Consider the following 144,179-nt stretch of genomic DNA (forward strand, 5'->3'; position numbering starts at 1 on the left):
GAGTCTGGGAGTCAGAAGAACCTGGGTTCTAATCTTGGCTCTGCCACTTATCTGCTGCGTGATCTTGGGCATTGGCTCACTGCACACTGAATCCCAAGGAGAGCTCTATGCGCTTAAAAATGGAACAGGAAAAGGAAATGTCCTAAGGAGAGTAGGGAAGATATTGGGGGTTGAATTCAGGAATCCTGGGAGGCCCCCCACTCCACTGCCCCTGGGCAGGGCTCTAAAGAGTGCGGAGAAGAGGACCTGGAAATGGAAGGGGGGTAAACGGAGGGGTGATGTGGGGAGGGTGTTGCAGAACAGTGTGGGCCTGGGGGTGGGGTGGGCGGGGTGTGCACCGCACCCCCCACATTGGAAAGGAATATCCCCCCGGGACAGCATGTCCAAGTGAAAAGCCGTCCTCTCCCATTCCCCCGACCCCCTTCCGAAGATACATGACAAAGTGTTCAGGGCTGCCTGGAAAACTGGGCTGGACTGAGGGGATAGGAGCTGGGGGGGCTGGAGGAGGGGAGAGTGGGGTTGGAATTTGAACCCTGAAAAAGGGAGAGGGGGGGTCTCGCCCCTCCCCAGATCTTCCTTTGAAGATCCTGTAAGAGCTAGGGGCAGGGTTACTGAGGACACTGGGTAGATACAGGATAATCAGGATGGACACAGAACCTGTCCCACTTAGAACTCATAGTCTTAATCCCTATTTCACAGGTGAAGTAACTGAGGCACAGAAGAGTGAAGTGACTTGCCCAAATTCACACAGCAGACATGTGGCTGGGCTAGGATTAGAACCCAGCACCTCTGACCCCCAGGCTCATGCTCTTTCCACTAGGCAATGCTGTTTCTCAGTTATAATAATAACAGCACTTGGTAAGTGTTAACTATGTACCAAGCACTGTACTAAATGTTGGGGTAGATACAAGATAATTAGATCCCATATAGGGTTTACAGTCTAAGGTGGAGGGAGGACAGATATTTAATCTCCATTTTACAGATGGTAAAACTGAGGCCCAGAGATGCTAAGTGACTTGCTCAAGGTCATACTGTGGGGAAGGGGCAGAGGTCTTCGACTTCTAAGCCCATGCTCTTTCCACCAGGCCATGCTACTTCCCTTAATAATCAATTAATCATATTGATTAGGCATTTACTGTGGGTACACACTAAGTGTTAGGATTGATTGATTACTAAGTGATTACCAAGCACTGTATTAAGATCTAGTCACCTCCTCCAGGAGGCCTTCCCAGACTGAGCCCCTTCTTCCTTTCCCCCGCCTCCCCCTCTCCATCTCCCCTGCATTACCTCCTTCCCCTCCCCACAGCACGTGTATATATGTATATATGTTTGTACGTATTTATTACTCTATTTATTTATTTATTTTATTTGTACATATTTATTCTATTTATTTTATTTTGTTAATATGTTTTGTTTTGTTCTCTGTCTCCCCCTTCTAGACTGTGAGCCCACTGTTAGGTATGGACCGTCTCTATATGTTGCCAACTTGTACTTCCCAAGTGCTTAGTACAGTGCTCTGCACACAGTAAGTGCTCAATAAATACGATTGAATGAATGAATGAATGAATTAATGACTATCTGAAAAATCAGCAATTGATTGATTACTTTTCAGGCACTTTAAAGCCCAGGTTATTTCCCCTCAAACAAACCCTGCCCCTCGGCCCCCTCCCCTTTCCAAGAGGAGATGAAAACATATTCAGCTTTCCGAAGGCCCTGAGCCACCAAGCCCCATAACAAAACAGCAAAGAAATACAACCCGGAGGCAGTGTGGCCTACTGCAGAAGGCACAGGACTAGGAATCTGGAGACCTGGGTTCTAATTCATTCATTCAATCATATTTATTGAGCGCTTACTGTGTGGAGAGCACTGTACTAAGCAGTTGGGAAGTACAAGTTGGCAACATATAGAGATGGTTCCTACCCAACAGCAGTCTGGAAGGTTCTAATCACAGCTCTTCCAATCAATCTCTCGGTGATATTTACTGAAAAGCTTACTATTTGCAGAGGACTGTACTAAATGCTAGCCGGAGTACAATAAAGTTGGTGGACATGATCTCTGCCCTCTGGGAGCTTGCAGTCTACTGTGCAAGAGCATTCATTCATTCAATCGTCTTTATTGAGCACTTCCTGTGTACAGAGTACTTTGCTAAACTCCTGGGAGAGTACAGTAGAGTTAGTAGACAAAATCCCCGCCCTTGAGGAGTTTATGAACGACCAAGGGGAGAGAGACATTAAAATAGACAAGACAGGAGAAGCAACAGAGTATAAAGATATATACATAAATGTTGTCGGGCTGGGAGTGATTATCAAATAATAATGATGGTATTTGTTAATCACTTACTATATAAGAAGCAGAGAAGCAGCTTGGCTCAGTGGAAAAAGCACAGGCTTTGGAGTCAGAGGTCATGGGTTGAAATCCCGGATCCACCACTTGTCAGCTTTGTGACTTTGGGCAAGTCATTTTCCTTCTCTGTGCTTCAGTTAACTCATCTTTAAAATGGGGATGATTTTTTATTACTCTATTTTACTTGTACAAATTTACTATTCTACTAATTTTGTTAATGATGTGCATCTAGCTGTACTTCTATTTATTCTGATGACATGACACCAGTCCACATGTTTTGTTTTGTTGTCTGTCTCCCCCTTCTAGACTGTGAACCCATTGCTGGGTAGGGACCGTCTCTATATGTTGCCGACTTGTACTTCCCAAACGCTTAGTCCAGTGCTCGGCACACAGTAAGCGCTCAATAAATACGATTGAATGAATGAATGAATTTCTCACTGCCTCAGTTCCCTCATCTGTAAAATGGGGATTAAGACTGTGAGCCCCATATGGAACAGGGACTATGTCCAATATGACTTGCTTGTATTCAACCCCAGAGCTTAGTATAGTGCCTAGCACATAGTAATGTTATTGTTTGCCTCTCAGGAAAGCACCTGGAGAGTTTCCAGTACTCTATCAGTCTCGGCTACAGGAAGGAGCATTAAGCAAACCATTCCATTCCTAACTAGGGCAGTGGCTATCTGCTACAAGTCAAAATTTACCCATGCTGGGGAACAATGGCAGGGGAGAGAGAGTCAAGGGCAGAGACTCAAGTTTACTGTGCAGAAGGAGGCAATGGTAATAATAATAATAATAATAATAATAATAATAATGGCATTTATTAAGTGCTTACTATGTGCAAAGCACTGTTCTAAGTGCTGGGGAGGTTACAAGGTGATCAGGTTGTCCCACGGGGGGCTCACAGTCTTAATCCCCATTTTACAGATGAGGTAACTGAGGCACAGAGAAGTTAAGTGACTTGCCCAAAATCACATAGCTGACAAGTGGCAGAGCTGGGATTTGAACCCATGACCTCTGACTTCCAAAGCCCGTGCTATTTCCACTGAGCCACACTGCTTCTGTATTTTTACCAAGAAAACTCTATGGATACACTACCAGAACGATTGCAGATGGAGAGCGGGGCGTTCCGGGAGAAATGTGCCCGTGATGTCGCTATGGGTCAGAAACGACTCGATGGCATAAGACAAGACAAGAAATATTACTGTTATTGTTATTATTATTATGGGAGAGGCTGCTAGATGAGTGCTTTAGAGCCATTGGTCAGGAGTTTCTGCTTGATGAGGAGAGGAGTACAGTTATCTGTACCCACTAAGCATTCAGTAAATACCATCGACTCAGTGATTGATCGATTGGACAACCATTTGAGGTTTTTGAGGACTGGAGTGATGTAAGCAGAATGATATTTTAGAAAAATTATCTGGGCAGCAGAGAGAAACATGGATTGAAGAAGGGAAAGACTTGGAGGCATTGAGACTAGCAAAGAACCTGATGTTGTTAAAAGTGGATATTGTAAGTACCTGGAATACCACGATGGTTCTTCAGATGGAGAGGAAAAGGTGGATTTTGGAATTGTTGTGGAGGAAAAAACTGACAAGATGTGCCCGAATATAGGGGTTAAAAGAGTGGAAGACATCAAGGATTATGCCAAGGTTGCCATTTTGAGACATGGAGACAGTGATGTCAGCTCTCATGGGAAAGTTATGCAGGAGAGAAGGTTTTGGAGTGTAAGATGGAGTTCAGTTTGGGACATATGGAGCTTTGTGGTGCCAGCAGGACATCCATGTAGAGAGGCCTTTGAAGAAGGAGGAAATGTGAGATAATAATAATAATAATAATGATGGTATTTGTTAAGCACTTACTATGTTCTAAGCACTGGGGGGATACAAGGTGATCAAGTGAACTGCTTCTCTATCATATGGACAAAGAGAAGTCAGGATGAATAAGGTCGGTTTGGGATTCATCAGCAGAGAGATGGTAGTTTAAGCCCTATTAGGACATGATATCCCCAAGGGAGCGAGGATATATTGAGAAATGAAGGGGACTCAGCAAAGAGCCTTGGCATACCCACAGTTTTTTGGGGGGTATTTTTGGTATTTGTTAAACACTTACTCTGTGCCAAACACTGTTCAAAGCGCAGGGGTAGATACAAGGTAATCAGGTTGTCCCACATGATGTGGGGCTCACAGTCTTAATCCTCATTTTACAGATGAGGTAACTGAGGCACAGAGAAGTTAAATGACTTGCCCAAAGTCACACAGCTGACTAGTGGTGGAGCTGGAATAAGAAGTCACGACCTCTGACTTCCAAGCCCGGACTCTTTCCATGAAGCCACACTGCTTCTCTGTGGAATTAGAGGATGGAAGGCAAAATCTGTGAAAGATCGAGAAGGATCAGCCAGAGACATAAGAGGAAAACCAGGAGAGAGAACAGTATCGGAAAGAACAACGATAGGCAGTGTTTCCAAGACAACAGAATGTGGTCCACAGTGTCGAAGGCAGCTGAGAGGTTGAGAAGGATTAGGATGGGGTAGAGTCTGCTAGATTTGGGAAAAGGGGATCCTTGGTGACTTGGAAGGGAATGGTATGAGAAGCGTTTAAGGGCTGGAAACCAAATTGTTGTGCTCAAGAGTTAGAGAAGAGGAAGTAGAAGCAATAGGTGAATATAACTCATTTAAGTAGTTTGGAAGGAATGGAAGGAGGCAGATGGAAGTTGGATGGTGCAGTAGAGTCCAGAGAAGCTTTTTTATAGGACAAGAGAAGTCTCGGAGTCTCCAAATAAGCACAAATCAAGGCAGTGTAATGGAGGTTGTTCTGGGGAGGAGTCCAAAGCAAATCCAGGTATGCTTTAAATGTAAACTTGTAACACAAATGAACAGTTCAAGATTGCATGAACCCTAGAGGAAACATAGTTCAGTAATTTGTAATTGGCGAAGGGACCATCCGAGAGTGAGTGGGTGAATATGGTAGTCAAAAAGGGAAAAAGAGTGGACTCAAGTGCCTTTATAAGGTTAAAAGGGATGGGGTCAAAGGCACAGATGAGGGGGTAGATTTTGAAAACAGATGGGAGAGGTCTTCTGGAGAAACTGCGGAGAAAGATGAGACAGTAGATATGGGGTTGGGAAGGAACTGTGGAGGTCATAGGAAGATTTTGAGGAGCTCATATCTGATGGTTTCATTTTGCTAACAAAGTAGTTTGAGGTCATCAGGAGGAAGAAAAAAACAATGGCATTTATTGAGCTTTTACTATGTACAGAACACTGTATGAAGTGCTTGGAAGAGTACGATACAATAATAGACAGACACATTCCCTGCCCACAACAAACTTACAGTTTAGAAGGGAAGACAGACATTAATATAAGTAATGTCTAATAATTTAAAATTATAAATTTTATAAAGGGAATTTTAGAAAGGAAAGGAGGTGGGGGTCACTGGATGTTTCAGTAGGGAATTAAAAGTCTGGAATACTTGGAGCAGGAATTAAGCATAGGGAAGTTAAGAATGTAGCTGCATGGAAGAGAGAGTAGTTACAGCAAGAAAAGATGAATTTCCAATGGCCAAAGTCAGTCAATTGTGTGGATTTCCAGTGAAATACAATAGAGTAGAAAGACTAGTTGCCATAGGTTCTCAATAAACTATAAACAATTAACTATCTGGCTCTTGTTCCCTTTTCAGAAGCCAGAATTTGAAAAAGGAATTCTTTGCATTCCACAAGTCAAACTCTTATCCATCCAATCCATCAATTTCTGTTCTCAGGGTTAATCAGAATGTCTTACTGGACCCAAGTCAGTCATTTCCAGGGAAGCTTTGGATTGTAAGAGCTTCTTTGCCAGTAATCCCTTCAGAAATCAGACTAATTTTACAAGACCTTTAACTGCCAACCATATTTGCCAATAGAAAGTGTCCACCCCTATTTCCCTGGAGTGTTATATTTAGTTGATATAGACAGCTGGGAATAAGGTGAAGAAGCTCACTAGTGTTGAGAAAGGCCGAACAGGAAAAAAATAAAAGCACACACACACAAAACCAGGATCAGCAGTGAAGTGGATGTGATTCTTTCATTAGCAGTGGAAATGAATGAAGTGGGGATGAACCAATTACTGAACTGTGTTTCCTGTAAGGTTCATGCAATCTTGAACTGCTCATTTGTGTTAGAAGTTTCCATTACAAACATACCTGGATTTGCTTTGCACTCCTCAACCCAGAACAACCTCCATTACACTATGTTGGTTGATGCTTATTTTGAGACTTCCGAATATTTCCCCCAATTTCCTAGACCCCTCACTACCTTAGACCCCTGGGTCCACTGCCCCCTGCTATCTAAATGTTTACTTCTGACCCCAACAACCCTGTGCCCACCCAACATGTCCACCCTCAGCCTAACCTACCTGTCACTACCTTACACTTCCCAATCATTCCTTCAGAAATTGTCATTGCTGTCTGCAGGGCCCCCCACCAAAGATTTATTTGGATTTTGAACCCTGTGTGGGACACAGATTGCATCTAACCTGATTATCTTGCATCTACTCCAGTGCTTAGTAGAGCAGCTGGTACACAGAAGGTGCTGAACAAATAGCAGAACTATTATTACTGCGGCTCTTGTATCACCTGGATTCAGTCTCCAATCCATTTCACCTGCCAAGCTTGACCTCTAAATTGCACTGAGTAGCTAAAGTTTTCATAAGTTAAAGCTACTCACCCCACTGAAGAATAACCCCACCATTTCTTTAGAGTTCTGTCTGGCTTCCCAGTTTTCCTCAGTGGTCACTAGAGATCCCAATGCAGTGTCAATTGGTCACATGACAAGGAGCCATGGGCCTGATCAAGACTTTGTTTCCAGCCTGAACCCTTGGTGTGACCTTGTGAAGTAGATTGATCCACTTAGTCTCTTCTGGGTGGGCTGCTTCAGGGGGCCCAGTTGAATCTGGGCTTCCCAAGGACTTTGATGAACTGGAGAATCCTGGTTTCAGTCCTCTTGGAACTGGCCCCACCCCTCAGGATGTTCTGGGCTGAAAGCAATCTGGCCTGAAGCGGAGCCTTTTGGGGTGATTGAATGTCATGGAGGACTGCCTTGTTCCCATCTTAAACCCCTTTAAGCAGTTGGGAAATCCCTGTTTATGAAATCCCCTTGGCAATCTCTCTCTCTCTTTCTCACACACACACACACGCACTTCCTCTCTCTCTTACTTTCACAGCTGTTGAATGTGTAGTAGGTGGATTTGGTGACCTCCATTTCAGCAGCTGAGTTCCAACAACTGTAATTAGAAACCTTTCTTGAACAAGGATCGGAAATCCAAATCGACATCTCCAGTCCTGTTCTTTCTCCCTCTCTGCACGCTCATATTTCCTCCTGCTTTCCTCCCCCTGACTTTCCCATCACTGTAGATGGCACCACCATCCCTGCTGCCTCATGAGAACCTTGGCATTATCCTTGACTCCTCTCTCTCATTCAAACCACATAGTCAATCCATTACTAAATCTGGTCGGTCCCACTTTCACAACATCGCTAAAATCCACCCTTTCCTCCAATCCAAACTGCTGCTATGTTAAATTATCAAATTGCCATGCAATAATAATTGTGCCTGAATGTTTATGGCATTGTAATATACTATAAAGAATAAATTAAATACACCCCCTACCCTGTGAGATCTTGCAAGCTAAAACTAGGCTGATAGACATACCTGAGGTCAAATGCCACAAAGAACCAAACAATAGACAGATTAGTGATGCACATATCGTCCAAGAGCACCTATGTATCTATAAATTCTTTATCTCTCCCATCTTTCCCAGCAGTACCTCTAGTTGAGATTCCCTGCCTTCTTTCAAAATTCACCCTCTCCACCTGCACATCTGACGCCATCACTTCACACCTTGCTTCTCCCCTCACTGACCACTATTTACAACTGTTCACTCGCCAATGATTTCTTACCCATTGCTTTCACACTCGCTCATGTCTCCTCTATCCCCCCAAAAAAGACCCTGCCCTGACCCCATGGCTCCATCCAGTTATTGTCCCATCTCTCTCCTACCATTTCTCTCCAAACTCCTTTAGCGAGTTGTCTACACCCACTACCTCAAGTTCTTCTCCTCCAATTCCCTCCTTGACCCTCTCTGACCTGGCTTCTGTCCCCTTCAGTCCACAGAAACTGCCCTCTCAAAGTCACGAATGATCTCCTTCTTGTCAAATCCAAATCCAATGGCCTTTACTCCATCCTAATCATTCTTGACCACTGAGCTGCCTTCCACACTATCGACCACCCCCTTTTCCTGGAAACACAAATCCAACCTTGGTTTTACTGACACTGTCCTCTCCTGGTTCTCTGCTTCTCCTGTTCCTAGAAGCCGCCTTGCTGGCTCTGCAGGAGAATGGTCTGGAAGCCACCCCCGTGAAACAGGAGCACTTCGTGAAATCCCTAGTGAACGTGTGAACGTCGATACGCCAGAAAGACTTGGATTTTTATGAAGGCTTATTTAGAAAACAAGAATTATTCTCTGGTTTAGAGAAGCTATAAAGACCACCCATCCATTATTTGGTCCTGTGGACTGCAACCTCACATCTGGATGGTTGACTTTTGTGTCTGGGCGATGACCCCAGTGTTCTGGGGCGCCGTCCACGCATTCTTGTATCTGGGAAACGTCAATGTTTGCCTGCTTCTTTACAAAGGACCTTTAATTATCGTTTGACCGAAGGCTGTCCATCACCTCACCCCCTCCTGCCTCACCTCCCTTCTCTTCTTCTACAGCCCAACCCCCACCCTCCGCTCCTCTGCCGCTAATCTCCTCACTGTGCCTCGTTCTCGCCTGTTCCGCCGTCGACCCCCGGCCCACATCATCCCCCTGGCCTGGAATGCCCTCCCTCTGCCCATCCACCAAGCTAGCTCTCTTCCTCCCTTCGGGGCACTACTGAGAGCTTACCTCCTCCAGAAGGCCTTCCCAGACTGAGCCCCTTCCTTCCTCTCCCCCTCGTCCCCCTCTCCATCCCCCTGTCTTGCCTCCTTCCCTTCCCCACAGCGCCTGTATATATGTATATATGTTTGTACATATTTATTACTCTATTTAATTTACTTGTACATATCTGTTCTATTTATTATATTTTGTTAATATGTTTGGTTTTGTTCTCTGTGTACCCCTTCTAGACTGTGAACCCACTGTTGGGTAGGGATTGTCTCTATATGTTGCAAACTTGTACTTCCCAAGCGCTTAGTACAGTGCTCTGCACACAGTAAGCGCTCAATAAATACGATTGATTGATTGATTGATTCTCCCTCTGGACGTTCATTCTCAGTCTCCTTCGCAGGCTCCTCCTCCTCTCCTTCCTCCTCCTTCTCTTCCTCCTCCTCCTCCTATCTGCTAACTGTGGGAGTCAGTCAAGGTTCAGTTCTGGGTTTACTTCTATTCTCCACCTACTCCCACTCCCTTGGAGAGCTCATTTGCTCCCAGGGCTTCAACTACCATCTCTAACCAGATGATTCCCAAGTCTACATAATAATAATAATAATAATAATAATACTGATGGCATTTATTAAGTGCTTACTATGTGCAAAGCACTGTTCTAAGCGCTGGTTAGGTTACAAGGTGATCAGGTTGTCCCTCGGGGGGCTCACAGTCTTAATCCGCATTTTACAGATGAGAAAACTCATTCACAGAGAGGTTAAGTGACTTAACCCAAAGTCACACAGATGACAATTGGCGGAGCCGGGATTTGAACCCACGCCCTCTGACTCCAAAGCCCGTGCTCTTTCCACTGAGCCATGCTGCTTCACATCTCCAGCCCTGGTCTCTCTCCCTCTCTGCAGTCTCGCGTTTCCTCTTGTCTTCCTCTCCATGACTTTCCTATAACTGTAGGTGACACTACCATCATCCTTTCTCACAAGCCCATAACCTTGGCATTATCCTTGACTTCTCTCTCTCATTTAACCTACAAAGTCAATCCATCACTAAATCCTTTCAGTCCTACCTTCACAACATCTCTAAAATCTGCCTGTTCCTCCCATCCAAACGGCTACCATGCTAAAACAATCACTCATCCTATCCTGTCTGGACTATCTCATCACCTTCCTTGTTGACCTCCCAGCCTCCTGTCTCTCCCCATTCCAGTCCATACTCCACTCTGCTTTCCAGATCATTTTTCTAAAAATGCATTCAGGATATGTCACCCCACTCCTCAAAAAACTCCAACGGTTGTCCATCCAACTCCGCATCAAACAAAAACTCCTCACAATTGTCTTTAAAGCACTCCATTACCTTGACCCCTTCTACCTCACCTCAGTACTCTGCAACTACAACCCCCACCCTCACACTTTGCTCCTCTAATGCTACCCTTCTCACTGCACCTCATCTCATCTTTCGCACTGCTTGCCCAAGTCCTGCTTCTGGCCTGGAACATCCTCCCTCCTCAAATCTGACAAACAATTACTCTCCCCAGCTTTTCCCTTCTGCATCACCCTGACTTCTCCCTTTTTTCATCCCCCCTCCAGCCCTGCAGCACTTATGTACACATCTGTAATTTATTTATATTAATGTCTGTATCCCCCCGCTCTAGACTGTAAACTCATTGTGGGCAGTGAACATGTCTGTTTATTGTTATATTGTAATCTCCCAAGTGCTTAGTTCAGTGCTCTAAACACAGTGAGTAATTAATACAGTTGAGTGAATGAATGGATATCTTGCCATCACCTTAAAGTTAAACTTTCCAAACAGTACTCCGTATCTTCCCACCCAAACCCTGTCTTCCCTCTGATTTTCCCCATCAGTTTCATTGCCAGCACCACCATCCTTCCTGTCTCACAAGCCTGCAATTTTGATGTTATCCTCTACTCAACTCTCATTCAATGCACATATTCAATCTATCACTTAATCCTGTTGTTTTAACCTTCACAACATTACTAAAATCTACCCTTTCCTCTCCATCCAAACTGCTACCACCTTAATTCAAGGACTTATCCTATCTGATATTGATTGCAGTATTAGTCTCCTTACTGACCTTTCAGCCTCCCACCTCTCTCCACTTCAGTTCACACTTAAAACAGTCAGGTCATGTTTCCCCACTCCTCAAAAACCTCCAGTGGTTGCTCATCCACCGCTGCATCATTCATTCATTTATTCATTCAATTATTTATTTAGTGCTTACTGTATGCAAAATACTGTACTAAGAACTTGGGAGAGTATAACAACAAACAGACACATTCCTGTCCACAATGAGCTCACAGTCTAGACGGGGAGACAGAAATTTATATAAACAATTAGATTAAATACACAAATTACAGATATATATACATGTATATATATGTGCTGTATCGGAGGACGGATGAATGAAGGAGCAAGTAAGAGTGGCGCAGAAGGGAGTGGGAGAAAAGGAGAGGAGGGCTTAGGGAAGTCAAGCAGAAACTCCTTACCATCAGCTTCAAATCACTCAATCCTCCTGCCTCACCTCTCTCTACTCTTCTACTACAACCCAACCCTCACACTTCACTCCTCTAATGCCAGTCTACTTGATCTCACCTATCTCACCATTGACCTCTTGCCCACATCCTGTCCATATTGGACAGACAATTACTCTCCCCACCTTCAAAGCTTTATCAGAGGCACATCTCCTCCAAGAGTTCTTTTCCCGACTAAGCCCTCATTTCCTCTTTTCCCACTCCCTTCTGCATCACCCTGATTTGTCCCTTTATTCACCATCCCCTCCCTCCCACCTCATCCCCACAGCATGCATGCACTTATCTGCATTTATTTACTTATATTAATACTTGTCTTCTCCTCTAAACTGTAAGATCACTGTGGGCAGGGAATGTTTCTACCAACTCTGTTATAGTGCACTCGACCAAGTGCTTAGTAAGATGTTCTGTACACAGTTAGTGCTCAAATACAAATGTCTGATAAATTATCTTAATGTCTGTCTCCCTCTCTAGGCTGTAAACTCCTTGAGAACATGTCTAGCTAGTCTGCTGTATTCTTACATGCGCTTAGTACAGTATTCTGCAAATGACTCAAATTCCACTGATTGACTTATCATTGTATACTGAGGACTTTATTATATTAGGTGTTTATTAATAGAGTTTTACAGCAGAAGCTGCGTGGCCTAATGGATAGAGCACAGGGTTGGAACTCATTAGGACTTGGGTCCTAATTCATTCAAACATGCATTCAATCATATTTATTGAGAGTTTACTGTGTGCTGAGCCCAGCTCCTCCACTTGTTTTCTGTGTGACCTTCTCTATGCCTCAGTTACACCTCTGCATCATGGGGATTAAGACTGTGAGCCCCATGTGGGACACAGACTGTTTCCAACCTGATCCTCTTCTATCTACTCCTCTTCTACCTACCCTAGTACTCACTACAGTAACTGGCACACTGTAAGTGCTTAACAAATACCATATAAAATAGAGCAGAACACATGTTCCCTGCCCACTAGGAGCAGGGAGTTTAGCAGTATTTCAATGGCAGGTGTACAAATCTAGATACATTTCCAATTCCTTCTGAATGGTTTGCATTATAAGCATCTTTGGAAAAGAAATCCAAGAAAATCAGTTGTATTTTTTGAGCACTGACTCTGTGCAAAGCACTGTATAAGTGCCTGGTGAAATACATTAGAGTTTGTAGACATGATCCCTTTCCTCAGGGAGTTTATCATCTAATGAGGGAGATGGATATAAATTACAGGTAGAGGAAAGCGAGGTGAGTGAAGATATATACATGCTGTGGCATGGGTTGGGAGATAGCTAAGTGCTGACAACACTGATGTGGAAGTGCTGACAACAGTAAGAACAGAAATAGAATGGGGAGATTGTTATTATTATTATTATTATATTGTTCTTATTATGGGTCAAGCACTGTTCTTAGCACTGAGACAGATGCAAGTTAATCGGGTTGGTCACTGTCACTGTCCCACGTGGGGTTTACAGTCTAATTTGGTGAGAGAACAGGTACTGAATCCCTTTTTTTACAGTTGAGGAAACTGAGGCACAGATAAGTTAAACGACTTGCCCAAAGTCAAACAGCAGGCAAGTGGCAGAGCTGGGATTAGAACTCAGGTTCTTCTGACTCCCATCTAGTAGACCATGCTGATAAGAGATTATTCAGGGAAGTACAATTACTTTGGTGGCAGGTGGAATATGGGGATGATGGAGAGAGAGATGGGGTGAGAGATGGGCTGAGAGAGAAAGAGGAGTCAAGGATAATTCCAAAATTGTGGGCTTATATGGGGGTGTTGTCATCCTCAAAGAGTAGAATGGTGGTGTTATCAAGTGTGTTGGGAATGTCAGGAAGAGGAGAGGATTTTTGAGTGGAAAGATGAGGGGCTCAATTTTGGATTCATTCAATCGTATTTATTGAGTGCTTACTGTGTGCAGAGCACTTGAAGTGTTGACAGAACATCCATGCCATGGGGGCAGGTGGAAATGGCAAATTGAAGAGAAGTCAGGGCTAGTGAAGTAGAAAAGGAGAATGGCTCTCTGATGGAATGGTTCCTTCATGTAAGATATTTTGACATTTCACTCTCCAACACTTGTGATGAGGTGATCTTTAGTGCATTTCTGGGTACATTTCTGAGTACAGTTGAGGTTGGAAATAACTAGAAATAAATGACTGCAGGTCCTGGGGAACTGACCTTTTAGTTAGAATTAAAGGAGATATGAGGAAAATGATCAGAATAGTAATATTGTTTATTAAAGCATCTAGTTTGTACAGAGCACTGTACTAAGCATTGGGAAATAATACACATAAAATTCTAGACTGTGAGCCCACTGTTGGGTAGGGACCGTCTCTATGTGTTGCCAACTTGTACTTCCCAAGCGCTTAGTACAGTGCTCTGCACACAGTAAGTGCTCAATAAATATGATTGAATGAATGAATACACAGGTTAGACTAAGCAGCGTGGCTTAGTGGAAAGAGCAGGGGCTTGGGAGTCAGAGGTCATGGGTTCTAATCCCAGCTCCGCCACTTGACAGCTGTGTGATTTTGGGCAAGTCACTTAACTTCTCTGTGCCACAGTTACCTCATCTGTAAAATGGGGATTAAGACTGTGAGCCCCACGTGGGACAACCTGATTACCTTGTATCTACCCCAGCGCTTAGAACAGTGCTTGGCACATAGTAAGTGCTTAACAAATACCATCATTATTATTATTATCATTAGACATGGTTTCTGTGGCTCACAAACTAAGAATAAGGGAGAAAAGAGAGAACAGTAGGAAGACACGTGAGGAAGTTTGAAATAGGAAAAATGCAAAAATAACGGAGAAGACGAGGACCTTGATAAGTATTCCAAGAGGGAGAGATCACTGAAGTCAGAGGAGCAGAGTTTCAGGCTCCTTGCAGCTCAGAGTCCAGTAGCACACTCACTCCCACTGTCACGTCAACAGCAGCCACCATTGAGAGACCAAGAGAGGTCATGGGTTCTAATCCCAGCTCTGCCGCATGCCTGCTGTGTGACCTTGGGCAAGTCACTTAACTTCTCTGAGCCTCAGTTACCTCATCTGTTAAATGGGGTTTAAGACTGTGAGCCCCACGTGGGACAACCTGATCACCTTGTATCCCCTCAGCGCTTAGAACAGTGCTTTGCACATAGTAAGCACTTAACAAATGCCATTATTATTAGTATTATTATTATTCTGGATGGAATGGGAAAGTTCGGGAGGGAGTTTGAAAGAGAAGGGGAAAGTCAATTGCCTTCTTTGGAAAGAAAGTAGATGCAATTCCCAAGCTATCTCTCCTCAGAAGTTCCCCTAGAATAGTAGGTAAAGGAGAATTCTTTTTAAACATTTGCCATAAGACATAAACTAATGTACTTAGAAGACTATACCAATCATGCCTGTTATTTATAGAAGTAAATACCATTGGTAAGTTTTAGCAAAGCACTTACAGTAGAGTGGTTTGGATGAAATCCAGATTGTTCAATTGTTAATATATTATTTATATTAACCAAATCAAATGTTTGGCCAGGCCCCTGTTTTTTCCCCTCCCAATATGTTTTACTGAGGCTTCAACTCATCTTGATGATTATTTGCCAAGCATGAATTTCCTGTTTTGCTGTGAATTGGTGATATATTGTACTACATAATTCATGAGATAAGCATGATTCACTTGACAGTATTGCGATGAGGGTCAGATGACGTGAAGGGCTGGCCAGTCTATCAATTCTTGAAGCATTCCCCCTTCCCTCTACTTCCCAAGTAAGAGATTTCTAATGAATAGGGGATACTGTAGTAGAGTTAAATAACTGACATTTTATTCACTATCTAGTTTTTCATTTTGCTTTACCTTTTAAAATGTGTCACTAATTCTCTGGGCAGCTATATGCAATAATAAAATATTTAACACTGATAATTTCTTACGGTTCTATTTTATTCTTTCTCTTCACTATTTTTTCTTCTTCAGCATCCTTTAACTGTTCCCCAGAAATTTGTACTGTATTGTACTAAATACTATTCATTAAGGATACTTTTTTATACTAATACATTTATATTATAAATTTAACATATTTATTTACACTGTTTATATTTAGTAATAAAATATAATTTTTTATATATAACATCATTTTAGATTTTACATATATATATATATATATATATATATATATATATATACAATGAGTAGTATTTAGTACAATACAGCACAATGGTACAAATATATATTATATATATACAGTTACATTTTTGTAGATCATAAGTCTCTGGCTTCAATTTTAACATGATTCTATTTAAAACCTATATGCAACATGCACTACTTAAAGTGTTTTGAGAAAAAGGAGAGCTTTGATTCTATTGGGTTTGATTCCTATCAAAAATGTATATACTTTAATTCGAGGTTTTGGAGAAGTTTTCCAAAATGCACAACAAATAGATGTGATATAATCAGCCTCGTTAAACAATGTCAAAGTGGGCAAGAGCAGGTTTGGTGTTATTGGATTAGATTAGATTGGTGTTATTAGAGAAGCAGCGTGGCTCAGTGGAAAGAGCACGGGCTTTGGAGTCAGAGGTCAGAGGTTCAGATCCCGGATCTGCCAGTTGTCAGTTGTGTGACTTTGGGCAAGTCACTTAACTTCTCTGTGCCTCAGTTCCCTCATCTGTAGAATGGGGATTAAGACTGTGAGCCCCACGTGGGACAACCGGATCACCTTGTATCCCCCCAGTGCTTAGAACAGTGCACATAGTAAGTGCTTCACAAATACCATTATTATTATTATCATTATTGGATAGGAATGACTCTGGAAGCGTGGCCAGTTTAAGGTTCTACTTCTAGAACTTTTAGGAGTGGAGACCAGGGCTTCCTCATGCCAAAACTTGTTTAATATTACTACTACTACTACTACTACTACTACTACTAGTATTTGTTAAGCCCTTACTATGTGCCAAGCACTGTTCTAAGGTCTGGAGTAGACACAAGTTAATCAGGTCAGACACAGTCCCTGCCTCACATGGGGCTCACAATCTTAATCCCCATTTTACAGATAAGGTAACTAAGGCAGAGGGAAGTTAATTGACTTGCCCAAGGTCAAAGAGCAGAGAAATGGTGGAGCTGGGATTACTGGAACTGGCAAATTCCTCTTTTGCCCTTTCATCCAGGGGCTATTTTGAGACAGCTAGGTTGTACCTCCTCCTATCTGTAGGGAACTCCCAAGGGTGTGTTTGGATTGAGGTGTTTTTAAAACAATCAATGGTACTTACTGAATGCTTACTGAGTGCAGAGCACTGTTCTAAGCACTTCAATCAATCATATTAATTGAACGCTTACTGTGTACAGAGCACTGTACTAAGCGCTTGGGAAGTACAAGTTGGCAACATATAGAGACAGTCCCTACCCAACAGTGGGCTCACAGTCTAAAAGAATGTGAGAGAATACAATGTAATAGAGTTGGTAAACATATTCCCCACTCACAGTGAGCTTACACTCTAGAGGGGGAGACAGGAATTAATGTAAATAAATTACAGATATGTATGTGGGTGTTGTGGGGCTGAAGGGGGTGGTGAATCAGCAATGCAGAAGAAGAAGAAATAAGGTCTTGGTCAGGGAAAACATTTTGGAGGAGATGAGCTTTCAGTAAGGCTTTGATGGTGAAGGGAGTAATTGTATGTTGGATATGAAGAGGGAGGGGCATTCTAGGCCAGAGGCAGGATAGGGGCAAGAAGTCAGAGGTGAGATAGATGAGACAGGGGTATAGTGAGTAATAATAATAATAATGGTATTTGTTAAGCACTTACTATGTGCAAAGCACTGTTCTAAGCGCTGGAGAGGTTAGAAGGTGATCAGGTTGTCCCACGGGGGGCTCACAGTTTTAATTCTCATTTTACAGATGAGGTAACTGAGGCACAGAGAAGTTAAGTGACTTGCCCACGGTCACACAGCTGACAGTTGGCAGAGCTGGGATTTGAATCCGTGACCTCTGACTCCAAAGCCCAGGCTCTTTCCACAGAGCCACGGAGTAGGCTGGTATTACAGGAGTGAAGTGTGAGAGCTGGGTTGCAGTAGGAGAGCAGCAAGGTGAGGTAGGAGGGGGCAGGGTGATTAAGTTCTTTAAAGTCAATTTAAGAAATTTCTGTTTGAGGAATTGGATGGCTTACAACTGGAGGTTCTTGAGGAGTGGGGGAAACAGACTGAATGCTTTTGTAGAAAAATGATCTTTGAAGCAGAGTGACGCATGGACTGGCCTGGGGAGAGACAGGGAGGTCAACAAGAAGACTGATACAATAATCAAGGCATCATAGGATAATTGCTTCAATTCTTTGTTTACAGAGAGATGTATCTTGCTGAAGAGATAGGCTGTGAAAGGGAAGCAAAGGGTCATGGAGAGATAAAATAAAGGAGGAGAAGAATGGAAAGGGAGATAAGTGGCAGGATGACAATGTGAGAAATAAGAAATGGGAAAATGGAAGGAAGATAGTGGGATAATAGGGAGTTCTTTTATTTCCCATCTTCCTCCCTCCTATCTTTGCCCCACCATTCTTCTCCAAGAAGAAGACAGCTGGGTGGCTACATCCTCTTTTGGCTGGCACCGATCAGCTGCTGAGCTCAAGACCACCCGTATTCACCATTTACCCACCCTCTTCCCTGAGTATTGGAAGCAAAGCTGCAGCCCCAGCTGGGTAATAGGACCATTTTTGTGGGGTTGGATTGGATACGGAGACCAAAAGTAGTGCTTGTGAAGATTTTAATACCTGCAGTAAAGCTAGCACCCAGAACCTGGAAGAGCACCGCCATTAATTAGCTGATTCACATCCAATGTTCAGAAGGATTTAAAGAAGAGAAGCCATGGGGTTTAATGGAAAAAGCACAGGCTTGGAAGTCAGAGGTCTCCTCTTCTCATTCTGACTGTGCCCCTTGTCTGGGGGGTAAGCTTAGGCCAGTCACTTCACTTCTCTGTGCTTCAATTTCCCCAGCTATAAAATGAGGAGTCAGTACTTAAACTGTGAACCCTGTGTAGCTTAGGGACTATGTCTGACCTCATTGATTATCTTGTATCTACCCCACTGTTTGGCATGTAGCAAGCAATTAACAAATACCACCATTACTATTACTAAAAGGAAGCAAAACAGCTTTTTTTGGTGTTTAAATGCCAGGTCCTATAATAGGCGCTAGTATAGATACAAGCTAATCAGGTTGGACATAGTCCATGTTTCAGTCTTAACTCCCATTTTATAGGTGGGGGAACTGAGGCACAGAGAACTTAAGTGACTGCATCAAGGTCACACAGCAGAGAAGTGGTAGAAATGACTACCTCAGGTCCTTCTGATTCCAAGGCCTATGTTCCATCAACTAGACTATGCTGATTCCTCTGTTCATGATCTAGACAGACTTTTGTTCTTGTCTTGCAATTCTTTCCAGGCTGGCCTTACTCACTGCTCTAGTTCACTGGTTCACTTTAATCATCGCTTAGCCTTGGCTTTTGAGATTGAGAGACAAAGAGATGGAGAAGAGTCGTACTTTCCAAGTGCTTAGTACAGTGCTCTGCACACTGTAAGTGCTCAATAAATATGATTGAATTGAAGAAAGACTATGTAGGCACTTGGACAAGGGAGATGCAAAAGGAGAGAAGATATAAATAGGAAAGGTGAAAGAGACCAAGTGATATTGGATTCTAAGCTCTTTGAGAAGTCTTAGATTAGGGTTCCAAACTAGAGGATTGTAATTGCTATCCCTATGGCATTTAATGAGAGTCAGCCCCTCAGGGGTATAATAGTAATAATGACATTTATTAAGCACTTACTATGTGTAAAGCACTCTTCTAAGTGCTGGGGAGGTTACAAGATGATCAGGTTGTCCTGTGGGGGGCTTACAGTCTTAATCCCCATTTGACAGATGAGGTAACTGAGGCACTGAGAAGTTAAGTGACTTGCCCAAAATCACACAGCTGACAATTGGCGGAGCCGGGGTTTGAACCCGTGACCTCTGACTCCAAAGCCCATGTTCTTTCCACTGAGCCACGATGCTTCTCTAGAAGAGAGAGTGGGGTGAAATTCATGACATCACCAGATATTTCCCAAATACTCACAACTTTGAGAAGTTTGTTAGGGGGGGAAAAATGAGAAAACTGAGCCAGATCCAAATTTCTACATTCTCCCAAATACACAAGCTGACATAGGCACACAAATGTTTATAAACATGCAAGCAAATTACTTTGATATATATAATTTTGAGCATATGTACTCACTAATGGCTCATGGGCAGGATACTCATCAAGGCTATCCACATGGCTCATCAACGACATATGCCGAGAATAATAGAGTCAGCCAGTCTGTCCTCTCTTGAATATAAAAGGCTCTGCCTGACTTGATTGGTTCTCATTCTCAAATAACTTTGGGAAATGTAGTTCCCAAGTGGGCTTACTACTTCCTCTTCATTTTATGATCTCAGCTCCACTTCCAGCTCCAGAAGGGGCTAATAGGGATTTGGTGTGAAGTGTGGAGAGTTCTGCTGATTGGTAAGGGATGAAATGTCTCCCTGGGATTATAAATGGAGCCAGCATTTAGATTCCATTGAAATGCTGCCGAAAGTAAATGAAAGAGTATTTGGGTATGCTTATTCAAGTATATAATTGTTAAACATTTCAAAATATCATGAGAATTTATTTTTTCAAGTGACTTTCTCAAGGCATGAAGCTTTGTTAAATTTCAATATTATTGAAATAACAGCGAAGAGATCTTTCATTTGCAATTATAGAGCTGCTGTGAAAAAACCAGAAGGAAATTGACCCTCTGAAAGCTTGATGATTCTGCTTTTGACTTTCTGGATTTAGTTTAATGAACTTTGGGACTTAATCTCGTTGTTTTCTCTAACAATTCAAATAAAGAACTAGAGGAGCAAACAGTATCAGTAGCAAATTAAGGAAGCGATTTACAAACTATCTCAGTTAAATAAATATCAACCAGCTTATATCAACACCATGATCTTCTAACGTATCCATAAGGAAAGAATAAGATTTATTGAGGGCTTTTTGTGCTACATAGTGCATAAATTGAGGGCTACAGCTATGCTTCACTTTCATGATAATTAGGATTGGTCAAAACTGTTGAAATCTTTTCATTGCCTTCATTTTTTCTTGCCTTTTTTTTTTTAAAAAAAGATCAAACTAGTTTCAGAAGTTGAAGCCAGGAAATTAATGTCAGTAACAGAAATAAAGTGAATCCAATTAGAAGTCCCTGGGCAGTGGCTCATTAGTGTTGTTAGTTAGTAAATGAAATTTCAGCTGCAGTGAATTAGACTATTTGTCTTCAGTTATTTCTTTCTAAAAGGAATTACCAAATGTCTACAACTGTTTTCTGTTAGCAGGTTTTTTTCCATATACAAAAAAATGTTTAAGACTTTTTTCATGTGTCTTTTTGGGACAGAGTTTATAAAAAAATCTGTGTGTTGCTTGAGTAAGAAAAACAAAAGTGATTTCTCCCTGACACAGAGACTCCCATCTGTTTGAAAATTTCTCTGCTTTGCAATTTTTTTGTAAATCTTTCTTTAAATTGAGGCTATTTTACCTTTTTCATTCATTTCCACAGATCCGATTAAGTAAAAATATCAATTAAGTAAAATAAACTTTGTTTTGCCTTTGTCATTCAGGATTCATATTGATCTTATGCCACAAGGAAAGCTTCTCTTACCATAGTGTGGTTCAGCAAGTATATAAAACCCTCTCTGGTCTTTTTATCTCCAGTCTCTAATATTCCATGGATCATCTGCATGAATCATCTTCTTGAAGTATTGTCTGTCATGTTTCTCAACTCCTCATAAACCTCCATTACCTTCTCATTGCCCTTCACATCCAGAAAAATCTTCTCATGAACCCAGCTTCAAGGCTATCCCCAACTCTTAACCTACATATCAACTTTCTTCACCTGCTATTCTCCAGCTGCCTTATTTCATTGTTACTAAGATAACCTTCTAACAGTACCTTGCCCTTAACTCTCCCATCTCTAACCACTCATTCACACTGCTTCCCCAAATCTGATAGACTACAGCTCTCCCGATATTCAGAGTATTTCTCCTCCAACAAGATTTCCCTGATTGGCTCTAACACTCCAAGGCTATAGACCCAGTGACTATTTCTAGCACTTATGTCACACCCATCCTTAGAACTTGTGGATAGATGGTGTGATTATTCAATTGTTTACTTTGATGATTCAATTTCAAAATACTTGTATGTCTGTCTGCTCTGTTAGAGTGTGGGCAGGGAACAAGTTTCATGATTCTGTTAAACTTTCCTGCAAACTCAGTACCGGGCATTACTCCCAATGCAGGCTCAATAAATACTGTTTCTATTTTGACTATTACTTGTCTTCTTGGAGCAGTGACTTCAATCTCAGTCGACAAAAATTTGATTCTGTTTTCATTTTGCCAAATCCCATTTTGTTTTAGAGTGCACAGATGAACCTTTATGGCCACAATTTCCTACACACCTGAAAGAAAAACAAATCAAAAAAGCCCCACCTCACCAATCCCCCCTCTCCCTGGCTCTTTCATGTACACTTCTTCTATCCTAGTCCTAATAGTAACACTCTTAGGCATAGCATGGCAAGATGGCATCTTCAGGGAGTGTTTCTCAACAGTTTAGTCTACTCTTTCCACTAATTCTACCTTATTGGAGGACAGAAAGTGAGATAGAGGGTAAGACAAAGAGAGGTAGGGGATGTTTAGAAGAATCAGCTGATGGCAACCCTCCTTAACATCCATCCTCATACCTAAGAGGTTTCACCCAGCAGATCAACATTTTCCTCCTGAAAAATTCATAATGGGTTTATTATCCTTGAGCTCCTTGAGTGAGTTGTCTTCACTGTCTGCTTCACCTTCCTCTCCTCCAATTCTCTGCTTGGACCCCAATCTGGCTTCCATCCCCATCACTCCATAGAAACCACCCTCTCAAAGGTCACCAATGTTCTCCTTCTTACCAAATCCAATGGCTTCCACTCCATCCTAATCCTCCTGGACCTCTCAGCTGTCTTCAGTACTGTTGACCACCCCTTTCTCCTGGAAATGTTATACAACATTGGTTTACCTGACCCTGTATTCTCCTGCTTCCCCCAACGCTCTGGAAGCTCATTCTCTTTCACATGCTTCTCCTCTGCCTCCCACCCCCTAACTGTGTAAGTCCCTCAAGGTTCAATTCTGGGTCCCTGTCTGTTCTCCATCTACAACTGCTCATTCTCTCCCATGGCTTCAATTACCATCTCTATGTGGATGATTCCCAGCTCTACATGTCCAGTCTTGATCTCTTTCCTTCTCTGCAATATCACATTTCCTCTGCTCTGCACACAGTAAGCACTCAATAGATATGAATGAACTTCAGGAAATCTGTATTTGGATGTCCCTCTGATACATTGAAACTTAACATGTCCAAAACAGAACTCTTTATCTTCCCACTCAAACCTTGTCCTCCTCCTGACTTTCCCAACTCTGCAGACACCACCTCCATCCTACCTATCTCACATGTTCATAACCTTGGTATTATCCTTGACTCATTTCTCTCATTCAACCCGCACATTCAATCTGACACCAAATCCTGTTGGTTTTACCTTCACAACATTTTATGCCTGTTCACCCAAGTGAGCTGCATAGCTTAGTGGAAAGAGCATGGGCTTGGGAGTCAGAGTTCATGGGTTGTAATCCCGGCTCTGCCACTTGTCAGCTGTGTGACTTTGGGCAAGTCACTTAACTTCTCTGTGCCTCAGTTACCTCTGTGCCTGTGAGCCCCACGTGGGACAACTTGATTACCTTGTACCTACCCAGCGCTTAGAACAGTGCTTGGCACATAGTAAGTGCTTAAAAAATGCCATTATTATTATTATTATTGCTGTTGTTATGTTATTATTACTACCTCCAAGAGGATGAGATACACATCTACATCTCCAGCCCTGATCTCTCTCCCTCTCTGCAATCTTGTATTTCCTCCTGCCCTTCAAGACATCTATACTTCAATGTCCTGCCATCACCACAAACTTAACTTGTCTAAAGCAGAACTTCTTATCGTCCCACCCAAACCCTGTCCTCCTTCTGGATTTCCCATCACTGTAAATGGCAGTTTACATACTGCCTCTGGCTTGGAATGCCCTTCCTCTTCATGTCCTCCCCACCTTCAAAGCCTTATACCTGCCTCTTTGGGGAAAGAACCATGCCAGTAGTACAAGAAGAATTAAATTTCCTTAATTATCAGGGTTGATTACATCCCACTGGGCCGATATGGTTGTTCTGTGGGCTTCTCTACCAGGCCACTGAGAGATAGATGGTCGGGCTTGGAACAGGGAGTAAGGGAAAGAGCAGGCTTGTGTGACCCAAGAGTTGTTGCGAAATGAAGTCTTTGCAATAGTCTCTGATAATTAGACAACTTTACAATGTCTCACATTAAAGGTAGTAATGGTAGTTCCCTTTTATATTTTAATACAAATCAATAGTTCCCTTTGACTCCTTGGACAAATGAGTTACTTCAAGATACCAGAACTGAATTACTGATGCATCATACACAATTCCTACTAAAGAGTTTAGACTGCCTCCAAATTTTACACAGTCCCTAGGTTTTAAGTCATTGGCATGCTATGGTTAAATTCCTTTCAGGCGTTGGGAAAAAGTGGAAATTCACCTGTTAGCATATTTACGTGAACAGGGTTCAACTTTCAAAGATTCTTGCCATTTCACTTTGCTTTCCAAGCATTCTTTGCATCCTCTGTCTCTTTAGTGTCTGTGATATGAATCTTGATGCATCCCAAACAGTTTGCTTGGCCCCATCACCCAAATCTATTTTTAGTGTATTTTATTTTTTGCAAACTTCTTTTCAGAAATTCAAAGACTGGTGATTTTAAACTCCTTTGACATACTGAAATGGTTGAAAAGGCTTTTTCTTCTCTCTCTCCCTAAGGCCAATTTAAAAATCTGTCATCATTCAACTTTAGAGATCTGGGAGCGAAAGAAGTGCCAGATCCTTGTCTGGCTATTTTTGAGCCTGTGGTAGTTCTCTTCTTCCAACCCTCCGACAGATTTTTCACACTTCTAATGCCCAGCTGATCATTTAATTTTGAACACAGGAAGCAAATCCATGAGGGATGGATTGCAGGAAAATGGGAATGTAGGAGAGGATGGAGGGCAGAGTCTGCAATGAGAAGAGGCACACCCTTAGACAGAGACAGAGTGCTCCTAAGTTTCCTACTCTTTCCTGCCCCTCAAATATCCTTTGCTTCTCTCCTCACTTTTTATTTTGTTTTACTAAGAGTCTGCCTTCTCTATTCTCACTCCTATTTGATGGGATCCCGTGTTGGAAAGAATTCAAATGACCCTTTCCTTTTCTCCCACCCATTCCGGGCTACTTTTTAAAAATTGTATTGGTTAAGTGCTTACTATGTGCCAGGCACTGCTATAAGTGCTGAAGTAGATACAAGCAAATCAGGTTGGACACAGTCCATGTCCCACATGCGGCTCACAGTCTTAATCCCCATTTTACAGATGAAGTAACTGAGGCCCAGATAAGACAAGTGATTCGCCTAAGTTCACACAGAAGACAAGTGGCAGAACTGGGATTAGAACAGGCCCTGCTGATTCCTAGGCCCATGTTCTATCCACCAGGCCACGTTACTTCTCACTGTTGCTTTCCCACCTCCTACCAAAACACCTCAACACCAGGCAGGAATAGTTGTCGGAAGAAGAAAGTGGACCCAATTCCAACTCTCCAGAGCCTACAACATTCCCATGTGGTGAGATTTGGCCAGGAAGGGGGCCTAGTGGGTATGTACAAAATCTCTCAGTGGAATTTTGGGTCCTCTCTAGGATACTGGATGGCTCCACACCCAAATGGGCACTCCTATTTAGAAAGCCAGCTAGAATGCAGTGTGGCTCAGTGGAAAGGGCAAGGGCTTTGGAGTCAGAGGTCATGGATTCGAATCCCGGCTCCGCCACTTGTCAGCTGTGTGACTTTGGGCAAGTCACTTCACTTCTCTGGGCCTCAGTTACCTCATCTGTAAAATGGGGATGAAGACTGTGAGCCCCCCGTGGGACAACCTGATCATCTTGTAACCTCCCCAGTGCTTAGAACAGTGCTTTGTACATAGTAAGCGCTTAATAAATGCCATCATTAATTTCCAGTAGGACCAGCTGCCTTGGAGCTACTGGAATAAATAGCTTGCTGGATGAAAGGACATATTTGATTCGATTTCCTCTCACTTCAACTTCCAGCTGAACAGCAGAGGCACGGTGGGGCAGGAGGGTGGAAGGTGAGAGAATGAATTAGGGGCGGGAACTTCCTGTGGACCACCTCCTCCTCTTCCTGACACTCTTCCTTCTCAGCCACACAGCAGTGATGGAAGGATAGTGAAGGCAGCAAGGACTTGGTACTCCCACCATCTCAGCCCAACTGTCTTATTTAACAATAGCTTTCATCCAGGTGATTCCCAAACAGTTCTGTTGGATCCTGTGCTGAGGACTCATTATCTAAAGGTAATTATTTGCATTAGTTTGCATTTAAGCTATTAAATGACTTCCTTTTTTCCATATTAGGTTTTTAATAGATGGTACGTTATACTTTTTATGGAATTTGTTAAGTGCTTACTATGTGTGAAACACTGTCCTAAGCGCTGGGGTAGATACAAGATAAATGGAACACATTGCAATTCAGTTTAAGGAACTAGAAGAAGTCTTTTCCACCTAGAAAAAAATTAGCTTACAAGCTGTATACTATCAAACAAATTATAAATGTGCAGAGTCAATAAAAGTGATCTATTTTCCAAGCCATATTTTGCAAGCAAGAACTTTCAGTCAGCCGTGAGGGGAGACAGAGACATAATCTTAGAGAAAGAGACAGAGCGCTTCTTCCCCTCTTGAGTCACCTCAAATATCCTTTGCTTCTCCCCTCATTTTTTATTTCGCCTTGCTGAGAGACTGTCTTCCCTAGTCTCAGGCTTTTCTTTTGAAGGTAATAGTTGTGCAATGCAGTAAATTTAATAAATAATGGGTAAAATTTATTTGTTCATATCCATTCTACTGTTGTTTTCAACCTTTCAATTTCTTAGTGAAAATCTTCATTTCACAAACTAAGTCCTTTCAGCTGGTGTTCTTTTTCAGATCTTCTTAATTAAGTTAATTTGTGCCCTTTTAAGGTAAGGTTTACTAGTTTTTACAATTTTTTTGTGATTTTTTTTAAAACCACGGGGGAAATAAAATACAATTGACCTGTTTTATCTGCCCTGTTATTTCCAAGAGGGCATATTTTAATGCTACTTTGGGTAAAGTACTGCAAATGTGAGAAAAGGAAATATCATTGTCTCCTTGCATGGTTCAAGAGTATACTCATTCTGAATGAAAGGTGATTCATTGTTCACATTAGTTTAAGACGTGGGCCATATGTTAAGATTTAGAGTCTGAATTTTTCAGAAATTATGTACATATCTGCCTCTCTTCTGTGACTCCTTCATGTGGCACAAAATGTCATATTTCACTTGTCAATTCATTGCTTAAACTGTATACCGCCTGCCCTATCAAAACCATCCCAGAATACCTGTCAGATCAAACCAGGCCCTCTAGGAATCTTCTGTAGCTCCTGCCAATTCTATTGGAGCTTGTGTTTATTTATAGAAGAATAGAGATTTACCCTATGCTTTCAATAACATTGGCTGGATTTTTGCAATGTTATAAAATTTTTGCAATCTCCAAACCTGTGATGTTTTCTTCTTTTTAGATATGGTGTTGAATAAAAGAAGCAGGACAACTTTTTAGACCATGTTAATGCTTTGTAATTAAATACCATTTACGGTTTTTCAGAAATTATTACCGGTCCCCTTTTGTATTGTCTTCAACATTCTTTATTAGTGGAAGTGCTAAAAAGAAGCATTGTTATTAAAGAAAATCACAAATTAAATTCAGGCACTATGTATACAACATGTTCTAAAGTATTACTAACTGGATTAGTTCAACAATTGGGCCACCCAGGATGTTTCATAAAGTTTAGACACTAGAATAACATCTTAAGGCAATCGTAATTAGATTTTTTTTTCCTAAATGTGTTGCCATAGATTTTCCTAAATGTTTTACAAACAGTTATTAAAAGCACATTGAGAATCTGAATTCCCTTTGGGCAAAACATTTTTGTACTTAACTTTCATTTAATTCAAAATTACATATGGTTAGAATTGCAGGAAAACATCAGAAAAGCATAACCAGCTATCACAACATCAGCCATTTTAATCAGTTCAGAGCAATCTGATTTAAAGGTCCCTAGAATGCAGATAACTCAAGGTGTTTTATAATAAAAATAAATGAAAACAAATCAACAGAATTTCCCCTGGGGCCTGAATGAAAGGGAACTGGTCTTAATTTTAACCCCAACAATCCCAAACAGACTTCACTTAGATCCCTGAAGAAGAAATTTCAAATTGAAATGATAGTTGAGGCCAGGGAGGAGGAAAGAGGAGAAGCATTTTGTGGGGCGGGGGGGAGGCGGGGTGGAAAGGGAGGTGAAGGGGTCTTTATTCATGGTAATTCAGTGCCAAATGAGGGAAAAGTAAAATATGGATTTAAGGATTAAGGAATGTCTGAAGTTATAGGGGTATGAAGAACTAGATGGAAAATATAATTCAAATAATATATATGAAAATTGTGTGTAAGCTTGTCCTCTAGACTGTAAGCTAGTTGTGGGCAGGGAATGTGTCTATTTATTGTTATACTCTCCCAGAGAAGCCATGCTGCTTCTCTGCTATGAATAGCAATGATAATTGTGCATTTTTTTTCAGTGCTCTCTATGGGTCAAGCACTTTATTAAACACTGAGATACAAAATAATCAGATTATATACAGTAAACAAAGTTTTATATAACAGTTTGTGAGGCTTGTAACTCCCTGGAAAGTACATATCAGGAAACAAGCCTAACTTTTATGAATAATAATAATAATAATAATTGTAGTGTTTGTCAAGCCCTTACTATGTGCCATGCACTATTCTAAACACTGGGATAGATACAAGTGCTTAGTACAGTGCTTTGCACACAGTAAGTGCTCAATAAATATGATTGAATGAAATCTATGCAATTTTAAAGGATATTTCCGAGGCAGCAGGGCAATTGGATAAATTACTGCTTTTGAACGGATTTTTCTGCTGTTCCCAGTTCCTGAAAATATTCAATTTTGGAACTTTTCTTACGGGCTGCATGAGCAAAGAGGGGTTCCTTCACTGTTTGTGGAGCTGTAGAATGTGACCACTGAGATGAGTAAGCACTAAATATCAGCTGCTGGAATAATAATGATGGTATTTGTTAAGCGCTTACTATGTGCGAAGCACTGTTCTAAGTGCTGATGGCAGGGAATCTCCTTGGGGACAAAGAGGACATTGGGAACACTGCATATCATACAGGAAAGGCTGGGAATAAAGTCCAAGGAGAGAGTGTGTATGGAGTGTTGTTACTACTACTATCACCGCACTAATAATAATAATAATGATAGCATTTATTAAGTGCTTACTACATGCAAAGCACTGTTCTAAGCGCTGGGGAGGTTACAAGGTGATGAGGTTGTCCCACAGGGGGGCTTCCAGTCTTAGTCCCCATTTTACAGATGAGGGAACTGAGTCCCAGAGAAGTTAAGTGACTTGCCCAAAGTCACACAGCCTGACAAGTGGCAGAGCTGGGATTTGAACCCATGACCTCTGACTCCAAACCCCGGGCTCTTTCCACTGAGCCACGCTGCTTCTCTGCTATGAATAGCAATGATAATTGTGGATTTTTTTCAGTGCTCTCTATGGGTCAAGCACTTTAGTAAGCACTGAGATACAAAATAATCAGATTATATACAGTAAACAAAGTTTTATATAACAGTTTGTGAGGCTTGTAACTCCCTGGAAAGTACATATCAGGAAACAAGCCTAACTTTTATGAATAATAATAATAATTGTAGTGTTTAAGCCCTTACTATGTGCCATGCACTATTCTAAACACTGGGATAGATACAAGGTAATCAGGTTGTCCCATGTGGGGCTCACAGTCTTAATCCCCATTTTACGGATGAGGTAACTGAGGCACAGAGAAGTTCAGTGACTTGCCCAAAATCACACAGCAGACAAGTGGTGGAGCCAAGATTAGAACCCACATCCTAAGACTCCCAAGCCTGTGCTTTTTCCATTAGGCCATGCTTCTTCTCATTTCCTTTGACAGATTATATTACCTTTGACAGATCTTCTGGATTCAGGCACTGGGGATTTTTGCACTTCTATTCATAGTTTATTTTAATGGCTATCTCCCCCTCTCCTGTCAGCTTCTTGTGGGTAGGGAACTTGTCTACCGATTCTGTTGTACTGCACTCTCCCAGGTGCTTAACACAGTGGTTTGCACACAGTAAGTGGTTATAATAAATACCATCAATCGATTGATAGAAGAGTCCTGAAGAGAGTTTTATGTATAGCTGGGCAGGATCAGAGTCAAATCTCCCAATCAGTAAATTGGTCAATTGTATTTAGCGCTTACTGTGTGCAGAGCACTGTGCTAAGTGTTTGGGAGAGTGCACTATAAGAGTTGGTAGACATGTTCCTAAATTCATGGACTAACCCAGAATGATTTGGTTCATAAAACTAAAACAGAAATGAGCTGAAAATAAATCTGAGGAGGAACAGGAGGGCAGCAAAAATACTTCGAAAAGCTTATTTTCTCCAGGCAATTCACTGTACTTCTCAAGTTTGCCTTTTTTTTTCCTGTTCTCTTGGAGATTGGGAAGGAGATCACCAGATCACCAGGACTTGGACACTTGTGCTGTTGATGCAGGTTCTCTGGTCTTCCTCCTGTCAGCTGCTTTGCTGCTATTACTGAAAGCCTTCCAGTGCATTTATTGAACTAAGACCTCATTTCCTCTTCTCCAACTCCCTTCCATGTCACCTTGATTTGCTCCCTTTATTCACCCCTCCCTCAGCCCCACCGCATTTATCATAATAATTGTGGTATTTGTTAAGCACTTACTATGTGCCAGGCACTGTACTAAGCGCTGGGTTGGATACAAGCAAATCGGGTTAGACGCAGTCCCTGTCCCATGTGGGGCTCACACTCTTAATCCCCATTTTACAAATGAGGTAACTGAGGCCCAGAGAAGTGAAGTGATTTGCCCCAAATCACACAGCAGATGAGGTGGAGCCGAGATTAGAACCCATGACCTTATGACTCTCAGGCCTGTGCTGTTTCCACTAGACTACGCTTCTCACTTATGTGCATATCCATAATTTATTCACTTACATTCATGTCTGTCTCCCCCTCTAGACTGGAAGCTCCTTGGGGGCAGGGAACTGCCAACTCTATTACACTGTCACACTGTACTCTCCTAAGCACTTAGTACAGTACTCTGCACACAGCAAGTGCTCAATAAATGTTCATTGCAGAATGTTGGTTCATTGCAGAAGTTTCTATCCCCCTGTGAGAATGGTTAATGGGCAGCTGCTGTCCTCTCCCCCTTCTCCCCCTCCCCCATCCCCCCCCCTTACCTCCTTCCCCTCCCCACAGCACCTGTATATATGTATATATGTTTGTACGTATTTATTACTCTATTTTATTTGTACATATTTATTCTATTTATTTTATTTTGTTAATATGTTTTGTTTTGTTTTCTGTCTCCCGCTTCTAGACTGTGAGCCCACTGTTGGGTAGGGACCGTCTCTGTATGTTGCCAACTTGTACCTCCCAAGCACTTAGTACAGTGCTTTGCACATAGTAAGCGCTCAATAAAGACGATTGAATGAATGTCTGGGGAGGCATATATATTATTTTCAATGGCCAGATTGAGCCAAGGGTTAGCAGAGAGTTGCTGCTAGGTTCCACGAAGCTCCTGAAACCCTATTTTCTATATAAGCATTTTGTTTTCTTGTGACAGCTCAACTGAACTCCTCAACTTCCCTCCCAAATCGGCTCCTTCTCCTACCTCTCCCATCACTGTTGACATTACCATCTTCCCTATCTCTCAAGCCTGTGACCTTCGCATACCCTTGACTCCTTTTCTCTTTCTGACCCCATATCCAGTCATCAGCCCCTGTTGGGTTTTCCTCCACAGTACCCTTCTTTTCCACCTAAGTGCCACCACACCGGACAAAGCACTTTTCATAAGTCAGTTGTCGCTTCAGATTCCTCAAAGACCTCTCTGCCTCCAGTCTCTCCCTTCTCCAAGCCATACTCCACTCTGCTGCTTGGAGAGTTTTTCGAAAACATCATTTTACATGTCTCCCCCTTCCTCAAAAACCACCTGTGGTTGCCCATCCATCTCCGACTCAAACAGAATCTCCTTACCATCAGCTGCAAGGCACTCAGTCTGTACTCTGCCCCTACTTCTTCTTGTTCCTTTCTCGCTACACTCCAGCCCCTTTATTCCTCTCAAGACAACCTATTCATTCATTCATTCATTCAATCGTATTTATTGAGCACTTACTGTGTGCAGAGCACTGTACTAAGCACTTGGGAAGTAGTTGGCAACATATAGAGACGGTCCCTACCCAACAGCGGGCTCACAGTCTAGAAGGGGGAGACAGACAACAAAACAAAACATATTCACAAAATACAATAAATAGAATAGTAAATACGTACAAGTAAATTAAATAGAATAATAAATATGTACAAACATATATACAGGTGCTGTGGGGAGGGGAAGGAGGTAAGGCGGGGAGGAGGGGGAGAAGAAGGAGGGGGATCAGTCTGGGAAGACCTACTCACTTGTACCTCACTCTTGTTTATCACAACCTTGACGTCTTGCTCATTCTCTCCCTCCTGTCTGGAATCGATCAATCAATCGTATTTATTGAGCACTTACTGTGTGCACAGCACTGTACTAAGCGCTTGGGAAGTACAAGTTGGCAACATATAGAGCCAGTCCCTACCCAATAGTGGGCTCACAGTCTAGAAGAACTAGACTTAGTCTGGAACTCCCTCCCACTTCAGATTTGATAGACCACTGCCCTCCCATCTTCAGAGCTCTTCTGAATTCATATTTCCTCCTGGAGGTCTTTTCTGATTCATCTCTCAACCCTCCATCCTATTTCCCTGCCATCACCATTTAGGCACTTATGGGGCACCTAAGCACTTGGGTATTCACACTCCTCTCTCCCCGCAACCTCCCAATAGCAAAGCAGCATGAGGCAGTGAGTCAGAGTCCCTGTGTTATAATCCCTCCTCTGTCACATGCCTGCTGTGTGATCTTGGGCAAGTTACTTCAGGTCACGGTGAGCAGGGAATGCGTCTACTGACTCTGTTATATCATACTCTTCCAATAATAATAATTATAGCATTAAGCACTTACTCTGTGTCAAGCGCTGTTCTAATTGCTGTGGTAGATAAAATCAGGTTGTCCCATGTGGGGCTCACAGTCTTAATCCCCATTTTACAGGTAAAGTAACTGAGGCACAGAAGTTAAAGTGGCTTGCCCAAGCTCACACAGCAAACAAGTGGCAGAGCTGAGATTAGAACCCATGTCCTCTGTCTCCCAAGCCCGGGCTCTTGCTGCCATGCCATGCTGCTTCTCCCAAGTGCTTAGTAAAGTGCTCTGCACACAGTAAGTGCTCAATAAATACAAACAGATTGATTAATGTCTCTGTACCTTAGTTTCCACTTCTTAAACTGGGTACAGGGTCTGTTCTCCCTCCTGTTTAGACTGTGAGCCCTATGTGGGGGCTTCAAGACTGTGAGCCCAGTGTTGCGTAGGGACCATCTCTATATGTTGCCAACTTATACTTCTCAAGCACTTAGTACAGTGCTCTGCACACAGTAAGTGCTCAATAAATACGATTGAATGAATGAATGTGGGACAGGGACACTGTCTAATCTAACTTTCTGCATCTTCCCTCAGCAAGTAGTATAGTGTTTGACACTTAGTAATTACTTGATGAATACCGTTATTATTATTATCTTTAAATTTTGTTTCTTCCCCCTACTTTTATTTTAGCACCTGTCTCCTCCATTAAAATTGTAAGCTTCTTGAGGCGGCAATCATGTCTACTAACTCCTATTTGTATTCTCCCAAGCATGCAGAACAGTGTGCGTTCTGCACAGAGGAAGCTCTCAACAACTGATTGATTGATTTGCTGACACTCTATGGCTCTGTCTTTGTAGAGGAGAGTTAAATATTTGAATTAAAAAAATTCTATGTTTTTATTGATAGGGGCAAATTTCTTTCTGGAAACTTTCCCAGTGCCTTATAAGGGGCTCTGTATATCTAATGTATGATGAGGTATTTATTACACTGCCTTTTTCATTCTTGGAAGACCTTGCTATGAGTTACCTTTTGAGTCATTCTGAGTAACAGCACCCGCCCTCTGCCCCGCCCCCAACCCTGCCACATTAGAGATTTAAAGTAGTGGGAAGCAGTGTGGCTCAGTGGAAAGAGCTCGGGCTTGCAAGTCAGATGTCATGGGTTCGAATCCTGGCTCCTCCACTTGTCAGCTGTGTGACCTTGGGCAAGCCACTTAACTTCTCTGTGCCTCAGTTACCTCATCTGTAAAATGAGGATTAAGACTGTGAGCCCCATGTGGGACAACTTGATCACCTCATATCCCCCCAAGCGCTTAGAACAGTGTAAGTTCACATAGTACATAGTAAGCGCTTAACAAATACAGAGAAGCAGCTTAGCTCAGTGGAAAGAGCACGGGCTTTGGAGTCAGAGGTCATGGGTTCAAATCCCGGCTCCACCACTTGTCAGCTGTGTGACTTTGGGCATGTCACTTAACTTCTCTGGGCCTCAGTTCCCTCAACTGTAAAATGGGGATAAAGACTGTGATCCCCCCGTGGGACAACCAGATCACTTTGTAACCTCCCCAGCGCTTAGAACAGTGCTTTGCACATAATAAGTGCTTAATAAATGCTATCATTATTATTGTTATTAAAGTAGCTTAGTTTTAAATTCTCTCATATGCATAGATACCTTGTCATGGCAGGAGAGTTTGCGTATTAGGATGAAGCTTAGAGCTATCCATCTAGGGCTACCCATAATGGAAAGGTGTAAGGTGAGGCATCAGTCAAAGTCAATTCACCTGTGCTTGGCAGCAGCAGCATGGGAAAGGGTTAAAGGTGGATGATCAAGTGATGATAATAATAAAAAAATGACATTTATTAAGTGCTTACTATGTGCAAAACACTGTTATAAGCGCCGGAGAGGTTACAGGTTGTCCCACAGGGGACTCACAATCTTAATTCCCATTTTACAGATGAGGGAACTGAGGCCCAGAGAAGTGAAGTGACTTGCCCAAAGTCACACAGCTGACAGTTGGCAGAGCCGGGATTCGAACCCATGACCTCTGACTCCAAAGCCCGGGCTCTTTCCACTGAGGCACGCTGCTTCTCTAATGATCAAAGACAACAGCATAGACTCAAGTTTCTACTGCACGGAGGGCAATGGTAGACTACTTCTGTAACTCTACCAAGAAAAATCTACAGATACATGTACTAGAATGACTCTATGACAGAATATGGATTGGAAATGGCTCAATGGCATTTTAAATCTGTTCAATGTATTTGCGAATTTAACTACCATTGAGAAAGTCACCTGTGAGTCAGTGGTAGAGCCAAGATTACAATTTTGGACTTGACTAGCATTAAGGTTCACTACATCAAATCTCTTCATGAAGCTTAATATAATCTAGCAAATTACCAGATAGTTTGACCATTAAGACTCAGCCTAAATGAGGAGTAATCATGCATAGTTTAGTTGGACTCCCTAACTACTACAGTTCTTGCTCTTTCATGGAGTTTCAGTAGCTTTCCAGAGGTTTTTAGGTTACCATGCAACCTGAAGATCTGTGTCAGCTGCACAGTGAAGATGACAGGCCCCTCACTGCATTTACAGAAATTGGTGAATTGTGTGAGAAGATGAGTAAGGCAAGGCTAAAATAAATAGAGGATTTTCTCCTGGGGTAAGTGTTTCACTACCCTTTCAGATTGACAGTTCATTGGAGATAATTGGAAATGAAATCCAGCTGTCAAATGAGGAATAACTTCTTAAATTTTGGGGCTCAATATTGACTACATCCTTGTCTCCCTAAAAAACCCCAGTGTCCTACATAACATGGGCATCTCACCTGCAAGGTATCTTTATAATTCAGACAAGGGCAATTGTTTTTTTTCCTCACGTTGATATTTTGGGAAAAATTATCAGACACTATGTTTGCTTGAAGTTCTTGGATAATTCAGGTGCATATATTTCGGCTTCAGTTATCTGGACAATTTTGCATGACTAGAGCCAGGCATAAAATAGCCCAAAGGGCATCAGGGGTTCATTTCTCACCTCATGAAGGCTCGCAAGGCTAATCCCTCTGTGTGCTCTCCAGGACAGATGGACGGGTTGCTGCTGCAGAATTAACACACCCTCCACAGGCTCCTAGGACCCTTCATTGTAGGTTTGAGTCCCAAGAGAAAAATCAATTGTGTTGCCGACTGTGATTGGCTATTCTGTGTCCTTACTGGATTATTATTCTTTTATGGATTCTCTAGACCTTTGTATGTGTTTTTTTTTTTTTTTCTGGGATTTTGTTCAATAATTTCCTCTGAGAACGTGGCTGCAAGAAGTGAGGCTTATGAGCAACCAAGGCCAAAATGCCTGGGCTTAGTTGCTTTTTCCCCCTTTGCCCTTCCCCCAACCAAGCTAGCATTTTTTTTGCAAATCATTTTATGTAAGGTATAGATCTACGATGAATCTACGATGATCTACGATGAATTATCTTCCGCAGTGTGGCCGGGAGTCAAGAGACCTGAGTTTGAATTCTGACTCTGCACAGTAGGCAAGTGGCCAGGTCACTTATCAATCAATCAATCAATCATATTTATTGAGCACTTACTGTGTGCAGAGCACTGCACTAAGCGCTTGGGAAGTACAAGTTGGCAACATATACAGTCCCTACCCAACAGTGGGCTCATAGTCTAAAAGGGGGAGACAGAGAACAAAACCAAACATACTAACAAAATAAAATAAATAGAATAGATATGTACAAGTAAAATAAATAAATAGAGTAATAAATATCTTCTCTATTCCTCAGTTTTCTTATCTGTAAAATGGGGATGAAATACACATTTTCCGTTTCACTTAGACTGTGAGTCCCGGCAGGGAATGTGTCTTTTAATTGTTGTATTGTACTCTCCCAGGTGCTTAGTATAGTGCTTTACACACAGTAAGCGCTCTGTAAATATGGTTGAATGAATGAATGCTGGGGTAATCATAATAATATAATAATGATGGTATTTGTTAAGCGCTTACTATGTGCCAAGCACTGCTGCAAGCACTGGGGTAGATACAAAGTAATCAGGTTGTCCCACATGGGGCTCACAGTCTTAATCCCCATTTTACAGATGAGGTAACTGAGGCCTAGAGAAGTTAAGTGACTTGCCCAAAGTCACACAGCTGACAAGTGGTGGAGCCGGGATTAGAACCCATGACCTCTGACTCCCAAGCCCAGGCTCTTTCCACTAGGGACTATGTCCCATCTGATTAGTTTAGCAAGATGCTTGGCACTTAGTAAGCACTAATAAATACTGCAATTATTATTGTTATTATACTTTATGTTGAATGTGACTTTTTAGGATCTCATAGATATGGTAATTGAAGCTGAAGTTAAATCATCATTTTTCTGTGTCACCTCACTTTAAGCCTGGTAGAACAGGTTGATTGAAACTGGACTAACCACTTGAGGATGCCAAGAGTGACTGGAAAAGGCTGCTAGTAATAATAATAATAATGATAGCATTTATTAAGCGCTTACTATTTGCAAAGCACTGTTCTAAGTGCTGGGGAAGTTACAAGGTGATCAGGTGTCCCACGGGGGGCTCACAATCTTAATCCCCATTTTACAGATGCTGTAAGTGAGGCCCAGAGAAGTGAAGTGACTTGCCCAAAGTCAAACAGCTGACAATTGGCGGAGCCAGGATTTGAACCCATGACCTCTGACTCCAAAGCCCGTGCTCTTTCCACTGAGCCATGCTGCTTCTCTAAGGGCTTAGTACAGTGCTCTGCACACAGTAAGCGCTCAATAAATATGGTTGAATGAATGAATGCTTCTAATCCATTAAAAAACTCTCTTCGGCTACAAGCATTATAAAATCCACTGAGGTAGTTATTGAGCATACAACTAACAACAGTAAAAGTAGTATTTGTTGAGCGTTTATTATATACCAAGCACTGTGCTAGACGCTGGAGTAGATGGCCATGCATTCAATTCAGATTCAGTCCCTGTCCCACATGGGGCTCACAGTTTGAGGGGGGGAGAACAGGTATTTAATCCACATTTTATTGATGAAGGGAGGGGGGGAGAACAGGTATTTAATCCTCATTTTATTGATGAAGGGCTGAGGCACAGAGAAGTTAAGTGACTTACCGAAGGTCACAGAGCAGTTCCTCTGATTCCCAGGCCTATGCTCTTTCCACTGGGTAATGCTGCTTCTCAGTAGCTATACACAACTGAAAACTGTGCCCTTGATTGTGCAGATGATTATGAATTGCTCCCTGGAAGTGGCACAGTACCCTTGGTTGACGAGAAACCTAAATAAAATGGAGATTATATGTTAGCCTACTCTTGTCAACTATAGAATTTACTGCTGTCACCAAATCTTGCCATCAGAGCAGTACACTATCCAGTGACACATGGGGAGGCAGAATAGGTTAACAGAATACATAAGGCCAGCATGTCGTTTGGGAGATGGAAAGACAGGTTGGTGACAATGGGGCTTAATATCAAGTGGAAAGTCTGAAAACATGGTAGCGTTCTCCAAATACAAGTCTGTAAAACCGGTCCACTTCAGCCAGCTTGCTATAATTTCAGATTGGTCTCAGATCTATTAACTTCAGGCGAATCATGTTAGAACTTTTCAAAGGACTTGGAGAATGTGAGTAAGAGACAAAGAAGACCCTCAGCTTCCTTGCCGGCTGGCTTGCCCCACGTAGATTTCTCTCAAACAGTGTTAGCTGAAAAGACTGGTGTGATTAGGTAGGCTTGCTTGTGTTTCCTACCTAATTCTAAGGCTTGCAGATTACATATAATAATAATAATGATGGCATTTATTAAGCGCTTACAATGTGCAAAGCACTGTTCTAGGCACTGGGGAGGTTACAAGGTGATCAGGTTGTTCTACGGGGGGCTCACAGTCTTAATCCCCATTTTACAGATGAGGTACTGAGGCCCAGAGAAGTGAATTGCCAAAGTCACACAGTTGACAAGTGGCGGAGCCGGGGTGTGAACCTCTGACCTCTGATTCCAAAGCCCGGGCTCTTTCCACTGAGCCACGCTGCTTCTCTAAGTTGTGTAGCCCCAACCTAGTTTGGTCTCTCTTCCTCCCTTTTGGGCCCTGAGAATGGAATGGACTGGAGTTGCAGGATGTGGGATGAAAAATTTGTTAAAGGTGAAGATAGGGCTGACTCTCCTCTCTGCTCAGAGCTGCAGAAATAACAATAGTAATAATAATAACTGTGATATTGTTGAGCTCCTGATGATGTGCCAGGCACTGTACTAAATGCTGGCGTAGATTCGTTCATTCAATCGTATTTATTGAGCGTTTACTGTGTGCAGAGCTCTGTATTAAGCACTTGGGAAGTACAAGTCGGCGAGGTAACTGGGTTGGGCTCAGTCTCTGGGCCCCTTATTAATCCCCATTTTATAAATGCAGTAACTGAGGTACAGAGAAGTGAAGTGACTTGCCCAAGGTAACACCCCAGACAGAGGTGGAACCAGGATTAGAAAACTCCATTAGTCCAAACTGCTTCTCTACTCTTCTCTCTGCTCAGAGCTGCAGAAATTGAGTAGCAGATGGGAAAAGGTGAAACCAGGGCTAGGTTCATATAGCTTATAAACTTGTCAAGGATTTTCAACTGTATTGTATCCATACTCTTTTTTTATGATATTTAATTGCTCCCTCTGTGTCAAGCACTGGGGTAGATTCAAGGCAGGTCAGGCATAATCCCTGTTCCACAGAGGGCTCACAGTCTAAGTTAGGAGGGAGAGTATTGAATTCCCATTTTATATTAAGGAAATTGAGGCATGGAGAAGTTAAGTGACTTGCCCAGCCTCACAGTGCGCAAATGGCAGAGCCAGGATTAGAACCCAGGTCCTCTGACTCCCATGCCTGTGTTCTTTTTTTCCAAGCACTTAGTCCAGTGATCTGCACCCAGTAAGTGTTTTGGAAAATAGCACTGATTGATAAGTGTCTCCCCTGTCCTCTAGGTCTTGTGGTTCCCAATGCTGGTGGCAGAGATTTAGCCCTTTCATTTATTCAATCGTATTTATTGAGCACTTACTGTGTGCAGAGCACTGTACTAAGCGCTTGGGAAGTACAAATCAAAGCCCTTGAAGTATAACTCCTCCGGAGCATTCAATATCACTGAACTAGTTGGAGCTCCTTAGAGAAAGGTGCTGTAGAGATATTTTTTTTATTTAATCAAGATGTAGACTAAGCCTTTTCGGGTTGTGTTTTCAATACCTTTGACATTCATTGAGTTTCCTTAATTGCTCTTTGGCTGTAAATGAATAATAATGGTGACCTCTGACCTCACACATTGTCTTTTCAATTAACTTCTCAATTTAAAATCCCAGGAATTGTATTTTCGTAATGCTTTTCTTTAGCCTTTCATTCTCAGTGGATTTGCTGAATGCAGCTGATATATTCCAGTAGTAATTTTGGGAATTTTGGGGAAGCGTCAACCAAAAGAAAACTAAAAGTTCAGCTCAGTCCTATTGAGGTTGATGAGAAGCAGCGTGGCTCAGTGGAAAGAGCCCGGCCTTTGGAGTCAGACAGAAGTCATGGGTTCAAATCCTGCCTCTGCCAATTGTTAACTCTGTGACTTTGGGCATATCATTTAACTTCTCTGGGCCTCAGTTACTTCATCTGTAAAATAGGGATTAAGACTGTGAACCCCCCGTGGAACAACCTGATCACCTTGTAACCTCCCCAGCACTTAGAACAGTGCTTTGCACATAGTAAGTGCTTAATAAATGCCATTATTATTATTGTCGAATGGTGCTGCCGTCAGGATGGGTAAACTGGTAACACTCACCCTCTGCCATAACTCTGCTGCTTCCCCTATCCATGGATTAATTTATTTTAATGTCTGTCTCCTTTAGGGCAGGGATTGTGTCTCGAGAATCAGTATGGCCTAGAGGAAGGACCACAGGCTTGGGAGTCAGAGGTCATGGGTTCTAATCCTGGCTCCACCACTTGTCAGCTGTGTGACTTTGGGCAAGTCACTTAACTTCTCTGTGCCTCAGTTCCCTCATCTGTAAAATTGGGATAGAGACTGTGAGCCCCACGTGGGACAACCTGATTACCTTGCATCTCCCCCAGCACTTAGTGCTTGGCACATAGTAAGCACTTAACAAATACCATTATTATTATTATTATTATTGTTATTATCAGAGGTCCTGGGTTCTAACCCTGGCTCCACTACTTGCCTGCTGTGACTTTGGGTAAGTCATTCAACTTCTTGGAGCCTTAGTTTCCTCATCTGTAAAATGGAGATTCAATGTCTGTTCTTCTTCAGTGATCTTGAACCCCGTGTGGAACAGGGACCATGTCTATCCTGATTAACTTGTATCTACCCCAGTGCTTAGGACAGTTATTGACACCTTGTAAGTACTTAACAAACGTATCAATAATATTATTACCTCCTTTGCTGAATTTTGCTCTATGCTTGATTCAATGCTCTGCCTGTAGTAAGTGCTCAATAAATACCATTGATTACTTGATTGCCTATCCTCTCTTTCCTAGCTTCCCTAGCCCTATTGAAAATCAGTTCCCAGAGAATGGAAAGGGCTGTTGTGGAAGGAACGCAGGCTGTGGAACCAAATGTTTGCTAGTTTATCCTTTCCTGTCTTAACTCAGCCCTCTCCTCTGCCAGACAAAACTATTTCTCCTCCCTCATCGACACCCATGCCCATCACCCCCGCCAGCTCTTCCGTACATTCAACTCCCTTCTCAGACCCCCGGTTCCTCCCCCTCCTCCTTCCCTCACCCCCAATGATCTGGCCTCCTACTTCATTAACAAAATTAAATCCATCAGATCCGACCTCCCCAAAGTCACTCCCCCCCTTCTCCAACCCCCCGGCTCTCAACACTCTCCGCTACTCTCCCATCCTTCCCAGCAGTATCCTCAGAGGAGCTCTCCTCCCTGCTCTCAAGTGCTACTCCGGCCACCTGTGCTTCTGACCCCATTGCCTCTCATCTCATGAAATCTCTCGCTCCATCCCTTCTGCCCTCCTTAACTTCCATCTTCAACCGCTCACTCTCCACTGGTTCCTTCCCCTCTGCCTTCAAACATGCCCATGTCTCTCCCATCCTAAAAAAGCCCTCTCTTGACCCACCTCACCTTCTAGTTATCACCCCATATCCCTCCTACCATTCCTTTCCAAACTCCTTGAACTAGTTGTCTACACGCGCTGCCTCAAATTCCTCAACACCAACTCTCTCCTCGACCCCCTCCAATCTGGCATCCGTCCCCTACATTCCATGGAAACTGCCCTCTCAAAGGTCACCAATGACCTCCTGCTTGCCAAATCCAACGGCTCATACTCAATCCTAATCCTCCTCGACCTCTCAGCTGCCTTCGACACTGTGGACCACCCCCTTCTCCTCAACACGCTATCCAACCTTGGCTTCAAAGACTCCGTCCTCTCGTGGATCTCCTCTTATCGCTCCGGTTGTTCATTCTCAGTCTCTTTTGCAGGCTCCTCCTCCCCCTCCCATCACCTTACTGTGGGGGGTCCCCAAGGTTCAGTGCTTGGTCCCCTTCTGTTCTCGATCTACACGCACTCCATTGGTGACCTCATTCGCTCCCACGGCTTCAACTATCATCTCTACGCTGATGACACCCAGATCTACATCTCTGCCCCTGCTCTCTCCCCCTCTCTCCAGGCTCGCATCTCCTCCTGCCTTCAGGACATCTCCATCTGGATGTCTGCCCACCACCTAAAACTCAACATGTCCAAGATGGAACTCCTTGTCTTCCCTCCCAAACCCTGACCTCTCCCTGACTTTCCCATCTCTGTTGACGGCACTACCATCCTTCCCGTCTCACAAGCCCGCAACCTTGGTGTCATCCTCGACTCCGCTCTGTCATTCACCCCTCACATCCAAGCCGTCACCAAAACCTGCCAGTCTCAGCTCCGCAACATTGCCAAGATCCGCCCTTTCCTCTCCATCCAAACCGCTACCCTGCTCATTCAAGCTCTGATCCTATCCCGTCTGGACTACTGCATCAGCCTTCTCTCTGATCTCCCATCCTCGTATCTCTCCCCACTTCAATCCATACTTCATGCTGCTGCCTGGATTGTCTTTGTCCAGAAACGCTCGGGGCATGTTACTCCCCTCCTCAAAAATCTCCAATGGCTACCAATCAATCTGCGCATCAGGCAGAAACTCCTCACCCTGGGCTTCAAGGCTGTCCATCCCCTCGCCCCCTCCTACCTCACCTCCCTTCTCTCCTTCTCCAGCCCAGCCCGCACCCTCCACTCCTCCACCGCTAATCTCCTCACCATGCCTCGTTCTCGCCTGTCCCGCCATCGACCCCGGGCCCACGTCCTCCCCCGGGCCTGGAATGCCCTCCCTCTGCCCATCCGCCAAGCTAGCTCTCTTCCTCCCTTCAAGGCCCTGCTGAGAGCTCACCTCCTCCAGGAGGCCTTCCCAGACTGAGCCCCTTCTTTCCTCTCCCCTTCGTCCCCCTCTCCATCCCCCCATCTTACCTCCTTCCCTTCCCCACAGCACCTATATATATGTATATATGTTTGTACATATTTATTACTCTATTTATTCATTTATTTTACTTGTACATATCTATTCTATTTATTTTATTTTGTTAGTATGTTTGGTTTTGTTCTCTGTCTCCCCCTTTTAGACTGTGAGCCCACTGTTGGGTAGGGACTGTCTCTATATGTTGCCAATTTGTACTTCCCAAGCGCTTAGTACAGTGTTGTGCACACAGTAATCACTCAATAAATACGATTGATTGATTAGAGCAGAGGGTAGGGCCCGTTGTCTTCCCTGCACCGGGCTGCAGAGATGGGGTGGCGGTGGGAAAGCCTTGTGAGGTGAATTGACAGGATCCCGATGGGACTGTTGGATCAGTAATAAAAACACTAAAGGACTGGATGGTCTTTACCTCTAGTAGGGACACTGTAGGATTAGTTCATTTCTTAATTAGGGATTTGCTGGCTCTGCTGGGGTCAGTGATGGGGTAAAGGATCCAAACTCACACGTGGGCCTGAATGAATTCATAGCAAAAGACATCATTCAGTCATTCAATCATCCTGATTGAGTGCTTACTGTGTGCAGAGCACTGTACTAAGTGCTTCTCAGATGAACCCAAGGGCCTTCAATTTTTGGAATTGGCCAGATTTTGAGGAATTTTCTCATTCCAGAGTTATTTAATATTGTCTAATTGATTTGCAAAATGGACATAAAATTATTCATTCATTCAATCGTATTTATTGAGCGCTTACTGTGTGCAGAGCACTGTACTAAGCACTTGGGAAGTACAAGTCGGCAACATATAGAGACGGTCCCTACCCAATAATGGGCTCACAGGCTAGAATGGGGAGACAGACAATTAGGTAAAGGTATCCCCCAAATAACTATAACAAATAGTCAAAACTCTAATTCACCAATAAATTCTCACAGTAATGCTTAATGTCTACCAACTTTGTGGTCTTGGTTTAGTAGAGAAGCAGCATGGCTTAGAGAAGCAGTGTGGCTCAGTAGAGAAGCAGCGGGGCTTAGTGGAAAGAGCACGGGTTTGGGAGTCAGAGGTCATGGGTTCTAATCCCGGCTCCACCACTGATCAGCTGTGTGACTTTGGGCAAGTCGCTTGACTTCTCTGCGTTTTAGTTACATTATCTGTAAAATGAGGATTGACTGTGAGCCCCACGTGTGATAACCCAATTACCTTGTAACTCCCTCAAAGTTTAGAAGAGTGCTCTGTACATAGTAAGTGCTTAACAAATACCAACATTATCCTTATTATTATTATTACTTTCCAAGAGCTTAGTTCAGTGCTCTATCTATAGAAAGTACTCAATGAATACTATTGATTGATTGCTGAATCTTACTGATAGATTCCAGTGTTATCTAATAGTAGGAGGGTCAGCTGACAGAGCTTCACTAAATTGAAGGAGCTTCCTTAATTATTGGGGGTCCCAGAGCCCTTAGCTCTAGGCTCGCTTAAGAAGCAGTGTGGCTTAGTGGATAGAGCACGGGTCTGAAAGTCAAAAGGACGTGGGTTCTAATCCTGTCTCTTTCACATGTCTGCTGTGTGACCTTAGGCAAGTCACTTGACTTCTCTGTATCTGTTACCTCATCTTTAAAAAATGGGGATTAAGACTGTGAGCCCAAAATCGACAGGGACTGTGTCCAATCTGATTAATTTGTACCTACCCCAGCGCTTAGAACAGTGCTTGAAAGATAGTAATAATAATAATAATAATAATGATGGCATTTATTAAGCGCTTACTATGTGCAAAGCACTGTTCTAAGCGCTGGGGAAGTTACAAGGTGATCAGGTTGTCCCACGGGGGGCTCACAGTCTTAATCCCCATTTTACAGATGAGGGAACAGAGGCCCAGAGAAGTTAAGTGACTTGCCCAAAGTCACACAGCTGACAATTGGTGGAGCCGGGATTTGAACCCATGACCTCTGACTCCAAAGCCCGTGCTCTTTTCCACTGAGCCACGAGAACTTAATAAGTACTATTATTATTATTATGGGAAGTCTCACCACCCTCAGCTCTGGGCTTTCTGGTAGTGGGGAGCTCACCACCCGCAACTCTAAGTTGCAGAGCTTGTCTCCCCTACTAGATTGCAAGCACCTCGTGGGCAGGGAACTTGTCCACCAATTGCATTGTATTTTCCCAAGTGTTTAGTACAGTGCTCTGCACACACTAAGTGCTCAGTAAATAACAGTGATTGATTGATAACAAGGAGTTAAGCACTGAGCCACCCAGAGCCTTGATCTGGTGATGCAATCAGATAATTTTTGCTGTATTAACAACCAATAATAATAATGGCATCTATTAAGTGCTGACTATGTGCAAAGCACTGTTCTAAGCGCTGGGGAAGTTACAAGGTGATCAGGTTGTCCCACAGGGGGCTCACAGTCTTAATCCCCATTTTACAGATGAGGGAACTGAGGCCCAGAGAAGTTAAGTGACTTACCCAAAGTCACACGGCTGACAATTGGCGGAGCTGGGATTTGAACCCACGCCCTCTGACTCCAAAGCCCGGGCTCTTTCCACTGAGCCATGCTACTTATCTGCTGTGTGACCTTGGGCAATTCACTTCACTTCTCTGGGCCTCAGCTACCTTATCTGTCAAATGGGGATTGAGATGGTGAACCCCGGGTGGGACAGGGACTGCGTCCAACCCAATTTGCTTGTATTCACCCTAGTGCTTAATACAGTGCCTGGCATATTCATTCATTCAGTCCTATTTATTAAGTGCTTACTGTGTGCAGAGCACTGTACTGAGAACTTGGGAGAGCACAATACAACAATAAAGACATCAATGCAAATAAAACAGATATTAATACAAATAAAATTACAGATATATATATATATATATATATATATATATATATACGTGCTATGGAACTGGGAGGCGGTGAGTGCAAAGTGAGCAAGTCAGGGCAACGCAGAGGGGAGTGGGAGATGAGGAAAAGTGGGGCTTAGTCTGGGAAGGCCTCTTGGAGTAGATGTGCCTTCAGTAAGGCTTTGATGGGAAGAGCGTAATTGGTGGATTTGAGGAGGAAGGGTGTTCCAGGGCATATAGTAAGTGCTTAACAAATAACATTATTATTACTATTATGTGGAGGTGGATGGGTAGCCACTGTAGGTTCCTGAGGAGTGGGGAAACTTGGACTAAATGCTTTTGTAGAAAAATGATCTGGACAGCAGAGCCAAGTATGGAATGGAATGGAGAGAGACAGGAAACAGGGAGGTCAGCAAGGAGGCTGATACAGTAATTAAGGTGGGAGAGGATAAATGCTTAGACTACGGTGGTAGCAGTTTGAAAGGAGAGGAAAGGGAGATTTTAGTGATTGTGAAGGCTGAACCAGCAGGATTTAGTGACAGATTGAATATGTGGGTTGAATATAAGGGAAGCAGCGTGGCTCGGAGGAAAGAGCCCAGGCTTGGGAGTCAGAGGTCATGGGTTCTAATCCCAGCTCCGCCGCTTGTCAGCTGTGTGACTTTGGGCAAGTCACTTAACTTCCCTATGTCTCAGTGACCTCATCTGTAAAATGGGGATTAAGACTGTGAACCCCCCGTGGGACAACCTGATCACCTTGTATCCTCCCCAGTGCTTAGAACTGTGCTTTGCACGTAGTAAGCGCTTAACAAATGCCATCATTATTATTATTAATGAGAAAAAGGAGTGAAGGATAATGCCAAGATCATGGGCTTGTGAGACAGGAAGAATGGTGGTGCTGTCTACAGTGATGGGAAAATCACAGGGAGGACAGGTTTTGAGTTGGGATATAAGGAGTTCAGTTTTGGACGTGTTAAATTTGAGTTGTCAGCGGGTCATCCAAGTAGAGGTGTCTTGAAGGCAGAAGGAAATGAGAGACTGCAGAGAGGGAGAGAAATCAGGGCTGGAGATGTACATTTGGGAATCATCCACATAGAGGTGGTAGTTGAAGCCTTGGGAGCGAATGAGTTCTCCAAAGGAGTGGGTGTAGATGGAGAATGGAAGTGGACCCTGAACTGAACCTCGAGGGACTCCCACAGTTAGGAAGTGGAAAGCAGAGGAGGAGCCCATGAAGGAGACCGAGAAGGAGTGACCAGAGAAGAGAACCAGGAGAGGACAGTGTCAGTGAAACCAAGGTTAGATAATATTTCCAGGAGAAGGAGGTGGTTAACAGTTTTGAAGGCAGCCAAATGGTCAAGGAGGATTAGGATGGAGTTAGAGGCTTTTTGATTTGTCAAGAAGGAGATCATTTTGACCTGCAAGAGATTGGTTGTTATGAATTGAAGGGGACAGAAGCCAGATTGGAGGGGGTCAAGGAGAGAATTGGAGAAGAGAAACTTGAGACAGCGGGTGTGGATAACTCGCTCAAGGAGTTTGGAGAGGAATGAAGAGGACTGTTAGGACCATGCTCTTTCAACTAGGCCATGCTGCTTCTTAGCAGCAGGATAAGTATAAAAAAATCCTCAAATGGGTGTCTATCAAAATGTTTGAGGATCACTAGAAAAAATGGATGATGGGAAGGGAAAAAAAATCTGGCAGTAATAACCCACAGAATGCATTTGAACTGATAACTTCCCTGTAGTTATCAAGTATATTTAGTTTGTTTTTAAACAGCTGAATAACTAATCCTGTAGATTTTTGTAAAAAATATTGTGTGCTGTCTCGCTTGAAAGTCTGCCTGATTATGTACCCATAACCATGTTTGAAAGCTTTGTCTTTACATAATCTTTTAAACACTTGCCAAAATAGAATTCCAGAAAGAGGATCTTAGAAATGTTACTGACTTTTATTTAGATTTGATGGAAAACAATAAGGTTAAAAAAATTGGCTGTGGGCACTTGAAATCAGGAATCAATATTCATTTAGATTTCTGGGAAACAACAGTGCTAGAGCCTAGACCAGTCCTGAAATTGGCAATGATTGTTTCCCATGAATTCATCCCTTCCTGTGGGAGTCACTGTCTAATGTGGTTTAATTATTGCTTTGATTTACAGTGGAACCGTAGCTTTCAGTTTTAAAATGCCATTTAATGTTTCATAATAATAATAATAATAATAATAATGGCATTTATTAAGTGCTTAACTATGTGCAAAGCACTATTCTAAGCACTGGGGAGGTTACAAGGTGATCAGGTTGTCCCACGGGGGGTTCATAGTCTTAATCCCTATTTTACAGATGAGGCAACTGAGGCACAGAGAAGTTAAGTGACTTGCCCAAAGTCACACAGCTGACAATTGGTGGAGCTGGGATTTGAACCTCTGATCTCTGACTCCAAAGCTCGTGCTCTTTTCACTGAGCCACGCTGAAAAAATGTTATGATACTGCTCGCCCTTTCTCTTTAGGCAGTGAATGCCATGTAAAACAGGGACTGTTTCTTGATTGGCTTTGATTGTAATAATAATAATAATAATAATGATGATGACATTTATTAAGCGCTTACTATGTTCTAAGCTCTGGGGAGGTTACAAGATGATCAGGTTGTCCCACGGGGGGCTCACAGTTTTCATCCCCATTTTACAGATGAGGTAACTGAGGCCCATAGAAGTTAAGTGACTTGCCCAAAGTCACACAGCTGACAATTGGTGGAGCAGGGTTTGAACCCATGACCTCTGACTCCAAAGTCCGTGCTCTTTCCACTGAGCCATGCTGCTTCCTCAATGCTTAGCAGAGTTCTTGGCAAATAGTAAGTGCTTAAAAATCACAGTTATGATTATTATGATTATTAGTACTGTGAGAGATGTCATTCTCTGACACCATATAGCTGATGTTGAGGGCTCATTTAAAAAGCCAGACCAAACACTTAAAATCCTTCCTGTTGCTGCGGTCACCAAACTTCTTAGCTTGTCCAGGCATAACTTTTAGTGTTATCTTGTAAAACTCATTTTTAGCCACAGTTAAATGCTCTGGGATTTATTTCTTTGAACGTTTATGTTTTGAAACATTTTTCGTCAGTGATAGCCTGTCATCTCATTCTAAAATAAATTAAAGGACAATTCGCACAAATGAAAAGAAAAGGTTTTTCAAGTGGCATTTTGCCCTGAGATAGGAAATAATAATTTTGCTGATATTTATATATGGGTTTTTCTCAGTCAGCTCATTTGATGATGATGGCATTAATTAAGCACTTACTATGTGCAAAGCACTGTTCTAAGCGCTAAACTCATTTATGCCGGAGGCCAAGCAATGAGCTTCTGACATTTCTTTAAAGGAAAGAAAGGCTGACCCGTGGTCCTGTATTACCTGAATTCTCTGCTTCTACTTGGGGAATCTTGTTGTCTGATAGAAAGGAAGTGAGCAAGCACATCATTGATCACTTTTGCCTTGACTAGGAGGTGGCATCAAATCAATGGAAACTAGATACACCGATAATTTTGCGAACAGGACTTTAACAAAAAAACAAATTTTATGAAACGGGTGGTTTAGTGAAACTCTTCCAAAATTTGAAGCCTTTGAAGATTTAGAATTATATTAGCATCACAGAGAGATGACATTTTCTGGAACCAAGCTGAGGAGTGCTTAACTATGCCAAGCAAGTTGTTGAAACACAGACTAGGCATGCCATCTATAGTCTCTATTTGAGATGAATGTCACTTTTCCACTCTTAAAGGATGATATCAGTACTTCACTATACCACCCCAGTACTAGAGATTTTCAAACACCAGGCAGCTCCCCCTCCCCCAGCTCGCAGACTAATGTGTCATATCTGTGAGTGATTTCGTGGAGTTTCCTTTTATAAATCCAATATCTACATCCTTTCAAAATTTTTCCTCTGTTAATATCACTGTAAATTTCAATGTCGTATTCCTGCCCTTAATCTGACAGTGTCAGAAGGATCTATCTTCATTTTCTCACTCTTTTCATAATCTAATCCTCAGCTCTAACATGCAATTAGTGCCCTCTTCGCCCCCTGCATACCAAACAGACTGATTGCTACAGCTCTCGCTGTGCAATCCGTTTAGCAATGCAGCTCGTAATGAATATGTACATTTAGAGGACCCCGGCAAGGAGGGTCACAGGCAATCAACCTTGAATTCAATTATGCGAGTCAAGGTTAATGACTCTGCACAGTGGTCAGAGGCATTCAGAATACAGCAGATTAAATCAGCCTGTCAGAACTGACAATATAGAAAGGACCGAATTACTTGTGTGAGAAACAAGGAATCATGAGAAGATAAAATGGTGTCAGTCTTCAACGAAGATTACATGGAGTTCTCGGTGGCAAATCAGATTGTAAATCTCCCCTAGACCTATAATATGATTAGTCTACATAAAGACATGTCTAGATTGTTATGTGATGTTTGCTAATAAGGCTTCCTGATCTCCACCGTCATGGGGTAACTTCAGTTTTCCCTCCTCAATTACCCTTTACCTGAGTGCCTGGCATCAAATGTGGGCTTATTTTTCTTCTTGTTTGTAATGAAGGATTAAAAAAAATCATATTTTAAATTATAGGATGGAATATTTACATGACAAAAGCATCTAATTAGTGTTCCAAGGAAAAAATGTTATTTTTCAGTGTACCTTCTCTAATATTATGGACAAACGGCATCTAATTCAGTGAGGGGAAAATATTCAGTCTCATTCCCAGAACTGCAAGTAGGTCTGCCCTTTAGCTTGTGTTCATGAATATTTTACAGCGTAAACAAAATGCAATTCACAAGAATCATCATTTAACTATTTTTATCTATTTCACGGAGCATTTTGAGCACCATAAAATTTAGGTCTGGCGCTTAGGCAATATTTTGGAGACCCTTCCAAAAATAACTGTTTACTATTCCATGTCAACCTAATAGTTGTGTTTTTTTAAAAGAGAGTGAAGCTGTGGTTAGCTGGAAACACTGTATTAATTAAAGTATCTGTTAAATGCTTACTGTGTGCTAGGTGTGTGCTACGTACTAGGGTAGATACAAAATTATTAGATTCAAAATGGTCCCTGTTTCACATGGGGCTCACCGTCTACATGGGAAACAGTCACAACCGTTTGCCTATTGAATTTATATCCTGGTGTGCTGGAGAGTTGAATCTTGGCAGAATTTCTAGGGAGATGGACATGGACAATTATTTCTTTCTGGTGTGAATCTTGTCATCTGGTTCCTGGAGGAGCTTTGATTTAAATCCTGCCTATGTATGTGTTTGTGATCAACTAGTCACTCTTGGAACTCAGCATGGCATTTGTCATTGGCACCAGTTTAAACTTTAGTCTCCCTTGGCTGCTAAACAAAAAATGAGCTCCTTAGTCCTAAAAGGGCTTGATATCACTCGGAGAGCATTAGGTAAATCACTGGTTCCTTCCAAACAAGCGGGAAGTTTTCTATGATTGATTATACAAGAAAATGTTCTTGTAAAGGAGTCAACTGACAAAAAGAGGCTAAGTATCACGTGGTGTTTAAAATGGATACTGGAATGCATCCTGTCCAATTTCACCAGGAGGCAACGGATTAGAGCAAACAATTCAGGCGTATTGCTGCTTTGTTAGGTGCGTGGCCTGCAGATTAGGGAAATAACAAATGTGCCATGACTGTCTTCTTGGCTAAGAGACATCAGCAATGCTGTATCACACTGCTGCTATTTTGTTAGTCATTCCCTACCCGGAGGAGACTCTGGAGCCTCAGTTGGAATTATTGCCCCCACAGAATAGTGTGGTCCATTTCTAGGTTCACTCTGGTGTTTCTGGTGGTGTCTTCGACTGTACAGGGACCCTCCTTCCACTCGCAATGTGGAATCTTGAGCAGTTGTCTCTCATTCCCCCTTTAGCACAACCCAGACAGGTAGGGAATGACATTCCTGCCAGGAAGCACTATTGTCCTGGGGCTGGGGTGACTTTGTCCTGCAAGCATCCCAAAGACTGCTATGTTCTAGCATGGGTTTCCTCTTCTGCTGGTGCTTCTTTCCTAGTCTTCCACATCAAATAGAAAGTCTTAACCATTGAATTTAAGGCACTTAATCCTCCTTCCACTTATGCACTTTTGTCTCCCAATACATCCCAGCTTCCATGCTCCATTCTTCTTAAGCCAATCTACTCATCGTGTCTCCATCTCATTTTTCACTCCCCACTTCTTGCTCCTGCCTCCCTACTGCCTGGAAATCTCTCCCCCTTCACATCTGGCAGATCACTATTCTGCCCATCTTCAAAGCCCTTCTGAAATTGCATCCCCTCCAGGAAGTCTTCCCTGATTCATTTCTCATCCCCGCACCCTATATTTCCCCAACCACCACTCCAGCACATTTTTTAATGCTCTTTGTTACAGTACTAAGGCACTGGACTGAGTCTTGGGGTAGATACAAGTTAATCAGGTAGAATACAGTACATAGAGCTCACGGTCTTAATCCCCATTTTACAGATGAGTAACTGATGCACAGAAAGGTTTAGGGATTTGCCCAAGATCACCCAGCAGACAAGCGGCGGAGCTTGGATTAGAACCCAGGTCCTTTGGACTCACAGGCCGGTGTTCTATCCACTAGATCACACTGCTTCTCATTTCCATGCCTTCTAAGCACTTGGACACTCCTCTATTCCCCCACAGCACATATATGCACACATTATATTCTATTACTTCCTCTTATCAATCAGCGGTATTGACTCAACGCTTGCTTTGTGCAGAGCAGTGTACTAAGTGGTTGGGAGAGTACAGTGCAGTATAGTTGATAGATTTGTTTCCTGCCCACAACAAGCTCCTAAATGTCACTTATTTCAGTGTCTGTCTCCAGATTTTAAGATCACTAAGGGCAAGGTTCATGTCTACTAGTGCTATTGAATTTTTCCAATACTATATTTTTCTAAGTACTTAGTACAGTGCTCTTCCACACAATAGATGCTCCGAAAACAGTATTGTTCTTCAGGGGAATCACATCACCTGGCCGAAGTCCCAGACCCGGACTGGGGGATGGCCTCCCCACACTTGGGAGAGAATGATTGACCACAAATTTGGAACAACACAAGCAGCGTGGCTCAGTGGAAAGAGCGTGGGCTTGGGAGTCAGAGGTCATGGGTTCAAATCCTGCCTCCCCCACATGTCTGCTGTGTGACCTTGGGCAAGTCACTTCACTTCCCTGTGCCTCAGTTCCCTCATCTGTAAAATGGGGATTAAGACTGTGAGCCCCACATGGGACAACCTCATCTCCTTGTATTCCCCCCAGCGCTTAGAACAGTGCTTTGACATAGTAAGCGCTTAACAAATACCAACATTATTATTATTATTATTATTGAGTTCTACCAAACGTCAGCCAACTGGGCCTGGGGAGATTTGACTCTTCCTCTAAAAGTGGATCTGGATCTGCTCTGTCAAAATGTAGTACCATATCCTAGGTATCTGAACACATGCTCAGTTGATCTTTATAGGCAGAACAACAAAGGAATATTAGGCATGCCACACTAGATCAGAACAATTGTTCATATTTGGTCTCTGATAGTGACAACAATGGTGACTGGACTGTACAGCCTGATGGTTGAACTCCTTGATATCCTTTTTACCTAAACTTTTGTCACCAAAAATTGTTTATAGAGCTCTTATTGATTCATTTATCTACCCTCTTCTTAAACCTGATTATCCATACGAAATAGGTGTAGCATTTGGGAATATTTCATCATGTACAAAGAGTCAACATTTTCTGAGTGTGAGTCCTTTTTCTTTTTCTACATTAAACCTGCTCTTCTTAGGCTATTTTCTTAGAGCTACATCTTACTTCTCCAGAGTCTTGCTTCCCCTCCACATCTTTCTCCAGAAAAAGTAACTAGTTCTTACATTTAGTTTTCTCCCTCTTAAGGACCTTCCCATTGCTAAAGAGAAGATACCCAGATCTGCAATTGTTTTCCACCCCAGCCAATTTACCTACCTGTTCATGGGACTGGACAGTTTATGCTGATTGGCCGATTTAGAGAAAAACTCCATGCTGAATCAATCTTGCACCCATTGATCAGTCTTGAAGGTGCCCTGGCAGCTCTGTCACTGCTGGAAGAAAGGAAGCAATGGAATTTTCAGGATCCATTACTATATGAATTATGGATTATATCTGTAAAAGTTCTGCACTATAGATTGACATGATGCATCCTGTCAAAGGACCACTTATAAATTTGGAAGGCTCATTTATGATGTAACATGTCATAAGTCCACTTATTAAAATCTCAGTGGCCTAAATTGATGAGACTGTCCTTTCATAGGGTATATGCATTTTAGACTGCTGCTAAGTGAGGAAAAGGAAAAAAAAAACTGTTGTTAAAACCCAGAATCCCTTGGTGAAGATGTTTGAGGTGTAGAAGATCAGTTTGACTAAACAATGAAATTGGTGTCAGGTGCTCTGAATTTTATTTTAGCTCAATATCTTAGTCTAACCTCTTTGGGTCTTTTTTCATTTGTAAAATGCAGATGAGTATCATCTACTTCAAGGAATTGTATTCAAGAAATAAATGAAGGCAGTTTGGGTAAAGTGCCTCATAAATGAATAATGATATTAATATAATCTAAAAATTTTTTGCACCCAGGTATGATAAAAGCCTGAGAAATGTTGTTTGTATGTTTGACAGAGTAAAAGTAGGTTATTGAAGTAGAGAAGTATTACAATGCATAGAATTGGGTACTTATCCCTCCAACCTCTCAGGAAATTTATATACATATTCTCATAGTCAATTGGTTCCCCTAACCATAATTTATTTTGATGTAAATAATAATGATTGTAGTATTTAAGTGCTAATTAATTGTCAAACACTGTACTAAGCCCTGGGGTAAATACAAGATAATCAGGTCCCTTGTGGGGCTCACAGTCTACACAGGAGGAAGAACAGGTATTGAATCCCCATTTTGCAGATGAGGGAACTGAGGCACAGAGACGTTAAGTGACTTTCCCAAGGTTACATGGCAGATTAGTGGTGGAGGAGGGATTAGAACCTAGGTCCTCTGACTCCCAAGCCCATGCTCTTTCCATTAGGCACTAATGTCTGTCTCCCTCACTAGGCCATAAGCTCCTTGGAGCCAGGGATCACGTCTACCCACTGATTTTGAACTCTCCCATGTGCTTAGAACATACCATACCATTGATTGATATTTAGTAGCCCTTCAAAGATTATACTATCCTAATTTTATGTATGTGGCTTTCACACCCTGTCATATCGGAGAATTCACTAGGCACCGTTGCTCGACTGCGTGAGGAAACTCTTATTGCTCAACTGGTCGTCATCAGATATGCCATTTTTAGCATTCACTACTTCTCCACTTACACTCTATCTACACTCATCCCACTCTTCCCCATCCTGTCCCTATCCTTTACTGCTCTTACATCCCTTTCACCCTTGTCTCCTGGTGCCTTGCCCTTTCTCCCCTATCCCCCAACTTGTCTGATTCAAAATATATAAACATGTCCCCAAATCAGTTAATGAATCAATGGCATTTACTGAACACTTTCTGTGTGCAGAGCACTGTAATAAATGCGTGGGGAAAATGAAGTGTAATAGGGTTGGTAGACTTTTCCCCCTGCCCCAGCATCTTGGGTCCCAGCCTAATCCTTTTCCCCACACCCCCATACTTCAGTTCTTATTCATTTGTCATCAAATAAAAATAATGGAGTGAAAACATAAATGAATATTGTGAAGGAAATATGCATTCTTTTTATGGTATTTAAGTGCTTACTATGTGCCAGGCCCTCTTCTAAGTGCTAGGCTAGATAAAAGATACTCAGATTGGACACAATCCCCGCCCCACATGGGGCCCCCATCTTAATTCCATTTTAAGATAAGGTTAACTGAGGCTCAGAGGAGTGAAGTGACTTCTCCAAGGTCACACAGCAGACAAGTGGTGGAGCCGGAATTAAAACCCAGGGCCTTCTGAATCCTAGGCCCTTGCTATATCCACTATCCTCTATCCACAGCTTCTCTCAAATTGTCAACATAGCAAATTTAATTTTGAAGTGACATTGAGTGAGAAAGGAAAAGTATCCATTATTGTTACCTGGGTGGACTGAGAATATGAGGTTTGGAATAGGTCACGTACTAGTGATTGGTATGTCCGAAGAAGTTGTGGCAGAAGCCTCCTGTTTTAGTTCTTTTGTTCTCAGCTGGTAAACTGCAGGTGGAGTAGGATATTACTTACTGGTGCAGACAAATTAAAAACATAAATAACATTTGACCGTCTAACTCTTTTGAATAAAAACAAATTATGAGTTTTAGATATGTAACAGTATCACCCTACATGAAGACTCTTTTATATAGGATATATTTTGTACAGCAATATTTGTGGTATTTAAGTGTTTACTATGTGCCAGGCACTGTATTAAGTACTGGCTGGTAATGCAAGCAAATTGGGTTGGACACAGTGCCTGTACAGCATCGGGCTCACAGTCTTAATCCCCATTTTTCAGATGAGATGACTGAGGCACGGAGTAGTGAAGTGACTTGTCCAAGGTCACACACCAGTCAAATGATGAAACCGGGATTAGAATCCATGAACATCTGACTCCCAAGCCCGTGCTCTGTCCATTGAGCCATAGTGCTTCTATTTTAAATATGGAATACTTTAAGAAAGAAAAAACAATTTCATCAGTTAAGTTTCACTTATAGACAACCAAATTTTATGAGGAAAATCGTTTGGGGACAGTCAAAGCAGTGCTCAGTTCATTGGCTGATTTTTTTTTCTTTTTTTTCCTGACAAAAGTGTATTTCTTACTTTCTATTTTGAGTCCTTCTTCCCACTTCTGACTTACGATGCCCTCTTTGGGACCTGCTGAGGTGAGAGAGTCTTATCCCTGGTCCCTTTTGGATTCTTCTCTCAAACTTGTCTTGGACTACCTCAAAGTGGTTACCAGCCAGGTGGTCTCCGTAGATCATCTGGGAACTGTTCATTCGTTCATTCAGTGGTATTTATTGAGCACTTACTGTGTGCAGAGCACTGTACTAAATGCTTGGGAAGTACAAGTCGGCAACATATAGAGACGGTCCCTACCCAACAACAGGCTCACAGTCTAGAAGGTGGAAACAGACAACAAAACAAAGCATGTGGACAGGTGTCAAGTCGTAGGAACAAATAGAATTAAAGTTAGGTGCACATCATTAACAAAATAAATAGAATAGTAAATATATGCAAGTAAAATAGAGCAATAAATCTGTACAAACATATAGGTGCTGTGGGGAGGGGAAGGAGGTAGGGTGGGGGGGATGGGGAGGAAGAGAGGAAAAATGGGGCTCAGTCTGGGAAGGCCTTTTGGAGTAGGAGAACTCTCAGTAGGTTGTGAAATAGTGAAGCAGCTGGCAGGCTCCCTCTGGCCCACCAAAGTCCATCTTCCAAGGGCACACACCAAGGGTACACGCAGTTTGCACGCAGAGTCAACGTCTAGTAGCACTGTGCTTGAGCACACTTGTAGCCTGTTCTGGGGGCTTCCTTCGGCAAGTTGGCCATCACCTCTCACTGGTTGCTATTCCAAGCCACACTCCTTCTCATTTTAGTAAGAGAAGCTGGGCTGAGAGAGATGCCTTAAATTTGGCTCTGGGCAAAAGTTTAGAAAAGGTGCTTTATTTCTTTCCCTCCTCCAAATTTTACTGGGCATCATGGCTAAAATGTCACTTCGTGATACAGAAGAGAAAAACAATGCCATGTTTCTTGACACTGAACTGGGCTGGATTGAGAAGGCTTCAGGGCAAACTCTAGGTGGTGTGTTGGAAGAGTTTGAGAACCTGAAGTTTCTTCACTTCCAGTTGTCACTCTCCTTCCTGGTCCCCCTTCTAGACTGCGAGCCCATTGTTGGGTAGGGATTGTCTTTAATTGTTACTGAATTGTACTTTCCATGCACTTAGTACAGTGCTCCGCACACAGTAAGTGCTCAGTAAATACAATTGAGTGAATGAATGAATGGTCCTAAGAAGAAGCAGCATCACTATAGTTGGCTTGGAGCCAGTAAGAGAAAAATGTGATAAATGATGATAATAATCGTGGTATTTGTTATAAACCCACCATGTCTTCTTATAGTGTTTATAAAATGCTTAGTATGTGCCAAGCACTGTTCTCTTAAGTGCTGGGGTCAATAACAAGTTTACCAGGTTGGACACAGTCCCTGTCCCACATGGGGCTCACATTCTAAGTAGGAGGGAGGACCCTTGAATCCCCATTTTATGGTTAAGGAAACTGAGGCACAGATAAATTAAGTGACCTGCCCAAGGTTACACAGCAGGCAACTGGCAGAGATGGAATTAGAACCCAGTCCTAAGAGCTGGGGTGGATACAGGCTAATCAGGTCTGACTCAGGCCCTGTCCCATGGGAGTTGTGGCTGAAGAAACGGAGCTCATGTGAGCCACTTGCCCTGATGTGACCCACATTGATGCGGATGAACAACTGCCCACTGGGGACCCTTATCAGTCCATCAATGGTATTCATTGAGCTTTTGAGTGCAGAGCACTGTACTGAGTGATTGTGAAAGCCCAATTCTGAAAGTTGGTGGACATGACCTAAAATTAACATCAGTTTTGTCTTAGGTTCGTGCTAACATGGCCGTAGCAGTCCAGTGCCTCTGAGAACCTTCCCAAGTGGAGTAGCAACAGGAAATGTGTTTGGGTGAAATGTTATTTGGAGATGGGGCTGGTTTCAGTCTCTTAAACTGGGATCCCTGTGGGACAGAGACTCTTCCTGACCCGACTGTCTTGTGTCCTCCATAGCGCTGAGCACATAGTGTTTAATAAATGCCCCAACTATTTCGATTTCCTAAATCTGCCATCTCCTTCGTTAGATTACCAGCTTGTTGTGTCTCCTCTTTTGTAGGCTCTTGATCAGTCGATGGTATCAGTCAATGGTATTTGTTGAGTGCTTACTGTGTACAGAGCAATCAGTCAATCAGTGGTATTTATTGAGTGCTTACTATGTGCAGAGTACAGTACTGTGTGCTTGGGAAAGTACAACTCAGTAGAAATGGTAGACACATTCCCTGTCCACAATCAGCTTGCAGTCTCAAACACCTAAAATGATGTCCTTTACCCAGATGATGCTTAGGTACATCGTTGAGATTGTTAATAATGCGGAGATGAGCTGGAGCTTGGTATTGGATCTTAAAGAACAAATCTTGAGATCAGTCAAGTTAGAAAAAAGTCACTTGACTTTGAGCACAGCTCCATCACTGCTGATATACGGCAGGGTCTGAAAGTAGGAGCCACTTTGTACGTCTGATTTTTCTTGCCATGTCTTTAGGGTTATCTGATTCAGAGCACTTACTTAAATTTAGAGTAATTAGGTTATTGAACATGAGAGTCCAATAGAATGTTGTTAGAATGAATTAACTACCTAAATGGGGTAGTGATCCATCAATGAAGATGTTTAATGGGCTTGACGAGTTTATTAGAATTGCAGTAATTCCCAAGTTTTAGCTTTTTTCTTAACTCCAGGCTCCAAGAATATATATTATTGCAGGGAAATTTCCCAAAAGGTGAATAAACAGTATCATTTTAATTGCCTGAAATCATGAGTTTTTGCCATCAGATAATGACTGCAGCAAGGCATTGGTAATGTTCAAACAAGGTAATTTGTTTCCTGTTTTGAAGGTCTGCCTGAACTTACATTATTTGTGCATTTCAAAATGAAATAATTGCAGGAATGCATAAGAAAGAGATGATGGCATGCACTGGCAGAAAAAACACATTTATTATTTTTTCTTTGCTGCATATAGAAATGCAATTTGTAGTGGAAGGAAATAAATGCACATTCAAGGAAGATTCCGATTTTGATTAACAGTGAAACAAATGCGGGTTCTGTCATCTTGTGAAAACACGCGGTTCAGAATGGAGAATAGAGACTCTGTTGTACAAATACGATCCAAGTTGTTTTAAGATCTTATTTGGAGACTATAATCTTAAACCTGAGCGATAAGCTAGGCGAAACATCATGCTGGAAAAAGAAAAAAAAAATGTCCGAGCATCCTGGGTCCTATCTGATCTCAAACTGCCTGGGGAGCTCTCATTAGCGTTAATGAGAGCCCTAGATATAGATCAAGTGGAGTGGGTGGTCCTTTGGGATCTCTGCTCTCTGTAATTCATGCATGTGATTTTTAGCAACATCAGTGCAAGTTAGAGATGGTTGTGTAAAGGGGAGCAGGGGACAAAGAGTGCAAGATGGGGGACCTGTGACTCCTGGGGTCCAGGACATTGAAACCAGAAATACTGTGGGATTTCCAGAGAGGCTGTGGTCATGGATTCCAGAGCACAGAAGTGGCTTAACGGATAGAGCCCGGGCCTGGGATTCAGAGGACCTCAGGTCTAATCTCGGTTCCACCACTTGACTACTTTGTGCCCTTCGCTTCTCTGTGCCTCAGTGTCCTCATCTGTAAAACAGAGATTCAATACCTGTCCTCCCTTCTTCTTAAACTGTGTACCCCATGTGGGATAGGGGCTGTGTCTAACGTGATTCTCTTGTATCTCCCTCAGGGATCTGTACAGTGCTTGGCACAAAGTAAGCACTTGACAAATACTTTAATAATTACTATTTTTCTTGGTCTTTGGAGAGTCCATTTACACCTCGACTGGAAGGAGGGAGTTGAGGTTGTGTTGTGGGAAAGGATGGTTTTTTCCCACATGGTTTTAAGCTTGTAAATTAGTTATCTATCTGTATCAAGAAAACAGTACCTTAAACAGATGTTGAGTTTGGGCCTCTAAAGCTATGAAACTTCTTTACTACGGTCAGAGCTTCCGGGAGAAAAGTGTCTGGGGTTTGCTAACCTCTCCTGTAGCAGCATTGGGGCTTGGGGCTGAGGGCAGAGTTGAGATTTTCCTACTGTCCACCCCTCCTTTGGGAAACTCCCCAAACTGTGTTTTACCCCAGAAGCCATTGAACAAATGCCTGGTGGTTCTTTGGGTAACCTGAAGCTGCGGGGCTCCAAGGTTCAAGGAACAAAAGATATGCATGGATGAGGATGACTCTGTCCTGGAACATGTAAATAGTGCCCATCCTTCCCTCTGTAAGACAGCAATTGGCAGCCTATAAGGATTCTCTCTGTGTCTGTCAAATTCTTGTATTATACTCTCCCAAGTGCTTAGTACAGTGCTCTGCATACAGTAAGCTCTCAATAAATATGATTGACTGGCTGATTTTTTTATCTTTACAAGAAAGGTGAAGACCAAGTGCAGGAGGTCACCTGTCAATACCCATATCATTAAACCTCCCACTCCTATTTTGAAAGATTTCCTCTTCCTGAAAAAGTCGTTTTTTTTTGTTGGTTTGGATGGTGTATCATGATGTATTCATTCATTCAATCATATTCATTGAGCGCTTACTGTGTGCAGAGCACTGTACTAAGCGCTTGGGAAGTACAAGTTGGCATCACTTGATAAATTTGGGAAATTTACAGCACTGAAGCTAGGTCTATACAGGAAGTGTGGCAAGCACTGTGCTCGACCCTGGGGAAAATCCAATGAAAAGTAAGAGAGAAGATTTCTGCCTTCATGGAAATCACAACCAGTAAATAGGGGAGACCACATACCTAGAAAAGTACAGTTCTCCTATCAATCCATCCATCAATCAGTGGTATTTATTGAGTGTTTATTTTGTACTAAGCCCTGGGAAGAGTACAGTACAGTAGAATAGGTAGGAATGATCTTTGCCCTGAAGGAACTTAGAATCTGGTGGATTGTCAAAAAATGACAAAGTCCATAATAAATGATTAATAATTATGGCCTTTATTAAGCACTTGCTGTGTGCTAAATGCTGGGACACAGTCCCTTTCCCCCAGGGAGCTTGCAATCTAAATTTATCGCCATTTTAAAAGTGAGGAAGTGGAGAGCCAGAGAGATTAAATGACATGTTAAAGATCGCCTGGCAAGCATGTGGCAGAACTAGGATTATAACCAGTGTCTCAACATCCAAGCCCCGTGCTCTCTCCAGTGAGAGAGAGCTACATTGCTAAATAAGTATTCAAATATTTTTAGGGAACAACTTCTCTAGAGCCAACTTGTATAAAGATCAAGATATTTAGTTCCATCTTTCCTCAATTGCAGCACACCCCCACTCTCTAGCTTCTTGTGGGCAGGAAAATGTGTCTATCCCAGTGTGGGCAGGGATTGTCTCTCTTTATTGCTGAATTGTACGTTCCAAGTGCTTAGTACAGTTCTCTGCCCATAGTAAGCACTCAATAAATGTGATTGAATGAATGAACAAACTCTGTGGGGGCAGTGTTCTGTACAAGGTAAGAACTCAAATACCATTGATTGATTGGTTGATTTAATTTCCTGGATAGTTGTCTTAGCTCTCCATTGCTTGTGTACCTTTAGCCCTAAGGAGAGTCTTCCTGAACTCATCTCAGGTGGATATTTATGGCTGGTCAAGGCAAGTCAGTTGATTAAAAAAAAAAATAATTGAGGAAAAGGGATCATTTGAAGGATCGTATTTGGTTACATTGATTAAATTCTTACATAATTTAATTCTCAAATAATTACATTAAATACTTTCTTTATTCCCAGTTTCACTTTGCCTGTTCAGACACAACCTATATGTTTTTTTAAAAAACCTGTAGAGATACCTAAAGGACATAAAGAACTCCATTTAGAATTGACGCTGCAAATCAAACTTCTGCAACAATAATTTAGACATTTCAGAACAAAAACCCCAAACCATTTTGTGATATTTGCATCATTTAATCAAAATAGTTCTGTGCATCAGGAGTTGCTAAAACAATGTGGCATTGTTGCGTTAAAACTATTCCAAATTTCACTCAAAATTTAATGGCACATTTTGAAGCTCTTGTAGCTCTTGAAGCTCTGTTGTGACTGACTCAAACAGTCCAGTGCTACAAACTGTCCTTCACAAACTTGTACGTTATTTGATTACATTCATTTCATTCATTGTCGCATTGGGCACATCAGGGTGAAAGCTGTTTAAGAGGAGATTACAGTGAAACCTTTTTTATGTGGTATTATAAAAATCTACATAAAATTGTAAAAATCTATAATTTCATTCTAGTATAGTTACTTTAACCAAAATCAAATTTAACCCCCCACCACCCCAAGTAAAAAAAGAACAAAAATATTTTTGGTTCATTTGGAAAGTGGCAGGACAGGCACCAGAGTGACAAGGCATCCATTGCATCTGCTGCTGTCGCATCTCACCCCCCTCCCCTGCCCCATTCCGCCACACCTCCTCTCTGGATCTGGCTCATTTTGAGGGTGAATTTCTGTTTTTTCTTTTCCTCATGCCCAGGGAGCGCAAGGCCCGGAGCGAGGCTCTCCTTCCGTCTTCCTGGAGTGTAGCTCACCTTGGCTGCTTCAGTGTGCAGCAAGTGCAACATTCAACCAAGGGCTTTGGGGCTGTTTTAATAATAATAATAATAATGATGGCATTTATTAAGCGCTTACTATGTGCAAAGCACTGTTCAAAGTGCTAGGGAGGTTACAAAGTGATCAGGTTGTCCCACAGGGGGCTCACAGTCTTAATCCCCATTTTACAGATGAGGAAACTGAGGCCCCAGAGAAGTTAAGTGACTTGCCCAAAGTCACCCAGCTGACAATTGGCGGAGCCGGGATTTGAACCCATGACCTCTGACTCCAAAGCCCGTCCCTGCTCCTGCAGTTCCCTTCCCAGCGCACAGCTGATTGCTGCCACCACCTTGTCATTCGTTCATCCATTCATTCAATCGTATTTATTGAGCGCTTACTGTGTGCAGAAGTTGTTTGATACAACAATAGATTGACACATTCCCTGCACACAACGAGTTTACAGTCTATAGGTGTTTAGCTCTTATTTTTGTATTTTTTATGCTATTTGGTAAGCACTTAACATTTATTAAGCACTATGTGACAGACACTGTAAGCTGTGAGCCCCACGTGGGACAGGGACCGTGTCCAAACCTATCTGCTTGTATCTACCCCAGTGCTTAGAACAGTGTCTAGCACATAGATAAGCACTTAACAAATACCATAATTATTATTATTTATTATCTGGGGTAGATCTATGTTAATCAGGTTGGAGATAGTCCCTGTCCCACATAGGGCTTGAAATCTTGACCCCCCCCCCTTTACAGATAAGGGGACTGAGGCTCCAGATAAGTGAAGTGACTCACCCTAGGTCAAACAGCAAGCAATTGGCAGAGCCAGGATTAGAACCCAATCCCAGGTATCTGTTTCCCAGGCTCTATCTGCTAGGTCACACAACTTCTCTTTATTAAGAGAAGCACTTGTCAAGCTCTTCCTATGTGCCAAGCACTGTTCTAAGCTCTGGGGTAGATACAAGTTAACCAGACTGGACAAAGTCCCTGTCCCACATGGGGCTCACAGTCTTAATCCTCATTTTACAGATGAGGCAACTGAGGCACAGATAAGTGAAGTGACTTGGCCAAGGTCACACAGCAGACAAGTGGCAGAGCCAGGATTATACCTGGCTTGCATCCAAACCACTACCACATTAGTACAATCACTCATCCTATCCCGACTGGATTACAGCATCAGCATCCTTTCTGACCTCTCAACCTCCTGTCTCTCCCTGCTTCACTCTGCTACCCGGATTGTCTTTCTACAGAAACACTCTGGGCATGTCACCCCCCCTCCTCAAAAACTCTCCAGTCATTGCCTATCAACCCCTGTATTGTGAAAAAACTCCTCACTATTGGCTTCAAAGCTCTCCATCACCTTGCCCCCTCCTACCTCACCTCCCTTCTCTTTCTACATCCCAGACCACACACTCCACTTCTCTGGTACTAACCTTCTCACTATGCCTTGTTCTCTCCTCTCCAGCATCCTACCTCTGGCCTGGAATGCCTTCCCTTCTCAAATCTGCCAAACAATCACACTACCCCCGTTTAAAGCCCCACTGAAGGTCACCTCCTCCAAGAGGCCTTCCCACACAAAGCTCTCCTTTTCCTCAGCGCCCCCCTCCCCATCTCCCCAACTCTCTCCCTTTGCTCTATCCCACCTCCCTGCCCCACAGCACTTGTGCATATATGTACCTATCTGTAATTCTACTTATTCATATTAATGCCTGTTTACTTGTTTTGATGTGTATATATCTATAATTCTATTTATTTATATTGATGCTATTGTTGCCTGTTTACTTGTTTTGATGTCTGCCTCCCCTGTTCTAGACCATAAGCCTATTGTGGGCAGGGATTGTTTCTCTTTATTGCTCAACTGTACTTTCCAAGTGCTTAGAATGGTGCTCTGCACACAGTAAGGGCTCAATAAATACGATTGAACGAATGAATGAATACCTTCATATGCAGAGTCCAGTGCTCCCTGGCATGTGCGTTGGTGATGCTTGCATAGCTGCTGGTAAGGAGAGGGGAAGGATAAGAGTGGCTCTGTCAGTTGTCCTGCTATCTGGTATCACTTAGGGATCCCAGGGTTCCTGTATATATGTATATATGTTTGTATATATTTATTACTCTATTTATTCATTTATTTTACTTGTACATATCTATTCTATTTTATTTTGTTAATATGTTTGGTTTTATTCTCTGTCTCCCCCTTCTAGACTGTGAGCCCACTGTTGGGTAGGGACTGTCTCTATATGTTGCCAACCTGTACTTCCCAAGCGCTTAGTACAGTGCTCTGCACACAGTAAGCGCTCAATAAATATGACTGATTGATTGATTGATTGATTGATTCCCCCATCTGGAGTGGTCTTCTGCCACCAGAGGCCAAGGAATGGAGTGAACATATTGACTCACACCTAAGCCCCTTTATGGATCAGTCAACCGATTGATCCTAGTTATTGAGAGCTTATAATGTGCAGAGCACTGCTCTAACTGCTTGAGCGAGTATACTGTGACAGAGTTGTTAGACGTGCTCCTGCCCACAAGGATCTTACAGTCTAGAGGTCAAGTGATAGTAAAATTAATTTCATATATGTACAGAAGTTCTGTGGGACTTAGGGTGGAGTGGATGGTAAACTCTCTGTGGCCAGGGAATGTGTCTACCAAACTTTGTTATATTATACTTCTCCAAGTGCTTAGTAGAGAAGCAGCATGGCTCAAGAGAAGCAGCGTGGCTCAGTGGAAAGAGCCCAGGCTTAGGAGTCAGAGGTCATGGGTTCTAATCCTGGCTCCGCCACATGCCTGCTGTGTGACCTTGGGAAAGTCACTTAACTTCTTTGAGCCTGTTACCTCATCTGTAAAATGGGGATTAAGACTGTGAGCTCCACATAGGACAGCCTAATCACCCTGTATCCCCCCAGCACTTAGAACAGTGCTTTGCACATAGTAAGCACTTAATAAATACCATTATTATTATTATTACAGCTTAGTGTAGTGCTCTACACACAGTACGTGCTCAATAAATATGATTGATAGATTGATAGTGGTTGCGCTAGCTACACTGGTGGTTACTCTCCTCTCCCCTACACAAACCAGTACAGAACTGGCCCCTTTGGGACCGTATTTTGGTCCAGGAAAGATATATGTGTGGCTAGGTCTAAGTGGCAATCATGGCATAGTATCAATCGATCAATCCTATTTATTGAGTACCTACTATGTGCAGAGCACTGTACTAAGCACTTGACAGAGTACAATATAATGTACGAGGGCAGGGACAGGAGAGCTTGGTGACACAAGGCAGCTCAGTCGTTTCCCCGGCTATCATTTTTTCTTCTTCCTCCCTACTTCCTTCTTTCCTTCTCTCTGCCTTTCTCTTTCTATCTCTCTTCTCCCTAACTGTTCTTTCTTTACCCTTTTTCTTCTTGTATTCTCTATTCTCTCTTCCTCTTTTTCTTGGCCAGTCCCCTTTGGAAACTATGTCCCTATTTTGCTTCGGATCCCAGCGTATCTGGCCACTTTATTTGTGATGCGGCAGTATGGACTAACACTCTGTGGCTTTTGGGTGTTTCCACTGTTCTGTATCATCACGTGACCGTATCATGACAGCATCCAATGCTGGGAATGCCTGGAATTTAAGGGGGATGTTGGACCTCTTAGTTACGGTCTGGAACAGTGCCACGGCCCTTGCGGTAACATTTGTGGAGACAAAACCTATAAAATATTGAGCTCTTTCGTTCACTTCTGATAGTTCAGAGTCGGGACTTTTGAGCTCATATTTTCTTCACTCCATCATTATGTGAAAAGATGTGGAAATCCAGTCAACATTTTAAAGTAATGGTGGGGTGATAAATTAGGATCCTCACTTATCAATATGCCTCATTGTGAAATATTTCTCCTCAATGCTTTGCTTTCTTTGGAACATATCAAAGGTTGCTTGAAAAAAAGCCCAGGGAGTGGAACTTAAATACCGCTTTCAAAAGGGATTAACAGGTGAATGTTATAGATTGTTGTGATTTAATTTATGGGATTAGTTTGACTTTCAATTAACGGGCTTCATAGTGAATCACTTTTTATTTTGAACTCTGTAACTAGCACTCCCTACACTCGATCTTTCATTTAGAGAAGGATTATCAATAATTAGACACTGTGGCCTTATTGATCAGCTAATCAATTCCCACATTAATCATCAACAGTCTAAAAACAATCCACTCTTTGCATTAAAAGAGATCGGTTCAATCAAACGAGCATCCTTTACTACTGACTGAGTAGAATTACAGCCTTCCAAGTATAAAGGCAGTTGTGAAATGACATACCCCCCCACCCAAATACATGTCAACCAAGTAATTGAAGATAACACACTGGATGTTTGGATCATTACCATTCTTTTCATAGCTTGAAGCTTTAAAGCATGTTGTTTTGACATTTATTCGGGAGAAGAGATTCTACAATAAGACTGTCAAAATGATTGCACTTGCTGTCTGTGAGCTGCCCAACTACCATCTTGTGTACATACTTTGTTTTTATCCTAGATCATCATTGTAATTTGAGGTTGACGATGTCTGTCTCTGTGATTTCCACAAATCTTGTGATGAATAAAATGAAAGCCATCATCATCCCGAGGAGCAGCATGGCCTAGTGGATAGAACAGTGGCCTGGGAATCTTAAGGGCCTGGGTTCTAATCCCAGCTCTGCCACTTGTCTGCTGTGTGATCTTGGGCAAGTCACTTCTCTGTGCCTCAGTTCTCTCATCTGTCAAATGAGGGTGAAGACTGGGAGCCCCATGTCGGGTAGGGATTGTGTCCAACCCGATAAGCTTGTATCTACCCCAGCACTTAGAACAGTGCTTGACACAGCGTGAGTGCTCGGCAGTGGTATTTGTTGATACCATTTGTTTATCGTCATCATCGAGAAGCAGCATGGCTCAGTGGAAAGAACCAGGGCTTCGGAGTCAGAGGTCATGGGTTCTAATCTCAGCTCTGCCACCCATCAGCTGTATGACTTTGAAAAAGTCACTTGACTTCTCTGTGCCTCAGTTACCTCATCTGTAAAATGGGGATGAAGACTGTGAGCCCCCCGTGGGACAACCTGGTCACCTTGTAACCTCCCCACTGCTTAGAACAGTGCTTTGCACATAGTAAGTGCTTAATAAATGTCATTATTATTATTATTATTATTAAAATGGGGATGAAGACTGTGAGCCCCCCGTGGGACAACCTGATCACCCTGTGACCTCCCCAGCACTTAGAACAGTGCTTTGCACATAGTAAGTGCTTAATAATTCTATCCTAATCCTCCTCGACCTCTCAGCTGCCTTCGACACTGTGGACCACCCTCTCCTCCTCAACACGCTATCTGACCTTGGCTTCACAGACTCCGTTCTCTCCTGGTTCTCCTCTTATCTCTCCGGTCGTTCTTTCTCAGTCTCTTTTGCAGGCTCCTCCTCCCCCTCCCATCCTCTTACTGTGGGGGTTCCCCAAGGTTCAGTACTTGGTTCCCTTCTGTTCTCAATCTACACGCACTCCCTTGGTAACCTCATTCGCTCCCACGGCTTCAACTATCATCTCTACGCTGATGACACCCAGATCTCCATCTCTGCCCCTGCTCTCTCCCCCTCCCTCCAGGCTCGCATCTCCTCCTGCCTTCAGGACATCTCCATCTGGATGTCTGCCCGCCACCTAAAACTCAACATGTCCAAGACCGAACTCCTTGTCTTCCCTCCCAAACCCTGCCCTCTCCCTGACTTTCCCATCTCTGTTGACGGCACTACCATCCTTCCCGTCTCACAAGCCCGCAACCTTGGTGTCATCCTCGACTCCGCTCTCTCATTCACCCCTCACATCCGAGCCGTCACCAAAACCTGCCGGTCTCAGCTCCGCAACATTGCCAAGATCCGCCCTTTCCTCTCCATCCATACCGCTACCCTGCTCATCCAAGCTCTCATCCTATCCTGTCTGGACTACTGCATCAGCCTTCTCTCTGATCTCCCATCCACTTCAATCCATACTTCATGCTGCTGCCCGGATTATCTTTGTCCAGAAACGCTCTGGGCATATTACTCCTCTCCTCAAAAACCTCCAGTGGCTACCAATCAATCTGCGCATCAGGCAGAAACTCCTCACCCTGGGCTTCAAGGTTGTCCATCACCTCGCCCCCTCCTACCTCACCTCCCTTCTCTCCTTCTCCAGCCCAGCCCGCACCCTCCGCTCCTCCGCCGCTAATCTCCTCACTGTCCCTCGTTCTCGCCTGTCCCGCCATCGACCCCCGGCCCACGTCATCCCCCGGGCCTGGAATGCCCTCCCTCTGCCCATCTGCCAAACTAGCTCTCTTCCTTCCTTCAAGGCCCTACTGAGAGCTCACCTCCTCCAGAAGGCCTTCCCAGACTGAGCCCCTTCCTTCCTCTCCCCCTCGCCCCCCTCTCCATCCCCCCATCTTACCTCCTTCCCTTCCCCACAGCACCTGTATATATGTATATATGTTTGTACATATTTATTACTCTATTTATTCATTTATTTTACTTGCACATATCTATTCTATTTATTTTATTTTGTTAGTATGTTTGGTTTTGTTCTCTGTCTCCCCCCTTTTAGACTGTGAGCCCACTGTTGGGTAGGGACTGTCTCTATATGTTGCCAATTGGTACTTCCCAAGCGCTTAGTACAGTGCTCTGCACATAGTAAGCGCTCAATAAATACGATTGATGATGATGATGATGATAATAAATGCCATCATTATTATTATTATCACCCCAGCATTTATTGAGCATTTAGGTACTAGGGTTATGTACAATGGAATTCAGGCAATAGAAGTCACACTGAGAAGTAGCATGGTCTAATGGAAGCTTGTTGTGGGTAGAGAAAGTGTCTATCACTCTTTTATATTGCACCTTTCGAAGTGCTTAATACTGCACTTTTTGAAGCGCATAATAATAGTAATGGCATTTATTAAGCACTTACTATGTGCAAAGCCCTGTTCTAAGCGCTGGGGGGATACAAGGTGATCAGGTTGTCCCACGTGGGGCTCATAGTCTTAATCCCCATTTTACAGATGAGGTAACTGAGGCACAGAGAAGTTAAGTGACTTGCCCAAAGTCACACAGTTAATACAGTGCTCTGCAGTCAGTAGGCACCTAATAAGTGCAATTGATAGATGGATTGAAAGAGCACAAGATTGAGAGTGAGGTGAACTATGTTCTTATAATAATAATTGTAATAATTAGGGTATTTGTTAAGCACTTACTGTGTGCCAAGCACTGTTCTAGCACTGGGGTAGTTACAAGGTAATCAGGTTGTCCCATGTGGGGCTCAGCCTTCATCCCCATTTTAGAGATGAGGTAACTGAGGCACGGAGAAGTGAAGTGACTTGCCCAAAGTCACACACCTGACAAATGGTGGAGGCAGGATTAGAACCCATGATCTCTGACTCCCATGCCCGTGATCTTCCCACTAAGCCACGGTGCTTCTCCAACTTCTTATCCCAACTCTACTACTTGCCTGTTCTATGACCTGGGCAAGTCACCTGACTTCTCTGTGCCTCAGTTTCCTCATCTGTGAAATGGAGATTCAATGCTTGCTCTTCCTTCCTTCCTCTTGGACTGGAATCCCAATTTGGTAAAAGGACCGTGTCTGATCTGATTATACTGTATCTACCCCTGTAACGATCAATCGTATTTATTGAATGCTAACTGTGTGCACAGCACTGTTCTAAGCTCTTGGGAGAGTATGGTATAACAAAGATTAGTATATAGTAAGTACTTAATACATACCACTATTAGTATAATTATGGACTGTAAGATCCTCATAGAGACTCTAAGCATATCCTATATACTATAATAATAATAATGATGGCATTTGATAAGCGCTTACTATGGGCCGAGCACTGTTCTAAGCACTGGGGTAGATACAAGGTAATCAGGTTGTCTCACGTGGGGCTCACAGTCTTAATCCCCATTTTACCAATGAGGTAACTGAGGCACAGAGAAGTCAAGTGACTTTCTCAAAGTCACACAGCTGATGGGTGGCAGAGCTGGGATTAGAAACCATGACCTCTAACTCCCAAGCCCAGGCTCTTTCCACTAAGCCACGTTGCTTCTCCATAAACTCCTTTTGGATGGGAATCCTGTCTACTAATTCCATTGTAGTGTACTTTGCCAAGTGCTTAATACAATGCTCTGCACCCAGTAAACATTCAATAAGCACCATTTATTTATTATTATTATCATTATTATTATGTCAAAAACTAGGTCCCTTCCCTCGAGGAGGAAACACCTAATTGAGAGGTCCAGCAGACACAAATGACAACATAAAAAAGAGTAAGGGAAAAGACACAAATAATAATTAAGAAACACATGTTTAAAGTAATACATGTTATGAATACTGAAATAATCATTGATGAGTGCCATTATTGGAGACTTGGGGTGGGGGGTTTATACATAGAGGAAAGTAATAAATATAGGAACTCATTTCCTATATGAGAAGCAGAGAAGCAGCATGGCTCAGTGGAAAGAGCCCGGGCTTTGGAGTCAGAGGTCATGGGTTCAAATCCCGGCTCTGCCAACTGTCAGCTGTGTGACTTTGGGCAAGTCACTTAACTTCTCTGGGCCTCAGTCACCTCATCTGTAAATTGGGGTTAAAACTGTGAGCCCCACATGGGACAACCTGATCACCTTGTAACCTCCCCAGCGCTTAGAACAGTGCTTTGCACATAGTAAGTGCTTAACAAATACTATTATTTTATTATTATTATTTTAATACTGAGTACAAATCAGGGCTCCAGAAATAGCCCTGCTTAAAAAAATTAGCAAAGATTTAACTTTGTCCAGGATATTTTATTTAAAAAAAAGGAATTGTCAATATATGAAAAGTCAAGGTAAATAGTAATAGTTGAGCAATGTTAACTTGCTAAAAATGTAAGCTTGTTGTAAGCAGGGAATATGTCTACCAACTCTGTTAAATTGTACTCTCCCAAGCACTTAGTACAGTGCTTTACACACAGTAAAAGCTCAATAAATATGATTGACATTGTTTTGATATTTTTGATTGTTTTTTTTCCACTCTTCTCCTACACAAACTTATAAAGCTATGTGTTTTTATTTACCCATCAGTGTTAAATCATGGTGTGACAAAGATGTGACAAATCAACAGTGCTGGTATTAGTAATTCCTCTAGTGAATAATAATAATAATAACGATATTTGTTAAATGCTTATTATGTGTCAAGCACTGTTCTAAGTGCTGAAAGTTATCAATAGAGGGAAATCTTCTATCAACCTGCTTGACTATCCGTGGGTCACCCCACACTCATCTTGCGCTGTTACACCATGGAACTGATTTGAACTAGAGTTCCTTTGAAGTCAGTTGAAGTCTGCTCTGCAAAGCACAGAGTAAAATTAGAAGCACGATAAGAAGAAAAGTGAGAGTTGAAACGTGGGGTATGCTTGGAAATAAACAGGTTTGGAGCTGGAGAATTATCTAAATTGGTGAATTTTTAAGTTGTACATATTTAGCCCAGGAAGTCATGTGACTGAAGGGAGATTCTGTGGTGTAGTTGTACATTTGCTTGATGCTTGGGTTTGCCATTTTTCTTACTTTCTATACCAATTTCCCTAAGTAGTTATTCTACATTGGAAAAGTTTTTTTGTTGTTTTTTTTTTCGATTGAAGATCAAACATCTCAGTACAATCACCCGCGCATAGGTTTTTGAGCTATCGGTTAATGATACTTACTGAGAACTTATTATGTGCAGAGTAATAATCTTGATAGTAGTTGTTATCCCAAGCGCTTAGTACAGTGCTCTGCACACAGTAAGTGCTCAATAAATATGATTGATTGATTGATAGTAGTTGTTAAGCATTTACTATGTATCCAGCACTGTTCTAAACTCTGAGATAAATATGAGCTAATCATGCTGGACACAGTCTATGTCCCACTTGGGACTCACAGTCTTAATCCCTATTTTATAGATGAGGGAACTGAGGCAAAAAGAAAGTAAGTGGCTTTCTCAAGGTCACACGGCAGGCAACTGGCAGAACTGGAATTAGAACCCAGATCCTTCGGGCTCTAAAGCCCGGACTGTATCCACTAGGCCATGCTGCTTCTGTAGTAACTATTTGGGAGAGTATAATACAGTAGAGTTGGTAGATGCTATCCCTGACCACAGGGCACTTACAGTCTACAGGGAGAGACTGATACTGAAATTGATTATGGATAGGGCAGATAGAAGCGTATAAAACTATTAAATAGGTATGTGGGGCTGGGAGGAGTACCAGAGTGCTTAAAGAGTACACAGTCAAATATGTAGTTGATGGGCAAACATTTTGATTCAAAAAAACCATCACTTGAACTGCTGCCTCCCAAACTGTGGTAGGAATTTTCAGTTAGAACTCCTGCTTGACATTCCTTCCTAATTTCCATTCAATCATATTTATTTATTGAGCGCTTATTGTGCGCAGAGTACTGTACTAAGCACTTGGAAGGTACAATTCAGCAACAGAGGCAATCCCTGCACACAATGCGTTCACAGTCTAGAAGGGAATTACTGCTTTACAGTGCATCATGAGTTATCAGCCTGGTTACCTTGACGGTAGCTTCATTTACCTATTTGTTCAGGTGAAATTGTCTACAAGTTCACTGAAAGCTGATTGCCCACAGTTACAATGGGATTAATAAAAATAATACTTGTGCATGCTGCTCAGAATCAGAGTGGTCTTAGAGCCTTCAAGGACTTGTAGCATGCTAATGGCGTGTGCAGTATTTCTAGCACAATATAAAAAAATGTATTTTTCTCAATTACGAGATTTTTAAAGTAATAGTATTGGAGTTTGTTGAGTTCCAACTGGATGCCTTGCACTCTACTAAGCTCAGAAGAGGAAGAAGCATGTCTGGATGAGTGCTGTCTGTGGGAAGCAGCGTGGCTCAGTGGAAAAATCCCGGGCTTGGGAGTCAGAGGTCATGGGTTCAAATCCCGGCTCCACCACTTGTCAGCTCTGTGACTTTGGGCAAGTCACTTAACTTCTCTGGGCCTCAGTTACCTTATCTGTAAAATGGGTATTAAGACTGTGAGCCCCACGTGGGACAACCTGATCACCTTGTATCCCCCCAGTGCTTAGAACAGTGCTTTGCACATAGTAAACGCTTAACAAATACCATCATTATTATTATTATTGTGGGTTTATTTTTGTTTTTGCACATCAGTGCTTTTCAGTGAGTTATGGGCAATAGCAACTTCCCCAGAAGAACAAAGGAATTTTGCTTAAAACAGTCATTTTTTGGGGGGGAAGGGGAGATAATCTTTCAGAATTTAAAAAAATGTTTTGATTTACAGGAAACAGATTTTATGAGTTGTGATTTGTGCCCTACTAGATTTATGAGCATATTGCCAAAAGTAAACAACATTTTGGGATTCTTCAAGTGCCCATGGCATCCCTGAGGTGTACTTGTCTCCAGAAATGGTTTGAGCACATGCACAAATTGAGCATTTTTAAAGAAAAATTAATAATGGGTGATGGAAGGAAAAGGTTGAGTGGACCTCATTATAAAAAATGAGCTAAAGGAAAAATTACAGAAAAAGACGTGTTGCTGCCTAACTCCTTTGACATCACTGATTCCTTTGCTGAAAGGATATTTGCCGAACGATGTCGATGTAGTAAACATCTTTTATAACAGATAAATTTTTCATTGTAGAACCTGTAGTAATCATCCTTTGTACTTTTTTTAATGGTATTTGTTAAGTGCTTACTGTGTGCTGGGCACTGTACTAATTCTTGGGGTAGATACAAACTAATCAGATTGGACATAGACCATGTACCACATGATTGATTGATGGGGCTCACAGTCTTAATCCCCATTTTACAGATAAGATACCTGAGGTACAGAGACGTGAAATGACTTGTCCAAGGTCACACAGCCGACAAGTGGCAGAGCCAGAATTAGAATCCAGGTCCTTTTGACTCTCAGGTCTGTGCTTTTTCCACTAGGCCATGCTGCTTCTCTAATTGAGCACTTACGATCTGTAGAACATCTGTAGAACTAAGCAAACATTTGAGAGACATCCCAGAATCAGAAGCTATGATTCTCATCTTCAAACTGGGGAGACAAAGCCAACTAATTATTGAAAAAGAGTGGAAGCCAGAGGAAGAATGGGGAAATAGCCAATAGAAGCATGAACATAGAGTGAAAGAGCTGAAAAAAATAATTGAATGTGCAATTAACTTTGCATGTAATTATACGCGTTAAACCAGAGTGTGGGCATAAATAAAGAAGTACTAAGGGATAGCATTGGGTTGATGGACTTTGAGGTGTTGGGAATTAATCAGGAAAGATTTTCTGGAGGTGTTTGTCTTGAGGAGGACTTTAAGGATGGGAAGATCTGTGCTCTGGGGTATTTGAAGACTGTGAGCCCACTGTTGGGTAGGGACCGTCTCTATATGTTGCCAACTTGTACTTCCCAAGCACTTAGTATAGTGCTCTGCACACAGTAAGTGCTCAATAAATATGATTGAATGAATGAATGAGTGAATGAATGAGCACAAAATCAGATCCAGGGGAATTTGAGAATGAGGTACACTTGGAAGGTTAGCTTGGGAGGAACAGAGTGAGAGTTTATGAATAGCTTGAGACGAGAACCGACATATAAGGACCTGGGAGTTGGAAGGATCTGAGTTCTAATCCCGACTCCGCCACTTATCTGCTCTGTGACCTTGGCCAAGTCACTTAACTTCTCTATACCTCAGTTCCCTCATCTGTGAAATGGGAATTAAGAATGTGAGCCCTATCTGGGACAGGGATTGTGTCCAACCCATTTATCTAGTATCTATCCCAGTACTTAGAACAGTGCCTGGCACATAGTAAGTGCTTAACAAATACCACTATTATTATTATTATTAGCAATAATAATAATAATAATCAAAAGTTGGTGGAGAGCCTTGAAGCTTATTGTAAGGAGTTTCTATTTGATTTTGGGGAAAATTTGTAGTCATTGGAAGCTTCTGAAATGGGAGAGATGTGTGCTGAGCAATGTTTTGATAGGATAATAATTATGGTATTTGTTAAGTGCTTACTATGTGCCAGGCACTGTTCTAAGTACAGGGGTACATACAGGTAATTAGGTTGTCCCACGTGGGGCTCACATTCTTAATCCTCATTTTACAGATGAGGTAACTGAGGCACAGAGAAGTTAAGTGACTTGCCCAAGGCCACACAGCAGACAAGTGGCAGAGGTGGGATTAGAACCCATGTCCCCTGACTCTTGCTGCTAAGCCATGTTGTGCAGCAGGGTATGGTAATGGAGAGAAGGAGGAGTATGGAAGCAAAAAGACCAGTAGTAGGTTGATACAACTCAATCGAGATAGGATGAAACTTTAACCAGTGTCATGGCTGTTTGGATGGAGAGAATAGGGCCTCCAGTCTGGCTTCCGTCCCCTTCATTCCACAGAAACTGCCCTCTCAAAGGTCACCAATGACCTCCTGCTTGCCAAATCCAACGGCTCATACTCTGTCCTAATCCTCCTCGACCTCTCAGCTGCCTTTGACACTGTGGACCACCCCCTTCTCCTCAACACGCTATCTGACCTTGGCTTCACAGACTCCGTCCTCTCCTGGTTCTCCTCTTATCTCTCCGGTCGTTCATTCTCAGTCTCTTTTGCAGGCTCCTCCTCCCCCTCCCATCCCCTCACTGTGGGGGTTCCCCAAGGTTCAGTGCTTGGTCCCCTTCTGTTCTCCATCTACACGCACTCCCTTGGTGACCTCATTCGCTCCCACGGCTTCAACTATCATCTCTACGCTGATGACACCCAGATCTACATCTCTGCCCCTGCTCTCTCTCCCTCTCTCCAGGCTCGCATCTCCTCCTGCCTTCAGGACATCTCCATCTGGATGTCTGCCCGCCACCTAAAGCTCAACATGTCGAAGACTGAATTCCTTGTCTTCCCTCCCAAACCCTGTCCTCTCCCTGACTTTCCCATCTCTGTTGACAGCACTACCATCCTTCCCATCTCACAAGCCCGCAACCTTGGTGTCATCCTCGACTCTGCTCTCTCGTTCACCCCTCACATCCAAGCCGTCACTAAAACCTGCCGGTCTCAGCTCTGCAACATTGCCAAAATCAGCCCTTTCCTCTCCATCCATACCGCTACCCTGCGGTATGTACAGTGCTCTGCACATAGTAAGCGCTCAATAAATACGATTGATGATGATGATGATGATCTAGATTTAGAGAAGCAGCGTGGCTCAGTGGAAAGAGCACGGGCTTTGGAGTCAGAGATCATCATCATCATCAATCGTATTTATTGAGCGCTTACTGTGTGCAGAGCACTGTACTAAGCGCTTGGGAAGTACAAATTGGCAACATATAGAGACAGTCCCTACCCAACAGTGGACTCACAGTCTAAAAGGGGGAGACAGAGAACAAAACCAAACATACTAACAAAATAAAATAAATAGAATAGATATGTACAAGTAAAATAAATAAATAAATAAATAAATAGAGTAATAAATATGTACAAACATATATACATATATACAGGTGCTGTGGGGAAGGGAAGGAGGTAAGATGAGGGGATGGAGAGGGGGATGAGGGGGAGAGGAAGTAAGGGGCTCAGTCTGGGAAGGCCTCCTGGAGGAGGTGAGCGCTCATTAGGGCCTTGAAGGGAGGAAGAGAGCTAGCTTGGTGGATGGGCAGAGGGAGGGCATTCCAGGCCCGGGGGATGACGTGGGCCGGGGGTCGATGGCGGGACAGGCGAGAACGAGGCACGGTGAGGAGATTAGCGGCAGAGGAGCAGAGGGTGCGGGCTGGGCTGGAGAAGGAGAGAAGGGAGGTGAGCTAGGAGGGGGCGAGGTGATGGAGAGCCTTGAAGCCCAAGGTGAGGAGTTTCTGCCTGATGTGCAGATTGATTGGTAGCCACTGGAGATTATTGAGGAGGGGAATAATATGCCCCGAGCGTTTCTGGACAAAGATAATCCGGGCAGCAGCATGAAGTATGGATTGAAGTGGGGAGAGACACGAGGATGGGAGATCAGAGAGAAGGCTGGTGCAGTAGTCCAGATGGGATAGGATGAGAGCTTGAATGAGCAGGGTAGCAGTGTGGATGGAGAGGAAAGCTCGGATCTTGGCAATGTTGCGGAGCTGAGACCGGCAGGTTTTGGTGACGGCTTGGATGTGAGGGGTGAACGAGAGAGGGGAGTCGAGGATGACACCAAGGTTGCGGGCTTGTGAGACGGGAAGGATGGTAGTGCCATCAACAGAGATGGGAAAGTCAGGGAGAGGGCAAGGTTTGGGAGGGAAGACAAGGAGTTCAGTCTTTGACATGTTGAGCTTTAGGTGGCGGGCAGACATCCAGATGGAGATGTCCTGAAGGCAGGAGGAGATACGAGCCTGGAGGGAGGGGCAGGGAGCAGGGGCAGAGATGTAGATCTGGGTGTCCTCAGTGTAGAGATGATAGTTGAAGCCGTGGGAGTGAATGAGGTCACCAAGGGAGTGCGTGTAGATTGAGAACAGAAGGGGACCAAGCACTGAACCTTGGGGAACCCCCACAGTAAGAGGATGGGAGGGGGAGGAGGAGCCTGCAAAAGAGACTGAGAAAGAACGACCATAGAGATAAGAGGAGAACCAGGAGAGGACGGAGTCTGTGAAGCCAAGGTCAGATAGTGTGTTGAGGAGAAGGGGGTGGTCCACAGTGTCGAAGGCAGCTGAGAGGTTGAGGAGGATTAGGACAGAGTGTGAGCCGTTGGATTTGGCAAGCAGGAGGTCATTGGTGACCTTTGAGAGGGCAGTTTCCATGGAATGTAGGGGACAGAAGCCAGACTGGAGGGGGTCGAGAAGAGAGTTGTTGAGGAATTCTAGGCAGCGCGTGTAGAAAACTCGTTCAAGGAGTTTGGAAAGGGATGGTAGGAGGGATATGGGGCCATAGCTAGAAGGTGAGGTGGCGTCAAGAGTGGTTTTTTTTAGGATGGGAGAGACATGGGCATGTTTGAAGGCAGAGGGGAAGGAACCAGTGGAGAGTGAGTGGTTGAAGATGGAAGTTAAGGAGGGGAGAAGGGATGGAGCGAAAGATTTCATCAGATGAGAGGAAATGGGGTCAGAAGCACAGGTGGCCGGAGTAGCACTTGAGAGCAGGGAGGAGAGCTCCTCTGAGGATACTGCTGGGAAGGATGGGAGAGTAGCAGAGAGTGTTGAGAGACGGGGGGTTGGAGAAGGGGGGGAAGTGACTTTGGGGAGGTCGGACCTGATGGATTTAATTTTGTTAATGAAGTAGGAGGCCAGATCGTTGGGGGTGAGGGAAGGAGGATGGGGAGGAACCGGGGCCCTGAGAAGGGAGTTGAATGTACGGAAGAGCTGGCGGGGGTGATGGGCATGGGTGTCAATAAGGGAGGAGAAATAGTTTTGTCTGGCAGAAGAGAGGGCTGAATTAAGGCAGGAAAGCATAAACTTGTAGTGAACGAGGTTGGCATGGTGTTTAGACTTTTGCCAGCAGCTTTCGGCAGCTCGAGCACAAGAGCGAAGGAGGCGTACAGTGGCAGTGATCCAGGGCTGGGGGTTAGTGATACGAGAGCGGCGAAGGGAAAGGGGAGCGAGTGAGTCTAGCTGAGTAGAAAGGGTAGAGTTGAGAGCAGTAATCTGATCATCAAGACTGGGTAGAGAGGAGAGGGCAGCGAGGTGGGGTGTGAGGCGCTCCAAAAGATGGGTGGGGTCCCCTTCTAATCCCGGCTCTGCCGCATGTCTGCTTTGTGACCTTGGGCAAGTCACTTAACTTCTCAGAGCCTCAGTTACCTCATCTGTAAAATGGGGATGATGACTCTGAGTCCCGCGAGGGACAACTGATCACCTTGTATCCCCCCAGCGCTTAGAACAGTCCTTTGCACATAGTAAGCACTTAACAAATGCCATTATTATTATTATTATCTAGAAAATGTTGTGAAGGAAGAACTGGCATAATTTAGCACTTGGTTAACGTGAGAGTTGGATGATATTGAAGAGTTGAGAATGAAACCAAGTTTGCAGGCTTCTGGAACAGAAGATAGGGTCATGGTTTCAACGGAGACAGGATGATTAGAGGCGTGAGTTTAGCAGGAAGCATCGTGGCCTAGTAGATAAATTTGGATAGAGCACCGGTCTAAGAGTCAGTAGAACCTGGGTTCTAATCCCAGGTTTGCCACTTGTTTGCTCTGTGAACTTGGGCAAGTCACCTAACTTCTCTGTGTCTCAGTTCCTCCAGCACTTAGTATACTTAGTATGGTGCCTGGCATATAGCAAGCACTTAACAGATACCATTAATAAAAGAAAGAAAAATAAATCACAAGCCTGGGAGTCTGAAAGATCGGGGTTCTAATCCCAGCTCCACCACACGTCTGCTGTATGACCTTGGGTAAGTCACTTTACTTCTCTGTGCCTCAGTTACCTCGTCAGTAAAAGGGGAATTAAAACTGTGACCCCATGTGGGGCATGGACTATGTCCAACCTGATTAACTTGTATCTACCCCAGCGCTTAATAGACATGCTAAGCGCTTAGCACGTACCATTGAAACAAAACAAAAAAACAGGAACAAGGGAAGTTCCATTTTAAGTATGTGGAGTTTGAGTAACTGGCAGGATGTCTAAGAGGAGATGTCCTGGAAGGAAGAGAAAATGCTGGAGAAAGGTTGGACTATAAATATAGATTTAATAGTTTGTAGCTTCTACACTAAGGAACATCGTCAAGTTCTAGAGTCTATGGAAGGAAAAGTGATAAAAATATACTCTGAATTTATGTCTGTGTATATGTGGGTCCCTGAAGCCCCTTCTTCTTCAAATGCCGTCGAGTCGTTTCCGACCCAGAGTGACTCCATAGATACACCCTCTTCAGAATGTCCCATCTGTCATAAGGTTGTTCTGGTATGTGTATCCATAGAGTTTTCTTGATAAAGATACAGAAGTGGTTTACCATTGCCTTCTTCCATGCAGGAAAAACTTGAGTCCCTGCCATTGTCTTTGATCAACGTTTTGATCACTTGATCATCCCTGCTTCTAAACTCTACCCTCTTCTAGACTGTGAACCTGCAGCGTTTGCCTCTGTTGCTAAGTTGTACTTCCCAAGCACTTAGTAAGTGCTCTGCACACAGTAAACGCTCAATAAATATGATTGAATGAATGAATAAATCCTCCTTTGACTTTTTCCCATGCTGCTGCTGCCCAGCACAGGTGAATCAGTTTTGATGCTTAGACCTTTTCATAATGGGTTGCCCTACATGGCATAGTAGGGACTGTCTCAATATGTTACTGACTGGTACTTCCCAAGCGCTTAGTGCAGTGCTGTGCACACAGTAAGTGCTCAATAAATATGATTGAATGAATGAATAGCTCTAAGCTTCATCAGCGTACTCTCCTGCCATGATAAGGCGTCGATTCATAGGAAAGCCTGAGGCCTATGTCAATCATTAAATCCTATGTATTGAGCATTTACTTTGTGCATCACATTGGACTGAATGCTTGGGAAAGTACAGTACAACAGAATTGGTAGACATCTTCCCTGCCCACAATAAGCTTACAGTCTAGAGGAGGAGATAGACATTAATATATAAATACAGATAAAGCTGCAGGGCTGAGGATGGGGTGAATATTTCTAGACTGTTGTTGTTGGGTAGAGATAGTCTCTGTTGCCGAATTGTACTTTCCAAGTGCTTAGTACAGGGCTCTGCACACAGTAAGTGCTCAATAAATATGATTGAATGAATGAATCAAGTACTTAAAAGGTACAGATAAATCAATCTCGATCAGTTAATCATATTGAGCGTTATTGTATGCAAAGCACTGTACAAAGCATTTGGGAGAGTATATTATAGCAGATTTCGTAGACATGTTCCCTGCTCACAAGGATCTTACAGACTAGAGAGGGAGTTTACAGTTCAGAGTCCAAGTGCATAGACAATGCAGAAAGCAGAGGGAGAAGGGGAAACGAGACTCGAAAGGAAAAGGCCTCTTGGGGGAGATGTGATTTTAATAAAGCTTTGAAGGTGGGGAGAGGGGTGGTCTGTCCTTTATGGATGGGGAGGGAATTGCAAGCAAGAGGGAAGTCATGGGCAAAGGGTTGGTGGTGAGATAGATGAGACTGAGGTACGATTACATAGTTGACATTAATTAAGAAATCAACGAGGAAGATAGGAGGAGGTGAGCTGATTGAGCACTGTAAAGCCAAGGAGTTTTTGTTTGGTGCAGTGGTGGATGGGTAACCACTGGAGGTTCTTGAGGAGTGGGGAGACATAGGTTGAACTTTTTTAAGAGAAATGATCTGGGCAGAAGAATAAAGTATGTACTGGAGTGAGGAGAGACAGGAGGCAGGGAGTTTAGCAAGAAAGCTGATGCAGTAATCCATGCAGAATAGGATGAGTAATTGCATTAGCATGGTAGCAGTTTGGATGGAGAGGAGAGGGTGGATTTTTGCAATGTTGTGAAGGTAGAACTGACAGTATTTGGTGACAGATTGAATATGTGGGTTGAACGAGAGAGTTGAGGATAATACCAAGGTTGTGGGCTTACGAGATAGGGAGGATATTGCTGTTGTTTGCAGTGAAGGAAAAGATAATGGAGACAGCGCTTGGGTGGGAAGATGAGGAGATCTGTTTTGGGTATGTTTAGTTTGAGGAGTTGGCTGGACACTCAGTCCTGGAGGCAAGAGGAAATGTGAGACTGCAGAGAAGGAGAGAAGTCAGGGTTGGAGAAATAGATTTGGGAATCATCTGAGTAGATATGATATTTGAAGTTGTGGGAGTGAATGAGTTTCCCAAAGGTGTGGGTGTAGATGGAGACTAGAAGGGGACCCAGAACTAAGTCTTGAGAGGATCCCACTGTTGTCAGATTGTGGGAGGCAGAGGAAGAGACTGAGATGGAGTGGTGAGAAAAATGAGGAGAACTCCGAAAGAACAGTGTCATTGAAAGCAATGTTGGATAATGTTTCAAGGAGAAAATTATGGCTCTTTCTCCTCTTCATTTCACTATTTCGATATCCTCTCTAATTCTCTTCCCCCCACCTTTTCTCTTTCCCTCCATTCATCTTTCTCCCTCTCTCTTCCTCTCATCCCCTCTCTCTCTTTCTTCCTTTGTCCTTCTTTATCTGCTTCTCTTGCCTACCTTTTATCATCACCTCCTGGATGCCTTTCTTTGAGTGACAGAAAATTGGTAATCTTAATGATCATGTATGTGTATTATGTGATAGAGGAGGTTTGAATGGAGGTATGGGAGAGATAGGTTAGGTTTTCTCCCCTCCATTTCAATCTGCTCCATAAATTTTGGCAAAGGAAGGGAGCCAGAGACACAGGTCACCCCTGCCATATGCATACACAAATGTGTACTCAACCACAAACAAGGAAATACACGGATAGTCTCAGACTTCTAGTACCTCTGTCTCTGCTCTTTGCTTACCTCTTTCCTGCCTATCTTTGAAACAGTTGCAACAGCCAAGGTTCTTCTGGCACTTGTATTTCCAAAGATGCATAGAGAGTACTGTACTAAGCATTTAGGAAAGTACAGTTGAATTACCATAAGTGATCCCTTCTAATCTTTGACCTCTGTAGTAAATTACTGGTTGAAGGATGTAAGATATAGACATAACTGCACATTACATATGCACAAAAGCGAGGGGGATATAAGGAGGACCTTGGAAATTATCATGAAAACCCTCTTGGAGGAGATGTGATTTCCAAAGCCAAGCAGTGACCTGTCAACTGTGAGCCCGTTGTTGGGTGGGGACCTTCTCTATATGTTGCCAACTTGTACTTCCCAAGCTCTTAGTACAGTGCTCTGCACACAGTAAGCGCTCAGTAAATACGATTGAATGAATGAGTGAATGAATGGTGGGAGCAGGTTTTGTAGGGGGAGAGAGGGCTTGAAGTCAAGAGGTCAAGAGCAGAGGTGGGAGAGACAAGAATGAGACACAGTGATTTAGGTTAGCTTAGGAGCAACAAAAAGGGGGAGTGGAAGAATGGGTGGGGGCAGAGTTACAATAAATGAGGCTGAATTTGTAGAGGCCAAAGTTGGCCAGTGACTGATAAAAACACGCTATGGCACGAAGGCAGGGGCAATGGAAGCCCACTTTGGAGATGATTGAGGATTATGCAACCTGTGACCACAGATGATCACTTTCCCCATCTTCACATCTCCTTCAGGAGGCCTTCCTCGACTAAGTTCTTATTTCCTCTTATCCCACTTCCTTCTGCACCATACTTGGATTTAGGTTTGCACCCTTTATTTACCCCTCCTGTAGCGCCACAGCACTTATGCATATATCTGTAATTTATTTATATTCACATCTGTCTCCCCCTCTAGACTATAAACTCCAGCCTGAGCCCCCTTTTTCCTGTCCTCCTCCCCACACCCTGGCCTACCTTCTTCCCCTCCCCACAGCACCTATATGCATGTTTGTACAGATTTATTACTCTATTTTACTTGTACATATTTACTATTCTATTTATTTTGTTAATGATGTGCATTTAGCTTTAATTCTGTTTATTCTGACGACTTGACACCTGTCCACATGTTTTGTTTGTCTGTCTCCCCCTTCTAGACTGTGAGCCTGTTGTTGGGTAGGGACCTTCTCTATATGTTGCCGACTTGTACTTCCCAAGTGCTTAGTACAGTGCTCTGCACACAGTAAGCACTCAAGTTAACTTCTTGGAGCCTCAGTTCCCTCATCTGTAAAATGGGAATGATGACCGTGAGTCCCACATGGGACAACCTGATCACCTTGTATCCCCCCAGCGCTTAGAACAGTGCTTTGCACATAGTAAGTGCTTAACAAATGCCATTGTTATCATTATTATTAATAAATACGATTGAATGAATGAATAAACTCATTGTAAGCAGGGAATGTGTCTACCAACTCTTTTACAGTGTACTTTCCCAAACACTTAGTACAATGCCCTGCACAAAGCAAGCACTCAATAAATGCAATTAATTTTTTAATGGTATCTGTTAACCACTTAGTGCAGTGCTTAGCGCATAGTAAGTGCTGGAGTAGACACAGTCTGATCAGGTTGGACCCAGTTCATGTTCCGCATGGGGCTCACAATCTTAATTCCCCATTTTACAGATGAGGTTGCTGAGGCACAGAGAAGCAAAATGACTTGCCCAAGGTCACACAGCAGACAGGTGATGGACCTGGGATTAGAACCGGGTCCTCCTAACCCCCAGGCTCATACTCTTATCACTGGCCCATGCTGCTTCTTGAGTGATTGTTTGATTAAATGATTACTAGATCAGAGTTGGGAATGGTGTGAGACCAAGGGAGAGGCAGAAATGGGGATGAGGAAATTGGCTTTGGCAGAGAGAGCAGAGTTGCGGATGTGGATTTGCACATCAAGAGAGAGGAGTTTGGGTATGGAGTCCAAATGGAATAGGTTGGTTTGGGATCATTCATTCATTCATTCATTCAATCGTATTTATTGAGCGCTTACTGCGTGCAGAGCACTGTACTAAGTGCTTGGGAAGTACAACTCGACAACATATAGAGACGGTCCCTACCCAACAACAGGCTCACAGTCTAGAAGGGGGAGGCAGACAAAACAAAACATACAGACAGGTGTCAAAATCGTCAGAACCAATAGAATTATAGCTATATGCACATCATTATCAAAATCAATCAATCAATCAATCAATCAATCAATCGTATTTATTGAGCGCTTACTATGTGCAGAGCACTGTACTAAGCGCTTGGGAAGTACAAATTGGCATCACATAGAGACAGTCCCTACCCAACAGTGGGCTCACAGTCTAAAAGGGGGAGACAGAGAACAGAACCAAACATACCTACAAAATAAAATAAGTAGGATAGAAATGTACAAGTAAAATAAATAAATAAATAAATAAATAGAGTAATAAATATGTACAACCATATATACATATATACAGGTGCTGTGGGGAAGGGAAGGAGGTAAGACGGGGGGATGGAGAGGGGGACGAGGGGAGAGGAAAGAAGGGGCTCAGTCTGGGAAGGCCTCCTGGAGGAGGTGAGCTCTCAGCAGGGCCTTGAAGGGAGGAAGAGAGCTAGCTTGGCGGAGGGGCAGAGGGAGGGCATTCCAGGCCCGGGGGATGACGTGGGCCGGGGGTCGATGGCGGGACAGGCGAGAGCGAGGTACAGTGAGGAGATTAGTGGTGGAGGAGCGGAGGGTGCGGGCTGGGCAGTAGAAGGAGAGAAGGGAGGTGAGGTAGGAGGGGGCGAGGTGATGGAGAGCCTTGAAGCCCAGGGTGAGGAGTTTCTGCTTGATGCGCAGATTGATCGGTAGCCATTGGAGGTTTTTGAGGAGGGGAGTAATATGTCCAGAGCGTTTCTGGACAAAGATAATCCGGGCAGCAGCATGAAGTATGGATTGAAGTGGAGAGAGACACGAGGATGGGAGATCAGAGAGAAGGCTAGTGCAGTAGTCCAGACGGGATAGGATGAGAGCTTGAATGAGCAGGGTAGCAGTTTGGATGGAGAGGAAAGGGCGGATCTTGGCAATGTTGCGGAGCTGAGACCGGCAGGTTTTGGTGACGGCTTGGATGTGAGGGGTGAATGAGAGAGCGGAGTCGAGGATGACACCGAGGTTGCAGGCTTGTGAGACGGGAAGGATGGTAGTGCCGTCAACAGAGATGGGAAAGTTAGGGAGAGGAAATAGAATGGTAAATATGTACAAGTCAAATAGAGTAATAAATCTGTACAAATATATACAAGTGCTGTGGGGAGGGGCAGGAGGTAGGCTGGGGGGGATGGGGAGGGGGAGAGGAAAAAGGGGGCTCAGTCTGGGAAGGCCTCCTAGAGGAGGTGAGCTCTCAGTAGGGCTTTGAAGAGAAGCAGCGTGGCTCAGTGGAAAGAGCCTGGACTTCGGAGTAAGAGATCATGAGTTCGAATCGGCGCTCCACCACACGTCTGCTGTGTGACCTTGGGCAACTCACTTCACTTCTTTGGGCCTCACTTACGTCATCTGTAAAATGGGGATTAAGACTGTGAGCCCCACGTGGGACAACCTGATCACCTTGTATCCCCCCAGCGCTTAGAACAGTGCTTTGCACATAGTAAACGCTTAACAAATGCCATTATTATTAAGGGAGGAAGAGAGTTAATGGGAATAATTCATTCATTCATTCAAATATATTTATTGGGCACTTACTGTGTGCAAAGCACACAGACTACATAGTCTGTGCGCAAAGGGTAAGTGAAGGGTTAGCCATCTAAGATCTTAGTTGGGAGTAAAGACAGTTTTGCGGGAAGAGCAGTACAATCTGTTGTCTTATGTTGTCGAGTCGTGTCCATCCCATAGCGATGCCATAGACACATCTCTTCCAGAACGCCCCACTTCCATCTGCAATCGTTCTGGTGGCATATCCGTAGAGTTTTCTTGGTAAAAATACAGAAGTGGTTTACCATTGCCACCTTCTGTGCAGTTAACGCAGTCCTAATCCTCCTCGACCTCTCAGCTGCCTTTGACACTGTGGACCACCCCCTTCTCCTCAACACGTTATCTGACCTTGGCTTCACAGACTCCGTCCTCTCCTGGTTCTCCTCTTATCTCTCTGGTCGTTCTTTCTCAGTCTCTTTTGCAGGCTCCTCCTCCCCCTCCCATCCTCTTACTGTGGGGGTTCCCCAAGGTTCAGTGCTTGGTCCCCTTCTGTTCTCAACATACACTCACTCCCTTGGTGACCTCATTCGCTCCCACGGCTTCAACTATCATCTCTACGCTGATGACACCCAGATCTACATCTCTGCCCCTGCTCTCTCCCTCTCCCTCCAGGCTCGCATCTCCTCCTGCCTTCAGGACATCTCCATCTGGATGTCCGCCCGCCACCTAAAACCCAACATGTCCAAGACTGAACCGCTTGTCTTCCCTCCCAAACCCTGCCCTCTCCCTGACCTTCCCATCACTGTTGACGGCACTACCATCCTTCCCGTCTCACAGGCCCGCGACCTTGGTGTCATCCTCGACTCCGCTCTCTCATTCACCCCTCACATCCAAGCCGTCACCAAAACCTGCCGGTCTCAGCTCCGCAACATTGCCAAGATCCGCCCTTTCCTCTCCATCCAAACCGCTACCCTGCTCATTCAAGCTCTCATCCTATCCCGTCTGGACTACTGCACTAGCCTTCTCTCTGATCTCCCATCCTCGTGTGTCTCTCCACTTCAATCCATACTTCATGCTGCTGCCCGGATTATCTTTGTCCAGAAACGCTCTGGACATATTACTCCCCTCCTCAAAAACCTCCAATGGCTACCGATCAATCTGCGCATCAGGCAGAAACTCCTCACCCTGGGCTTCAAGGCTGTCCATCACCTCGCCCCCTCCTACCTCACCTCCCTTCTCTCCTTCTACTGCCCAGCCCGCACCCTCCGCTCCTCCACCACTAATCTCCTCACTGTACCTCGCTCTCGCTTGTCCCGCCATCGACCCCCGGCCCACGTCATCCCCCGGGCCTGGAATGCCCTCCCTCTGCCCATCCGCCAAGCCAGCTCTCTTCCTCCCTTCAAGGCCCTGCTGAGAGCTCACCTCCTCCAGGAGGCCTTCCCAGACTGAGCCCCTTCTTTCCTCTCCCCCTCGTCCCCCTCTCCATCCCCCCGTCTTACCTCCTTCCCTTCCCCACAGCACCTGTATATATGTATATACGGTTGCACATATTTATTACTCTATTTATTTATTTATTTATTTATTTTACTTGTACATCTCTATCCTACTTATTTTATTTTGTTGGTATGTTTAGTTCTGTTCTCTGTCTCCCCCTTTTAGACTGTGAGCCCACTGTTGGGTAGGGACTGTCTCTATGTGATGCCAATTTGTACTTCCCAAGCGCTTAGTACAGTGCTCTGCACATAGTAAGCGCTCAATAAATACGATTGATTGATTGATTGATTAACGAGTCTCTGCCCTTGACTCTCTCCCATGCTGCTGCTGCCCAGCACAGGTGAGTTTTGATTTGCAGCAGATTACCTTCAACTCACTAATCACTGCCCAAGCTAGGAATGGAATGGGTATGACTCTGCTTGACTGTCCCTCCTGTAATCATGACTGGTAGAGTACTGGAAAATCTCCAGGTGTGACCCTGAGACGGGGAGGAACTCGTGTAGGGTGAGGGTTTGCTAATCGTGTAGAGACTGTGTCTAGAAATCATAGGTGGCAGTCAGTTTATTGTATTTATTGAGCCCTTACTGTGTGCGTAGCCCTGTATTAAGTACTTGGAAGAGTACAATACAACAATAAACCAACACATTCCCTGCGCACAACGAGCTTTCAGTCTAGAACCTGGGATTATCGTAGTAAAACTCTCCATGGAGGTAGGGGTGCAGACATCTTTTAACCACTTTTAATTCCTTAGACTTGAATTCTAGTACAGGATTTCAATTCTGAGAGAGCCAAAATCATCAATGTTTGGGTGCAATCTGACCTTTCCTTTGTTTGTTTGGTTTTTGCATACTTGTCAGATATGCAATGGAAAAAAATAAATACTTAAATAGGATTAGGGATAACTTTTAAATGTGAATTCATAACTGGGGTTTTAATGCACTTAATTTGCTTTTTACTGCACATTTATAATCAGTTTATGCAACTGAATACCGCATAACACAAATAACCCCTTGATTTTAAGCCAGATGGGGTTGGATCAGTCCACAAGTCGTAAGGGCATTTTAATATAGCTTTGGAGAGCACCGCTTGGGAATTCACCCAGGACAAGTGGGGATTTATGCTGGTTGAATGAACAAGAATACAGATTGCATTTGCTTTATTGCCAGTGTTCAAGTGTAGGGGAGTGGGGGTGGTGGGACATCCATGGTCCTTATTTAAAGGGTTTGTTTAATAGGCAGGTCAGGTGATTTGTAAGGGGATGTTGAGAACTTTCACCCCTTGATCCGGTCATTTAATAAAATGGGTCGTGCTTTCGGTTCTTCTTCTATGCAATAGGTGTATGTATCAGAGCAGGCATTTTTCTAATGGAAGTCTGTCTCCTTCCCTTCCTAGGAATCTAGGGCTCTCAATTCCGGTTGGTGATTGGGTAGGGGGCTCGGCCTTCCTGACTGATGGCATCATCATCATCATCAATTGTATTTATTGAGCGCTTACTGTGTGCAGAGCACTGTACTAAGCGCTTGGGAAGTACAAATTGGCAACATATAGATACAGTCCCTACCCAACAGTGGGCTCACAGTCTAAAAGGGGGAGACAGAGAACAAAACCAAACAGTGGAAAGACTGGGCAGCGTGGCTCAGTGGAAAGAGCACTGGCTTTGGAGTCAGAGGTCATGGGTTCAAATCCTAGCTCCTCCAATTGTCAGCTGTATGACTTTGGGCAAGTCACTTAACTTCTCTGGGCCTCAGTTACCTCATCTGTAAAATGGGGATTAAAACTGTAAGTCCCCCGTGGGACAACCTGATCATCTTGAAACCTCCCCAGCGCTTAGAATAGTGCTTTGCACATAGTAAGCACTTAACAAATACCATCATTAAAAGACCATGAACCCGGGAGTCAGAGGATCTGGCTTCCAATCCCAGCTCCACCATATGCCTCCTGTGTGACCCTGGGCAAGTCAATTCTTTTATTTTGTTAATATATTTTGTTTTGTTGTCTGTCTCCCCCTTCTAGACTGTGAGCCCGCTGTTGGGTAGGGACCGTCTCTACATGTTGCCAACTTGTACTGCCCAAGCGCTTAGTACAGTGCTCTGCACACAGTAAGCACTCAATAAATATGATTGAATGAATGAATAAATATGATTGAATGAATGAATGAATTCTGTGCCCCAGTCTCCTCATCTGTAAACTGGGGATTCAGTACCTGTCTTCCCTCCTACTTAGACACCCATTTGGGACAGGGACACTGTCTGACCTGATTAATTTGTATCTACCCCAGCACTAGAATACTAATAATAAACAATAATGACAGTATTTGTTAAGTGCTTACTATGTGCCAAGCCCAGTTCTAAGCGCTGGGGTAGATACAAGGTGATCAGGTTGTCCCACTTGGGGCTCACAGTCTTAATCCCCATTTTACAGCTGAGGTAACTGAGGCACAGAGAAGTTAAGTAACTTGTCCAAAGTCACACAGCTGACAAGTGGTGGAACTGGGACTAGAACCCACGACCTCTGACCCCCAAGCCTGTGCTCTTTCCACTAAGCCATGCTGCTTCTTCATAATAGTAATGATGGTATTTGTTAAGCTCTTACTATGTGTCAGACACTGTACTGAGCGCTGGGGTGGATACAAGCGTAATTGGGTTGAACACAGCCCCTGGACCATTTGAGGCTCCCAATCTCAGTCCCCATTTTACAGATGAGGTAACTGAAGCACAGAGAATAAAGTGACTTGCCCAGTGTCACACAGCAGACAAGTGGCAGAGACTCCCAAGCCCATGCTCTACCCACTGTCCCACACTGCTTCTCTAACAGCGCTTGACACATAGTAAGTGCTTAACAAATACCACAACTGTTATTATTATTTTATTATTGTTATATCTGTCTCCCCGCGTCTAGACTATGAGCCCATTGTTGGTTAGGGATTGTCTCTATTGCTGAACAGTACTTTCCAAGCGCTTAGTACAGTGCTCTGCACAGTAAGCGCTCAATAAATACAACAGAATGAATGAAATATCCTCATGTTCCCAAGTTAAAAGGCAACTTGCTAGAGTGATATAGGAAAACTCGACTAAAATGGCAGTAATAATTGAGGTGTTTGTAAAGGACACACTATGTGCCAAGCCCTTTGCTAAGCACAGGGTAGATGCTAGACTATTTAGACTATGCTAGAAATATTTCTAGACTGTGAGCCCGTTGTCGGATAGGGACCGTCTCTATATGTTGCCAACTTGTACTTCCCAAGTGCTCAGTATGGTGCTGTGCACACAGTAAGCGCTCAATAAATACGAATGAATGAATGAATGCAATATAATTAGATCTGACGTAGTCATCTTCCCCTACTCCCCCACCAGGGTCCATTTCTTCTTTGCCCTCTTGGTACTAAGATTTCTCAAGCTTCAATTCAGCAGCTGTCAGAAAAGTTTCGTAACTCCCTTAAAACCTCTTTATAAATTATTCATCTAAAAGCAATACAGAATTATTAATCTCAAAATAGGAGGTTATTTTTTATAGGTAGTAATGGTGTAGTAATGAAACACAGTTTCAAGGCTGTTGTACTACCAGGTGGTGTCAATACAGTTGTAGAGCATTAAATGAAAGAGTAGTGGATCTGTTTTTTATTTTTTTAAAGATCCTATCAGAGGCTAAAGTGATAGGAATGAGATGAGATGAAAATTATATCGGCTGTCTCCTCAAATTTATCCATTATGAACACGAAACCAGCTTTTCCAAATGAAGACTTGGAGCAGTTTTCCGTCTCTTTCCTGCAGGCTGGGTGATTTTCAGCTGAAGAGGAATTTGACAATTGACTCTGCCCTCATGGTTGCTCCTAGAGATCTCTAGCCTCTGGCAGGCAACTTGAATCAGTCAGTCAGTGGTATTTATCGAGTGCTCACTGTATGTAAAGCCCTGTACTAAGCACTTGTGAGTAAAATAGAGCACTTTAGTCTCACTACTGGGTTGGAAGGAGAAAGTATTTGCCTTCCCTCCTGGCCTCATAATATATCAAGTATATTGGTATCCATATTTTATTCTCAACATGTGCAGGACTTCAATTTTAAGACTTTTCATATATAGACATATATGTATAAAATATGCAGGCATTTGAGGGTGGTATTACTGATAGGATTTATTCATGTATATCTGTGGCCATCCCTTCATCTAAGGCAGATGATTTTCCAGCTGCTGCCCCGTCGAGGTGAGAAATACATGCCTAAATAACGGCTATCAAAAAGTGCTTTGGCTTCTTCATTACCTGACAGAGACCATCCTTGGGCTGCCTGCTTAGCCAGGACTTTAGTTCAGGGTGAGGGAGGTGGGGAAGGGATGAAAGGCAAATCATATTGCAAAAGACCCTATAAAATGTGAGTGTGTTAAATGCTTCTCTGGTGACCACTAGCAAAATGTCTTTCCGAATGAAAGGAACCGATGATGGTCATATCTGCGTCACAGCAATGAACTCAATGCCCAAGCTAAAGCTTCATCAGAGAGCTACTCTTCTAATTAAAGGAACTGAGTAGGGTGAAAACATTGACCCGAGCTGCAGAGTGAAGTATGAACTGGAAAGGGAAACCAGGGCGTGCTGGATCCCACCCTCCATGCCTCACTAGTTCCGTGTAGGAAGTGGAGGTTGAAGACTGTGAGCCCGCTTTTGGGTAGGGACTGTCTCGATATGTTGCCAACTTGTACTTCCCAAGCGCTTAGTACAGCGCTCTGCACATAGTAAGTGCTCAATAAGTACGATTGAATGAATGAATGAAAAGGGAGAAAGGAGTTTTGGATTGGAACTACTTCCCTGGAGGAAACTAGAGAAGCACTGCTGATGTCCCCCGCTGATATTCACTGGATTGACTCCGTGAGTCAAGGTTTGCAACAGTTCATGTTGGCACCTCTTAACGATGGATTTTCCCAAGCACCCAGTATGGCCACACCACCGTGAGAATGGCTGATCACATCTGATCTTGGAAGCTAAGCAGGGTTGGGCTTGGTTAGTGCTTGGATGAACGGCCAGTTGGGAACACTGGGTGCGGCATTTACTTATTTATTTGTTCATTTTTGGAGAAGCAGCATGGCTTAGTGGCTAGAGTAGGGAACTGGGAGTCCATGGTCACTGTTAATTGAATCATTCTTGGTCAGTTTCACTAAAAACTCGACTAACCTGAAATTAGATTCGGGTTCACACCCTATCTTAACATCTACTCTGACATTGTGTAGGCTAATACAGAGGGAAATTCTCTTTTGAATAATGTAATATGGAACAATTTGGAAACACTTCCTTTGGATGAATGCCATCTTTGGTCCCAATTATCCAAATGTTTTGGGCAAACTATTTTTGAATTCTTCAAAAAATTGAGACCAAATTGCATTTGTTAAGCTTGAACTGTCAAAATAATTTCATAGTGTAGACTCAGCTTCGGATATTGTTGTCTATAAGCATATGTTTTCTGTCATGGAGACAGGCTGCTTCTAGATGAGCAAATTACGATTATTAAAGCTGAGGCTAATCTTTGGCTTCAGTTATTCAGATACTTCATGCCAATAAACTCTTGGGTTTAGCTCTAGCTTCTCCTGCTTCTCCTCTGCTCACATCTAAACAGTCCTTGCCCTCAGTGAGGCCCATGTCTAATTGGGAGTAGTAGTAGCCATAGTAGTAATAGTATTTATTGAGCATCTCCTGGTACTGTAATGCACTGTACTAAGCACTAAGGAAATTAATAATAGAGAAGTAACACATTTTGTGCCTGCAAGGAGTTTATATTTTAATGGGAATGAAGCTATTTATGCATAATCGAAATAATAGGAAACACTACTGAATAAAATATATAAAAATGTCTTCAGGATTAATGTACAAACATACCTAAGTGTGACCTTGGGAAAGTCATTTAGCTTCTCTATGCCTCAGTTTCCACATCTGTAAAATGAGGATTAAGACTGTGAGCCCCAAGTGGGACAACCTGATTACCTTGTATCTATCCGAGCGCTTACAATAGCGTTTGGCACATAGTAAGCACTTAACAAATACTATTATTATTATTATTATCATTATTATTATTATTATTGGATTGATGGTGGGTCCCCCTAGACTGTAAGATCACTCTGGGCAGGGAATTGTGTCTATTATATCATACTCTCCCAAGTGCTTACTGCAGTGCTCTGCACACAATAAGTGCTCAAAAAGTAGGTTTGAATGATTGATTTTTGCATGACTTGGGATGCTGGAAACTAAGAATAATAGTAATAATGATGATGATGATGATAATTGTGGTATTTGTTAGGTGCTTATAGATGTCAATCACTGTACTAAGTGCTGGGATAGATACGAGATAATCAAGTCCCATCCAGAGCTCACTGACTAAGTAGGAGTTGGAACAGCTATTGAATCCCCATTTTACAGATGAGGGAACTGAGGCACAGAGAAGTTAAGTGACTTCCCCAAGGTCACACTGCAGATTAGTGGCAGAGACAGATTAAAACCCAGGACTCCTCTGACTCCCAGGACTATGCTAATCAGGGAAGACATGGAGGAGGTGTGACATTAGGAGGATATTGCGTATGGGAGGAGCTGTCCTGTCGGATTTGGTGATCGAGGGAGTCCAAGCAGGGAGAATATCATGGGTGAGGGACAGAGGAGGGAGAGTAGAAAGCGAAACTGAGTGGAGAATGAGGTGGGGAATAGTGGGTGAAGGGGGTAGATATGTAAGAAATGGTTAGTTGGTTAAGTGCGCTGAAACTAAGTATAAGAAGAGTTTTGAATAGTGGTGAGATGTGTCACCCAAGAAGATGATTTATGCAGTTGTGTGCATTATAGCTTGGTACGGAGAGCGATTGAAAGCCAAGAATTGAGTAAGTAAGATGATGCACTAGTCTAGCTGTGAAATGACAGAAGGTTGGACCAAGGTGGTAGCTGTTTGGTCAGAGAAGAAGTGATGGATCAGAAAGGTACTAAATAGGAGGGACCAGCAGGATTTAGTATCGAGCGTGAGATTGAATGCTGGAATGGAAAGATGGTGTTGATCTCAGGATAACACTGTGGTTGTAGCCTTCAGGATTAATCAATCGCTGGTATTTGTTGAGTGCCTACTGAGTGCAGAGCACTGTTCTAAGTGCTTGGAAGAGTACAGTAAAACAGAGCTGTCAGACATGTTCTCTGTCCACAAGGAGCTTACAACCTAGAGGGGGAGACAGAAATGATTATCAATAAATAATACACACTATTTAGTTTAATGATGGGGTTAGGGTAGGGAGACTATCAAATGTCCAGAGATCACTGTTAAGATGACTGAAAGAGATGGGAAAATTAGGGGGAGGATTGCATTTAGTGGGGAAGAGGAGTAATTCCAATTTATATACATGATAATAATAATACTTATGGTATTTAAGTGCTTACTGTGTGCCGGGCACTGTACTAAGTGCTGAGGTAGATACAAGCAAATAGGGTTGGGTACAATCCCTGTCCCATGTGGAGCTCACAGTCTTAACCCCCATTTTACAGATGAGGTAACTGAGGCCCAGAGAAGTGAAGTCATTTGCCCAAGGTCACACAGCAGACAAGTTAAATTAGAGATGTCGACAGGTCATCCAAGTGCTGTATTTTTGTACTGGCTCCATTTTTTCATGTGCCTGATGTAGTAATAATATTAGTATTTGTTAAATATGTACTGTGTGCCAAATCCTGGGTTGATACAATATAATCAGATAAGGTACAGTCCCTGTCCTTCATGAGAATTACAGTCTAAGGGGAAGAGAGAACAGGTATTAAATTAGCATTTTACAGGTGAGGAAACAGACACAGAGAAGTTAAGCATCTTTCCCAAGGTCACACAGCAGGTAAGGGGCAGAGCCATGTTTCAAACCCAGGTCTCCTTCTAGTCCTGTGCTCTTTCCTTAGGCCACACTGTTTCTCTATTATTCAATTTTCTCATTCAAAAAATGTTCTAACTCTGATGTCCTTGGAAATATATGGAGACTATTCGATTTAGTCCCTTGGTGTAAGTTAGCTTTGTATTTATACTGTACTGCTACATTAAACAAAAATTCTTCAGAAGCAAGAAGCAATCTCTACCCGCACCCACCTGGAATCAGTTTAGTTACAAGCCGATATGTATCCATGTCTTTTGTGCGTAATTATTTTGTTTAATTTCTCTGAAAAGCTTTAATTATGTTTTAAATCTAAACTGAGTTACATTGAATTTACTGAATATGGAGTGAAGCATCTCATTAAGCTTGCATTTAACGATTAATCTATCCAAACGACCGTTAATAGTTCTACTTATAAATCAGATTGGACTACTAGGAAAATAGCAAACTATTCAATAGGGTATTCTAATTAATCCATTGTAAGACTGATCTGGATTTATTTGTCAATGGAAACAGTTTACCATTTAGCTGAAATCCTCCAAAATCTCCAGTGGTTGCCTATCAAGCAAAAATACCTCACTATTGACTTCGAAGCTCTCCGTCACATGCCCCTTCTTACCTCACCTCCCTTCTTTCCATCTACATCCCAGCCCGGACACTCTGCTCCTGTGGTGCTAACCTTCTCACTAGGCCTCATTCTCACCTATCCCACCCTTGACCCCCGGCCCACATCCTACTTCTGGCCCGGAATGCCAGAAATCCTCCCTTCAAAGCCTTACAGAAAGCTCACCTCTTCCAGGAGGCCTTCCCAGACTAAGCCCACCTTTTCCTCTGTTCCTCCTCCCCTCCCCATCGCCTCAACTCGCTCCCTTTCCTCTATCCCCTCTCCCCACAGCACTTGTGTATATATGTACAAATTTTAATTCTATGTATTTGTATTAATGATATGTATATATCTATAATTATATTTATTTATACTGATGCTACTGCTCCCTGTTTACTTGTTTTGTTGCCTGTTTCCCCCCTTCTAGACTGTGAGCCCGTTATGGGCAGGGATTGTCTCTCCTTGCTGCTGATTTGTACTTTCCAAGCGCATAGTACAGTGCTCTGCGCACAGTAAGTGCTCAATAAATATGAATGAATGAATGAATCTAGGGAATGTGGGGGCTTTGTTCAGCAAAAGCCATGCACATATTTCCAATCCATACATGTTTCTATTCTTATACATATGTGTATGTATATATTTGGATGGATCTGTAATATATATATATGCATATAGATGGATCTGAAATACATATTTAAATATATATCAATCATATGTATTGAGTGCTATATCCTCTGCACTCATAGGTGATGTCACTGATGGTGAAATTCACCCATTAGTGCATGAGTGACTGAATGGTATGGCGTTAGTGAGTATACAAAAAGGCTGTCGTTTGTTGTGCTGTGCTTTTGGATGCTGGGAAGCTTCCTGTACTGTTTTTGGTTTTGCCTCCTTGTATCTCATTCCTTATGAAACTTCTTCCCATGAAGAGTTGCTCCTTTCTTGACTCCAGAACTCTATGCTGGACTATCCTCGGCAGTTGGTTCCAGTTTTCAGCTGAGATTCAAAATCAATAATAATAATAATAATAATAATAATAATAATAATAATGTGGTAGACTGTGAGCCCGTTGTTGGGTAGGAACCCCAGTTCCTCCCCCTCCTCCTTCCCTCACCCACAACGATCTGGCCTCCTACATCATTAACAAAATTAAATCCATCAGGTCCGACCTCCCCAAAATCACTCCCCACACTTCTCCAACCCCTGGCTCTCAACACTCTCTGCTACTCTCCCATCCTTCCCAGCAGTATCCTCAGAGGGGCTCTCCTCCCTCCTCTCAAGTGCTACTCATGCCACCTGTGCTTCTGACCCCATTCCCTCTCATCTCATGAACGTTCTCGCTCCATCCCTTCTCCCTTCCTTAACTTCCATCTTCAACCGCTCACTCTCCACTGGTTCCTTCCCCTCTGCCTTCAAACATGCCCATGTCTCTCCCATCCTAAAAAAACCCTCTCTTGACCCCACCTCACCTTCTAGTTATCGCCCCGTATCCCTCCTACCATTCCTTTCCAAACTCCTTGAACGAGTTGTCTACACGCGCTGCCTCGAATTTCTCAACACCAACTCTCTCCTCGACCCCCGCCAGTCTGGCTTCCGTCCCCTACGTTCCACAGAAACTGCCCTCTCAAAGGTCACCAATGACCTCCTGCTTGCCAAATCCAACGGCTCATACTCTATCCTAATCCTCCTCGACCTCTCAGCTGCCTTTGACACTGTGGACCACCCCCTCCGCAACACGCTATCTGACCTTGGCTTCACAGACTCCGTCCTCTCCTGGTTCTCCTCTCATCTCTCCGGTCGTTCATTCTCAGTCTCTTTTGCAGGCTCCTCCTCTCCCTCCCATCCCCTCACTGTAGGGGTTCCCCAAGGTTCAGTGCTTGGTCCCCTTCTGTTCTCGATCTACACGCACTCCCTTGGTGACCTCATTCGCTCCCACGGCTTCAACTGTCATCTCTACGCTGATGACACCCAGATCTACATCTCTGCCCCTACTCTCTCCCCCTCTTTGCAGGCTCGCATCTCCTCCTGCCTTCAGGACATCTCCATCTGGATGTCTGCCCGCCACCTAAAACTCAACATGTCCAAGACTGAACTCCTTGTCTTCCCTCCCAAACCCTGCCCTCTCCCTGACTTTCCCATCTCTGTTGACAGCACTACCATTCTTCCCGTCTCACAAGCCCGCAACCTTCATGTCATCCTTGACTCCGCTCTCTCGTTCACCCCCACATCCAAGCCATCACCAAAACCTGCCGGTCTCAGCTCCGCAACATTGCCAAGATCCGCCCTTTCCTCTCCATCCATACCGCTACCCTTCTTGTTCAAGCTCTGATCCTATCCCGTCTGGACTATGGCATCAGCCTTCTCTCTGATCTCCCATCCTTGTGTCTCTCCCCACTTCAATCCATACTTCATGCTGCTGCCCGGATTGTCTTCGTCCAGAAACGCTCTGGGCATGTTACTCCCCTCCTCAAAAATCTCCAGTGGCTACCAATCAATTTGCGCATCAGGCAGAAACTTCTCACCCTGGGCTTCAAGGCTGTCCATCACCTCACCCCCTCCTACCTCACCTCCCTTCTCTCCTTCTCCAGCCCAGCCCACACCCTCCGCTCCTCTGCCACTAATCTTCTCACCGTGCCTCGTTCTCACCTGTGCCGCCATCGACCCCCGGCCCACATCATCCTCCTGGCCTGGAATGCCCTCCTTCTGCCCATCCGCCAAGCTAGCTCTCTTCCTCCCTTCAAGGCCCTACTGAGAGCCTACCTCCTCCAGGAGGCCTTCCCAGACCGAGCCCCTTCCTTCCTTTCCCCCTCGTCCCCCTTTTCATCCCTCCATCTTACCTCCTTTCCTTCCCCACAGCACCTGTATATATGTATATATGTTTGTACATATTTATTATTCCATTTATTTATTTATTTATTTATTTTACTTGTACATTTCTATTTATTTTATTTTGTTAGTATGCTTGGTTTTCTTCTCTGTCTCCCCCTTTTAGACTGTGAGCCCACTGTTGGGTAGGGACTGTCTCTATATGTTGCCAACTTGTACTTCCCAAGCACTTAGTACAGTGCTCTGCACACAGTAAGTGCTCAATAAATACGATTGATTGATTGATTGATTGATTGACCGTCTCTGTATGTTGCCGATTTGTACTTCCCAAGTGCTTAGTATAGTGCTCTGCACACAGTAAGTGCTCAATAAATACGGTCAAATGAATGAATGGTATTTAATTGCTCACTAAATGCTAGTCACTGTACTAAGCACTGGGGTAGATACAAGATAATAGGTTGGTTACAGTCCTTAGTACAGTGCTCTGCACACAGTAAGGGCTCAATAAATACGATTGAATGAATGAATGGTATTTAAGTGCCCTTTATATGCCAGTCACTGTACTGGGGTAGATACAAGATTATAGAGTTGGTTACAGTCCCTGTCCCACATGGGGCTCCCACTCTTAATCCCCATTTTACAGATGAGATAACTGAGGCAAAGAGAAGTGAAATGACTTGCCAAGGTCACACAGCAGACAAGTGGCAGAGCTGGGATTAGGGACCCAGGTTCGTCTCACTCCCAGGCCCTTACTCTTTTCATTAGGCCACGCTGCTTATTGAGATGAACCAATCAATCATATTTACTAAGCGTTATTGTGTGCTAAGCACTGTACAAAGTGCTTGGGAGAGTATACTATAACAGAGTTGGCAGACATGTTCCCTGTCTACAATGAGTTTACAGTCAAGATGGGGAAGAGGAGGATGTCTAGTCTAGTTGTGAAAATGTTCACACCCCTTTGAGATGAAATCGAGGTCAAAGGAATGAAGAGGTAGTAAGCCTGTCTCTCTAGAGTGTGAATTTGTTGTGGACAGGGAAAGCGTTTACCAACTCCGTTGTTTTGTACTCTCCCAAATGCTCAGTACAGTGCTCTGCACATAGCACTCAATAAATACTTTTGACTGACTGTTGGATCCTCTGGGTTTCAGAGCCAGTCAGTGAGTTGGCCAGAGAACTCCTACTTCTGGCTTTTCACCTGCTGGATCGTACTCGGTAGATATTCTAATGTTGACTTGTGAATCCACTCACACAGATATTTGTCTGGGTATCTAAGGAAGTTTACTAGTATATTTATGGCTGGGTACATGTGCATTGATACCCAAATCTACATCTCTTCCCCTGATTTCTCTCCCTCTCACCAGGCTCACATCTCCTCCTGCCTTCAAGACATCTCCTCTCGGTTGTCCTCCCGTCATCTCAAACTTAACATGTCCAAAACAGAGCTCCTTATCTTCTCACCCAAACCCTGTCCTCGCCTTTAGGCAGCACCGGCATCATTCCCATCTCACAAGCCTGTATCCTTGGCATTATCTTTGACTCCACTCTCTCATTCGACCCACATACCCAATCTGTCACCAAATCATGTTGGTCTCACCTTCACGACATTTCTAAAATCCACCCTTTCCTCTCCATCCAAACTGTTACCATGTTAGCGCAATCATTCATCCTATCCCATCTAGATTACTGCAATGAACTTCTTTCTGACCTCCCAGCCTCCTGCCTCTCCCCACTCCATATTTCACTCTGCTGCCCAGATTATCTTTCTACACAAACGTTCAGGACATGTCACCCCGCTCCTCAGAAATCTCCAGCAGTTGCCTTATCCACCTCTGTATCAAACAAAAACTCCTCACCATTGACTTTAAAGCCCTCCATCACCTTGCCCCCTCCTATCTCACCTCATTTCTCTCCTTCTATAACCCAGCCTGCACACTTTGTTTCTCTTGTACTAACCTGTGGCTTGATCTCTTCTGTCTCGCCACCGACCCCTGGCTCATGTCCTACTTCTGGCCTGAAACGCCCTCCCTTGTCAAATCTGCCAGACAATTACTCTCCCCCTTTCAAAGCCTTACTGAAGGCACATCTCCTCCAAGAGGCCTTCCCAGACTAAGCCCCACTTTTCCTCATATCCCACTGCCTTCTGTGTCACCCTGACTTGCTCCCTTTCCCCCCCAACAACACTTATGTATATATCTCTAATTTTTATTTACTTATATTGATGTCAGTTAACTTGTACTGACGTCTGTCCCCCCCACCCCACCCCGCCACCAAACTGTGAGCTCATTGTAGGCAGGGTTAGTCTCTCTTTATTGCTGTCCCAAGCACTTAGTACAGTGCTCTGCATACAGTAAGTCCTCAATAAATGCGAATGAATGAATGAATGAATATTGAGGCCCACTAACATTTGACTCCAGTTTAGTTTTCCCATTTTTCTAAACTAAAGCTCTGTGTTTGAGTCCTGAGGGGCTGAGGTATTTTTCTATTCATTCATTCATTCATTCAATCGTATTTATTGAGCACTTACTGTGTGCAGAACACTGTACTAAGCGCTTGGGAAGTACAAGTTGGCAACATATAGAGAAGGTCCCTACCCAACAGCGGGCTCACAGTCTTAGAAGGGGGAGACACACAACAAAACAAAACATATTAACAAAATAAAATAAATAGAATAAATCTGTAGACTGTGAGCCCCTTGTTGTGTAGGGACCATCTCTATATGTTGCCAACTTGTACTTCCCAAGTGCTTAGTACAGTGCTGTGCACACAGTAAGCGCTCAATAAATACGGTTGAATGAATATTCTTCTCTAGTTCTTCCACCACAAACCCTTTCTCTCAGTGCCACACTGGGGGCAGTTGCAGTCTTGTGACTTCAGACCTCGATCCGAGGCATCTTGAAGAACTTAGAGTGGAACACCACTGTTATTTCTTTATGTATTCTTGAAGCAAAGAGAAGGAAGAACTAGCACCAATTATATGGTTTATAATATGGTGTCAGTCTGCTTCCTGAAAAGCAACAAATCAAGCAAGTTTGGAGCTGAGTGTAAGGAAGGAAATCGGGTACTAGGGGAGTCTGCATCAAGGGAAAATGAAAGGAATGAGAGAAGGGAAAATGGGAGAGAACTAGTCACTTTTTGTACACTTGGGACTTCAGAAAAAGAGTTATGAGGGCCCACCCCCTCTGAAGATGGAGTCCTCCTCGACAATATTTCTTTAAGACCCCACTCTCTCCTCTGATACAACCCCACTAAACAGAACCAGGCAATGCTTTAAAAGATACATGGTGAGTTCCCTTCTGCACTTCATTAATTATTACACATACTTAAAAGAACACATGAAGGAGCTCACGACAGAGCGGCAGAAAGATACTATTCTTTGCATTGTCCACATTCAATCTGTTGGGTCAATTAAAGGAATGGAACAAAAATGCTGTCATGAAAGTTTATGTTCAGTACATTAGAGAAATAGTTCATTCTTATGTAAGAATTACCCCTGTCAGGATCAATAAGACTAGGTCATTTATCACATAAATTCTGATCACATAATTTAAAGCTGTCAAGAGGTAGCATAGACATCAACTCCCCCCCCCCCCAAAACTGTTTGTTTTGCATTTCTGAATGGATCCAAGCTGCTCATTTGAATCTGATCCTGATTTCTTTTCAAGCTGATGGACTTAGTTCCCATTGGGTATCTTCAAAGACTCCTTTTAAGGTAGGTGAATATTTTTTTCTGTTCTAACATTCAAGATATTATGGAGTGCCCAGAAAGAGGTCAAATTCCATCTTTTGATTTTTTTCTTCTTTTTTTTTAGGGGGAGGAAGGACAGTTAATAATATTGTCCACTTTCTTTCATTTCGGCTATACTTCCTTAAGTGAGTTGTCCTGAAGGGGAAATTGTAGTTAAGTCATTCATTGAAAACAAAAGAACCAGCTATAATTCTTTTTTACAGATTTAAACCAATTGTCTTATTTAAAAACTCAAAATTGCAAAAAGAAAGTCAGGATTGAGGGAGAAATAGAAGGGGAAGCACTTAGTATAGGGTTTTGCACATGGTAAACACTCAATAAATATGACAAGGGAAAGTAAAGAGGAAGTACCAAAAATTAATTTTTATATTTAGAAAATTATATTCATAAAATTATATCAGCACCTCCAACACAACTTATTTCTAGGGGAAGTGAAACTAATCTTTGGAGCCATACGAAACGTGGTCTATATGCTTCCATTGGTATATTCCACCTGAGATAATGCTTGATCTCACCATGTTTTCAAGCCTATCCTGTTTTGATGGGTTCAGGTGTTTTAAGCGTGTGTCATAGTACATTACGTACCTAAATAATACCTAGATGGCTGGGATTATGATAGATATTTGCTTCCCAAGGGCTTAGTACAGTGCTCTGTACACAGTAAGCGCTCAATAAATATGATTGAATGAGTGAATATTTGTGGGTGTGTATATCCACTTTGTCCTTACTCTCTGCTACTCTAGTCCATTCCCAGAATTCCAAGATTTCTCCATTCCACTCCTACTGCCTTCCCAATTTTGGCCCCTAGCCTCGCTTGTCCGCCACCTCCATCCAGTTTATGTCTCTCAGTTGCCTATCACCAACACGAATGGATACAATTGACATCATACCTACAATGATCATGGTATTTCTTAAGCACATACTATGTTCCAGGCACTGCACTAAGCACTGGGGCAGACCCAAGCAAATCAAATTGGATGTAGTACTTGTCCCACATGGGGCTCACAGTCTTAATCCCCATTTTACAGACGAGGGAACTGAGGCACCAAGAAGTGAAGTGAGTTGCCCAAGGTCACACAGCGGATAAGTGGTGGAGGCAGAATTAGAACCCAGGTCCTTCTCGCTCCCAGGCCTTTGCTCTATGCACTAGGCCTTGATACTCCTCATGTTAGTCAGATGAACGTAGACAGTTACACAAATGGTGGACAGCAGGGCCATGGATGAGGGAGAGGAATACTAGGATGAAATTGGCAGTTTGGGGAAGAAGGGATTGACAATAGAAGCCTGGGAAGCATAGAAGAAGCAGCGTGGCTCAGTGGAAAGAGCCCGGGCTTGGGAGTCAGAGGTCATGGGTTCAAATCCCAGCTCCACCAACTGTCAGCTGTGTGACTTTGGGCAAGTCACTTAACTACTCTGTGCCTCAGTTCCCTCACCTGTAAAATGGGGATTAAGACTGTGAGCCCCATGTGGGACAACCTTGATTACCTGTATCCTCCTCAGTGCTTAGAACAGTGCTTGGCACATAGTAAGTGCTTAACAAATGCCAACATTATTATTATTAGTAGTAGAGGATTGAATGAGGGCTGGAGGAGATGGATGACTGGATTACCAGCTCTATCTCAGGCTGTGTGAATGTGTACAAATGAGTTTAGGTGAATGTTCTGAATTTACCACTTATTTTAAATTTCATTTGACTAATAGACTAATTTCTCTATCTCCCTTTAGTTAGGTTATAAACCACTCAGTAACTCCTCTTTAGATAGTGATCCTTAAGGGCAGGAAAACGTATTTTGTCTATACTTTGTTCACCCAATAAATCTATCTATAGTATTTACTGACCGCTTATGGTATTCGCACATAGAATTAGTAGACTTGAGCCTTGCCTTGAAGGTGCTTCTATTTATGGGGGAGGACAGATCCTAAAATAGGTTACAGATAAGAAGAAAGAAAAGGGGATATATACAGGAACTAGTGTACCAACACAATTTTCTAATAAAGTGTTGTTTACGTGCTTAGTATATGTCAATCACTGTTCTAAGAGCTGGGGTAGATACAAATTAATCAGGTTGGACATAGTACCTATCCCACATGGGGATCACAATCTAAGTAGGAGGAGAATTAGATATTGAATCTCCATTTTACAGTTGAGGAAAGTGAGGCACAGAGAATAATAACAATAATGATGATGGCATTTGTTAAGCGTTTACTATGTGCAAAACACTGTTTTAAGTGCTGGGGAGGATACAAGGTGATCAGCTTGTCCCACGTGGGGCTCACAGTCTTAATCCCCATTTTACAGATGAGGGAACTGAGGCACAGAGAAGTTAAGTGACTTGCCCACAGTCACACAGCTGACAAATGGCAGAGCTGGGATTTGAACCCATGACCTCTGACTCCCAAGTCCGTGCTCTTTCCATGGAACTTGCCCAAGGTCACCCAGCAAGCAAGTGACAGACCTGGGATTGGAATTTCCAGGCCCCTGCTCTTTCCACTAGACCACACTGCTTCTGCTCATATGCTTAATACAGTGCCCAGCGCACTCAGTGAACACCATTGATGACAAAGACAGGGACCATTCCCTAAGCAAGTATTGTTGGTTATGATGATGATTAAAACTCACACAAAAACCTGTATAATTTATTTGCGAAGCAGATGATCAGAACATAACTACAAAATCAGAATAGTAGCCTTACAATTGAGTAAGATGTATTATCCTTTTCTACCATCACATTTTCAAAGGACACCTATTTTTTATTTTGGGTACAGATGCTGGAATTGCCAAGCAAAGTGAGTCTTGAAATCTCCAAGGAGATTTCCAGTTAGGAAATAGAATACGTAAAGTGTGGAGTTACTGTTTCTCCTAAGGATTCCTTGTTACCATTACAACAAGAGTTGGGCTTGATCCGTGTCTGGGCACTGACTAAATTACCCAGGAATGTTTTCTTTGGCTTGATGTGGATTCTTGTCTTTGTATACTGTAAACTGCATATTTGGTCACTGCAAAATGGTCATTCCAGGGCAGTTGCCTTGCGCTTATCAAAAAATTGGCATCAGAAGTCGGTTTCTGCAGCCTGTGGGGGTTTAATAGCCTGAGCCAATGGTTTCATTTATCCTCTGAGCTTTCATTTCTGTTTTAAACTAAAGCACTCTTTTGGATAGATGAGCTTCTGACGTATGAGTTGAGCAAGATTCTTATTGTGTTCTTACTGGTTTTCCCGAAGCCTTTTTTGGAAAAGGCCCATTTTTCTAACACGCTAAGGGCGTCATCCTCTCGGCCCCTAGACTGTGAAACACCCATCAACACTTCCAAGTAATAAGTAAGAATGTTAACAATAGCAATTATCTTGCTTCCACGGAAGGAAAGACGGTGAAGTTCATTGCTAACAAAGGGAGCAGCGAGGAGCACAGCGGTCTGTGAGTCCTGCACTCTGGTGATAGAAACCATTGTCTGGCAAGAAGAAACTTCAAATAAATTTAGAAGGACCGTCATAAGGAATGGGGCAATCCAAAGGGTGGGGGCTAGGGCTTCCTCACAGGGGCCTCTCAGTTCTTTGATCTCCAGTTCCACAGTGGAGTAGATAGGAACAATGCTGTTTCTCACGAACACTTCATAGCCTTTAGTATTTAACATTTGTTTTCAATTTTAACAGTTACATTGTATGCTTTCATTATGCCATTGTCTAAAAAAATTGCCGAGGCCATAACAGTTGTAATTTATCTTTTGTACTATATAATTTGGAGCAGTTCAGGTCTGAAAGGAACATCTGTATGGAAAGGCCAGTATCTACCCACTTCGGAGCTCTACACTGGGACACGTGTTATAAGGTCAGTTTCCTCATAAACTTCGTTATCGCTGTTGGTTTTATTCATTATATGTGACATATTAAGCTTCTATACCTTGGCATAAAGGACACAATATTGCAGCATATTGGCAAGCTCATTTGCTTTTCACAGCTAGTGTTGTGTCCAAATATCAATCCCCGGGGATAAACACGTGTATATAGACTTCAGGAAAATGAGGCTCAGCAGCAGGTGGCCTTTTACAGCCTAATGAACATGGCAATCTGTTACTATCACGGCAGTGCTTTTCACCAGACAATTAGGCAACTAAGCATGTAATTATTCAGGCCAACAAGAAGAGGCTCTTCTCTAATTTCATCTTTTCATTGCTGTTTACTCACCCACACTCCCCTCATTAATGAGAGGTTTTCCAGTCCATGCTAATTGCTTTCAATAACATTCATTTCGGTTGAAAGGGAACGATTCCGTTAATTGAGAATCGAAAGCATCTTTTCATTTCAAGTGCGTCCTGCTATGGAAATCTGAATACTCTCAACAGGTTCAAGCTAATGAAATTAAGTTACACAGCCATTAGTGGTGTAATAGAAATAAAGTAATTTATTTTCATTGAAGCATGTGCTATAGGTCCTAAACAATTAATACAGTTTGAAGTGGAAAACAATTTGGGGGGAAAACAAAGATTGATTAAATGAGGCTATTTTCCTTAGATCCTATTGTTTAATGTTAGTTTAGTTAAACTGTTAGCCTATTTAGGGGCATGGGGCATGGTATTTGTTTGCCAACTGTGGTTTTCACAAATGGTACAGAAAAGTAACGGCAGAAAAATGGCAATTTTGAGGATAGATGAATGTGTATGGGGAATATTCTATAAAAAGTTAAGGCTTTAAGTTCTAAGTAAAAATAATAATAATAATAAACTGGCCACCAAAACCAATATTTCAGCCTTCTTTTCATAATAGGAGCAAATTTACATGTATGTAATTTCAAATCTCACCAACTTGTCAGAACACTTAGCATTTGGTGACACCCCAAATCCATCAAAAATATTACAGTCTTCTGGCATTAATCTGCAGGTAGGCAGGCCAAAATGGTGTTTAAAATGAGATTCCAGTGAACAAGCATTACATATGCGTATGTCTCAGCAAGTGTCCTCTTCCAAACAGGGAAAATTAGCAAAGATAGAAGCTTAAATATAAACGAAATAAAGATCTGTGCTCTTGGTGGCTTATTTCCATTCTGAATTGTCAGCAGTTGTTTGTGAGCTCTGATGAGGACATGAGTATATTTTATTGCCAGCGTGAAATTTTTTATCATACCTCTTCCAGTTTCTGGTGTATTTGATACTATTAAAATTAAATATTTGAAGAAGCAACAACAACATGGAACATTAACCAAAAATCTTTCCTCTAATTTAGTCCTTTTTTTTAATAGAATCACCCATTTGGAAGCATATGTGTTGCTCTCAAATTCATGACTTGTAAATAACACTCTCTTTTCCCATAACAAACAAGAATCCGGAGCTCTTGTGGACAATACTTTATATTTCAGATCTATTTTATTTCCAAGGATTTTTGTGGGTGGGAGTTTGTGGAGAGTGGGAGTACATGCAAATGCTATATCTAATTTTTTTAGATAACTTCAAAACTGCATAATAGGGAAAGACTTACAAAATAATACACTGCATACTGTTATGAATATTTCAAGGAATTATTTCTTTATTTTGTGCATAGCTCATAGTCCTGACATTTGATTTATAGCTGCATGAATGTACCTGGGGTTGCTAAGGTTACCCAATTTCAATCACCCATAGATATTTGAGATCTACATAATCCCATCATATCATCCACTGCATTTCAAAGTGATGTTGATAAATGGTACCTTCCTTAGATGATATTTCCATTTAGATGTGATATATCTCATGATTCCTGTCTTTAAAAATATTGCAGTTGATGAAATTTTACATTATGTGCATATACAGAAAGCAGCAGTACATATTTTTTTCAGTTTTAAAAGATTTAAAAACTACTGTGTGTGTGTGTGTGTGTGTGTGTTTGTGCATTTCCCATATGTTTATGCTCACTGCGAATAACATTTAGATTAAAAAAAAAAACCCAAGGCATTATTGTTTATTTTACATGTAGTAGTGTACTATTACAAAGACTAAATAGTAGCCTGCAATGATCTTTATTACATTTCATACATTTTCAAATAGAAATTCTTAATTTCAAGTACTCAATAAAAAACTCATATGTACATTTTGTTAAAGCCGAGGGAGCTATGTTAGGATTTCCAGTGTCAATTTTATTGGTAAGGAAAGATCAACACTGTTGCCATTTGTTGTGTGACTAAATCTTAATAAGGCATCAACTTCTGTGGCTCTGAGAAAGGAGAGGAAAAAACAACAACCCTTCTTGACTTCAAAGGTTTATGGGATGAGACCTACAGATTAGTTGAGAACTCAAGATGTCAGTTAAAAGTTTTTGTTGAAGAAAAATACATAAAACATCATGTGGCAGTGAAGCAATGGAGAACAGCATTACAGCGATTAGTGTTATGTTTTGAAAGGGTTAGAGAAAAGCATAAAGGTAATATTTTATTGTGTGTTGTGTTGTTCGTGTTAGGTTTGGGCCTCTCAATTTAGAATGAGCAAAGAAGCCAGAAAAATCATATCAGATAACCAGATCCCACTGGGGGTTCTCAAGTTCCCACTCATCTGATTATTGCTTTTGTTTTTTTCTGGACTTTTCCTCTTATGTAGATCTACCTACAAAGGATTGCCTTTTAGTGTGCATTTGAGGGCTCACTGTGTACAGAGCAGTGTACCAAGGGCTTGGGAGAGTACAATATACGAGAGTTGGTAGACACGTTCCCTGCCCAGAACGCGCTTACAGTTTACAGGCGGAGGCAGACATTAATATACATAAATGAATCGCAGTGGCATCTTCAGATTTGAAGGATGGCTATATTCGGGGATCAACGAGAGAGCACGCACATAAATGGTCTTTGTAGTTCATAGGTGACACCACTGATGCTGAGATTTTGCCAGTGCATATAAATATAGCTGGCAAACAACATATGGGTGACAGTCTCTTCCACATTGCACGTACAGCTTGTCCCTTGTTGCCTTGCATTTATTCAGCGTAATATGGTGACATCATAGGGAATGGGAGGGGGTGTCAAATTCTTCTCTGCCTCTGGCTACCAAATGTCTGAAGCCAGCCCTATGCCAGCCAGACCATCCTGGTTCAATTTTATAGTTCAATTTTTCAATCAAGGTGTATTATTCATTCATTCAATTGTTTTTATTGAGCAGTTACTGTGTGCAGAGCACTGTACTAAGCACTTGGGAGAGTACAATGCAACAATAAACACATTCCCTGCCCACAGTGAGCTTACAGTCTAGAGGACTGTTATGATGATGATGATAAGCTTCCTATATGCCAGGCACTGTAATAATAATAATAATAATAATAATAATAATAATAATAATAATGATGGCATTTGTTAAGTGCTTACTATGTGCAAAGCACTGTTCTAAGCATTTTTTTTGGGGGGGGCTACAAGGTGATCGTTGCCCACGTGGGGCTCACAGTCTTAATCCCCATTTTACAGATGAGATAACTGAGGCTCAGAGAAGTTAAGTGACTTTCCCAAAGCCACACAGCTGACAAGTGACTGTAGTAAGCTCTGGAGTGGATACAAAGCAAATCCATTGGACACAGTGCCTGTCCCATGTGGGGCTCACAGTCTCAATCCCCATTTTTCAGGTGAGGTAAATGAGGCACTGAGAAGTGAAGTGATTTGCCCAAGGTCACACAGCAGACACATGGTGGAGCCGGGATTAGAACCCATGACCTCCTGACTCTCGGGTCTGTGCTCTATCAACTACAACAATGCTGTTTCTTATATCAAATGCATATTGAGTGTATATTGTATAATGAGTGTACTGTGTGCTTGGGACAATACAATTTAATCAAGTTGGTATGCATGATAGCTGTCTACAAGGAGCATATGATTTAGTGGGGACCTTAGTGGGCAGTCAAATTTTTACTTCTTGCCTGGGCTCAGGTGTGCAGATGAGGGTCAAATGTTTTGGAATAACCCAGTGACGATCTTGACATTCTTTTCTCTGCTTTAAATCATGTCTCCAATACCCCACCGTGTCTGAAGCCACATTACTATGATCACATTGCCGGTAACCTCCATAAGTAGATTTAGAAGGATTTTGGCTAGTATCACAGCAGCAGTGAAGAGCAGTGGAATCCCACGATGTTTCTTAAGGTCACACCTCTTTCCCCCTTCTTCCCAATTATGGCAAGAATGGTGGCATCCTTCAAGTGCTGTTCTGCAATTCTTCGGTAAGGATTTGTACAGGTGTATGAAAACATTTCCTCCCTCCCCGCTCCATGCCTTTCCCTGTCTGCAGATTTTAGCTGTATGCCCCCAGATCATCTAGCACTAGAATTAAATCTTTTGTTCAGATTCTTGGTCCCAGGTTTTTGTGACTGGATCGCAGAGCCTCTCTCATTTAGGATGGAAGACTCCACCGTCATCTGACCTGGAGCTTTGCCATTCTTCCATATCTTCCCAAGATGGCAAGATTAACTCTTCTTCCCGAGTCTCATCTCCATGGTTGTGGGAGCATTTCAGCGGCTCTAGGCAAACCTGGTGAGGGGGTGGCTTAAAGAAGGGTAAGCAGCATGGCTCAGTGGAAAGAGCATGGGCTTTGGAGTCTGAGGTCATGGGTTCATATCCCGGCTCTGCCAATTGCCAGCTGTGTGACTTTGGGCAAGTCACTTCACTTCTCTGGGCCTCAGTTCCCTCACCTGTAAAATGGGGATGAAGACTGTGAGCCCCCCGTGGGACAACCTGATCACCTTGTGACCTCCCCAGCGCTTAGAACAGTGCTTTGCACACAGTAAGTGCTTAATAAATGCTATCATCATTATTATTAAAGAGCTACTAGTCTTGCTAAGCAACAGTTCTGAATTTTCAATTTCTACTACGACTCTGAGAGTTCATTTTCAAAGAAGAAAGAAAATCGTGTCAAAAAAGTCACCTAAACAGAAGGCAAGGCTTGTATTATTTAGCAAAAAAGTGATTCATGAATATTTAAGTTGGCTATTCCCTCCATATGTGCCATGTTTCAGAAGAGAGAAATGGTGCCTATTTTCAGTACACTGCAATTTAGTAATTATTTCTGCATCTATTCTTTCCCATTTGGGAGGTGTCGTGATAGGGTGGAACACAGCAATACTATGCTCATTATTTGTCAGATAAATCTGGTCAATCCCCACTCCTGAAGAGCAGGGAAACCAGGAAATTGCTGCTACTCTTCATCATTTGGGTTATTCCATGCTCAAGCTGTTGTCTGACCACAGAGTTTAGTACTGAACTCTAGAAAAGAAGGAAGGATAATTAATAATGAAAATAATAATAATGATAATTATGGTATTTAAGTGCTTACTATGTACCAGGCACTGTACTAAGCAATGGAGTAGATACCAACAAAATGGGTTGGACACAGTCCCTGTCCCATGTGGGGCTCACAGTCTCAATCCCCATTTTACAGATGAGGTAACTGAGGCACAGAGAAGTGAAGTGACTAGCCCAAGGTCACCCAGCAGACAAGAAATGGAGCTGGGATTAGAATTCACGACCTTCTGCTTCCCAGGCCCATGCTCTATCCATTACGCCATGCTTCTACTTCTTAGAATGCTTCTGGAGTTAAGGGCACAGCCAGTCTGGAAAGCACCAACTCCATATCTGAGTTTCCATTGTGTTTCCCCTCCAACCTCCATTCCCTCTATGTTTTCCATTTCTCTCTTTTCGTTCCTTCCTTTTCCTTCCTCCCTTCCCTCCCTTCCCTCCCTTCCCTCCCTTCCCTCCCTTCCTTCCTTCCCTCCCTTCCCTCCCTTCCTCCCTTCCTCCCTTCCTCCCTTCCTCCCTTCCCTCCCTTCCCTCCCTTCCCTCCCTCCCTTCCCTCCCTTCCCTCCCTTCCCTCCCTCCCTTCCTTCCTTCCTTCCTTCCTTCCTTCCTTCCTCCCTCCCTCCCCTCCCTCCCTCCCCTCCCCTCCCTCCCTCCCTCCCTCCCTTCCTTCCTTCCTTCCTTCCTTCCTTCCTTCCTTCCTTCCTCCCTTCCTTCCCCCCTTCCTCCCTTCCCCCCTTCCCCCTCCCCCCTTCCTTCCCCCCTTCCCCCTTCCTTCCTTCCTTCCTTCCTTCCTTCCTTCCTTCCTTCCTTCCTTCCTTCCTTCCTTCCTTCCTTCCTTCCTTCCTTCCTTCCTTCCTTCTTCCCTTCCTCCCTTCCCCCTTCCCCCTTCCTTCCTTCCTCCCTTCCCCCTTCCCCCTTCCCCCTTCCCTCCTTCCTTCCTTCCTTCCTTCCTCCCTTCCTCCCTTCCTTCCTTCCTTCCTCCCTTCCTTCCCTCCCTTCCTTCCCTCCCTTTCTTCCTTCCTTCCCGCCCTTTCTCCCTTCCCTCTTTCCCTCTCTCCCTCCCTCCCTTCCTTTCTCTTCAGCCCAAGAAGCAGCGTGGTCTGGTGAAAGAGCACGGGCCTGGGTGTCAGAAGACATGGATTCTAATCACAGCTCCACCACTTGTCTGCTCTATGACCTTGAGCAAGTCACTTCACTTCTCCGAGCCTCAATTTCCTCAACTCTAAAGGATACCTTTCTCTCTCCTTCAGACTGAGGGACAGGGACAATGTCTAATCGGACTGTACTATATCTACCTGAGCCCTTAGCACGTAGTAAGCGCTTAGCAAATACCATTATTGTTACTATTTTCTTGAGTAAGCAGGAAGAGCAGCTACTCTTTAACCGTGCCTAAACTGGTCTTTCCAGGTTATTTGTGGGATTTTTCCACCATAGTCAGGGCTATTCCACCCAGCCATTCCAGAAACTCCTATCAATGTCCTAGAAGGAGCAGTGCAGTAGTAGTAGTTGTAATAGTATTTATTAAGCATTTACTGTCTGCAGAGCATTCTTCTAAGCACTGGGAAAGAGCATGCAAGTGGAAATAGATAAGGGCCCTGCCCCTTGAGAGGCTCACAATCTCTGAACAGAGGTGTCATTAGCCGGAGATTCTGGTGCAGTTACTTGGCTGACAAAATGGAAAGAAGCAGATATGATACTCGGGAAATGGCATCACGTAGCAGATAGAGCATGGGCCCGGGAATCAGAAGGTCATGGGTTCTAATCCTGGCTCTGCCACTTGTCTGCCGTGTGACCCTGAGCAAGTCATTTCACTTCTCTGTGCCTCAGTTACCTCATCTGGAAAATGGGGATTGAGACAGCAACTGTATCCAACCCAGTTTGTTTGTATCCACCCTTAGAGCAGTGCCTGGCACATAGTAAGTGCTTAACAAATACCATAATAATAATAAATTATTATTATTATATCTATTTTAAATGATTACAAGTCTAATAATAATGACAATAATGATTTTGGTACTTGTTAAGCACTTAATATATAATAATAATAATGATGGTATTTGTTAAGCGCTTACTATGTGCCAAGTATGGTTCTAAGCACTGGGATAGATACAAGGTTATTCATTCAATCATATTTATTGAGCACTTACTGTGTGCAGAGCACTGTACTAAGTGCTTGGGAAGTACAAGTTGGGAACATATAGAGACGGTCCCTACCCGACAGTGGGCTCACAGTCTACATATATACAGGTTATCAGGTTGTCCCATGTGGGGCTTGCAGTCTTAATCCCCATTTTACAGAGGAGGTAACTGAGGCACAGAGAAGTTAAGTGACTTGCCCAAAGTCACACGGCTGACAAGTGGCAGAGCTGGGATTAGAACTCACGAGCTCTAACTCCCAAGCCTGTGCTCTTTCCACTAAGCCATGCTGCTTCTCAGCACTGGAGTAGAGACAAGTTACTCAGTTTCTGTCCCACACAGGCTCACAATCTAAGTAGGAGGGAGTAGGATTAATCCCCATTTTACAGATGAGGAAACTGAGGCACAGAGAAGTGAAGTGACTTAACCAAGTGACCTTAGTATTTGACCTTGAGATGGCCAGTACTCCAGGGTCACCTCGGGACATACCACCCCTTGGCCCTCGCCATCCGTGCCCACCTATGTGACCTCCGGGTCGCATAGTGGTGGGGTTGCACTGGAAGCCATGCCTTCCGGCGCTGTCCCTCCCCTGACTGCATGGGCCGATAACCTCCCTGGCGTGCCATGGGAGCTGGAAAAGCAGATCCATGGGTTGAGGCAGAGGACATTTCCTATCCCATGGCCAGGGGCAACAGAAGGCAACGCCCTGCCCTCAAGGTGTGCGAGGTATGGAGGTATAGAAGGTGGTCGGTGGCCCACCATGGTTTTGAGTGAGGTAAGGGGCAGGGATGGTTAAAGTGTCCGCTACCTGCAGATAGAGCAGTGTAGCAGTGGGACAGATAATAACCCCCTCCCTTACTAGCATAACGGTCTTAAAATAGCGCAAAGAGGCGAGAGCTGGGGGCGACTGTAGTGTTTGTCACACCTTTGTGAAAAGGGCCGAGCAACAGCAACTGAGTAACCACCATCCTCCCACTAAGCCCACCGCCAGGAGCAAAGGTAGCAGCAGCCCATGGAATAGTGAGCTTCCCCTCTCAAGTCTAAAGAGTCCATACAACCAGTCCAAAACTCCTCTGGTGGTGTGGACTCCTCGTTAGCTGCATGGTACGTTGCCAGAGATCTTTGTGTCCAATTGTCCAGAATCACTGGAATGAGGGGGCGAGGAGCACCGGTCACCAGTCTTCTAGACTGTGAGCCCGCTGTTGGGTAGGGACCGTCTCTATATGTTGCCAACTTGTACTTCCCAAGCACTTAGTACAGTGCTCTGCACACAGTAAGAGCTCAATAAATACGATTGAATGAACGAATGAATGTTGAAACAGGTCGCCTGGTAGAAACAGGTTCCCTTCCCTGATGCTGTCACGTCATGGCTAAGACTGAGTACAGTGCTCTGCACACAGTAAGTGCTCAATAAATATGATTGATTGATTGATTGAAGACAGGCTCTATGGGAGGCAGTTCAGTGATGATTCCTTTGCTGGACCTGTCTGGATGTCAGGCAATCCTGACCATAGAATTGTGAGGCAGGGAAGTACCCAGGAGCATCATATGGCCAGATACGATTGATAAATTTTGAAATGATAGCTTTTTCCTAATGATATTAAACAATTATTCTTAACTCATTCTTAAAAAAAATACCCTACTAACAATTTTAACAAATTTTTCAATTATTCTTCTGTTGCTTTCCAAATCCTTGGGATATGATGACTAAACCTTTCCAGTCCCTTAAAAAGAAACAATCACAAGGACAAAGTAGACATCCAGATCTGTACATATATAATAATAATAATAATAATAATAATAATGGCATTTGTTAAGCGCTTACTATGTGCAAAGCACTGTTCTAAGCGCTGGGGGGATACAAGGTGATCTGGTCGTCCTGCTTGGGGCTCACAATCATCCCCATTTTACAGATGAGGTAACTGAGACTCAGAGAAGTTAATTGACTTGCCCAAGGTCACACAGCAGACATGTGGCAGAGCCGGGATTCGAACCATGACCTCTGACTCCAAAGCCCGTGCTCTGTCCACCGAGCCATGCTGCTTCTCTACATATATGTGATACCGAATAACATACAACTGCTTTTTGCCCCTTAGCTAGGCTGTAGCAGAGACAACATGCAGAACTTGCATTGTCAACCCTTAACATAATGGAAATTTTATATTAAAGACCATCTGAACCAATTTAACAAGCAAAGATGAACAGACCCCAGTTCTAATACATTCAATTTATAATATGCAGCAATTAAATCTGGACTTTGCGTGTCCTAATAATATTTAACACATTAAGTGACAAGCAGGCCAAGCAGTTTCATAGAGTGATGTATTGTCATTCTCCCTCTCCCAAGCGCGGTGTCTGCAAAAGAGAAGGGTTTAGGTTTTGGAGGATCTCCAAGCCTCTACCAAAGTTAGTGGGCAGCCCTCATTGGGAATAGCTGTACAGGTTTGTCCAGTCAGATTCATTTATCATTTCAAATATATTAGGATGAGTTTTGTATTTGATTTACTTTTTACCTTTTACTAATATAGCAAAATTTAAGGTAGCCTTTCAGAAATAATTTTTAAATCACCACCGCTCCCGTTGTTCCTAGGCTGGGAGAACGATGGCAAGTTCCCTTCCAATTCACTCCTAATTACCGCCATTGTAGTTTCTAGGGGGAGGTGCCTTAGATTGAGGAAGGCAGCCATTCACTAAGAGGGAGGCAACCCCCTTGCTGGAGGGAGGTGCCTTCCCTCAAAGGAATTCCCTTTTGATTTCCCAATCTGATAGCTTTCGTCCAGAAGGCAAAGTGGTTAACTTTCCTACCCCCATGTTTTAGCTTGCAAATTTCTTGAGTAGCTGGGTGCTGGGTTGAGGGGAAGGGGCCCCCGTTTCCCAGTAACCCCGATTATGGAATTATTTCCTGTCATTGATGGTTGGCCTCCTTGCCAAGCATCCTTCGTCATCATCATCATCATCATAATAATAATGATGGTATTTATAAAGCACTTACTATGTGCAAAGCACTGTTCTAAGCACTGGAGAGGTTACAAGGTGATCAGGTTGTCCCACGGGGGGCGCACAGTCTTAATCCCCATTTTACAGGTGATGTAACTGAGGCCCAGAGAAGTTAAGTGACTTGCCCAAAGTCACACAGCTGACAATTGGCAAAGCCGGGATTTGAACACATGAACTCTGACTCCAAAGCCCGGGCTCTTTCCACTGAGCCATGCTGATAGCAGAGCCCTTGTCTACCAGTAAGGAGACTTTCTGATGATGATTTACTAGGACGGTCATATGCGGGGGGCACCTGGGTTGCGAGAGGGCCGGGCCCGCCGGATCCCCTTCTAATTTCCCAGCTTCGTGGTGGCTGGGACCGTTGGTCTGCCTTCCTGAGTGAGCAGCTTCAGGATATGTTCAGGATATTTTATGTTTGGTTTTGTCTCCCCCTTCTAGACTGTGAGCCCACTGTTGGGTAGGGACTGTCTCTATATGTTGCCAATTTGTACTTCCCAAGTGCTTAGTACAGTGCTGTGCACACAAAAATACATAAATACGATTGATGATGATGATGATGATGCTGATGATGATGATATGTGTGGGCAGCCCATCCAGCTCGTCCATAGGAAAGCCCCGCTCCCTTAACTCCCGCCATGTGGCCACCCATTCTCTTGGGCCCAATCTTCCTGAACCGACCCTATGTGGGGGTCGGTGGGTGTCCCCTTTACTATTCGTTGGAACCGGCTTTGCTCTCCTGAAGCCAGACCGTTCCTAATCATGGCTTCTACACGCCGGGTAATCGGTACTTTAGGGGACTGGAATAGGGACCAGTCACTGTTGACCACATTGGCCAAAGTGGTTCAGGTTTGTACCCCAGTGGCCCTATCCCTCAAATGGTGGGCCAGCCCATGCACCGGCCCTGGGGTTGCACCCATCGTGGCTCAGTGGAAAGAGCATGGGCTTTGGAGTCCGAGGTCAGGGGTTCAAATCCCGGCACTGCCAGCTGTGTGACTTTGGGCAAGTCACTTAACTTCTCTGGGCCTCAGTTCCCTCATCTGTAAAATGGGGATGAAGACTGTGAACCCTTGTGGGACAACCTGATCACCTTGTAACCTCCCCAGCGCTTTGCACACAGTAAGTGCTTAATAATTGCTATCATTATTATTATTATTGCGCGAAGTAGGCCCTCTTGAAGTGGGAAGGGACCAGGGGCTAGGTTCCTGAGTTTTCTCCCTCTCATCCAGGAGTTGTTCAATTCCAAGCACCAGGAGATGCTGGTTTAATGTGGCTGGGTCGGTCCACCGGAGGGTACCAGGCCCTTCCCTGTTCACTCCGGGGGACTGTCCGAGCCCAATGGACCGTGAGGGTCCAGAGGGTATGACATTGAGTGTGAGCGTGGGTCACATCCAACCCTGGGCCCAAATCGAGGCGGCTGCTTTCACTTGGGCTGAGGTCCACCTGGGCGGCCGCTCCCTTCCATCCCCTGGCCGGCCAGCCTGTCACCGGCTCTCCGGGGTCCTGGGAAAACTTCTTGGAGTTTTCTGCCTGAGTTCAGTGGCTGTGAAGTTAGTAGTTTGGGAGATTCCGTTTTTCCTTGATAATAAGATAGAGGGGCTTGGACTGCCCCTCGGGGTTCTGCGGGGGCATCTCCCAATCCCAAGGGGAAGAGGGCAGTTCCATTCATTCATTTATTCAATCATATTTATTGAGCGCTTACTGTGTGCAGAGCACTGCACTAAGTGCTTGGGTTCCAGTTGTGGTAGCAGATTGGGATCAGATCAAGAGCTTAGTACAGTGCTCTGCACACAGTAAGCGCTCAATAAATACTATTGAATGAATGAATCGGGATCCCCCTTCTCCCCAGAGGAATTCTTCCCACCCAGCTTGATCTCCTGCTCAGTTACAGGACGTTTCCTCCATTCTTTCATTCAATCGTATTTATTGAGCACTTCCTGTGTGCAGAGCACTGTACTAAGCACTTGGGAAGTACAAGTTGGCAACATAGCTTCTTCTAACTCCTTAGCCACTCGGGGTGCCAATTTCTGCTCTAAAAGTGTCGGCTGCTGCATCTTTACCTCGGCCGCTGTCTGCAATAGGAGGCATTTCGTGTCGCGTTCCTTTAGTTTTCCCTCTCCTTTCCTGCCACCATGGCCAGCAGTCCTGGGTCCTCGGGCCTGCAGCGCCATTGCTAGGAGACCGAGGAGGGCGGATTTTCCTTTCCTTTTCCTGATTTTGGGAGCCTCCCGCCAATCCCCAAATTCCCTCACCAGATTGGCCAGATCCTCCCAGTGCCCCTCCACCCAGTGACTGTCCCATCTCAGGGTTTTCCATCCCTGATCCACGAGGAATTCCAACATCCCTGTCGGCTCTCTGTTGCCTATCACCGATCCCATCCCCATCGCCATTTATGTCACCCGTTGTTCATTCATTCATTCACTCAATCATATTTACTGAGCGCTTACTGTGTGCAGAGCACTGTACTAAGCACTTGGGAAGTACAAGTGGGGAACGTATAGAGACGGTCCCTACCCAACAACGGGTTCACAGTCTAGAAGGGGGAGACAGAGAACAAAACAAAACATATGAACAAAATAACATAATAAAAAAAAATAAATAAAATAAATAGAATAAATATGTACGAATAAAATAGAGTAATAAATATGTATAAACATATATACATATATGCAGGGATGGGTTCGTTCAGTGATCGGTGAGACGAGAGAGAGAGAGAGAGAGAGAGAGAGAGGGAGAGAGAGAGAGAGGAGAGAGAGAGAGAGAGGCCGGGGATGGAAAGCCTGAGTTTTATATAAAACTTATTCTGTGAGGCAAATTGAATTACATAATCGTTTAGGCGCAATGGATTGAACTTCCCTTTCAGGAGGAATATAATCAATTAGTAATATTAGAGCTTCCCTACATGGGGGGGGACACAATCATACATTAATTGTGCTTGGGTGAGGTGGCTAGCTCCCACCCATGTGCACTTCCCACTCGGGAAGAATCCACTTTTCCACATGGGAGGAATTCATCACATTCCCGGCGCATGTGGTGAGCGGCTAGCTCTCACCATGTGCTCTCCGTACATGGGAGGAATCCACTCATGATTCCCATCAGCAGCAGGGCACCTGGGTCCCACCCACAAGACACTCACCCATCCCGTGGCCCTTTCTGCTGGTTACAGAGCGGGTATCTGGCCTTCTGGGCAGAGAAAGACACGAGGGTTGCTGCTGTGTGTCTTGGTATTCTGACCCCGAAGGTCAGAGGTGACAGATATTTATCGCCTGTACCCCTAGGCCATTCCAGCTTCCGGCCTCAGTCTATCCAATCCCTGCCCTCTCCCCCTCCTCCATACCTAATTTGATTGGCACGGAGGCGAGGGACACCTTCTGTATTCCTGGCTTGGGCTGTCAATATAGCAGTTTTGTTTGTGGCGGCGGTATCCTACCCTCACTTCTGAGTTCTGCCTGCTGGTTCAGGTGGTCACGAGATAGTATTTGACCTTGAGATGACCGGTACCCCAGGGTCACCTCGGGACACCAAGGTGTCACAGCAGACACGTGGAAGAGCCGGAATTAGAACCCACATTCTCTGACTCCTGGGCACGTGCTCTTTTCACTAGACTACACTGCTAAATTGTAAATTTTTTGAGGGCAGGGACTACATCTAATCATTCTAATGTACTGTCCCAAGTTTTGAATTCAGTGCTCTTCACAGGGACAACGCTCATTAAATACTATCGGATGATTAAGTGAATACCTTGCGTGAATGACAAGGTTACTTAGCCGAGTGACTATTCCCTTTACACAATTCATTCATTCAATCGTATTTATTGAGCACTTACTGTGTGCAGAGCACTGTACTAAGCACTTGGGAAGTACAAGTCGGCAACATATAGAGATGGTCCCTACCCAACAGCGGGCTCACAGGCTAGAAATGGCCCTCCCTTTCTGCAGTCATGTTCTCCAGACCTAGTTTGGCTGTGGGAGAAAGGAGGAGCTGGAAATTTCTAGCTCTTTTTTTTCATTTGAATCAGCCCGTGCTCTTTCCAGGGAATGTGTGGGTCAACAATGCTACTAGTTTTTTTGCGTGTAGACTGCTGTGGCCCAGCTGTAGCTGCCACATTTAGCGTCTTTCTCAAAGTTACAGAAAATTGTATTACAGATGTATAAGCCTTCTGTGTGGCTTAGCAGTTTACTTTCCAGGCAGGCAACATGTTTATAACAGATCTCCTCAGAGATACGTTTTGTAAGTGAAGTGAGGAAAACATTACTGAAGCAGTAGTTGAAGAAGTAGATGAGTCCACTTTTGAAAGCTTCAATATTTCAGCCTTTAAAGGGAATCATTTTACCTACCAAGCTTCTTTTTTACAATTATTCAATGTTTTTCTTGGCCCCCGGCTCCATTAAGCACACATTTTATAGTGGGCTCTCAACGACATTACCCTGAATGTCTTTCTCCTGGCGTTATGTTATAAAGCGTCCTTGCTGGAGGGAAGAACCCTTATCCTCATTAAGTTTACAGTTTCAATACCTTGTTTTAGGGCACTTTTTCTTCTTTCTCTCTTACCAGCTCATGAGTAGCTTATTTCCTTAAAGGAGGAAGGAATAACTTGGCACCTTTAGTTTATCTGTTGGTGTTCGAACCTACGAACCACAAATATTCTGGTGGTTGGGTATCCTGGGCTATGTAACCTGAGGTGAAGAACCACTTAGGCCCAGTCTCAATCAAAACGACGAGACAGCGGACCATAGTGATAGCACTGCAGCGGTCACACATGCTTGGTGGCCAGTGATGGGGACAGTCAGTCCGTCGATCATATTTATTGAGCACTTACTGTGTGCAGAGTGGGATGGGAGACAGTAGAGCCTAGCAGCTGGTCTGAAGTGCACACACACACCAAAATAAGCGGGAAACTTAAATGTTTTAAAATGCTTTTTACTCCTCCACTGATGTGAAAGTGGCAGCTGCAGAGAATGGGGCTCAAGGGCGGGCAGAACGCTATAAGTTCTCACAAAGCAATGCGTGTAACTCCTAAAGTGTAAAGGAACTGTTTACCTTGGGGAACTTTTACTGTGAGCCCCCCGTGGGACAACCTGATCACGTTGTAACCTCCCCAGTGCTTAGAACAGTGCTTTGCACATAGTAAGCGCTTAATAAATGCCATTATAAAAAAATAAAAAAATACTAAGCTCCAGGGAAAGTACGATACAACAATAAAACAGACAAGTTCCCTGCTCAGGTGAATCTCCAGGACAACCTTACAGTCTAGAGGGGGTTCCTCTCAGTAAAGGATCAGGATTCTAATAGCTGGGCTTGAAAACAAAGACAAGTCCTATCTGGTACAAACCTATTCACCTCTGCACATCTCTAGCTAGAATGTTGGCCCCCTCATCAATCAGTTATATTTATTGAGCACTTACTGAATGGAGAGAACTTGGGAGATTACAGTAGAGTAAGTAGACATGACCTCTGACCCAAAGAAGCTTATAGCCTAGCAGGGGAGACAGGCATTAGAATAAATCACAGGAGAGGGAAGCAACCAACTCCAATAATAATAATGCTAACAATAATTATGGTACTTGCTAAGCACTTACTTTGTGCCAAACAATGTTCTAAGCACTGGTGTAGATTCACGTTGAGGAGGTTGGGTTTAGTCCAACCCGAGAGTCTTCTCTTCACAAGGATATGGACGTAAGATTGTGGGGGTGGGAGTGTGGGGTGGAGGGTGGAGGGTGGGAAAAGTGGGGTCTTTTCAGTGACTCTCAATTGTCTGACTAGGTGGACACCAACTCCAAAGGAGTGAAAAGGGGAGAAGAGGTTGTGGTTCAGCACTAGTTTGAACCCTGTGGCAGTGGTAGCCATGGAAAACTTTGGGCTGGGAAGCAGCATTGCAGATTTTCAGGCTCTGTAGGACTTGAATAGGGGACCCCGCCTCCCTGACTTATCCCTGGAGAATCCCCCAGGTTGTCTGGGTGGTCCTGGGGTGAGGTGGGTTCATGGTTCACCCTGAAGTGAGAGGAACTTCTGCCCTGACCCCGAGCCCGGCGAGGACGAGAGAAAGTTTTGTGGGAGCAGCAACCGGGGGAGGGGAAAATCCCATGGCCGGAAGGCCAAAAACACATCTACCCTCCTGTCTTTCCTCCCCATTTCTTTTCCTTCCTTCCCACCTCCTCCACATTCTCCTCAAGTTCTCTTTTGAGCTCAAAATGAAAAGTTGACAGCCCTGTGTTGAGAAGACTTCACCATCAGTAGGGTCATCTTCTAAAACAAAGGACAGATAACACACACACATACACACACGCACGCGCGGGCACACAGGCACACACATACACAAAATATTCCAGTATAGAACATTTCCTTTCTCAGGTTTATACCTTCAGTTGACTCAAAATACTCTCCCAGATTTATTTTGAATATTTGTGGACTGATACAATTTCATGTCAGGCTGCTCTTAGGAAAAGGAAGATCTTCATATGCCAGCAAAATCCTTATTTGGATTGACTGTGCTTTAATAAATGATGTGCATTACTTCCTCCAGCACTGCATCTTTGCTGATCAAATAGATGGTACTTCAGCTTCAAGACAATGGCTGACCCATCTAAGGGGCACAGCTGCATTTCATTCAACGCAGTGCCCAGGTCAGCCAAACTATTTTAATTTGCTGTAAAGAACATGTGCATAAATATATTTATAGATATACGCTTAGACAAGTGAATTAAATCATGCTGGAATTTATGTAAAATTTGTAATCGTGCGGGCTGGGGAAGAAGATATTGCTGTGTCACACGAACGGCATTTGCCCTCGGCTAATTATAGGTATATAAGAAACCACGGGCTGCGTGGAGGTCTTTGGAACCCAGACGGAGTCTCCAGTTGTTGATTACCAAAGGTTATTATATATTGATAGGTTAGGATTTATTACTGAAAGTATAAGCCAATTTCCCTGGAGTGGATGGCAGTCGGGCACTAGGGAATAAGTCTCAGAGCTGTTAGTCTGGGGCAATCTATCAGCAGGGGGAGGAGTGGGTTCTATCAATTAGGGAACAAGCAATTCTACTGATTTGCTATTGGCATACTAATAGAGATAATGGGTTTTACTGGACAGTGTAGGTACTGTGCAGTAGGGTTGGGGAAAACAGTGACATTCGATAAATATCAAAACAGTCCGCGAAACCCTGATGATGGCTGCTATGAAGAACCATAACTGAAGGGCCCAAGGCACCAGAGTGTCTGGCGTGAGAGATCGCATGATGCAGATTAATGTTAAGGAAGAAATGGATTAGGTCTGTCCTTTTATTTGAATGTATACGTTGAACTGGTCTAAGTGAGGGAATTAAGATCGCGCTACTTAAGGGTATCTTCTTGCAGCCTCTGAGTGAACACTTTTTTTTTAACAAAGGATAATATAAAAATTGCAACAGGCTGAGTTCATCTCCTTTTCCAACTGCCTTTTAATTATCAGTGTGGACCAGTGTATATTGTCCAAATAGGGTGGGGAGTTTAGGGGAAGTTTGTGTATTTGGCATTAAAAGCATCTTGAGAGCGGGGCGTTTTGGGAAAGACATTTCCAGTGTCGCTATGGGTTGGAATCGACTTGATGGGATAAGACAAGACAAACTCAACCTGTCAAAACTTCTTTTCCCCTAGACTCACTCCTCATTTAGCTTTCCCATCTCAGTGGACAACACAACAATGCCCCCTGCCCCAAGAGCCCGTAACTTTGGTGTCATCCTTGTCGTTTTGCTGTTGTCCCCACTCCGATTCAGTCTATCATCAAATCCCGCCAGTTTTTACTGCACCACATTTTCACGATCCACCCATTTTTCTCTGCTATCCCCCTGCTCTCATACTTTAAAAAGACAATGTAACGAAACTTCAAAAAGATGTGGTCTTGTTATGGACAGTTAGGAGGCAAACAGCAGAAGAAAAGTCAGCCAGGCACATAGCAGTCTAAAATGGTATGACTGTAGCAGCAGCAATATTGGTATTAGTAGTGCTATTTATTGTGCCCCCACTTGGTTCAGTATTCTAGCCCATATGCTTGAGAAATACAGAATATATTTCCCACCCACAGCGAGCTTACACTCTAATGGGGAAGACAGGCAAAAATTACTTGCAACTAGAGAAGCCGCATGGCCTAGTGGGTACAACACTGGCCTGGAGTCAGAAGGATGAAGTTCTAATACTGGCTCTGCCACTTGCCTGCTGTGTGACCTTGGGTAAATTGCTTCACTTATCTGTGCCTCAGTTACCTCATCTGTGGAATGGGGATTAGGACTGTGAGCCCCATGTGAAACATGGAAGCGGTCCAAACTGATTAGCTTGTAGCTACCCTAGCACATAGTACAGTGCCTGGCACATAGTGAGCCCTTAACAAATACCATTAAAACAAAATAAAACAAAAACAAACTAGAGGAGTCAAAATAAGTCTTTCAAAGTACAGTTGAATAAACTCACACACAAGGGTCCTGAGGATGGGTATAAATAAAGTTCATAAGTGCTAAAGTTGGCTGAAGTGTTTAAATGGCTCAGAGTGTCTGCAGCAGAGATTTTTGGGAAGTTTGTGACCTTTAGAAGTAGAAGCTTAAATGGCATTAGGCACTGTGAGTAAAAATATGATGGAGTAAGGTGCAAGTCTTCACATACCTTCAAAGTAGGAGGATTGTCAGTCACATATTCATTCAGTTGTATTTATTGAGCGCTTACTGTGTGCAGAGAACTGTACTAAGTGCTTAGAAAGTACTATTCGACAACAGAGACATAATTGATCTTGTCTGTCATACTAGCATATGCTGATATTCTAGACTGTGAGCCCATTGTTGGGTAGGGACCATCTCTATATGTTGCCAACTTGTACTTCCCAAGCGCTTAGTACAGTGTTCTGCACACAGTAAGCGCTCAATAAATATGATTGAATGAATGATATAAAAGTCTTATTCTCAGCATTCATTCATTCATTCAATTGTATTTATTGAGCGCTTACTGTGTGCAGAGCACTGTACTAAGCGCTTGTGAGAGTACAATACAACAATAAATAGACACATTCTCTGCCCACAATGAGCTTATAGTCTGGTCACAGTCCCTTTTAGACTGTGAGCCCACTGTTAGGTAGGGACTGTCTCCATATGTTGCCAATTTGTACTTCCCAAGCGCTTAGTACAGTGCTCTTCACACAGTAAGCGCTCAATAAATACAATTGATGATGGTGGGGTCGGGGGGAGGGAGACAGACATTAATACAAATAAATAAAAATGACAGATATGTACATGAGTACTGTGGGGCTGGAAGTGGGGAAGATAAAAGGGAGCAAGTCAGGGCACCACAGAAGGGAGTGGGAGATGAAGAAAAGTGGGGCTTAGTCTGGGAAGGCCTCTTGGAAGAGATGTGCCTTCAATATGGCGTATATTTCAATCCACAGGACAGATGCAAACACACACACACACACACACTTTAACACATATAAATTCAGCTTCTACTCCTTCCCAGTCCCACATGGTCTTCACCTGACTTCCACTATAAATTTTTGACCATGCTTCCTCTATTCTCTGAAATTCACCTTTCTGATTATATTCCCTTCTGTCCACCTCCCAGGCTCACTTCCAAAGTCCATTACATCCTCTGATGTATCCTCTCTTCCTGATGCTTCTCCTCTGGCTGTTCACCTTATATCTCCCCCAAGCCAACAGGCACCAGAGATGCTCATCCACAACACTGTCCCGATCACACCGTGAGCTCGTTATGGGTAGGGAATATGTCCGCTAATTATTTTGTATTGTACTCTCCCAAGTGCGTAGTACAGTACTTTGTACATAGTAAGCGCTCAGTAAATACAACTGATTGACAGAAACCTTAATTTGTTGATTCTCAATCCTCCTTCTTGTTTGGATCCATGTTCTTCAATATTAGTAAATTTAAACCTCATTTGCCTAGCATGGAAAAATTTGTTTTTCATTTTTCAGGTCTCTAATGAGTTGGAATGGCGTGCAGTTACAGATTCAATCTTTATTTATTTTTTTGGTTGGTGCTGGGGGAACAGCCTGTGAGCCTTGGCTACCATGGCGAGTTCCTTTTTATCTTAGTATAAAAACTCTTGATTTATTATCATTATTATTATTATAATACAATGTACCTGTCTTCCTGAAAGAAAATCCCTCCAAAAGAGAAAAAAACATGGTTGTTGCTGCAGTATAATTCATTCATTCAATCATATTTATTGAGTGCTTAATGTGTGCAGAGCACTGTGCTAAGTGCTTGGGAAGTATAAGTTGGCAATATATAGATGATCCCTACCGAAAAACAGGCTCACAGTCTAGAAGGGGGAGACAGACAACAAAACAAAACATACAGACATGTGTCAAAGTTGTCAGAACAAATAGAATTAAAGCTAAGTAATAATAATAATAATGTTGGTATTTGTTAAATGCTTACTATGTGCCAAGCACTGTTCTAAGCGCTGGGGAGGTTACAAGATGATCAGGTTCCCCCACGGGGGGCTCACACAATTTTAATCCCTATTTTACAGATGAGGGAACTGAGGCACGGAGAAGTTAAGTGACTGCCCAAAGTCACACAGCTGACAGTTGGCGGAGCCAGGATTTGAACCCATGAACTCCGACTCCAAATCCTGTGCTCTTTCCACTGAGCCGCGCTGCTTCTCATTAACAAAATAAATAGAATAGTAAATATGAACAAGTAAAATAAATAGCATAATAAATCTGTACAAATATATACACAAGTGCTGTGGGGAAGGAAAGGAGGTAGGGCGGGGGGATGGGGAGGAGGAGAGGAAAAAGGGGGCTCAGTCTAGGAAGGCCTCTTGGAGGAGGTGAGCTCTCAGTAGGGCTTTGAAGGGAGAAAGAGAGCTAGCTTGGTGGATGTGTGGAGGGAGGACATTCCAGGCCACGGGAAGGACGTGGGCCGGGGGTCGATGGCAGGATTACCAATCCAAGAATGAAATGACAAGTTGTGATGTTCAAAGTAATGTCATATACTGACTCATCCACACTGGTGTTCAAACCAGTGCATTTCAGTCAGCAGAACAAAGATTACTGCCCCTGATCCTCTTTTACCCCCTCAGAATGGCACCTGGAAAGTTTCCAGGACCCTACCTGTCTTGGCTATGAGAGGGAGAGTCAAGCAGAAGCATATCCATTCCATTCCTATCTTAGGCAGGGGCTAGTGAGGAGAAGGCAATCTGCTACAAGTCAAAACTCACCTGTGCTGGGCAGTAGCGGCAGAGGAGAGAGGCAAAGGCGGACACACTCAAGTTTACTGCACGGAAGGTGGCAATGGTAAACCACTTCCATATTTTTACCGGGAAAACTCAATGGGTACACTACCAGAACAACTGCAGATGGAAGTGGGGCATTCCGGGAAAGCTATGTCCACAGAGTCTCTATGGGTCAGAAACGACTTGATAGCATAAGACAACAACAAGGTCCTCTTTTACTTCCCCCTACAGCCAGGCCTGGTCCCGCCCCAGCTCTCCCCTGAAGGCAGGCTTCTTCACCTCTGACATCATTTTGGGGGGCTCCCTGAGAGGGTCGACACATTTTAGGGTATTCCTTGGCCGAGAATCTGCACAGTCCTTGTGAAAAATCCTGGTCAGTTCAGGTAGTGTGACCTCAGTACTTGGAGAGAACTCTAATCCATTTGGAGAAGGAGGGCGAGCTTTCCTGTCCTGGCGATTACTGTCTTGCTGGAGTTGACGGGATTATCTGTTCATGTTGCAGTCCTTTTGTCCTTCTCCTTTGTGTCAATAATTGCCATGGTCCCATCATCCAGCCTTTAATCATCATCAATCGTATTTATTGAGCGCTTACTGTGTGCAGAGCACTGTACTAAGCGCTTGGGAAGTACAAATTGGCAACATATAGAGACAGTCCCTACTCAACAGTGGGCTCACAGTCTAGAAGGGGGAGACAGATAACAAAACAAAACAAGTAGACAGGTGTCAATACCATCAGAATAAATAGAATTATAGCTATATGCACATCGTTAATGAAATAGAGTAATAAATATGTACAAATAAAATAGAGTAATAAATACGTAGAAATATATACAAGTACTGTGGAGTGGGGAAGGTGATGGGGGGGGTGATGGGAAGAGGAGGAGGGAAAAAGGGGAGCTCAATCTGGTAAGGCCTCCTGGAGGAGGTGAGCTCTCAGTAGGACTTTGAAGGGAGGAAGAGAGCTAGCTTGGCGGATGTGTGGAGGGAGGGCATTCCAGGCTAGGGGAAGGATGTGGGCCAGGGGTCGATGGAGGGACAGGCAAGAACGAGGCACATTGAGTAGGTTAGCAGCAGGGGAATGTAGTGTGCGGGTAGGGCTGTAGAAGGAGAGACGGGAGGTGACGTAGGAGGGGGCGAGGTGATGGACAGCTTTGAAGCCAATAGTGAGGAGTTTTTGTTTGATACAGAGGTTGATAGGCAGCCACCGGAGATTTTTGAGGAAGGGGGTGACATGCCCAGAGCGTTTCTGTAGAAAGATAATCTGGGCAGTAGAGTGAAGTATAGACTGGAGCAGGGAGAGACAAGAGGATGGGAGATCAGAAAGGAGGCTGATGCAGTAATCCAGTCGTGATAGGATGAGAGATTGAACCAGCAAGGTAGTGGTTTGGATGGAGAGGAAAAGGTGGATCTTGGCGATGTTGTGGAGGTGAGACTGGCGGGTTTTGGTGACAGATTGGATGTGTGGGGTGAACGAGAGAGTGGAGTCAAGGATGACACCAAGGTTGCGGGCTTGTGAGATGGGAAGGATGGTAGTGCCATCCACAGTGATGGGAAAGTCAGGGAGAGGACAGGGTTTGGGAGGGAAGATAAGGAGTTCAGTCTTGGACATGTCACCCGGCGGTATCCTTCCCCAGCACAGCCCTGACTGCCAGCTCCCAGCCACTGGCATTTCAGCAGCCTCCTTGGGCCCCCCAAATGTGGTGGCGGTTGTGTGCTCCTGGCCCAGGGCTACCCTAGGACTAGATGCCCTCCTTCCCCAAGCACCAGAATGTAGTAGTGCTGTGTGGCTTATATGGTACTCTCCCCAGTGCTTAGAACAGTCCTCTGCACACACTAAGTGCTCAATAAATACTGGTGACTGGCTGACTGACTCTTGGCCTGGGGCTGTCCTGAGGACCAGCCCTTCCCACTGCGAGCACCAGAAGCCCTCCACTGGTGACTGAGCCCCGCGTTCTACTAGCACTGAGCATGCTCTGCCTGAATAATAATAATGATAATAATAATAACAATAATGACATTTATTAAGTGCTTGCTATGTGCAAAGCACCGTTCTAAGCACTGGGGAGGTTACAAGGTGATCAGGTTGTCCCATGGGGGGCTCACAGTCTTCATCCCCATTTTACAGATAAGGTAACTGAGGCACAGAGAAGTTAAGTGACTTGCCCAAAGCCACACAGCTGACAAGTGGTGGACCCGGGATATAATAATAATCATGGCATTTGTTAAGTGCTCACTATGTGCCAGGCACTGTACCCATCTCTGGGGTGGGTACAAACAAATCAGGTTGGATACAGTCCCTTTCCCACATGGGGCTAACAGTGTCAAGTCACCATTTTACAGATGAGGTAAATGAGTCACATGGAAGTGAAATGGCTTTTCCAAGGTCACACAGTGGACAAGTGGCGGAACTGGGATTAGAAGCATCGTGAGCTTGATCTGGTGAACACTTAGGCAAATCTGACTCCAAGTTATTTCTGAAAAGGGAGAAATTGAAGAGAGTATTTACTTGTAGGCAATCATTCCTCTTCTCTAAATGCTTCTGTAGAGAAGCAGCGTGGCTCAGTGGAAAGAGCATGGACTTTGGAGTCAGAGGTCATGGGTTCGAATCCTGACTCTGCCACTTGTCAGCTGTATGACTTTGGGCAAATCACTTAACTTCTCTGGGCCTCAGTTACCTCATCTGTAAAATGGGGATGAAGATTGTGAGCCCCCATGGGACAACCTGATCACCTTGTATACCCCCAGCGCTTAGAACAGTGCCTTGCACATAGTAAGTGCTTAATAAATGCCATTATTATTATTCTCTACCTCACACACTCATGCTAATACAGCCATGTTGTATTGCTCTTTAGAGATCTCAGATTCAAAACCAATAATCTGAACTTTATAAAATTTGAAGTTTGTTCAAATGCAAAAATACCTTACGCTGCCATCTCTCTTAGATAGGGCAGTTCGATTTGTAGAGTATATGAGAATATATTTTATCTCCACAATTAGTAGTCTCACTATTAATGAAACCCCAATCCCTAAAATTAATGCTTGGCTATGCCACAGGTGAATTATGAAGCCCCTATTTCTCCCAGAAGGATAAATGAATAAACCTACTACAAACCCATTAAAGATACACTGGCAGCAAAGTGTATAGGGTAATAAAGTGTTCAATGATAAATAAATTGAGAGACCAGTAGTAAATTACTATGTTTTGTCACCATCCAATTTATTAACTACAGTGCATCAGAGCAAATTTTCAGATCTGATTTGTGCTGGCTGAATGAATTGTAGAGAGGTGAGACTGTGTGCTTTTTAAGCAATGCCTTGGATTGAGAGAATATTCACTCTGGGCCAGATGCAGGCCCTCAGACCCTTTTCCAGAGGCTTGAAGAAGAGAAAGAAAGGTATCAGGGTACATACGGAAATGTGGCTTCTGTCATTGAAATACAGCTCCTATTCTTGACATTTGGAGCCAAATCCAGAATATGAGTGTTGGCAATTAGAGCACTCCCACAGCGGGTATTCAGAGAAGTAGCATGGCCTAGTGGAAAGCGCGCAGCCCTGGGTGTCAGAGGACCTTGGGCAAAATCCACTTAACTTCTCTGTGCATCAGTTACTCATTTATTCTACTTGTACATATCTATTCTATTTATTTTATTTTGTTAGTATGTTTGGTTTTTGTTCTCCGTCTCCCCCTTTTAGACTGTGAGCCCACTGTTGGGTAGGGACTGTCTCTATATGTTGCCAATTTGTACTTCCCAAGCGCTTAGTACAGTGCTCTGCACATAGTAAGCGCTCAATAAATACGATTGATGATGATGATGATGATGATCTGTAAAATGGGGATTGAATTCTTCTCCTTCATATTTAGATAGTGAGTGTGATGCGGGATGGGGACCGTGTCCCACCTGGTTAATTTGTATCTACCCCCAAGAACTTAGCAATTATCATCATCATAATAAAAAATACCGTTGATTAATCAACAAGTCAGTAAACCAAGTTTTGATGGAACACTCTTCTACCTGTTGTCTGTCTGCCTTCTTTTTGTCTTTTCTCTGAGGGGAAATGATGACTTTTACCTCCTTTTCTCCCAACCTCCTCCACACCCAGATAAGGTAATTCTGTTATCCAAGGGGTGGAAAAAATGAGCTATCCAAGTAGGAAATTTAATTTTACTCCCAAATCATTTTCCAAGAAGCTCCATTTCAGAAATGATCTGCAGCCACTCTAGATATCTGAACACGCACTTTAAATCCTACTAGATTATAAATTCATCACAGGCTGGGATCATGTCTCTCAACTCTACTGGGCTGAACTCTTCCAAGTACTTTGCACACAGTAAACGCTCAATAAATATCACTGATTGATTACCAGTTAGCAATGATCCTTCTCTTGTCACCCAGAATAATTTTACTATTGCCTTTCATTCATTCATTCATTCAATTGTATTTATTGAGCACTTACTGTGTGCAGAGCAGTGTACTAAGTGCTTGGGAAGTAGAAGTCGGCAACGTATAGAGACGGTCCCTACCCAACAACGGGCTCACAGTCTATAAGGGGGAGACAGACAACAAAACAAAACATGTAAACAGGTGTCAAAATTGTCAGAACAAATAGAATTAAAACTATATGCACATCATTAACAAAATAAATAGAATAGTAAATATGTACAAGTAAAATGAATAGAATAATAAATCTGTACAAATATATACAAGTGCTGTGGGGAGGGGAAGGAGGTAGGGCGGAGGGGATGGGGAGGAGGAGAGGAAAAAGGGGATTCAGTCTGGGAAGGCCTCCTGGAGGAGGTGGGCTCTCAGTAGGGCTTTGAAGGGAGGAAGAGAGCTAGCTTGGCGGATGTGTGGAGGGAGGGCATTCCAGGCCAGGGGGATGACGTGGGCCGGGGGTCGACGGTGGGACAGGTGAGAATGAGGCATGGTGAGGAGATTAGCGACAGAGGAGCAGAGGGTGTGGGCTGGGCTGGAGAAGGAGAGAAGGGAGGTGAGGTAGGAGGGGGCGAGGTGATGGACAGCCTTGAAGCCGAGAGTGAGGAGTCTTTGTTTGATTCGTAGGTTATCAGGCAGCCACTGGAGATTTTTGAGGAAGGGAGTTATATGCCCAGAGCATTCCTGTACAAAGATAATCCAGGCATTCATTCATTCATTCAATTGTATTTATTGAGTGCTTACTGTGTGCAGAGCACTGTACTAAGTGCTTGGGAAGTACAAGTTGGCAACATATAGAGATGGTCCCTACCCAACAGCGGACTCACAGTCTAGAAGGGGGAGACAGACAACAAAACAAAACATATTAATAAAATAAAATAAATAGAATAAATATGTACAAATAAAATAAATAGAGTAATAAATATGTACAAACATATATACATATATACAGGTGCTGTGGGGAGGGGAAGGAGGTAAGGCGGGGAGGGATGGGAAGGGGGAGAAAGGGGAGAGGAAGGAGGGGGCTCAGTCTGGGAAGGCCTTTTGGAGGAGGTGAGCTCTCAGTAGGGCTTCGAAAGGACAAAGAGGGCAGCAGAGTGATGTATAGAGTGAAGAGGGGAGAGACAGGAGAATGGGAGATAAGAGAGGAGGCTGTTGCAGTAATCCAGTCGGGATAGGATGAGAGATTGAACCAGCAAGGTAGCAGTTTGGATGGAGAGGAAAGGGCGGATCTTGGCGATGTTGCAGAGGTGAGACCGGCAGGTTTTGGTGATGGTTTGGATGTGAGGGGTGAAGGAGAGAGAGGAGTCGAGGATGATACCAAGGTTGCGGGCTTGTGAGACGGGAAGGATGGTAGTGCCGTCAACAGTGATGGGAAATTCAGGAAGAGGGCAGGGTTTGGGAGGGAAGATAAGGAATTCAGTCTTGGACATATTGAGTTTTAGATGGCGGGCAGACATCCAGATGGAGAGGTTCTGAAGGCAGGAGGAGATACGAGCCTGGAGGGGGAGAGAGAGCAGGGGCAGTGATGTAGATTTGGGTGTCATCAGTGTAGAGATGATAGTTGAAGCCATGGGAGCGAATGAGTTCATCAAGGGAGTGAGTGTAGATAGAGAACAGAAGGGGACCAAGAACTGACCCTTTAGGAACCCCTATAGTAAGGGGATGGGAGGGGGAGGAGGAGCCCACAAAGGAGATTAAGAATGAATGGCCAGGGAGATGAGAAGAACCAGGAGAGGACAGAGTCTGTGAAGCCAAGGTTGGATAGCGTGTTGAGAAGGGGATGATCCACAGTGTCGAAGGCAGCTGAGAGGTCGAGGAGAATAAGGTTAGAAGGAACCCAGACTTTTGGTTGTTCAATTGCTATGTTTTTCCATCCCTAAAGGACTTCATCTCTACTTGAAGGGAAGAAATATTTTTGGATTTTCAGACAGGCTTTTTGGATTTTCAGACAGGCTTTTTGGATTTTCAGACAGGTTGGAGGTTCCCTGTAACATGCCATAGTTTGGGTGATGGTCTCAGTTACCTTTCATTCAGCTAGAAGATGGGAATTGAACCATTTGAGTTCCCTTTCATTTCTTAGAGGCCAAGTGTAAGCTTTCTTAAGTTGTCATTCAGGTTTATGAAAGGCTCTCTACCACCTGTTAAATGCTTCGTCCGAACTAAATGGCTGTATTTAGACCTTATTGAAGTCTTCATAGACTATAATAATATATACTATATTGAATTGCATATTAATAAACAGAATGATTCATGTTTCCCCCAAAGGGCTTGGGTTTTCATGATATTTGTAAAATTTGGGGCAGGGGGGACAGGGAGGAGAATGAATGGAATAGCTCATAAACCCCTGAGGAATGAATGCATTGTGCAGGCTAATCCTCATGAGTACAACTAATACTATATTCAATGAGAAATGAAATTCTTTTTTCAACATCTGTTTTACTACTTTTCTCCTCTTAATCATCTCTTTTTCAGCATTATGAGCCATTTAATCTGATCCCCGGCATGGAAAAACAATTGGAGGTTCTTCATGATTTGTAACCCCTGATGGCTTTATCAGCATAAAGGACTCAATAATGAAATAGCTCTCAGAGGTGTTAGGGTACGATTCTGATTGATTACGGGGTGCATGGAAATCCCAGAATTTATCATGACTCTTAAGGGCTAGCCTAAAGTGAGTTTTTGATACTTGAAAATCCCTCTCGGTGGATAGGTTGGGAGAAAACTTTCTGCAGGGCTGACAAAAAGATTTTCAAAATCTCGACTCCAGCATATTTTGCCTGTAACATGTAATAATTGAGGTCATAGGGTATTTTATGGGTTTAAATTATTCAGATAATTTGCTTGTCTCGAGACAGACTCTAACTTAGATTTCCTGCCTTTAATGAGGTTTAGGTGATGAGGGGAGAGAATGGGAATGGAAAGCAGCGTTAGAATAGGTTTGCACTGCATTACTGTATGGAGGCCTTCTGCGCGGGAACTTCATTAAATCATTCAGTAGTATTTATTGAGCGCTTGCTCTGTTAAGAACACTGTGCTGAGCACTTGGGAGAGTATTACAGCAGATGCAATCCTTCTACCTATAGAATTTACAGTCTAGTGGGGGAGACAGGAACAAAGTGCCTAGGCACTGCAGTAGCTGCTACTACTATCAATCATATTTATTGAATGCTTACTGTGTGCAGAGCACTATACTAAGCATTTGGGAGAGTACAATATAACAATAGAACAGAGTTGGTAGTAGACACATTCCCTGGCCAGAATGAGCTTTTACTACCACTCTCCTCCTCCTCCTCTAACTTGGGATCTTGTATACTATTGGTATTCAAGAGAGAATCATCAGATCATTGTATTACAGAATCCTGTTCAATTTTGAATGAAGAGACAGCTGCCATGCCCTTGTGATATCCACCTTCTTGGGTCGTGTCATCCCATCTGCCACTCTTAGCACTTCCATAGATACGGGTTTATTTATTCATTATTTTGCTTACTTTGGCTTTACAGTTATTCACTCTTTCTGCCATAATGCATTACTGGTTTTGGCTAGAATGTCATTTGGCTAGAATTAGGGAAAGCTCATCTGACAGCATGAGCTTGTCTGGATACAGCACACTCCGGTTGGAAGAAAAATTTGTGTATATGTATGCCTTATCAGACCCAATGAGTGCTACAGCACAAGTTTTCCTAATGTAGGGTTCTGAAAGAACACACCCCTGTGTTATAAGAGAACATACAATACCCATGTTTTCTTCTGGTTCCCATTGTATATCCATAATCCGTGTCTGACTTTTTCCACCATTAGGTAAACTATTTGGGGGTAGGGACCATGACATGTACTTTTCTCGTATGCATCCACACTTCAGCCACAGTGTTCTGCACACAGTAGGTGGATCTTGGGTGGTGTCTACCCTCCCAGTAAAGCAACCAATGTGTCGCTGGCTTATGGGGAGTCTTAGGAAACTTGGGGGAACACCGGATTAGGGCCAAGTGGACCAAGAGGGAGCTGCAGTCATCTTGGGGAAGGATTCCTTTGATTTGGGTTAACTCTTTATCCTGTCATTCCCAACAAGATGGGATAATCCTGGGGATACCAGTTGGCCCTGGGGAGAGTCTGAAGCCATTCAGAGTCACTGGTGTGGGGAAAGAAAAGGCAAGGGAAGGCTGCCCCATCATTTCAAGTTCTCTGGACTTGCACGGAATCTCCCGATCTGGAACTGATGCTAAAACTTAGGCCAGAAGCACTTTGCCTGAAGTATCTAGAGAACTGGAACCTTTTTATGATTGAATGATCCAGATAACTTATTAGGGCAGCACTTATTAAAGTCTCTTTTCTGTACAATGGTTGCTAGCACTCTCCCTCCACCGTCCAGACAACATTTTCCTTCCATCTCCTTGCTTTGCCCTTTGTTCTTCTTGTCTTTTCCCCGAGGCTGTTTACCTCCTCCCAGTCACAAGATCACACCTCACCCTGGAATACAGAAAAAAAATTCGTAATCAGGTGATGATTTTATAGCTCTAATTTATGTTTTGGAAATGTTTTCATAAATACATGTTTTAGTTATGGCGATTGGCCACTGCTGCATGCCAGATGCTACACATAAAGTTGGTTAGTCCCTGGACAGCAATTGGTTGTTCTTCTGTATTTTTAGAACTGGTGAAGAGCCACTTTTACCTGTATTCTATTTTAGCAATTTTGAAGATTGAAACAGGATTTCTTATTTCCTCTCTGCTATCTAGTAGCAATGCCAGTGGTTGTCCATCCACCTCAGTATCAAACAAAAACTCACCATTAGCTTTAAGTACTCCACCACCTTGGCTCCTCCTACCTCACCTCGCTTCTCTCCTTCTACAACCCAGCCCACGCACTTTGCTGCTCTGGTGCTAACTTTTTCACTGTGCCTGAACCTTGCCTATCTCGCAGCCAACCCCTGGCCCTCGTCCTGCCTCTGGCTTGGAATGCCCTCTCTCCTCAAATTTGACAGACAATTACTCTCCTCCCATCAAAGCCTTACTGAAGGCACATCTCCTCCAAGAGGCCTTCCCAGACTAAGCCCCACCTTTCCTCATCTCCTTCTGTGTCGCCCTGACTTGCTCCCTTTGCTCTCCTCCATCCCAGCCCTACAGCACTTAAGTACATATCTGTAATTTTATTTATTTGTATCAATGTCTGTTTCCACCCCTGGACTGTAAGCTCGTTGTGAGCAGGGAAAGTGTCTGTTTATTGCTGTATTATACTCTCCCAAGTGCTTAGTACAGTGCACTGCACATGGTAAGTGCTCAATAAAGATGATTGAATGAATGCTTAATATTTGGTGGTAGTACTACTACTACTAATAATAATGATGGCATTTGTTAAGCGCTTACTATGTGCAAAGCACTGTTCTAAGCGCTGGGGGGATACAAAGTGATCAGGTTGTCCCGCGTGGGGCTCACAGTCATCATCCCCATTTTACAGTTGAAGCAACTGAGGCTCCGAGAAGTTAAGTGACTTGCCCAAGGTCACACAGCAGACATGTGGCAGAGGAGGGATTCAAACCCATGAACTCTGACTCCAAAGCCCGGGCTCTTTCCACTAAGCCACGCTGCTTCTCCAGTACTAGTAGACTGTAAGCTTCTTGATAGTTGGGATTGTGTCTGCTTATTCTACTTTACTCTTCAAAACATTTAGTACAGTGCTCTGCTCATAATAAGAGCTCAATAGATGCTATAGATTGATTGATAGTAATGGCATTCATCTGTCACCTCCTGAGAGCAATGCATTTAAATAAATCTGAAATATACTCCATGCACCCAAGCAGCTTACATTCTAATGGAAGGGACAGGCAGAAAGATATTCACATGAAGTGAACTCGGAATAAATAAAATTGAACGTTACATAAAAATCTACGCACAACGTCCAACGATAAGAATTTTTTTAAGAAATTGGAAGCAGTGTGGTCTAATGGAAAGAGCACAGACCTGGGGTGTGGAGGACCTGGGTTCTAATCCTAGCACTACCCTCTTGCCTGTTGAGTAACCATAGACAATCATTTAACTTTTCTGTGCCTCAGTTTCCTTATCTGTAAAATGAGGATTCAATACCTGTTCTACTTCCCTTTTAAGACTGTGAGCCCCATGTAGGTGAAGGGCTGTGTCTGACCTGATTATCTTGTATTTATCACAGTGCGTGCCACACTTCATTCATTCAATTGTATTTATTGAGTGCTTACTGTGTGCAGAGCATGGTACTAAGCGCTTGGGAAGTACAAGTTGGCACTGTTGGGTAGAGACGGTCCCTACCCAACAGTGGGCTCACAGTCTAGAAGGGGGAGGAGAGAAGCAGAGAAGCAGCGTGGCTCAATGGAAAGAACACAGGCTTTGGAGTCAGAGGTCATGGGTTCAAATCCCAGCTCTGCCAGTTGTCAGCTGTGTGACTTTGGGCAAGTCACTTCACTTCTCTGTGCCTCAGTTACCTCATCTGTAAAATGGGGGTTAAGACTGTGAGCCCCACGTGGGCAACGATCACCTTGTAGCCCCTGCCCCAAGCGCTTAGAACAGTGCTTTGCACACAGTAAGCGCTTAACAAATGCCATAATCATCATTATGGGCTGTGAGCCCACTGTTGGGTAGGGACTGTCTCTATATGTTGCCAACTTGTACTTCCCAAGCTCTTAGTACAGTGCTCTGCACACAGTAAGCACTCAATAAATACGATTGATGATGATTATGGGCATGAAGACTGTGAGCCCCCCGTGGGACAACCTGATCACTTTGTAACCTCCCCAGCGCTTAGAACAGTGCTTTGCACATAGTAAGCGCTTAATAAATGCCATTATTATTATTATGATAAAAAGTACTTAACAAATGCCACAAAATATTATTATTATTAGTTCATCACCTCCCAGCTTCACTGACTGGGGCTTAGGAGGAGAATAGGAAAGAGTAGGATAACAAGTACCTGTTGTCTGTTGAGCTGAAAAGACTGACGGCAAAGAAGGAGGGCTTAGTACAGTGCTGTGCACACAGTAAGTGCTCAATGAATACGATTGATGATGAGGGCAGAGGAAAGGCTCTAGGAATTCAGTAAGCCTCATCCTCAGCCCATGTGGCTATGAAGCAACTGAATGGCCAGAGGCAATTACAGCAGGCAGACTAGTGTGGAGCCCTGCAGTCGAGAAAGGACTGTCCCTTTTCGAGCTGAAGTTACAGAAGGATTAGAAAAGAGACAAAAAATGAAAACAGGGCAGATCCTGCAAAGAGCAAACATGGCAGCACGATGAGATAAAGTCTTGATCATTTCTCATCTCCCCTCTTCATGTCTCCCAACTGCCGCTTTAACACTTCCTTACTTTCCAGCACTTTGGGGACCCCCCCAAACCCGAACCTCCCTGTAGCACACGCACGTATCTCTATGAATTCTACTATCGAGAAGCAGCATGGAATAGTGGGTAGAGCACAGGCCGGGAGTTAGAAGGTCACAGGTTCTGATCCTGGCTCCGCCACATGTCTGCTGTGTGACCTTGGGCCAGTCACTTCACTTCTGTGGGCCTCAGTTCCCTCAGCTGTAAAATGGGGAATGAGACTGTGAGCCCCAGGTGGGACAGGGACTGTGTCCAACCCACCCCAGTACTTAGTACAGTGCTTGGCAAATAGTAAATGCTCAACAAATATCAGAGTTATTATTATTATTCTATCTATAATTTGTTTTAGTGTTCATCTCCTGCACTAGATTGTCAGTTCCTTGGGGGCCAGGTTCTTAGAACAGTCCTCTGCACACCGCAAATGTTCGATAAGTGCAGTTATTAGATTTTGTGCAAAGGGGAGTTTGGATTGTCCATCTGCTCTCCTGCAGCCCTTTCGGCCACACTTGGTCCCAACAGACAAACTTCCAGCATCACTGGGGTCATCTTTGAAAGTGAGGGAAAATGCTATCTCTAGCTATTATTTTCAAGGATGATTTTGTGCTGGTGAAACTTCACCTGTGTACAAGTATTAACCTGGAAATAATCAGTCAATCGTATTATTGAGTGCTCACTGTGTGCAGAGTACTGTACTAAGCTCTTTGGAGAGTACAATATAACAGAGTTGGTAGACACGAGTTTTCTGATTCTTACCCGATGTGGGTGAACAAATACTCCTCAACAAATGTTGCCAACTTGTACTTCCCAAATGCTTAGTACAGTGCTCTGCACACAGTAAGTGCTCAATAAATACGATTGATGATGATAATCAGATACTCAGCAGGGGCTGCCAGTAAGTGCTACTTCTGTCTCTCCTCAGCAACGAAGAAATACAGGCAATATTCTTTAGGGTTTGGGGTGGTAGGAGGGGAGGGAAAGGGATTTCCTACCTTCAGCAGGACAGGTGATTGATTTGTTTTTCCAGGAGTTATATTGGATTTCAAATTGGACTTCCCAAGCTCTGAATTGTACTTCCCAAGCGCTTGGTACAGTGCTCTGCACACAGTAAGCACTCAATAAAAATGATTGAATGAATGTATGAGTGAATTATGATCGTTGGTATCAGTAATATTTATTGAGCTCATACTATATGCAGAGTACTGTACTAAGGGCTTGGGAGAGTACAACGTAACAGAATTGGTAGATGTTTTCCCTGCTGTCCAACGAGTTTTCAGTCTAGAGGGGGAGGATGGATTTTTTTTTTTCCGGGCCCCCTGTGAATGGCCAAAAGAACATATTAACAGATAGTGGGTTGACACTGAGTGGATCACAAGAGATAGCATGGAGTGGAGTGGAGCACAAGAAGCAGTGTGCCCTTAGTGGAATGAACACAGGCTTGGGAGTTGGGGGACCTGGGTTCCACTCCTGTCTGCTGTGTGACCTTGGGTAGGTTAATTGACTTCTCTGTGCCTCAGTTACCTCATCTGTAAAAAGGGGATTAAGACTGTGAACCCCTCTTGGGATATGGACTGTGTCCAATCTGATTAGCTTGTATCTAGTCCAGTGTTTAGTACAGTGCCTGACACAGAGTAAATGCTGAACAAGTACCATTCAAAAAATACAGTGGGCAGCCTCTGACCATGAAGAAGACTATTTCCGTGAGACCTCCTCACAGCAAACCACTATTGTAAGCTTCTTGAGGATAGGAATTGTGTCTGTTCATTCTACTGTACTCTCCCAAGCACTGTTCATAGTAAGAGCTCAATAGATACCATTGGTTGATTGATAGTAATGGCTTTCGTTTGTCACCCCCTGAGAGAAATGAACTCTTGGACTGTACTCATTATATAAGGTATTATTAAGAGAGATTTTTCCATTGGCCAGTCCAAGGATTAGGGCCTTTGATCATTAATAAAATCAGTGGAAGTATGCACCATTGAAATACTTTGCTCTTTTGACTCAGTCTCCCTACTGCAGTGTTTTTGGAAGAGACCTTCCATTTAATTCACTTCCAATTTTTTTACTTTAGTTATTGAATTTTTGGACCTTATAGTACAAAATGAAAGCACGATTTTAAAGTAGCATTTATTAAGCACTTAATGTGGTCAGAGCATGGTACTAAGTGCTTGGGAGACTGCAAAAGACTCAGTGGAAAGAGCCCGGGCTCGTGAGTCAGAGGTCATGGGTTCTAATGCTGACTCCATCACTTGTCAGCTGTGTGACTTTGGGCAAGTCACTTAACCTCTCTGTGCCTCAGTTACCTCATCTGTAAAATGGGGATTAAGACTGTGAGACACACGTGGGACAACCTGATTACCTTGTATCTCCCCCAGTGCTTAGAACAGTGCACAGCTCATAGTAAGCGCTTAACAAATGCCATCATTATTGTTATTATTATTACCTGTACTCAAAGAGTATACAGTCTAGCAGGAGAGACAGACACTAAAATATATTGCAGTTAGGAGGAAGGAATAGAGTATAAAAGATTTGTACAAAAATGCCAGTGGGTCTTTGAGTACTTAAATGCTTAGGTAGTGTGAAAGTGCTGATGTTGGATATATGAAGTGG

Source organism: Tachyglossus aculeatus, chromosome 1 (assembly GCF_015852505.1).
Source record: "Tachyglossus aculeatus isolate mTacAcu1 chromosome 1, mTacAcu1.pri, whole genome shotgun sequence".
Classification (NCBI taxonomy): domain Eukaryota; kingdom Metazoa; phylum Chordata; class Mammalia; order Monotremata; family Tachyglossidae; genus Tachyglossus; species Tachyglossus aculeatus.